Source organism: Tinamus guttatus, unplaced genomic scaffold (assembly GCF_059628265.1).
Source record: "Tinamus guttatus ecotype Peru unplaced genomic scaffold, ASM5962826v1 Tinamus_guttatus_pri_ptg000072l, whole genome shotgun sequence".
Lineage (NCBI taxonomy): Eukaryota > Metazoa > Chordata > Aves > Tinamiformes > Tinamidae > Tinamus > Tinamus guttatus.
In genome coordinates this window covers 98,020-239,602 of record NW_028288606.1, presented here as the reverse complement: position 1 = coordinate 239,602, position 141,583 = coordinate 98,020, and the positions used below count along the sequence as shown (strand labels likewise).

At 56.1% G+C, this 141,583-nt stretch overlaps 1 protein-coding gene across 1 annotated transcript; it reads right to left on the bottom strand.

The window, feature by feature from the left end:
• Positions 1–57,002: 57,002 nt before the first annotated feature.
• LOC148595720 (uncharacterized) lies at positions 57,003–121,647 on the bottom strand (the record flags this gene model as incomplete). Its single annotated transcript, XM_088519792.1, has 3 exons — positions 57,003–57,050; positions 119,396–119,857; positions 120,028–121,647. Coding segments are annotated over 3 exons (2,130 nt in total), but the record flags the coding sequence as incomplete, so codon positions are not given.
• Positions 121,648–141,583: the final 19,936 nt, after the last annotated feature.

The following is a 141,583-nucleotide window of genomic DNA, read 5'->3' as shown; positions in this document are numbered from 1 at the left end:
TCCAGTCTGCTTAATGTTCAGAAATAGAGACATCTGTCTTTATTTGCATATCAATAAAGACATGCAAAGAACCTGACGAGATATGGTGACAGAATCTAAAAATTTCCAAAATAAGTAATTTTAAAACAAAATGCTAAAACCCCCTGCTGCACCCCAAACTCCTTGGAAGTGTGTGTGGGAATATGAAAAGACCCTTTATATTAAAGGTGGATGTCCTGTGACATCAACTCCGTAAAGAACAGATATCAAGAACCAGTCCTTTATACACATTGGCGTAGAATAACTCAGGCTCCGGTTCCTCCCAGAACACTCAGGTAGAGCAGAGACTGAGGAGCTGACTGAAGGTGACAGTGAGAAGAAGAAATCCCTGAGGGTTGGGATGCGGTCCAGAAGCATTTCTGTGAAAAATGGAAAGTTTATTTCAGAGAAAATTCTTCTAAGCTATTATTGCCTTTTTTCCCTACACAGTTTTCCTGAGCTCAATGGAATAGATGTCCAACAGCAGCTCCCTCAATGACTTCCTCCTCCTGCTGTTCTTAGACAGGCGGGAGCTGCAGCTCTTGCACTTCTCGCTCTTCCTGGCCATCTACCTGGCTGCCCTCCTGGCCAACGGCCTCATCATCACAGCCGTAGCCTGTGACCACCACCTCCACACCCCCATGTACTTCTTCCTCCTCAACCTCTCCCTCCTCGACCTTGGATCCATTTCTACCACCGTCCCCAAATCCATGGCCAATTCCCTCTGGGACAGCAGGGACATTTCCTACTTGGGTTGTGCTACGCAGATCTTTTTCTTTTTCTTCTTTATCTCAGCAGAGTATTGTCTCCTCACAGTCATGGCCTATGACCGCTACGTTGCCATCTGCAGACCCCTGCACTATGGGACCCTGCTGGGCAGCAGAGTTTGTGTCAAAATGGCTGCATCTACCTGGACCAGTGGCAATGCTCTCCTGCACACTGGGAACACATTTTCCATTCCCCTCTGCCAAGGCAATGAGGTGGAGTAGTTTTTTTTTGTGAGATCCCCCAGATCCTCAAGCTCTCCTGCTCAGATGCCTACCTCAGGGAAGTTGGAGCTATTTTGGTTAGTCTTTGTTTAGCCTTTGGGTGTTTCATTTTCATCATGGTGTCCTATGTGCAGATCTTCATAGCTGTGCTGAGGATCCCCTCTGAGCAGGGCCGTCACAAAGCCTTTTCCATGTGCCTCCCGCACCTGGCTGTGGTCCTCCTGTTTGCCAGTACTTCATTTTTTGCCTACCTGAAGCCCCCCTCCATGTCCTCCCCAGCTCTGGATCTGGTCCTGGCTGTTTTGTACTTGCTGGTGCACCCTACACTGAACCCCCTCATCTACAGCTTGAGGAACAAGGAGCTCAAAGCTGCACTGAGGAAACTGGTTCAGTGGGTACAATGCCGAGACCATCTGCATCTACTGCACGACTGACGATGTATATCTACTCATCCCCAGGGTAACTGGCATTAAGGGTCTTGCTTGCTTGCTTGCTTGCTTTCTCTCCTTCCCTCTTTCTCTCTCTCTTCCTCTCTTTCTTTGTCTTTCTTTCTCTCTTTCTTTTTCTCTTTCTTTCTTTCTCTCTTTCTCTGTCTCTCTCTTTCTCTCTCTCTCTTTCTTTCCTTCCTTCCTTCCTTCCTTCCTTCCTTCCTTCCTTCCTTCCTTCCTTCCTTCCTTCCTTCCTTCCTTCCTTCCTTCCTTCCTTCCTTCCTTCCTTCCTTCCTTCCTTCTTTCCTTCCTTCCTTCCTTCCTTCTTTCCTTCCTTCCTCCCTCCCTCCCTCCCTCCCTTCTTTTCTTCCTCCCTTCCTCTCTTCCTTCCTCCCTTCCTCTCTTTCTTCCTTCCTTCCTCTCTTCCTCTCTTCCTTTTCATTCCCCTCTCCCTGCCTTCCTTCCTCTCTTCCTCTTTTCCTTCCGTCCTCTCTTCCTTTCTTTCTCTCATCCTCTATCTCTGTCTCTCTCGTTCTCTCTCTTTCTCTCTGTCTTTCTGTCTGTCTTCCTTTTTCTGCTTAGAGATAAAAGCTTCCAGTTAACACCACTTAACATCTAGAATCTCTCATTTGAATCTCACTGAGAGACTGTCCTGAAGAAGGCAGATAGTCTTCGCCCTTCATCAGCATCACTGGGGGAACCTCTGAGCCCCTGCTCTAAGCTCCCTTGAATGCCTGCAGGTTTCCTGGAGAAACATCCACCAACAGAATCACGGAATCACAGAATGGTTGAGGTTGGAAGAGACCTCTAGAGCTCATCTAGTCCAACCCCCCTACTCAAGCAGGGACACCTAGAGCACGTGGCACAGGGTCACATCCAGGCGGGTTTTGAAGATCTCCAGAGAAGGAGACTCCACAGCCTCTCTGGGCAGCCTGTTCCAGGGCTCTGTTACCCTCACAGTGAAGAAGTTCTTCTTCATATGCAGATTAAATTTCCTATGTTTCAACTTGTACCCATTACCCCTCGTCCTGTCACATGTCCTGTATGTCTTTAGGAGTCAGTCTGGATTGATAGCAATTGGGAATGTTGCGGTCACTATCCCTGAAATCTGAATAATAACAACAACAACAAAAACCTTTAAAAGCAGAAATACTTGTCTGTTATTGATGTCTCTAACTTTCAGCTACACTCTTGAAACGCCCTCTGTTAGCCATAAAAGTCTTGAAGAAAATTGCCGAGAGAAATAATGTTTGTCAGGGGTGCTTGCTTTTTAACGAGCCATGTGGTGTCCTTGGAGCTGAGTCCATGAATTGCAGCTATGGAAAGGAAATTGAACAAAATTGAACAAAATATTGTAGAATTCCAAGTCAGAAGCAAATCCCCAAGTTTTGCAGAGCATTAATAGTCTCACTGAGAGCCATTAATAACAACAACTCATCAAGGGCTGATTAAAACTTGAACATGTAATGACTGATAATAGGTACAGGAAATACTCAGGGGGCTCTGATGCTGCATGCACCCTTGATGTGTTTTATCAAGGAAAATGGCTGAGCATGGACAGAGAAACTCTGGGAAGTGAGATCTTTTCTCCCATGCATTGCCCAGGGCTCTTCCTGGCATCAGTGTGCAGGTGAGGATGGGCAATGCTGAATGCAGGACAAACACATGGCACCCCTCACGGTCCACAAAAGGGTAATGGGGGCAATAAAGCCCCAGTGTTTCCTAGCAGGCCTTGCTGGCAGAGACAACAGCCATAGCACATAGCCCACAGCACGTAGCATGTACTTCCTGCAGCATCAGCTTTGGGCTGAGACCTGGTTTCTGTGGCCTTGATTCTGCCTGGAAAACCTCCAGGGTTGGAAATGCACAGCAGAGATGCTCCCATTGTAGGGTGCATTAGCAGGGAAGGTAGGGGTTAAATAGCTAATGTAGAATAAGCTGAGTCTTAGAGCACAAGGACCCATGATAACTGGCAGAGTTCGGATGTCTTGCTCATGGCAGGGGCAGAACCCTTGATAGATGGCAGGGTCAGGATGCCCTGCTCATGGCAAGGTCTGGACCCTTGATAGGTGGCGGGGTTAGGGTGCCCTGCCCTCAATCAGGATGATAGGGGGGCTGCTTATCCAGATGTTTTCATTCAGCAAAATAGATAACATTAACAAGAATGCAAAACAGGAAAACGGGAGGGGGAACACTCTTGGGTAAGAACGGTATAAAAGAGGGACGCTCGAAGTGGTCGGGGTCCGTGGTGTGACCCCTGCGTGGGAAAGCCCGGACCCCAGCTAGCTGGTAATACTTATTATCTTTCTTCTATTAATAAAAGACAATATATCTATGGTGGTTGTCTCTCTCTCCCTGCCAATTCGGATACCGGACCTAACACCATATCCAAGAGTTAATCAAGTGTCTGCTCTGAATTAATTTCATGAGCTCTTTGCAGTGTCAGAACTTGTGCAGGTCTGAGCTTCTTAGTGAGAGGAGCTTGAGGGATAGTTGGCATTGAGTGTCATTGCAGATGGGCAAGGAGATTCTTCAGCTAATCAATTACAGTGGCAGCTTAGACAAGAATCTCCCATGAAGAGACACATTAAATTTCGTGAAGGGGAAACCTCCTGTGAATTTATGGAGCACAGAGGAAGGAACTGAACCCTGCTCCATCCCAGGAGCTTCTCAGTGGGCATTTGGTGAATAGATTAACTCCCTGTGAAGAGACCAAGGAGCAGGAGTTAATGAACAAGCTTTCTGCTCCTGGGCAGGCATCCTTTCCTCTTATGAGATGAGAGCAGAGGCTTCCCCAGTGGGACATTTCCATCTCATAGATGATCATGCCCTGATGGGACCAACTGCAGTGCTGGACTCCAGGCTCTCAGAGTCTCTTTCCATGGCTTACGAAGGGACCATTGGTGATCATTTTAGACTACATCGGTGGACATTTCCCAGGAATGACCCTGCTGCCTTTCAGGAACGGTCAGCCCTAGAGTCCCATCTCCAGCTGGGTCCCTGATCCTGAGCTGGGCCTGGCTCCTGGGACTGCGGGAGCCCATGGCAACCTGGCAGGCGCTGCAGAGAGACAGCTCTGCCCAGGAGCAGCTCCTCCTAAAGGAGCACCAAGACTCAGGGCACTGCCCGCAGGCACCAGGCTGGGATGAGTCGCTCATAAGTGAAAGACAGTTGGGAATGGGAGGGCGGCTGAGCTCACTGCAGGCAGAAACCTCCCCAGCCCTTGACACGGTAAGTCTCTGGCTGCAGGGCTACACTGCTGCGGTTCCTGGAGGGATCTTCTGAACCTGGCGCCTTCAGCAGCTGATTGGATTTGTCAGGGTGGCTCTCCCAGCTTCTCCTGTTTGGAGCTGGTCGTGCTTTAGAGCAGGGACTCCCAGCCACACATTCAGAGGGGTCACAGCTGCCTTCGCCCACCCTTCTGCCTGCAGACACAGCCAACATCCCCTCCCCAGCCTCAGCAAGGTTTGTCTCATCTGCTCTTTTGCACCTCCAAACACGGAGGTGCCCTGGGCAGGGTCCTGCCCCTGGCAGGTGTCTACAGGGCAGAGCTGAGCACCCAGCGGGTGCAATGGGGTCTATGAACATGGACAGGGCAGAGATGTGGAGACAGAGAAGCAGCTCCTGCAGGGACGGCTCCAGGCAATGGAATCATGGTGAGAGGAAACTGCCTCCTGCAGCGCCCCTTCCCACCAGCACAGCCCTCTGCACTCCAGGCCATGGGGGCCAGGGCAGGAGTTGTCCCAGAGCAGCCAGATGTCCAGGAGAGGAGACACATCTGAGTGCCCCTCTGTCCCTGCCAGGCCCTGCTTCCCTTGGCACAGCTATCATGGTGTTACTCCATGATCCCACCTGCCCACGCTGCCCTTCTCCTTCCCTTGGACTCTGTGGGCAGGGGGTTTCTGATGCAGGTCAGACAGTGGCCCTGTGGGTCCTGCCATGCAGATGGTGCCCAAGTGCCCTCTGAGCTGTGGGGCTCAGGGCAGTGCGGTTGGAGGAGCTTGGAATGAGCCACCTCTCTCATCAGGACACCCCATCCTTAGGACATCCTGCCATCTCCCTGGCTGCCCGTCTGGGCTGCAAGCTGCCCTCCGGAAGAGCTCAGCTCCCCCGTTACAGCAGGTGCTGTCTGGGTGCCCCAGGGAGAAGCCTCCTGGAATCTGAGGTCACAGAATCGCTGCAGGGAGGTGGATGTGGGCAGCTGGCAGGAGCCCAAACTGTTGCTGGCTCCAAGGGGAGGGCGGAAACCTGCCTGACATCCCCTCCAAAAGAGTGCTGGTGGACCTGATGTAAAGGAATCCTCTGCTCTCCATGGGGTCATTTAATTGAGGGGTAACACGAGTGCAAGCATCCTACACATCCAAGGTGAGAGCACAGGGCAATTGAGACCAAGGCAGATGGAGAGGCCAGCGCTGCTGCCCCAGCATCAAGGGCAAGAGCTGAAGCCATAGAGCTCAAGGATGGTCCTGCTAAAATCAGGGGGAGGCAATGAGTGTGTGTTTGGGCACGGATATGGGAAAGTTTTGCTCAGAGAAGTTTCCTCTAACTTGTCCATGTCTTTTCTTCCTCACATATTGCCCCTATGCTGCAAAGGAACAAATGTCCAACAGGAGCTCCCTCAGTGAGTTCCTCCTCCTGCCATGCTCAGACACACGGGAGCTGCAGCTCTTGCACTTCTCGCTCTTCCTGGCCATCTACCTGGCTGCCCTCCTCGCCAACGGCCTCATCATCACAGCCGTAGCCTGCGACCACCACCTCCACACCCCCATGTACTTCTTCCTCCTCAACCTCTCCCTCCTCGACCTGGGTTCCATATCCACCACTGTCCCCAAATCCATGGCCAATTCCCTGTGGAACACCAGGGCTATTTCCTACTTGGGATGTGCTGCCCAGATCCTTACGTTTGTCTTTTTCATGTCAGCAGAGTTTTCTCTCCTCACAGTCATGGCCTATGACCGCTACGTTGCCATCTGCAGACCCCTGCACTACGGGACCATCATGGACAGCAGAGCTTGTGTCAGAATGGCAGCAGCTGCCTGGACCAGTGGCTTTCTCAATGCTCTCCTGCAAACTGGGAACACATTTTCCCTACCCCTCTGCCAAGGCAATGAGGTGGAGCAGTTCTTCTGTGAGATCCCCCAGATCCTCAAGCTCTCCTGCTCACACTCCTATCTCAGAGAAGTTGGAGTTATTGTGGTTAGTCTTTGTTTAGCGTTTGGGTGTTTCATCTTCATTGTGGTGTACTACATGCAGATCTTTGCTGCTGTGCTGAGGATCCTCTCTGAGCAGGGCCAGCACAAAGCCTTTTCCATGTGCCTCCCACACCTGGCTGTGGTCTCCCTTTTTGTCACTACTTCATTTTTGGCCTGAAGCCCCCATCCCTCTCCTCACCAGTTCTGAATCTGGTGCTGGCTCTTCTATACTCGGTGGTGCCTCCAGCCCTGAACCCCCTCATCTACAGCATGAGGAACAAGGAGCTCAAGGCTGCACAGAGTAAATTGTTTCAGTGGGTTCAACGCTAGCACCAATAACCAACCATGCGCATCTACTCATCCCCAGAGTAACTGACATTGGGAATCTGTGTTCTGTGCTCTTCCTTCCTTCCTTCCTTCCTTCCTTCCTTCCTTCCTTCCTTCCTTCCTTCCTTCCTTCCTTCCTTCCTTCCTTCCTTCCTTCCTTCCTTCCTTCCTTCCTTCCTTCCTTTCCTTGCTTCCTTCCTTCCTTCCTTCCTTCCTTCCTTCCTTCCTTCCTTCCTTCCTTCCTTCCTTCCTTCCTTCCTTCCTTCCTTCCTTCCTTCCTTCCTTCCTTCCTTCTTTCACCTAGAGGAATCTATGTAACAAAGAGGAGAAAAAGGGAAGCAGAAATCTGAAGAAAGGAAAAAGACAGATAGGGAGGTGTGGGATGTCCTCCAGTACCTTCCCCCATCTTATCACCAAAATCCATGAGGAGCCACAGCTCCTATCTCCTCTGCACCACCTGCTTCTAGTGCCAGTGAAGAGGAGGTGGAATGGGACATTTTGTCCCTTTCAGAACAAGAAAAGGAAGCCAGTAGTACAAGGTGCCAAAAGCCCCAAAGCCAAATAGCAGGTTCCACTGCGAGGCCAGGATCGGCGGGGGCATGGTTTGGATTTGGATTTGTAATCATGTCACTGACCACCCAAGATAGAAGGGGATTAAAGAAAGAACTACCCCCTTATTTAGATGATCCTATAGGAATTGGGGAAATGAAAACTGAATATCTTAGAAATGCAGATTATACTTGGCAGGTTTGGGATTTTCTTTTAGGAATCCTTTTTGGATCCCAGGGAAAGAGGATAATCTTGCAAAAAGCTTGTCAATTATGGGAGGATGAGCACACACAGGCAGGCCAAAATGCAGTTTAGCCTGCCCTCAGCAGAGAGGAAGGACATTGGATGAGGGAATGCCCACAGAGGCCAAGATATGGGTTGGTAGAGGCAGTAGATTCAGAGGCACTCATTTTACAGGAAAGGTCCTTCAAGGTGTCATGACTGCCCTGGGGATTCAGTGGGACTTGCACACCCCTTGGCATCCCCAGAGCTCGGGTAGAGTGGAAAGGATGAATGGGAACATTAAAAAGCATCTTTTGAAATTGGTGTTAGAAACTAAGATGCTGTGGACACGACTTCTACCATTAGCTTTAGCAAAAAGAAGAGCAAAACCTAGGGGAGACATTCAACTGTCCCCCTTTGAAATCATGTTTGGGATTCCCTATCCTGCTAACACCCAACCTGGAAAGGAGGTAGAGATAAGTGATATATATTTAAAACAATATGTGATCAGAATACTTTCTCTTGTGAAGTCTCTCCAACAGAAGGCCAGCTCGCACAGACCTTCCCCTTGGATTTTGCAGTCCATGATATCCAACCAGGGGATTGAGTCTTGGTCAAAGCATGGAAAGAAGCACTGCTGCTGGCAAAGTGGCGTGGACCTGATCAGGTATTACTAACCACAGAAACATCGATCAAGACAGCTGAGCATGGATGGACTCATCATACCAGAGTTAAGATTTCCAGGAGCCCAGAAATCTGGACTTCTTGGTTAAAGGAAGAGGATGGAAAGCCCCGGCTAACTCACCATAGATCTGTACCGCTGGCTGGGAGTGGGTCCGCAGAATAAATGCTGGGTTGCTGGGTCTGTGGGAGTCCAGGAGTATATGAAGACTACCCATGGGTACTAGACCTATCGAACATAAATTGTTAGTTAGTTCTAGCAGTGCTTAGAAATTGTTTACTTTGTACTTAATTATGTCACCCATTTGCATAGCCCAAAATGGTTAAAGTTTTTTTTTTTTTTTCTTCTTCTTCTTTAACAACCTAAGGGCAAAACCTTGGTAATCACCAGCTTGCATGGTTCATACAGCAGAACTAGAGGGTTTTTAGTTGCTTAGATTGGCTGTGTGTTGATAAATAGACCCCTCCTTTAAATGTTGCTCCTTGTTTGGAAGTTTGTCACTAGTGGTGGAACCTGGTGGCCCTATGGAGGTGCTGAAGTTTTTTCCCTGGCTCTGTTTTGAAGCCAAGCAGGTTTTCATGCATCCAGACAATGTGTCTATGTGTGTATATGTGTATATACCTCTAGATCAAACAGACGTGCACTCTGGGTCCCTGTGCTCTGGCCTTGGACACTCAGCTTTGGAGGACTCAGACCCCGGGTCTCCGCCGTTCCGGGTAGAATTTGAATTTCCTTCTTTTCTTAGGAACCTTCTTCAAGACATTAGTTCAATGAAGACAATTCAATGTCAGCTGGAGAAATGATTCCACCGCCTTCAGATGTGTCATCGTCCTCAGATGTGCTTCCATCCTTTTCATTAGACAGGGAATTTAACTTTTCCAGGAAATATATTCCTATGTTTCCTATGTCTGGTCAATTAATACCTTTAAAAAGGAAGTGTAATAGCATATACAGTGAATGGTGCTGTGCTAAATCTGCAGCTAAAACTCTACAAAGGAACCATGATTACATTAACTTTCATGTCAGCACCCTAGAAGTGCAATGACCTTGAATTTTCCAGAGAAGATCTTCTGCTCTTATAAAAATCCTACCTCTTTCCTGACCTGTCTTGGGATCCCTCTTTCTACTGATTGCTGAGATCTTATCTGCACGCTTGCACATTTGCAGTGATAAACTACTCTTGACAAACTAATGCAGAGCTTCTTTTCTCCCTTCTCTCCCCATCCTCTTTCTTTGTGGACGCAATCCCCAGACCTGACAGCAGATGAGGACAAAAGCAATGAGGAAGCGGAAGAAGGTGAGTAACAGCAACCCCAAAGGATCTCCAGGATCTCCGTTGAGGCTGGCTTCTAGATGAGGGTCGCACTTGGTCAACCCTTGCCCTTCTATTGCACTTAGCCCCCAAAGTTCGGAATTCACTGGCTGAAGTCAGCTGAAGCTGTTGTGAGAATAGATTGTTAAATGAAACGTGGGAGTTTGGCAGGTTTCACTGATTTTCAGTGGTTTCACTTGGAACAAATTTACAGAGCTGAGTAAATTTTTGTTACAATGCAAAAACTGAAAGGGAAGGATATTAAAAGTGAATGCATTATAAGAACCTTCCTATGTAAATAAACACTAGTAAGATGAATTTTATATTCTCCAAGGGTGGTGGAAATTTCATCTTTAGAAAATGTGAAGCTGCACTGAAATGCCACCATATACATCCTACACCATGCTTCCTGAATTGCTTTTTAGCGATTTTTGAATGGACAGACTGTTTACAGACTTACTAGGACTTGGGTATTCACTTCAAAACTTACCGAAAATTGTGACTGGGGATTAAAGAGGCAAACAGACTGCCCGATGCCTCTCATCACATAGGCACAACCAAGCTGTCTGTCCTTTCAGCCTTCGTTCCTAAGTTAAGTTTCTGATCATGGGCGGGGGGGGGGGGAGGGGAGAGTTTGGAAAGCTCAGTTAAGTTATAGCCTATAAAATGCACTGTAGAATGCCTCCGTGTGTTTGTCAGTGTGATGTGACTCAAACTTTGATTCCTCATGACCTGTATTTTTTTCTTAAAATCTCCTCACTTTACAAAGAATGTCCTGTATCGTGTAGTTTAGTCAGCTGTGAAAGGCAAATGTAGCATGTAAGCATTTTCTTAAGTCGACTTAAAGCCCATTTTAGAATATTCACTGATTAAAAGGCACTTCCAGAGTTACCTTTTTAGGGTTTTGAAGCCTTCTAATTTCTAAACCACATTTCCTGGTGGCTGCTTTCTGTGTATTTGTTGCTGTGCCTGCATTGCACGTCATCTTAAGTAGTCTTGTGCCCCTGGAGGAGGTGCTGTTGAAGCACACAGCAATCCTTATTGCCTCCTTTTGCTGGTAACTGGAATTCTTCGTTTGGGATGCTGAACACTTCCTTTTGTGAGCAGGCTAGAAAGTTGCCTTCATAGCTTCCCGCTTAGGTCCAAATTCCTTTTTTTCAAGTAGAGCAGAAAAAATGGATCTTTTGTGTATATGCAGTGCCTTGATAAAGTTTCTATACAGGCACAAAGTACGTGCATGTCAGGTGCTCTGCATATTTATGACTGATTTTCTTGGTTCTTTTAAGCAGGGAAACTTGATGTATGCTTCCAAGAAGAATGAAGCTGCTGGAAAAGCTTATGCAACTCAGGAGATAGGTTAATTCTGGCTTTAAGTTATCTTTACTGCTCACAGAAGTGAGCTAACTACTGGATAATTTCCATGTGTGCATAATTCTCTATTGCCATCGGGGTTACAAGCCAGAGGGATGGATGTCAGGGCTGGGCTGGGCTGGGCTGAGCTCAGGACAGATGCTCAGAAAAATAAAGGAACACATTCACAACATGCTCACAACCAAACACAAATAAAAGGCAACAGATGCCACAGACAGGTGGGAAGTCAAGTAAATGGGCAGTATTATTCAGCATGGGAAACAGTGCTCTTGCTACAGCAATAGTGGGGCAGTTTTCCTGGTTTTGTGCAGCACAGCAAGGATTTTCAGGAAGGGAGATGTGCATGAGAGCTCCTCTGAAGTGTATCCTCCTGCTGTAGTTACAGAATCATCATCATCGTCAGAAGCAGCTGATGTTCGTGATGCTGAGGAAGGTGAGGATCCTCGGAAGCGTTACGGCCTCAGGCAGAGGAAAACTGTCATATGCTACCAAGCTCCTTTGGAAAGTAGGTTATGTGCACAGTTACTCTCCAGGGCTAAATTATTGCATATAAATGAGGTACAATTTCTTGAATATATTTATATACACACACACACTCAGCTTTGATTTAAATTTCTTCTGCAAGTGCATTTTGCTGCATTTATTGCATGCATGTAACCTGTGCACATTGCATTTCTTTGCCACTTCACTTGCTCATTGCCATTTCTGTCAATGCCCCATTACAAATGGGCTGCTAAAGGGTCACTTCAGAAGGTCTACTTTTTATAAATCTGTTTCTACTTGTAGTTTAGTTTATAATGACTTTTTTCTTTCATTGCACTGTTTTATCAAAAACTTAACCTTTAAGTTTTGTTATTTCCATATCCAAACTTACTGATTTTAATTTAAAGATCTCCACTGAGAAGTATAAAAAGATATATGTACATATCCTTGAAAGAAAAGTCATAAACCCAACATGGTACTCTTACCCTCTTGTCACTTTGTGTCCTGAAAAAAGCTACTGTGTGGGTTTCCCTTGTACTATGCATTGAGAAAAGACACTTGAAACTGCTTTCTGGAGTTATAAACAGGTGAAATATCACTTTCTGCCATTTTATTTCATTTTATAGAATCATCATCGTCAGAAGAAGCTGAGGTTTGTGATGCTGAGGGAGGTGAGGATCCTCAGATGTGTCACGAATGCAGACAGAGGAAAACTGTTGTATGCTACGAAGTTCCTTTGGAAAGTAGCTTATAAGCACTGTAGAGTAATTGATGGGCCAATGGTCTTCAGCCAAAGGCTGAAGGGTTGGTATAAAAACCCAACCAGGGTTGGGTATTCATATAACCTTCACACATCTTAACCCACCAATCCTGGAGCGTCAGCATCCCAGTGACCAATCCTGGATCTCCTCTGCTTCACCAGCAGTTCCTCAGTCCTAGTTTTGCAATCTTCAACAGGTTCCCTTCATGAACCTTTTATCCTATATATTCCCACACCCAAAGTCTTATGTGAATTCTATGCCCCTGTCCCCTCGAGGTCCTGCTGTGTTCCTAATGTCTTGCGTTCTTCATGCCACGCATGTCCTCGGTTCTCTATATTTCCCTCCCCTGTCCTCTGTATCCCTAATCCCACATGCCCCCTGTGTCCCTGATACAATCTGTGCCCAATCTCCCATGTGTCCCTCATGCCCCAGGTGTCCACCCAATATCCCGTGGCCTCCAATGCCTTGTGTCCCTCCGCGTCCCTGCACTGTCCCCGACCAAGGTGACGCACCTGCAGCACGAGGAGGCAGCGCAGACAGCCCGGCCACTCGGCACGGCGGGTGCCCAGCAGCAGCCGCCGCAAGAAACAAGGCAACAGGGGGCTGTGCCCCCCTGTGCACCCACCACCACCACCTCCACCGCCTGGAGCAGCTCTGTCCTGCGCTGGCAGCTCTGGGGCAACGAGGGCACCACTCAGGACACGCAAGGGACGCTCGGGGTCCCCTTTGGGCCCAGAGCAGGGTCACGGGGGAACCCAGCGGTTCTCATGTTGGGTTGGGAGTGGGCACCCAAAGTGGCTCCCACTGTGTGCGGGGGGGTACCAGGTTGGGGGGGCCCACTGGGGATCCCATGGAGCGTTGGGGCATGTTGGGGTGGGTGGGGTCACCCAATGGGGTCATGGGGACCATGGGCACCCAAAACATGGCACAGGGGGGACCTGGGGACCAGGAGCACCCCAACGATGACATGGAGGGGACATGGGCAACATGGGCACCCCAGGCCTGGCACAGAGGAGACATGGAAACTACTGAGGGTGACTGGAGTAATCCTGGGGACCCAGCGGTGACACTCACTGGTGCTGGATGCGGGTGAGGATGTCCGAGAGCTCGGCCTGCAGCTTGACAGCAGCCACCAGTGGCTTCTTCTGCTCCTGCAGCAGGTCCCCAACAAGCTGGGGACAGACAGGGGTGGTTGTGCAGTGGGGTCAGCATGTGCCCGGCAGGGTCCCCGTGTCCCCCTGCTCCCAGCAGGACCTGGGGGTGCCCCGACGCTCACCTGGCCCTGCCGCTCGGCCGCCTCTACCGCAACGATGCTCTCGGGAAGGGCTGTCTCACACCCAGAGCGGCTTGAGCTGCTCAGGGAGCACCTGGCGGGAGCCCTGTGGGGGCCCCAACATGCTCAGCATCCGCGGGGGCACCCAGGGAGGTGGGGACAACCGGGAAGCCAGCGCTGGTGGCTCCCAGGGTGTCCCCACACTGTGCCCACACTGGTGTCACCACCCCACGGACCACCATAGTGCCCATGGCTGGGACAGGGGAAACTCGGGCTGTCCCTGTCTTGTTACAGACCCACTGCCCCGATCCCTGCTGTGACGTCCTGCATCCCTGGCGTGTCTCCTTCCCCGGCAAGTCACTGAATGTCCTGCATGTCTCTAACTTGCCATGTCTCCTCGATGCTCCATATGTCCACCCAATGCTTCATATGTCCCCCGATGTTCTCTGTGACCCACCAATGTCCCACATGTCCCTGATACTCCATGCGTCCCCAGTGCCCCATGTCCCCCCTATCTCCCATGTGTCCCTAATGTCCTGTGTCCCTAATGCTCCACATGTCCCTCATGCTCTGGCTGTCCCCTGACGTCCTGTGTCCCCCGATTCCCCATGTGTCTGCCCATGCCCTGGGTGTCCCTAATGTGCTATGTACCTGGTGGCAAACGTGTTCCCAAGCTCTGTGTGGCCCCAAATATCCTGTGAACCCCTGATGTTCTGTCCCCCTGATGGCCCATGTGCCCCACATCATCCTTGTGCACCCAGCGTCTCAATGTGTTCCTTATGACCCAAATTCTCCCAATTCCCTATGTATCCCTAATATGCTCTGTGCCTCATGTCCTCCATATCCCCAATGCTCTGTACATGCCATCATGGCCTCTGTCCTGACAATGCTCCATATGTCCACACGTGTCTTGTGTCCTCTTATGTCCCGTACTCTCCATTAGCTCTTGTGTCTCTCAATGCCCTGCATGTTCCCAGATCTCCTATGTCTCCTCCTGTTCCCCATCTTTCTCCAATTCCCCATGTGTCCCCAAAGGCTTGTGTGCCTTCTATGCCCTTGTCCCCTCGATGTCCTGATGTGTTCCTAATGTCCTGCACTCTTCATGCCACGCATGTCCCCAGATCTCTAGGTTTCCCTCCCTGCCCTCTGTCTCCCTGATCCCACATGTCCCCAGTCCCCTCTGTGTCCCTGACCATGTGATCGCAAGCTCCCATGTGTCCCTCATGCCCCTTGTGTCCACCCAATATCCCATGGCCCCCAATGCCTTGTGTCCCCCCGCGTCCCTGCACTGTCCCCGACCAAGGTGACGCACCTGCAGCACGAGGAGGCAGCGCAGACAGCCCGGCCACTCGGCACGGCGGGTGCCCAGCAGCAGCCGCCGCAGGAAACAAGGCAACAGGGGGCTGTGCCCCCCTGTGCACCCACCACCACCACCTCCACCGCCTGGAGCACCTCTGTCCTGCGCTGGCAGCTCTGGGGCAACGAGGGCACCACTCAGGACACGCAGGGGCCTGAGATGACCCCTGTCCTGAGATGCAAAATCTCCCCAACCCCACAGATCCTTCTTGCTTCCTCGACAGGGACCCCCAAGCCCTCTTGGGAACCCAGTTTCCTCCCTTTCTCCTGCACTCCAAAATCCCTCACCCACTCGGGGACCCCAAATCCCACTTTCGGGGCCCCAAATTCCTCCTGCAACCCCAATGTCCCCACACCTCAGGAGCCAAGGACCCCAACTCAACCCATTTCCCCCCCTCTACCCCAAACCCCAGCCTCGGTTGCCTGGCACCCTCCACCCCAGCTTGCCCCTTACCTGGCTGATGTCAGCTCCTCTTGGCTGCTTTTCACTTGAGTCTTCAACTTTTCGGGGATTTCTCCAGAATCCATGAGCTTTTTATGGTCCTGGTCCTCCTCCTGCAGCCTGTGCAGGGAAAGGTCATTGTGGGGGTTAGGGCAGTCAGTTGGGGCACCCCAATATGGGGGGGAAATTACGCATCCCCATTTGGGGAGAAAAGGGAGCTGGGGGCACCCAAACCTGGGGTGGTGAGTCCAGAATACCCCAATATTATGGGTGAAATTCTCTAGGGCACCCCAATATTGTTTGTTTGTTTGTTTTGAGGGAGAAATATTGGGTAGGGTCTCAAAAAACTAGGAGCGACTCCAATATGTGTGTGGCGGGGGGGAATTTGGGGCACCCACATACTTGGCAAAAGGGTCAGGGCACCCCAACTTTTGAGTGAAGGCAGCTGGGAGGATCCCCAATACTGGGGGATTCCAGGGAACCCCAATACTGGCAGCCAGGGGTGCTTTGGGCACCCCAATGTTGGGGGGATCTGGGGCACCCCAGTATTTTGGGTGAAAGGAGCTGTGGGCACCTGCACTACAGGGAGGGGTCTGGGAGATGTCGGGGGCACCTCAGTATTGGCCGTGCAAGTAGCTGGGGCCCAACAATACCTGGGCTGAAGGGAGTCTGGGGCACCCCCAATACTGGGGAGGGCTCTGGGACACCCCAATATCCAGTGTAAATGGAGCAGGTGGCAGATCCATATTAGGAGGAGCCTGGCAGAAGTTGGGGACACCCTAACACTAGGGGTGTACAGAGTGGGGGGGATCACCAATGCTCGGGGGGTCTGTGGCACCCCACAACTGAGGGGAAAGGGAACTGGGGGGCACCCTCAAAACTGGAGGGCTCTGCGCTAACCCAGGACAGGGGTGAAAAGAGTTGAGGGAACCACCAGAACTGGGGGGGTCTGGCAACAGTATTGGGGTCTCTGGGGACTCCTAATATTAGGGATGAAGGTTTCTGGTGGCATCCTATTACAGAGGTGGCCCAGGGTAGCCCAAAATTGTGGATGAAGGGATTTGGGAGCAACCCAAACCTGAGTGGGAAGTGGGGCAATTCCCTCCCATATCAGGAGATGGAACCTGGGGAACTCCATTATGGGAGGGTCTCACCCTTCTATTGGGTTAAAGGGAGCTGGGGGAACCCCAATACTGGGGGAGTCTGAGCTACCCCAATATGGGAGGAAGGCATTAGAGGGCAGCCCAGCACTTAGAAGATCCTGGGGCACCCCAGTACTGGGGGGAGGCAGATGGGAGGCACCTCAATAGTGAGGGGAGTCTGGGATACCCCAGAATGTTGGATAAAGGGGAACCTCATATTGGGGGGGAGATGAGCATCCCGATATGCATATTAAAAGGTGCTGGGGGTCCTAGGGCACCCAATATTAGATGTGAAGGGATTGGGGCACCTCAGTATTGGGGGTGAAGGGATTTGGGGGCACTGCAAACCTGAGGAGGAACTGGGACACCCCAATATTGGCTGAAAATGTGGCTTGGGGCACCCCAATCCTGGGCAGGGTCTGGGAAAGGTTGGGGGGAACTAAATACTGTGGGGGTGAAGGGAGGTGGATTCACCCCAATATCAGGGGTGTCTGGGAGAGGTTGGGGACACCTTAATAGTGGGAGTAGAGGGAGCTGGGGGGTGTTTGGGACCATCTGCAGAGCCCCATTTTCCACAGGGAGCCTGGGGGCCCAGGGCCACCCATGGGTGCCTGGGGGGACACCCTACCTCACCCAACACTTTGAAGTGTCTCAGCAAGGCCAACAATTTCTGATTGATGTTGGGCTGCTGTTGCGGAGAGCGGGTAGGTCAGGGCAGAGGCAGGGGCACCCTGGGGACCCAGCACCGCTGGGGACATCCTGGGGACAACTCTAGGACCTTGCACCCTGGCACGTGGGGGAGCATCCTGGGTACTGCCCCCAGCTCCTCCTGCGGCACCCACAACACCCAAGGCTGCAGCAGGACCCTCCGGGCACCCTGTCACCTCCACCCTGGAGAGGCACCTGCTCACCTGGGTCCAAGCAGAGCCAGGGAGCATCCTCCTCCTCTTCTTCACTTTCTGCAGCTCCTCTTTCTTGTAGAAAAGGTCCTGGGGGACAGTGTGACAGGGTGGCACCATCGGGGGCACCTGTGGGTGCCGTGCAGGCAGTGGGACACCCGTCAAGCACCCACCTGCCGTGCAGAGCGTCGTCGCTGCCCTCCTGCTCCAAGCAGATGCTCTCCTCCTCTGAACAGTTGTCCATGTCAGCAGAGTGGTCTTGGGGCACCCATGGGTGAGCACCTGGCTGGGCTGCCCACCCCATGGGATGCTCCCGTGCCCCTTTTCGGCGGGTGCTGCCACTGCTGGGGGAGCTGTCCCGTGCCCTTGGCCATCCCCATTCCTTGCTCTTCCCCTCTGACTCCAGTGGTGTCAGCGGGGACTCGGGGCACCCGTGGGTGCCTCGGGGGCCTCACCTGGCATCCTGCTCTTGTCCTTGTGGTCCATGCGCCGCTTGAGAGTTCATCCGAATCTCGGTGTGGGGCACTGCCACGTTCTGCGCGAGCACCTGCAAACCTTGGGCGCTGGGCACCCAGGAGCTCCACGCTCGCCTCCGGCCTCCCGCATGCACCACGGACCTGGGTGTCTGCGAGCTCGCTGCTCACTCTGGACACCCGCAGGCACCTGAGGACCCTGGCATCGGGGTGCCCCCCAGCAGGTGCCCACACACACCCAAGGGCCCAGGCATCCGGGCGCCCGCATGAACCCAAGGGCCCAGGCTTGCAGGTACTGGCCTGCAGGCACACTGGGGACAGGCACCCGCACGCACCCAGGTGTCCCAGCACCCGCACGCACCCCAGGCACCGGGGCACCAGCCTGAGGGCACCCGAGGGGCGCATGCTCTGGGGCAGCCGGCAGGCACCCGCTGGCACATGGGTACCCAGGGGTGCAGGGCTCTCGGGACACACGGCCCCGCAGGGACAATGTGGGCACCCCTGCCCTGAAGGCTGCAGGGGCTCGGGCACGAGCTCTGGACATCCAGGCTGCACGGGGGAGGCTGCTGTGGGTGAAGGGGCCAGGGGAAGGGCGGCTGGAGGGTCCCGGGCGCCTGTGGCAGGAGGGATCGGGGGCTGTTGCGGGGAGCGAGGGGCGCTGGGGGCAGGAGCTGTGCGGGTGAAGGGTGCTGGGGTGAGGGCCACGCGGGGAAGGGTCCTGGGCACCGGAGTCTGTGGGTGAAGGGGGCTGGGGGCAGCTCAAGGGGGAGGGGTCCTGGACGGGGGCTGGGAGGGAAGTGTCCTGGGGGTGGGGGGTCCTGGCAACAGGGCCCTGCGGCTGCTGGGGGGAGGATCAGGCTGGGGAAAGGGAACCCAAGGGTCAAAGGTCCTGGGGGTGGGGGCACAAGGGGGAAGGCTCTTAGGGCCTATGGATCAACTGTGCTGGGGGGGGACCACATGGGATGGGCACTGAGGACAAGGACGCCCAGGGGAACCGTTCTGCAGGTGGGAGCCCATGGGTGGTGGCTCCGGGAGGGGAGGAACTGAGCAGATGGGGACCCCCTGGCTGAAGTGTTCAGGGGGTCGGGGCCCTATGGAAGAAAGGTCCGGGGAGCCGGGACCCACGGGGAAAGTGCTCGGGAGGTGGGGGCCCATGGGGGAAGGGGCCGCGAGGTTGGGGCCCATGGGGGAAGGGTCCAGGGAAGCGGGGCCCGTGGATAAAGGGTCCAGGGAAACAGGGCCCATGGGTAAAGGGTCTAGGGAAGCGGGGCCCAGGAATAAATGGTCCAGGGAAGCAGGGCCCACGGATAAAGGGTCCAGGGAAGCGCGGTCCATGGGTAAAGGGTCTAGGGAAGTGGGGTCCACGGGTAAAGGGTCTAGGGAAGTGGGGTCCACGGGCAAAGTGTTCGGGATGTGAAGGTCCATGAGTGAAGGGCCCAGGGTAGGGGGACCTACCGATGAAGGACCCAGGGGATGGGGGCCCATGGATGAAGTGTTCAGGGCCTGGGGCCCTATGAATAAAAGGTGGAGGGGCCTGGGGTCTTCGTGTGCTGTATCCACAAGGTGGGGGCCCATGGGGGAAGGGTCCAGAGGTTTGGGCCCTTTGGAAGGGCTCAGGGAACCGGGACCCAGGGGTGAAGGCTTCAGGAGGCGGGGGTCTACAAATGAAGGGTTCAGGGAATCGAGATCCAGAGGTGAAGGCTTCAGGAGGCGGGGGTCTACGAATGAAGGGTTCAGGGAACCGGGACCCAGGGGTGAAGGCTTCAGGACGCGGGGGTCTACGAATTAAGGGTTCAGGGAACCGGGACCTAGGGGTGAAGGCTTCAGGAGGTGGGGGTCTACGAATGAAGGGTTCAGGGAACCGGGACCCAGGGGTGACGGGCTCCATAGGTGGGGGTCGATGGATAAAGGGACGTGGAGGTGGGAGCCCATGGGGGAAGGGTCCAGGTGATGGGGCCCTATGGGGGAAGTGTGCAGGGGATCGGGGCCCATGGGGAAAGGGCTCAGGAGGTGGGGGTTGATGGGGGAAGGGGCCGGGAGGTGGAGGCCCACGGGTGAAGGGTTCAGGGGAGGGGACCCTTCCGAGGACGGGTGCAGGGAAGAAGGGTCCAGGGACGACGTGTTCAAGAGTTGGGGGTCTACGAATGAAGGGGTCAGGGAACCAGGGACCACGGGTCATGGGTTCAGGGAAACGGGGCCCACAGGGGAAGTATTTGGGAGGTGGGGGCCCACGGGGTAAGGGTGCTGATGGGGGGGGACCCTTACTGATGGGTATGGGAGTTTTGCGCCCGTGAGAATTGGGTCCTGCAGGTTGGGGAATACAAGTTGTGGGGTCTGGGATCTGGGGTCCACGGGGGATCGTTACTGGGGGTGAGGGCCCACGGGTGAAGGGTCCAGGGCAGGGGGCACTACGGAAGGAGGACCCAGGGAAGCAGGACCCACGGGAGAAGGGTTTGACAGTTGGGAGCCCATGGGGAAAGGGGTTGGGAGGTGGGGGTCCAGAAATGAAGGGTCGAGGGGAACAGGGTCTTCGGGTAAAGCATCCTGCAGGTTGGGGCCTTCGGGTGAAGGGTTCAGGGGAGGGGACCCTTCCGAGGACGGGTGCAGGGAAGAAGGGTCCAGGGACGACGTGTTCAAGAGTTGGGGGTCTACGAATGAAGGGGTCAGGGAACCAGGGACCACGGGTCATGGGTTCAGGGAAACGGGGCCCACAGGGGAAGTATTTGGGAGGTGGGGGCCCACGGGGTAAGGGTGCTGATGGGGGGGGACCCTTACTGATGGGTATGGGAGTTTTGCGCCCGTGAGAATTGGGTCCTGCAGGTTGGGGAATACAAGTTGTGGGGTCTGGGATCTGGGGTCCACAGGGGATCGTTACTGGGGGTGGGGGCCCACGGGTGAAGGGTCCAGGGCAGGGGGCACTACGGAAGGAGGACCCAGGGAAGCAGGACCCACGAGAGAAGGGTTTGACAGTTGGGAGCCCATGGGGAAAGGGGTTGGGAGGTGGGGGTCCAGAAATGAAGGGTCGAGGGGAACAGGGTCTTCGGGTAAAGCATCCTGCAGGTTGGGGCCTTCGGGTGAAGGGTTCAGGGGAGGGGACCCTTCCGAGGACGGGTGCAGGGAAGAAGGGTCCAGGGACGACGTGTTCGAGAGTTGGGGGTCTATGAATGAAGGGGTCAGGGAACCAGGGACCACAGGTGTTGGGTTCCATATGTGGGGGTGGATGGATAAAGGGATGTAGAGGTGGGAACCCATGGGGGAAAGAGCCGGGTGATGGGGCCCTATAGGAGAAGGGTGCAGGGGACCAGGTCCCATGGGGAATGTTTTCTGGTGGTGGGGGTTGTTGGGGGAAGGGGCCGGGAGGTGGGGGCCCACGGGTGAAGGGTTCAGGAAAACAGGGACCACAGGGGAAGTATTTGGGAGGTGGGGGCCCACGGGGTAAGGGTGCTGATGGGGGGGGACCCTTGGTGATGGGTGCTGTAGTTTTGCACCCGTGAGAATTGGGTCCTGCAGGTTGGGGAACACCGGCTGTGGGGTCTGGGATCTGGGGTCCACGGGGGATGGTTACTGGGGGCGGGGGCCCACGAGTGAAGGGTCCAGGGCCGGGGGCAATACGGAAGGAGGACCCAGGGAAGCAGGGCCCATGGGTGAAGGGTTTCACAGTTGGGAGCCCATGGGGGAAGGGGCCAGGAGGTGGGGGTCCAGAAATGAAGGGTGCCGGGTACCAGGGCCCACGGGTGATGTGTTGCATAGGTGGGGGTCTATGGGCTCCTGGGAATGGGGGTCCATGTTTGAAGTGGTCCTGGGGGGGCCATCCCATGGATGAAGGGTCCCCTGGGCCTAGCCGTGGGCCTGAAGCAGCCTGATGTTTAGAGCAGGCGGCTGAGGGATCCTGGGGACTTGTTCCCACGGGTGAATGGTCACTGGGACATTGGCCTGGGGTGGGGGGTCTTGTGGGTGGGGGTTCTATAACGATACACACATGGTCAGATGTTTTGGGGATGAAGGGGCCTGGGGTTGGGAGCCCGAGGTTGAGGTGCCCAGGTGGGACGTGTCCCTGAGTGGGGGGCCCTGGTGTTGAGGGCCTGAAGGTGACGGGTCCTGCTGGTTGGGACCCAGCAGGGAGGGCTCGTGGTGCAGGTGGCCCCACAGCGAGGGCTCCTCGTGCTGGGACCCCCAGGGTGGCGGGTCCCGGTGGCAGCGCCCCAGGGGCACTGGGTGCCGGGGGCCGCAGGGCGAGGGGCGCCGCGCGCGGGGGCACCTGTGCGGGGGCTCGCGGGGCCGCGGGCCCCGTCTGCAGCTGCAGCTCCGGCGTGAGGGGGGCGCTGGGCCCCACGGCCCCCTCCAGCTCCTTGGAGCGCAGCACCCGCGGGGAGCCCTGTGCCGGGCTCGGTGTCACCAGGAGGCACCCAGCAGTGCAGGGGGGCAGGGCCCCCTTCCCCCTGGAGCCCCAGCCACTCCATGGAGTTTCCCTCCTGCCCCAGGAGCCCCTGGCAGCTCTCCAGACTCACTGGAACCCCCAGCTGCACCACAGGGCACTTATGGGATCCCCTCCAGACCCATGTCTGCACCCCAGGGCAACCACTGGAGCCCCAGATGCCTTGGGACCTGCCTGCACCCTGGGGCAGCCTGGGAACCCCACAGACCCACTGGGATCCCCCTATTGCACCTTGGGGAACCTTGGTCTTGCCCAGATTTCTTGGTACTCCCACCTGCCCCTGGAGCTCCATGGGACCCCCAGACCCTTTCAGACCCCCTGTGGCACCACAGGACACTCTGGGGATCCCCAGTCCCTTGCAACCTACTGCCTGCACCCTGGAGCACACAGGGGACTCCACCAGATCCTTTGGGACCCCCTGTTGCAGCACAAGGCACCTTTGCCCCCCTGCAGTCCTCTTGTCACTCCCAGGCCTGCACCCTGAGACACCCTTGTTGCCCTCCAGACCCATTGGGACCCCCCACCAGGTACCCTGGGACTCCCTTGCTCACCTAGACCCTTTGGGACTCCCCTGCTGCACCGTGGGGCACCCATGGAACGCCCAGAGACCCATCAGAACCCCCTGCCTGAAACTTGCGGCACTCATGGGACCCCAATAAACCCCTTGGGATTCCCTTCTTGCACCACAGGGCACCTTTAAAACCCTCCGCCTGCTACAGATGCCTCATAACCCCCTGCCTGCATCCTGGGCACCCTTGACCTGCCCCCCTGCCCCACACACACCCATTGGGACCCACTCTAGCACCCTGGGCACCCTTGGAACCTCCCAGACACACTGAGATCCTCCTGCCTGCATCCCAGGCCACCATTACCCATTGGGATCCCCATGTTGCACCATGGCAACGCCAGGCCCCTTGGAACCCCCATGTTGGACCCTGGGACACTCACGGGATCCCCAGATCCCTTGGAATCCCTATATCGTAAACCTGGGTACCCACGGGACACTGCTGACCCCTTGGGACACCCCAGCCTACATCCTGAGGCACCCATGGGCCCCACCAGACCCTTTGCGGCTCCCCTGTTGCACCCTGGGGCATCCTTGGGGCTCCCAGACCCCTTGGGTCCATCCTGCCCATGCTCGGGGGTACCACTGTGCCCCTCAAGACCTGTTGGGACCCCCTGTGTGCACCCTGGAGGACCCGTGGTCCCTTTGGACCCTTTGGGACCCCCCCGTTGCACCATAGGGAACCACTGAACCCCCCACTCCCACCCCAGACCACTTGGGACACCCTTGTTGCACCCTGGGATCTCCCCAGGCCCATTTAAACCCCCATGTGGTACCCTGGGGCACCCACGGGACACCATCCCCCCAACTCCTTGTGACACCCACGTTGCACCCTTGGAATCCCCTTGGGACCCTCCTGCCTGCAGCCTGGGGCACCCCTGGGCCCCTCCAGGCCCCTCGGAATCCCCCTCTTGCACCATAGGGCGTCTTGGGAAGCCCCTGGAACTATTTCCCAACCCCTGCCTGCACCCTGGGACAGGACCCTTGTGCCCTTTGGACCCCGCAGTGCTCTGGGACCCTCACCAAAAGCCCCGACGATCCATCCCATTGGTACCCCCTCCCACCAGCTCTGCCCTGCGACAGCGATGGGACCCCCCAGACCTCAAGTGCCAGGGGCCCCTTCGGCACCTTCCCCACAGACCTCTTTGAGCCCCCCAGATGCCCTGGTGTCCCCCCCGGGGGTAGGAACCCTTCGGTCCTGGCTCTCCCACCAACAGGACCCCCTTGGGTCTCACCTGGGGTTCGGCAGTGGTGGCGTCGGGGTTCTTGACCACTCTGCGCACAATCCGCAGCCTCTTCAGGAAGGCTCTGAAGAACCTGGGGAGGATGGGGGGGCAGTCAACGGACAGAGCGGGGCCCCGAAGCCTGGGCCCATTCCCATAATCCCAGCAGGAGAGATGGGGACCCCGGGCAGGGCGCGCACGAGCACATGTGTGTGCTGCAAGCAGGTGTCATGGGCATGTGCACGAGCACCAGCGTGTCTCACACACGGGTGACGTGAGGGTGATCACAGGCACCCACATGTCTCACACACGGGTGACGTGACCATATGCATGAGAACACGTGTCCTGCACACGCAGGACGCGAGTGTGCTGACGAGCACACACGTGTCACAGGAGGCACGGGTGGCCGTGAAGACTCGCACGCCTGGGGTGCATCTCCCGTGTGCAGCGCACACACTTGCCAGCTCGCACGCACCGCGCGCACGGATGGCCGGGCTCACGCGCAGCCCCGGGGCCACGCGGGCCCCTGCCACGAGTTGGCAGGAGCGGGCGCAGCGCACACGCACACACGGGAGCGGGCACGTCCGAGCACGTGCACACCCGAGCACACGCGCGTCCCCGTGCTCGCTTACACACACGCACTTGTGCGCAGGCATCTCTCCATGTCTGCAGACAGGCGAGTGTGTTTGTGGGGCCGTGTCACATGGGGAGGGGACGCTGGGAGGACAATAGTGGCAGGTCCCTGCACCCCAGGGCAGGGTGGACAGTGACAGGGACCAGGGGTGGGGGTAGATGGGGACTGGTGGGACCCTGCACTCAAGGGCGGGGGGGACACGGCCCCCACAGGAAGCGGCACTGGGGGGAAGAGACACCCGGGGTGTCTGGCACTCAAAGCAGGGGGGTACCCGGCCCCAAGGGGGCGGCTCTGGGGGTGCCACGGGGGACGGCAGCACCCAGCGGGGCCCAGCGGGGCCGGCACCCGCGGGGCCGCTCACCTCGGCACGCAGCCGGCCGAGCTCCGCTTCCCCATGGCGGCCGCGCGCAGCTCCCTGGCACCAGGCGCCGCCGCTCCCGGGGGCCGCGCCAGGCCGGGCTGGGCCGGGCGGCTGCAGCTGCGGGGCCGCCGCCTGCCGGACCGGCCCGCCGGGGCCGCGCGCTCCTCCGCCACCTGCCACGCGCTCCCGCACAGCCCAACGGCCGCTGCCCACAACAGCCAGCAACGGCCCCAGCCTCCGGCTGCGAGGCCGCGGGGCCCCGGCCGGCCCCTCGCGCCTCGCGCCTCGGGCCGCCTCCAGCCGCCACCTCCCGCGCTCCCGAGCGCCTCTGGCCGCACGGGGATCGCGCAGGGATCGGTCGTGCGGGACTCGCGCCGCCCGCAGCCGCCGCCGCCCGCCGCGCGCCTCGCTGCGGCCCCGGGGCCGCCGCCGCCTGCAGCCGCCGCTGCCCAACGGCCGCGTCACGCGCTGGCCCCGCCCACGGCACGCGCCGCCACGCCCCCAGCCTCCCGCCGCGCGCTCATTGGCTGCTTCTGCCGCTGCCCCGCCCACCTGCCAGCAGCAGTACCTGCCCCGCCCCCGGGCCCCGCCGCCACCTGATTGGCTGCGGATTAATGAATATTCGATAACATCGGTAACATTGGAGCCCAGCGCTGCGGCTGGTGCCAGCAGGGGACGATCCTCTGTGGGCTGGAAATGTCCCCCTGCAGAAGCCTCTGCTCCCGCCACGGAAGAGGACAGGACACCTGCCCAGGGGCAGGAAGTTGGTTCGTTTCCTCCTGCTCCTCAGGCTCTTCACGGGGAGTTAATCCATGCACCAAATGCCCATGGAGAAGCTCCTGGGATGCAGCGGGGTTCAGTTCCCTCCTCTGTGCTCCGCAAGTTCACAGGAGGTTTCCCCTTGACTAAATTTTATGTCTCTCTGCATAGGAGCTTCCTGTCTAAGCTCGTAATCCACAGGGATGGAGAGAGGGTGGCGGCTGGACACACACAGACACCTTTGGACTTTTGAAGGGACAGAGTGGTGGTGGGGTTGTGTTTCCATGTGTTTCCTAAGTAAAGCAGGACAAGGCAATGGGCAGCCTTACGCCAGACTTAGCCTCCAGAAAAACATTAAGTTTGTGTCTTTCTTCTGAAGCTGGGGTCAACAGTACACCAATGCACCCAAGGGATTGCAGCATGAAAGGGCCTCTGCTCTGCCTGTGCGCTCTGTGGGCTCCAGGGGAGGAGGTCAGAGGCCCAGCGTGGTCTTTCAGGGACCAAGGGCTGCATTCGGGGTTCATGTCCCTGGGAGCACTGCCATGGGAGGTGCAGAATGGTCTCTGAATTGAATGCCTGGGGCTGTCGCACAGGTGACAGTGCTGATGACAGATGCCCATCCTTGTGAAAGGGAACCTGAGGCTCCAGGAGAGCTCAGGGGAACCCCGGGGATGCCTAGGGGTGGCAGTGAGTGCAGTCTCACCAAACATGAGGCAGCCCATGGTAGAGTCCCCCAAAGACCGCGCAGCAAATGCAGGCATGCCTGGGGAAAGGAGGGCTCGGCAGTCCCTGGAGAAGCAGGGGGGACCCAGGAGGCGCAGGGAAGGAGGACTGGAGAGTGATTCATGCACTCGCAGTGAAACACCACAGGCCGGCGCTAACGCACACCTGAAAACATCTCCTGCTCTTGCAAGAGCGCAGGGGTCACTCTGAGAACCATTCAAAAGCCTGGACACGTGCCAGCCGTGCCAGTCGTGAGCAGCCCTGTTTGGCCAGGTCTGCTCCCCACCCCAGCCACCAAGGCCAGTGCGGAGTCAGGAGTCACCCATGGCCTTAGCGCCCCACAGCCCCACTAGTCTTTTCATGGAGATTTTCTGACAACAACTGACAAGGGGAGAAAAACCTTCTGAGGGGTTTATTTGGAGTTGACAATGGCTGTTGCCACCTAGGGCTTGTGTGGGCACATGGCTGCTATGGGGCACGATGCAGCAGCCTCTCTGTAGCCCCCAGGACACAGTGTCCATCGCTCTGCACCAGCCCCGCTCCAGGGATCCTGCCGGGCTCTTTCACCTGCACCGCTCCTCTCGCTGCCCCGCGATGCAGCGGCAGCAGAACGCTCTGCTCAGAGCCCGAAGCGCCGTCCTGAGCCGCGAGCGCCATCGCCGGGGAGCTGCAATGTCCGGGAGGGCAGCGGTGCCTGCAGTGGGAAGCAGAGCTGTGGGCAACGGGCTGCACGGGCGCAGGGGTTCTGCCTGTCCCTGCCACCAAGGGCTTCCCAAGGGGCTGTGGCCTCAGCACAGCAGCCCCCGAGCACTTCCTGCTGCCGGCCCCGGTGCCGCTCGCTGTTCCAGAGAGACCCGCTGTCCCCAGCAGGGCTCTCCACTCGGGTACGTACCTGGCTCAGTGTCTGCCGTGGGGCTGCAGGAGGATGAGGACTTCTCCTCTTGGGGCTCCGAGGCCTCCTGCATGGACAGAGCAAGAACACGCACCCGTCGGCCATCAGCTGCTGCTGATCAGGGTACCGGTGCCCCTGGTTACACAGGGTCAAAGGGTTCGGGGCTGGGGGAGGCTTCCCGGGGCTGTGCGTCCCACGGGAAGGGACCTGCGGCTGGCACGGCAATGGGACACGGCTCGTTGCGGGGCCACAGCAGCAGGGCTGGGCAGGGGCCGTGATGCACAGGGGAACAGAGGCAGATGGGGGCGTGTGTGGCACAAGGGGGTTCGTGCACTGTGTGCGGAGGGGGCTGCTGCTGGGGCTGCCCCTTCCCTCCTCGCTGGGCATCCAGGCCCCAGGGCTGAACGTGGTGCAGGGGTGGAGGGGATGTCAGCCCTGCACCTTTGGCACTTGGAAATGGAGAGGACCCATCATCTCCCCATGGCAGACCGCACAGGGCAAATGGCTGGGGGTGACAGTGGGGCACCGTGGACAGGGGGATCCCTTGGGATGGGGCAGCTCTGGGCATGCCCTCTGCACCTCCCCCCACACAGCTCACATAGGAGCTCCCTTGGGTCGTGGGGACAGGTGACATGCTCCATGCTTACCTGGGGAGCAGGGCCTGCAGCCTGGAGAGAAGCTGCTGCTGTTGCTTCCTGCAGCAGAGATTCCTCAGCTCCTCTGGGCATTGCTGGCTCAACAGAGGGGCTCTCCACCTCACCAGGTCCCTCACTGGCAGCCTCTCCTTGTTTGATGTCGCGCAAGCAGGGCACTTTCTCCAGGTGCATCTCCCTTTCCGCAAACAGGCTGCGGAGGCTGGGTCTTATCCAGGCCAAGGAGCTACTTTCCTCCAACTCCTCCTCTGGCAGAAGCTCTTCATCACCATCCTCCTCATCATCACTCTGCTCTGCTATTTCCTCCAGGTCTCTCCTCCATGTTTCAATGTTCTGCTGGGGGGCATGAGCATAGAGGCGCTCCAGCACCTCCCACTTGCCCTTGGCATCCTTGAGGAGCTCCACTTGCGTGATCTCTGGTTTCCACAGGTTGTGGAAGGAGTTTCTGGCAAGGAGCTAGGAGAAGAGAAGCAGAATTTTTGAAGGGAGCTTATTTTCCCAAAAGGAAAGGTCTCTTGGGGGATTTTCTGCCAGTGCTGGGACAACCCGTCTGTCACAGCGTGGCACCGGGGTTGGCCCCAGCACCAGGAGGGCTCCCACCTGGCCCAGCCCTCCCTTGCACTCACCTCCTTGGGTCTCACATTGAGGGATCCTGATGCTGACAGGCAGAAACGCTCCCCATGGCCCTCCTCTTCCTCGCCCTGGCTCTCCTGCAGGCTCTGCTCCTTCCTCAGGAAAGTGACTTCCCGGATCCGTGCCAAGCTCTGCCCCGTGCGGGCCAGGCAGCTCCTGTCGAGCTCCTCCAGCGCCTCTGTCTTGACGCTGAGCACCCCCAGGTACCGTGCGGTGTTGTCTTCGTGCACACGCAGCGGCCTTCCTTGCACGTGGCAGGTGATGCCCACAGGCTGTTGTTTCGGGTCCTGCCCTGCTGGTGCTTGTCGTGGTGTCCCTGTCCCACCATCCTTGCCTGGGGAAGCTGGTGTCCCAGCCCTGCTGACCTCCCTTTCTTCCCCATGAGCGCAGGGATAAGGCCCTTCCTCAGCTGCAGGGGCTCTTCCTTGGTCACACTCCATGGTCTGGAGCAGCCACGAGCTTGCCTGTGTGCCTTGATCGATGGTGTGTGCCAAGGCATCAGGCTGTGCTGGCTGCTGGCTGGCTCCAGGGCTCGCGTCATCAGGATGGCTCAAGGGGGCAGACCCCAGCCCCACGCCTGCCTCATCCAGACCCACAGCAGGAGGTGTGGGGCCATGTGGGACAGGCCCCTGGCTCTCAGATCTCAGTTCTGTGCCAGTTTCTCCATCAACACTCTGAACGAGGCTGACAGGCTCAGGCGAGAAGGGCGATGGGGATTCCAGTGGGGCCATTTCACTGCAGCACCCGACAGTGACGTCTTGTGCAGAGCTGGGTGGCAGCACTGCAATGGAGGAGCTGCTGAGTCCAGCCTCCTCCGAAACACCTTCAGCTGCCATCGCACCCTGCTCGGGATCATCCGGGGCAGAAGAGGCCGCTGCTTCTTGAGGATTCTCCATTGCAGGCACTTGCCCTTCAGGAGGAATGCTCTGTGCTCTCAGGAAAAAGGAGGAGCTTCCCAAGAGCTGCTGGCTTTTCAGGGATAGACTCATCTTCTCATCAACCCCTTGAAATGACCTGCCTTCTCCCACTGATGATGTTGAAGACTCAGGCCTGGATTGAGGCAGGAACTGCACATGCTCTTGATTTACCTGGATGAGAGCACTAGTTTCTTGCTGGGGTCTTTGAAGTGGAGGCAGGGCAAGACGTGATGGCTTGAGCTTCTGCTCTTCCCTTCTCTTCCCTGAGTCCAGAGCCACCCCAGCACCAGGAACAGGTGGGAAGCATTCCCTGGCAGCAGCTTTGCTGGAATTTGCAGCCACCCTCTCCAAAGCCATGTTCATTCTGTCCAGGACTTTCCTGGCCACCTCTTCCTTGTCCAGGGCAAAGGCCCTGCCTTTGGGTGAAGACCTGCAGGACGTTTCCAGAGCAGGCAGCTTGGTGTGACTTGCAGATCCTGCTGGTTTCACTGCAGAGTCCTCCAAGCCTCCCTGTGTCTGCCAAGCTGCCTTGGCTGGGAGAGGTGGGAAGCTGGGCACGTCTGATGTCCCCGCTTTTCCAGGAACCCTGCCAAGACGTGTCCTGCTGGGTCCTAAAGGACTCTTCCTTACAGGGCCGGTGGAGGGATGCAGATCTTGCACTGTGCAGAAGACATCACTGGCCTTGTCCTCCACCGCCTGCAATCGAAGCCCACCACACAGGCCAGGTTACTTTTCCTTTTCCCTCCCTCCATGCTTCCCAGATGGATGCTTGGCTGTCACTGCCGCTCAGCTCTGTACCTGTGCGATGCCGTGTTGGGAGCAGCGTGAGCCCTGAGGGCTGGGCAGCGGCGACAGCCAGTCCCTTCGGTGGGACGAAGCTGGGGTCCGTCTGCGCTGCACTGCTGCGGGCAGCTCCTGCTGGCCCACCTGTGGGGAGAAGGAGGCCTGTGATGGGGACACTTGTGTTGGTACGAGCAGCTCCTAAGCACAGGAAACCCCAGCGTCGTGTCGAAGGGAACCTCTTGGCTGAGCAAAATCCGGCTGAGCTTGGCCCGTACCTGCTCTCTGCCCTCAGCACAGAGCTCATGGGGTTCATGTGGGCCTTGGGGCATCCAGATCATGGAATCATTATGTTTGGGAAAGATTTTCAAAACCATCAAGGCCAACTGTAAGCCCTTCAGCACCACGCCTGCTATACATATCCCTACATGCCTCATCTACACGTTTCTTGAACACTGCCAGGAACAGTGACTCCACCACCTCCCTGGGCAGCCTCTTCCAATGCTTTACATTCTTCCCATGTGGAAAGTTTTCCTAGTATCTAACCAGTTCCTCTCCTGGTGCAACCTGAAGCCATTTCTTCTTTTCCTATCAGTATGTTAGAGATCAGCCTCCCCTCACTGCACCCTCCTTTCAGGTAGTTGTAGAGAGCAATAAGGTCACCCCTGAGCCTCTCTTCTCCATACTAAATAACCCCAGCTCCCTCAGCCGCTCCTCATAAGGTCTGTGCTCCAGACCCTTCACCAACTTTGTTGCCCTTTGGAAATATTCCAGCACCTCAACGTTTTTCCCATGCCCAAATCTGAATACAGTATTCAAGGTGCGTCCTCACTGGCACTGAGTACAGTGGGAGGGTGTAGGTCAGACTGCTTTTCCCACGCCCAGGAATACAGGTCCCCTCACTGGAGGAGCTCCTGCCCCACTATCGTGACCCAGGGCTCCTTCCTCGCCATCCTCGTGCTCTCCATGTGGGTCCTGGCCCTGCCTCCCACCTCTCCCTCCAGCCTCACCACTCACCTCACTCGTGCACTCTTGTGCAGTGGAATTCCTTTCCGTGGATGAGGAGCAGGAATTACCCTGCTGTTCCTTCTCCATGTCTAGGAACCTCTCTGAGGACCTCTCGCACGGGCACCAAGGGGAGTTGCTCCCTGCTGGTTGCGCCGCTCTCCTCAGAGTGAAGACCCCAGCAGGGACACGGTCACCTTGGGGACTGCCCCATCACAGTGGCCTGTGGGTGTGATGCCACCCCCATCACAAAGCCCTGGGAGTCGCCATGGGGACACCAGGCACCGCGTCATTTCCTCCTCTCCCCACTCCTGAGCAGGTCCCTGGGGCGCAGGACGAGTTGTCCCCTCCACAGCTCTGTGCTCCCTGGGCCTTGCAGAGGCTGCCCCTTGTCAGGCACTCCATAGCAGACACCCACCACGAGGCCAGTCCCGTCCTCGCCCCTGTGCTCTTGATTGCCTCTTGGTTCACCCCAAGGCAGAGCTCCCTGCATCCCGCTGCTCCCTCCCTGAGCTTCTCTTTCCCACATCACCCCGTGGCTATTCCTTGCCATCCCAGGCCATCACTTCCTCACCCTTTTTGGAGTCCTCCTCCTCCCCGAGTTGCTCCCACTTTGAGGCTCTCCTCACCAGCGTGGCCACCTGCTCGACCATCAGGTCAGCACATGGGAACAGCCGCGTTTTGCACCCCCCCAGCTCCATGTGACACCAATCCCAACCGGCCACCAGGAAAAGACAAAACACTTGGGACTCTTGTGCTTAGGTTCCCCACATGGGCTTGTTTCTGCCCACACTCATTTACCACCCCCGAAATTCCTGCCCTGTGGGTGCAGCACTGAGTGGCAAGAGTGGAGAAGGGAGTTAATACCATTTATTAATTGCAATCAATATGTAAAGAAATTGTTCTTGTCCCCATCTAGTTGCCCTGCCTAGCTAAGAGACATTAGCTATCGTCTTAATATGTAAGAAATCATTTTCGGTTTTATTGGTATGTACAGGGTTTTTAACAAGGTTCTAGAAGGGGAAATGCGTGGGAAGAATATGGCAAGTGTAGGAGAACAGTTAAAGGAAGGGAAAGAAGGGAAAGCATGGAAAAATTTCTAAAAGCATAGGGAAAAGTGCGAAAGAGTGGCAAATGAGCGCAAGAGTTGGAAAATAATAGATGGCAAATGTAAGCTTTGGAAAAGAAATTGAAATGGCGGGAAGAGGTGCAAAAATATTTTGAGAAGTGTCCAGATCATGGAAAAGAGGGAAAAACATGGGTAAGGAACGATAGTGTAGGAATATGGTCAAAAGTGTGGGAATGGTTACAAAAGTGGAAAGAGTGTGAAGTGATGGGAAAAAAGGAAAGTGCAAGAACACCAAGAGCTCAGTAATATCGAGAACACATGGGAAAAGAAGAAGAGGTTGGGTAAAAGATGGAAGGGTAGGAAAATCTTCACAAGTGTGGGAAAATGGTCACAGGCATGGGAGGGAATAATTGTGAAAGAGAAGGAAAAAAAGTCAAAGTGTGGGAAAATTATCAAAGTAGTGGAAAATGTGGGAAAAATGTGGGAAGAAGTGGCAAAGTGCAAGAATACTAGTGAAAATGAATCTGTGGGGAAAACACCCAAAGCAGGAGAAAAACAGACCGTGTGTGAAGCCTTGTGGAAGGGTCCAGGGTCCCCCACATCTCCAGCGTGCCCTTGCCCTCAGAAGGCGTCTGCCCCCAGGGAGGAGGGACGCTCTTGCCTTCTTGTCACCACCAGGTGCCTGCAATGTGCCCCTGCTCTGCTGCCTGTTGCTGAGGGTCCCCAAGGCAGCCCCAATCTCTGCAGACCCCTCTCCTACCATGGAGCAGGCCTGCCTGCGCGGTGCCTGGAGACCCCAGCAAGGCTGCGCTTAGAGGTGAAGGTGTCACTGTCCTCGGTGAAAGTCTGATTGGGGCCAAGGGCAGGAAAGGACAAGAGACAACAAGGACAAGCAGTAGCAAAGGGAATTTCAAGAGAGTTTAAGGACAAACTAATAATAATTTTTGTAGCTGAGCAGCACTGGGACAGGAGCCAGGAGTTTTCCCTGGTGAAACCACCTACCAACCTGATACAAGAGTAAAGTTAGCCCTTCCCAGAGCAACCTGGTTGCCTTCCACCTCAAGAGGAATGCCTGTGTTCAAAAGGACAAAGCAGGGGATTTTGTGAACTCTCGCTTTAGCAAGGGCATTGGAAAGGTTTCTTATAGTCTCCTTCTAGTCAAATTGTGAACTGATCTGCAGAGTGGACCATAAAGCAGGTGGATGGAGTATCAGGCTCACTGAGAACAGTGATCAGCAGTACAGTGCTGCCAAGCGGCAGCTGGCTATTAGTGGCATCCCTCAGTGATCAGCATGTGGGACAGGACTGCTTCATCATAACATCATAACATCAAGTTCCTGAAGAAGTCCCTGGACATGGGCAGCCTGTGATTTGGCAGCCTGAGGTCACCTTTAGCCCATTTCCTCTTCATTTCCTCTAGGGGTGTGAAGAGTTTCAGTGGAGGGAGTGATAGAAGGTGTTAAGGGTGCAGCGACTAGCGCAGAGACCTTGGGGTGATGTGCCTCTCCCATTTCTGAAGCACGCTTGACTGTACATAAGGAGGACTAGGCCTAAGGCAGTGGTGGCATCCAGTTGTTTGGACGCTGTCAGGAAACCACTCCAAAGTGTCCTGGTTTTCCTATAGATGCCCTGCTGTATCTGCTAGAGACATGGGGTTGTGCTGGACACCCCAGGCAGCCCACCTGTCCCTGTGGGCCTGTTTTGGTGTCACTGAGTCAAGTGCCTGCACTGATCGACATCAAGTGCTTGCAGTGTCTGCATGTGCCTCAGCTGCCTAGTCGAGGAGCTCTGGTGGCAGTGGGCATGTGGTGTCCTTTCAGGTCACCAACTCCCTACCTGGTCCCCAGTTCACGCTCTTGACGGAAGTAGGTGCATGCCTTCAAGCACCTCGCTCGCTTTCAGTGTCACCATGTGCTTGTGTGTGAGCAGCTGGCTTTCCCCCTCCATCCCCAGGTATTTAAAAGGGAGCATAGAGCAGGATCTTGCTTGCACACAGCCTTGCTGTGCTCCCTTCTGCCTGCACAGGGGGAATCCCACCTCCTGGGTGCTTTTGTAGAGCACATGGGAAGGATCTGAATTCCCCTCCAGCCCAGGGACTCCTAGGCCAGCCTGAGAAGCCCAACCTGGCTCATCTGAGTCAATACCTGAACTCTGGGAAAATGAGCTCTCTTCTCGTCCCCATCTAGGGGTCCTGCCCAGCTAAGAGATGCCAATAGGGTCTTCCAGAGTGGGACATTCCCACCTCTTGCAAATAACCATCCTCTGATGAGAACAACTGCAATGCTGGCATCAATCTTCCATCAGTGCTTAGACAGGGATCACTGCTGATTATTTCAGTCCATTCCAGTAAACATTCCCCAGGAGGAAGGAGCACGAGGGATGGAGAAATTCATGAGTACAGCTGGGCCTCTGCTCCTGAGCTGGCTCAGGCTCCTGGGATAGAGTGAGCTCATGGCAACCTGTTGATGCTGCTGAGAGAGAGGTTTGTCCAGGAACAGAACCAGTGCCAGGAGGAGCAGCGCTCTGGGCACTGCCTGCTCAGGCTGCCAGAAGATGAGAATGATGAAGCATGAACAGAAACAGACACAGGAAAAGAAAAAGAGAAAGAAAAAGACACAGAAAGGAAAAAAAAAGAGAGAGAAAGAAATGAAACAGAAACAGGAAAAAAACAGAAGCAGACAGAATAAACAAAGAAGAGAAAGAAGAGAAAGAACAAAAAGGAATAACAAAGGAGATGGAAAATACAAGGATAAGAGATAGAAAAAAGAAAAAGAAGTAAAAGAAGATGGGAAAGGGAGTGTAGCATCCCCAGGGCCACGTGTGAAGGCAAGTCCTAGAGGGACTTTATACTGGCCCTCTCTTGTCCCTAGGGTCTGAAATCGTGGGGCTACCCACACAGACCTGCAGTGGGGATGATTTTTGTGCCAGAGCTCGATTGGAAAGAAAGACGCAACACTAAAACAATGATACAGGAATATATATTTAAACAATAACAATAAAAATAACAATATAATAAACAGTAACAACAAAAAACCCAATATCAATAAAACTAACAACAACATCAACAATATGAACAAGAACAAATACTGGTATAAAAGGCTCTTCAGAAAAATCCAAATAAAAGGTTATGGCCGGAGTCCTCATGCCCAGCGTTTCCTGGCAGTAGCCAGAGTGAAGGGGAGCTTGGTCTGCAAGGGAAAAGGAGGCGTGAGCAGGGCCGAGGAGCGGCTCGGGGGCTCCCGTGGAGCAGAGGCTCTTTGGCGGCTGCGCGGGCTCTTTGGCAGCAGCGCTGCCGTCATTGGTGCCCTGGCAGAGGCTTGGCGTGGCCAGCGCAGCCCAGAGGCCGGCAGAGGGGCTGAGGCAGCAGGTGCCCAGGCCTTGGGCGCTCCTGCGCCCTGTGCAGCTCTGCCCCGGCGCCGCGGCCCGCCAGAGCGCCCGCACACCTGGGCCAGGCTCCCGCGCGGCTGCTCCCCAAAGGCAGCGCGGAGCAGCGCCAAGGGGCCGGGCACAGCCCCAGCTCTGCCCGTGCAGCCGGCAGCAGGGACCATACCTGGGGGCTGCAGCTGGAGCTCTCCCAGTCCATGGGCTCCTCCGTGCTGCAGCCGACCAGGCCACTGCTCCCCATCATCTGGAAGAGAGCAAGAGACCTTGGTGGGGACGGTGCGTGCGAAAGGGGAAGGACAAGGGCGTCCAGTGGCTGCGGGGGCTGTACCTGGCTGCTGCCATAACTGAGCCACTCCATTGGCTCAGGATGGTCCCCTGTGGAGCTCCCATTCATGCATGGAGCCTGCAAGAGAGGAAGAGGCCTTTGCAGGGCAGGATCCAGAGCCAGCGCTCCTTGGTCCCTAGGACCTCTCTTCCTAATTTCAGAAAGAGTAAAGAGGGAAGGGGCCGAGATGAGCCCCAGATCTCCTGATGCTGCCAGAAGCAGGGGCAATACCTGGATGTTGCAGCTGGAGCTCTCCCACTCCATGGGCTCCTCACAACTGCAGCTGCCCAGGCCTTGGGCTGCCAGAGTCTGAAAGAGAGCAGGAGAGCTTGTGGGGACGGTCATGGTGGCAGCGCTGGCTCTGTGCGTGGGACCTCGTGTCCCCTGTGTGCGCGGGGCAGGCGGTGCACAGAACCAGGGCACCAGGCTCAGGCAGCAGCCTCCGAGGCCTTGGCCGCTCCTGGCCCTGGCGCAGCTCTGCCCCAGCACCCAGGCCTGCCAGAGCTCCCTGCCACCTCTGCCACCAGCCCTGCGGCTGCTCTCGCAGAGCCAAACGCCAGCCGTCCCCACACAACCTCTGCCTGCACGCACAGTACCTGCACAGAGCTCTCCCACTCCATCTCTTCAACTACTTCTTTTTCCATTTTTTTCACTCTACTGACTCTGCAATGGAATGGAAATGTTTACATTTGCAGCATGAGCACCGTGTCGCACGGTGGCTTTGGAGCCTCCCCTGGGAGGCATCGCGCAGGCTGCCCTGCAGCCCCGCAGCTCCCCTGCATCTTGTGGGGACCACGGGTGGCCCCTGGTGCTGCGCGGCCCTGCTGCTCACCTGGCCTTGCTGCTGCGTGGCCAGCACTGGGGCCACTGTGATGCGCAGCCCTGGGAAGCATCCGTGTTCCCGTGGCGATAACTGCCCCTCTGGGATGTTCCACTGCTGCGTGGGGGGAGGAGGGCAGCGGCAGGGGCCAGGGGGGCCGCCGTGAGGAAGGGTCTGCGTGTGCTGGACTCCCCCTGGCACTGCTGAGCCTGGCGGCAGAGAGCAGTGCGTGGCCTTGGGCTTGCTGGGTGCCAAGGAGGGCTCCTCATGCAGCCCCATGGTGCCGCTGGCGGCTGCCTGCCCAGAGGTTGGACTCCACTTGGGGCTCTGCTTCCACCCCTGCCAGCAGCCTTGAGTGTCTTGATCTTTCTTTCCTGCTCCGCTCCTGCCCTTATAGCCCAATTTCCTCAAAAAAGTATTTTTTTCTGGAATGTCACCAAAACCCTGCAATGGAAATGGGTGGGAAGGAACGAGTGGCAACTGCATCCCGGGCTTGGCCTGGCCGTTGTGGCGGCAGTTGGTACCAGGCCATGCCCCGGTGCTCCTGCAGAGAGGCGCTGCGCGAGGGCGCCTGCCTTGGCTGGCAGACGGGTGCGTTTGGCCGCACACCTTGCTGCGCTGCTCCAGCAGCCCCACACTGCGCCTTGCAGAGGCTGTGGGGATCGGGTGCTGCGGCCCCTTGTGGGGACTCTGTTTGGTGAGGACAGCGTGTCCCTGTGCTGTCCAAGGACAGCAACGGCTTCCCATGGACGTCCACGTGGACAGGGACACAGGGCTTCTCATCCATGGCTTCAATAGAGATGGGGCTCCTTGGAGCGGAGGCCCTGGAGGCCACAGCGCTTGCACAAGAGGCCGGCACGGCGGCTCGCGGAGCGCACCGCAAGCACACGGGCTGCTGGCAGGAGGGCGCTGGGCTGGGGCTGAGGTGTGCGGGGGAAGAGGGGCTACGTGTCCTGGTACCTGCCCGTGCTGCACTTGATCCCCTAACCTAGAGCTAAGCACTCAGCTCTTGGGAGTTTGTTCACTTGCTGGGAAGTTCAACCAAACCTGCTTTCCACCCCTGTATTTGGCTGTTTCCCAAGCTGCTTCCAAAGGGGAGAAAAGACCCCCCCTGCTCTGCACAGGTGCCCAGGATGCAGTGTCCCTGTCCCCTGCGCCGCGGGGCTGCACTGCCCCAGGGAGCAGCTCCTGTCCTGCGCACCGGCCTCCCTGATGCCGCCGTGAGCAGCACAGGAACAGGCGCACGGCTTAGAGATCCTCCGCTAAAAGCCAAGTGGCCTCTTCACACATGGCCAAACTCTCATGCCATAAATTAACTCTTTGTGTGCCGCTGAACTGCTGTTGGAACCAAAGCAACCAGGGTTTGACACGATTCCAATCCCATATTCTGAGACTGTGTTTGGGGAAGGGGGAGGCAGAGGGACAGGAGGGTAAATCCCCTCTGGTCTATAATCCCTGGCCCATCGCCCCGGATAAAACCGGACCCAAACACTCAGCATGCAATCGCATTCCAAGCACCAAAAGTGTCAAAGGAGAGGGTGCCTTGGCTTCAGCAAGCACAGTACAGGTTTCCATACTTGGGAAAGTCACTCACTTATAACATATTTACCAAGTTTGGTCTTTACTTAGAAAAAGGTGACACTGGATAAGCAGGGTTCTTGTTTCTGAGCTTGTGATGTCAGAGATGCCAAGAGCATTTCCGTTGGAATGAGTGATGCCAAGATCTGGGGACCAGGATGGAGGTTTCTCTGTCCAGCAGCAGCCCCTTGTGGCATGCCAGCAAGCAAGCTTGGCCAGCAGCAAGATGCTCCTCTGGGCTCCAGCATTTTGGTGGCAGGGATTGCGCTGCTTGCTTTTGGAGGGTTTTCCCCTGCGTGAGGAGGATCTCCTGCTCCATCTGCTCCTGGCTTTACCGTTCAGACCTGAGTGTAAGGAATTTATCTCCGTTAGCAAGGGAGCATTGTAGCCCTGTGCTGGGCAGAGCTGCAGCAGCTGCAGGTCCCTGCTGCTGCTGAGGGCACATTTGTGCCTGCTCTGCCCTCTGCAGCCCTAGGAAGCCGTGGCAGGGGCAGCAGTGCAGGAGCTGCACCAAGGCTGCTCTCAGCCACAGCACATGGCACCTGCAAGGTGCATGGCAGGACAAGAGAAGGAGCCCAGCAGCACACCAGGGGCTCCCAGGCCACCACCAGCTCACAAGGGCTCTGTTGAGGACATGCACACCTGGCCTCAGGGCACAACTGCCCTTCGTGCTCATTGCACTACCAAGGAACACGTCTCGACCATGGAAAACAAAATCTTCTTTAGGAAATAGGGCTGTAAGGGCAGGAGTGGAGCAGGGAAGAAAGACCAAGGCATTCAAGGCTGCTTGCAGGGGTGGAAGCAGAGCCCCAAGGGGAGCCCGGTCTCTGGGCAGGCAGCCGCCAGCAGCGCCATGGGGCTGCGTGAGGAGCCCTCCTTGGCACCCAGCAAGCCCAAGGCCACGCACTGCTCTCTGCCGCCAGGCTCCGCAGTGCAGGGGGAGTCCAGCACACGCAGACCCTTCCTCACGGCGGCCCCCCTGGCCCCTGCTACTGTCCTCCTCCCCCACGCAGCAGTGGAACATCCCAGAGGGGCAGTTATCGCCACGGGAACACGGATGCTTCCCAGGGCTGCGCCTCACAGTGGCCCCAGTGCTGGCCATGCAGCAGCAAGGCCAGGTGAGCAGCAGGGCCGCGCAGCACCAGGGGCCACCCGTGGTGCCCACAAGATGCAGGGGAGCTGCGGGGCTGCAGGGCAGCCTGCGCGATGCCTCCCAGGGGAGGCTACAAAGCCACCGCGCGACACTTGGCACTCACACCTCTCACATTGCCCTTTTCTCTCCTTCACTTTTCATTGGGCTCCCCGCCTGCCTAGGGTCTGCCAGGAGCAAGGAGCCTGCTGCAGGCAGGTCCAGCAGTGCCTGCTCCATGCCCCACCGCTCCCACGCATGGAGACGCCAAGAGGCTTCTGGGACAGAGACCCCCCCTGCGCTCAGAATTGCAAACGACCACAACTCCTTTTCTCTTGCAGTCTCTGGACACTAAAAAAAATGGACAACTCTCCCGTTGAAGAGATGGAATGGGAATGCTCGGGGCAGGTACTGTGCGTGCAGGCAGAGGCTGCGTGGGGACGGCTGGCGCTTGGCTCTGCGAGAGTAGCCGCAGGGCTGGTGGCAGAGGTGGCAGGGAGCTCTGGCAGGCCTGGGTGCTGGGGCAGAGCTGCGCCAGGGCCAGGAGCGGCCAAGGCCTCGGGGGCTGCTGCCTGAGCCTGGCGCCCTGGCTCTGTGCACCGCCTGCCCGGCACACGCAGGGGACACGAGGTCCCACGCACAGAGCCAGCGCTGCCACCGTGACCATTCCCACAAGCTCTCCTGCTCTCTTCCAGACTCTGGGAGCCCAAGGCCTGGGCAGCTGCAGTTGCGAGGAGCCCATGGAGTGGGAGAGCTCCAGCTGCAACATCCAGGTATTAGCCCAGCTTCTGGCAGCATGAGAAGAGCTGGGCTTGGACCTGGCCCCTTCCCTCTTTCCTGTTTCCCAAATTAGGAAGAGAGGTCCTGGGGACCAAAGAGCACTGGCTCTGGGACCTGCCCTGCAAACGCCTCTTCCTCTCTTGCAGGCTCCATGCATGAATGGGAGCCCCACAGGGGACCAGCCTGAGCCAATGGAGTGGCTCAGTTATGGCAGCAGCCAGGTACAGTCCTTGCAGCCACTGGACGCCCTTGTCCTTCCTCTTCCCCACGCACTGTCCCCACCAAGGTCTCTTGCTCTCTTCCAGACGATGGGGAGCAGTGGCCTGGTCGGCTGCAGCACAGAGGAGCCCATGGACTGGGAGAGCTCCGGCTGCAGCCCCCAGGTATGGTCCCTGCTGCCGGCTGCACGGGCAGAGCTGGGGCTGTGCCCGGCCCCTTGGCGCTGCTCCGCGCTGCCTTTGGGGAGCAGCCGCGCGGGAGCCTGGCCCAGGTGTGCGGGCGCTCTGGCGGGCCGCGGCGCCGGGGCAGAGCTGCACAGGGCGCAGGAGCGCCCAAGGCCTGGGCACCTGCTGCCTCAGCCCCTCTGCCGGCCTCTGGGCTGCGCTGGCCACGCCAAGCCTCTGCCAGGGCACCAATGACGGCAGCGCTGCTGCCAAAGAGCCCGCGCAGCCGCCAAAGAGCCTCTGCTCCACGGGAGCCCCCGAGCCGCTCCTCGGCCCTGCTCACGCCTCCTTTTCCCTTGCAGGCCAAGCTCCCCTTCACTCTGGCTGCTACCAGGAAGCGCTGGGCATGAGGACACCTTCCCTGGACTCTTTTGTGTAATTTTTTCTCTGTAGTGTCACACTAGCTTTTGGTTGTTGATATTGTTGATATTGTTTTTGATATTGTTGTTGTTACTGTTATTGTTGTTGTTATTGTTATTCTATTTTGTTTTTGTTTAAATATATATTCCTGTATCATTGTTCATATGTTGCGTATTTTTTCCAAGCGAGCTCAGGCACAAAAGTCATCCCCACTGCACGTGTCTGTGTGGAGCCCTGTGTGCACCAGGGGCAGGGTACAGACAGCAAAAAATTCCTTCCAGCACTTCCATTCATGCATGGCCCTGGGGATGAGCAAAGGGGAAGAAGCCCCAGCCCCACCGCGGGGCAGCTCTCAACTGTCCAGGTGCCGCACACAATGTGTCCCCGCAGGGCCCAAGCCACAGGCAAAGGGAAGCTGTCGCGCCCCAGGGACACGGGGCCTGGAGATGCAGGGCTGAGCTCCCCGAGGCCCTGGGGGACACAGGGCCCTGTAGGGCTGGGACACACTCAGGGACCGCGTCACGGGGGGCAGTGTCCCCGAAGGAAGCTGGTGCAGAAATGGGCTGCTGCCAGGAAGGGCCCCGTGCTGGGGACCACGATGGAGGCTGCTCTGCCCCTCTGCCGTCTGCAGGGCCATCTGCCAGCTGCTCATGGCGACAACTCAGTGCCACAAGAGAGGAGGCCTTACGGCCTGACAAAACCCCACCGCTGCCCTTCCAACATCACTGCCGTCCTGGGTGCCCGCGGAGCCCTCCCAAGTCACACAGTCACACAGGGGTTGACGTTGGAAGGGACCTCTCGAGATCATCACTCCAACCCCCTCCTGCACAAGCAGGGACCCCTACAGCGCGTTGCACAGGATCACACCCAGGAGGCTTTGGAAGAGCTCCAAAGAAGGAGCCTGCACAACCTCGCTGGACACCCGCTTCCAGTGCTCCGTCGCCCTAACAGTCAAAAAGCCCTTCCTCATATGCACATTGAAAGTTTGTAGCAATTTGCATCCATTGTAGCTGTGTTGCAATCTACACCCTTTAGCTCTTGGGCTATTGCTGGGCACCACCGAGAAGAGTTTGGCCCTGTCCTTTTTACATCCTCCCCTCAGCTGTTTGTACCTCTTGATAAGTTCCCCTCTCACTCTTGTCTTTTCCAGGATAAACAGGCCCAAATCGCTTACTCTTTCCTCATAAGATAGATGCTCCAGTTCCTTCATCATCTTTGTGGCACTAAGCTGGTCACACTCTGCAAGTTCCACATCCCTCTTGTCCTGGGCAGCCCACAATATTTCTGCACACAAGAGTCCAGGTGTGGCCTGAGCAGAGCTGAGGAGAGGGGCACGATCAGCCCCCTCCACCTGCTGCCAACACTCCTCCTCGTGAAGGCCAGCATCCCTCTGGCCATCCTTGACACAAGGGCACATTGCTGCCTCCTGCTTGACCTGTTGGCAAGCAGACGCCCCAAACCCCTCTCCACAGAGCTGCTTAAGACAGTCTGCTTGAGAAGTCATTTCTGGAGCCAGGATTTCACCAAAGCGCATGTAGAGATCCCTTGAGATCATGTAGAGAATGAACCCCTAGAGATCATGTGGAGAATCCTTCATTCATGCTGCCCTTCATTCATGTTGCTGCATGCTTCATTCATGCATTCGGGAAGATACATGCTTCATTCACACAGTTCTTTGTTCATGCTGCACATGTGTACTGGGAAGGGGGATTTACATGTAAATGAGTGACAGAACAAAGCCTTCACTCTCTATGAGGAGGGCAGCCTCACAACACCTGCTTGCTCTGCTTCATTCCCTCCCAACCATTACACCACACTTCTCACACCTTGCTACCAACATGGTCACCCTGCTCAATCACCTCCTACAAAAGACAGGCCTCACAGCTAAAATCACTAGCCACTGCACTCTTAGCAAAGCCGCCAAACATTGCCCCTGCTTCCTTTCATCCCTTCCCATCACAGGCACCACGGCTACTCACACATTTCCCCTAGCAACATTACCCTGATAAAAAGCCATCCCTAACACCCACACATTGCACTCAGTCATTGCCAACAACATACTTTTCTCCTCAAGCCTAAGGTAATTCATCTCCCTTACGTTAATTCCTCAAACCACTTTTCCCACAGCAAAGACGCTCCAGTCCACTCATAATCTCCAGAGCCCTACACTGCACTCTCCCCAGTAGCTCCATGTCCCTCCTGTCCTGGGGAACAAACAGCTGGTTGCAGCCCTGCACATGTGGCGTCCCCAGGGCCTAAGCAGATGGGCAGGATCCCCTTCTTCGACCTGCTTCCAACACTTTTCCTACTACAGCCCAAGGCAGCAAGGGCCGTCTCAGCCACAAGGGCTCATTGCTGGCTCTTGGTCAACTTGTTGTGCACCCCAGGTCCTTCTCTGCGCTCTCTGGCCACTGCCTGCACCATGGGGCAAGAGGAGCTGGGGCTGCAAAGGGGCCTTGGAGCCTCCAGGGTTTCTTGTGCGGGGCCTATTTTGGGAGCGCCTCTCAGCTCTGTGAAATGGAGGCCGAGCGGCGGGTGCTCCAAGCCCTGCTCAGCCAAGCACGGGCAGCGGGAGCCACGAGTCGCCCCTCCACGCAGGGAGAGGAGTCTGCAGAGAAGCAGAGAGCGCCTTTTGCATGGGCCCCTCTTGGCACTCTCCTTGCTGGGGCCTTCCCAGAGCCCTCCTGGGAGCTGCTCTGCAGGAAGGCTCTGCAGCCTGCGCTCCAAAGGCCCAGGAGCGCCTCTGTCTTGGAGCCCACACGCAGCAGGCAGCAACTCAGGGAAATTTGACTGAGCTGCTGAACTTGCCGCGTGAGGTCAAGATCCCTTTGGAGCCAAGCTGCAGCCTTGTCTTCTACATGACTAAGCTGGGGGAAGAGGTAAAAGCAGTCAAAAGAGGCTAGAAAAGTCCCCTCTTCTTCCTTTCCTTGCCCTGACACAGCGAGCATCCTGCAAGATTCCCAGAGCAAAGCAGGGGGACATGCTGCTGTCAGTGGGAGCTGCAGTCCTCAGTGGGACAGGGGCTGGTGCATGCGCTGTGAGGAGGCAGGAGGTGGCAGGAGCAGGAGCCAGATGGTGTCCAGGAGGTGGGAGAGCAGGATCCAGCACAGCTCTGTGCCCAGGCAGGAGCTTGCAGGGCCAAGGGCAGCCTGGCGGGGCCCTGCGTGCAGCAGGCAGCAAGGCGGCCAGGGGACGGGCTCCTTCCAGCAGGGCCAGCGATGCTCATGCAGCCCCAAAAGACTCTCTGCAGGGACCAAAAACTTCTTGTGAGCTCTGTCTTTGCAAACTTGTAAATGCCAGGAGTTCTCTGCTGGGGAAACGGATCAAGGATCCTTCTAGACACAGCCACGAGACAGGAGCTGTAGAGTTGAGGATTCTCCTACAATGAAGAGTCTCCCAAAAAGAATAAGCTTTCCTTTGGGTACAATTCCCCCAGGCTTAGAGCTCAGCTATGTGCTGAGCATGGAATCATCCTCAAACTCAGAGCCTGGAGAGCGCTACCCTATGGGCTGACAAATCTCCAAAGCGTCCTGGTCTCTTCCCTCATCCACCTTACCCTCATCTTGACATGCACAATGTATTTTAAAGCTTGAACAGACATCTTGTCTCTTTGCTCTTGCACATCCATCCTGTCACATACTGGGCAATGAGAACAAATGTCTGCAGGACCCCCATTTGTGGGAGTCCTCCAACCACAAAGACAACCTGCACAGACTGAGGAGAGGAGGCTACATGAGCAAGGATGGCCAAGTGAGTTGTCCATGTGGGTGAGCAGAGGAGTTTCCGTGGGAGGGGGAGGCTGGGAGAGCGCTGGCTGCAGCCGCCCCGTGCGTGTGCAGGGCGCAGGGCTGCTGTGCTGCTGTCCCTGCAGGGGCAGGAGGAGCCCAGCGCTCGCTGCGGGCATTGCGAGCTGCTCTTGCGAGGCTGTGCGGCGCTGCCGCAGCAGCGGGTGCGTGGCCAGGCGGCGCAGCGAGGAGCACGGCTCCGCGCTGGCTGCTGGGAGCCAAGGCCCCCGGCGCTGGGCAGGGCCGCGCGCGCAGGGGAGCAGCTCCCGCGGGGCCAGCGCTCCTCCTGGCAAGGCAGCCTGCGCGGGAGCGCCACGAGCGCCGCCTCCTTGCTGCCCTCATCTCGCCATGGGGCGTCTGCAACCTGCGCCACTGCAGCCAGCACAGGCAGCACCTGGCCGTGCTCAGGAGAGAGCTCGACAAGACACATGGGCCACAACAAGGAGCTAAAGGTCAGGGTTCACAGGGACGCTTGGTGCTGCAGAGGGCTGGGGCTTCCCTTGTTTTCTCCCAGCAAGGCAGGAGTTGGAGGAGCGGGAAAGACTGCCCTGGCCTGACAGCCCTTGTGGTCTGGAAACGAGTGTGTGAGTCCGTGCTGAGCTGATGAAGGGTTCAGAATGGGAATGGGGGGAAAGGTCCCCAGGCACCGTCTGGGAGTTCTGAGGGAAGCCCTTCTCTCCTGGTGAACCCCTTCTCCTTCCTGGGCAGTGGCCTCTCGGAAAGCATGACAATGCAGGGAGCTCCAGGAACAAGATCTTTTTGTTTCTAGCTGCAAACTGAGCTTTCTGCACTTTCAGGCATGGAGAATGGGCCAACAAGTCCACCATAACAGGCAGAAGTGTGATGGGAGCTGAGCAGACAACACGCAAGGCAGGCAAGAGCAGGGCTAAGGGGTGGCTCCAATCACTTCACCTCCTCCATCTCCTCTCTCCGGTTCGTTCACCATTCATTCCTCACGTCCTCCTGGTTTCAGTTGCAGAAGTGCTCCAAGGAGGAATGGCACGCTAAAACCCGCACCCCGTGGAGCTGGACTAGCCTGAGAAAACTGCAGGAGCTGGCGGAGAGCAGCTTGACGGAGCTGGAGCCGTCGCTCCATGTGTTCAGGAGGGCTCCCCTGGCGCCACGCGGAGGATTGCCTGGTAGTGAAGGAAAGGCAGAGCATTCGGAGATTCCTCCTCCACCTGTGCGGGAAGAAATGTTTGGTGGCAGAGGTTGCGCTGCTTGCTTTTGGAGGGTTTTCCTCTGCGCAAGGGCAACATCCGATGGCACATGGGAGATCTCCTGCTCCATTTCCCCTAGACTTTCCTGTACTTACACAAGGGTTAGGAATTCATCTCCGTTAGCAGCTGATCATTGTAGCCCAGTGCTGGGCAGAGCTGCAGCAGCTGCAGGTCCCTGCTTCTGCTGAGGGCACATTTGTGCCTGCTCTGCCCTCTGCAGCCCTAGGAAGCCGTGGCAGGGGCAGCAGTGGAGGAGCTGCACCAAGGCTGCTCTCAGCCACAGCACATGGCACCTGCAAGGTGCGCGGCAGGACAAGAGAAGGAGCCCAGCAGCACCAGGGGCTCCCAGGCCACCACCAACTCACAAGGGCTCTGCTGAGGACGTGCACACCCGGCCCTGGGCAAAACTGCCCTTTGCACTCTTTGCGCTACAAAACTTCCTTGAGTCCATCGGGCTGTCAGTGCAGGAGTCGAGCAGGAAAGAAAGATCAAGGCATTCAAGGCTGCTTGCAGAGGTGTAAGCAGAGCCCCAAGTGCAGCCCGGCCTCTGGGCAGGCAGCCGCCAGCAGCACCATGGGGCTGCATGAGGAGCCGTCCTTGGCACCCAGCAAGCCCAAGGCCACGCACTGCTCTCTGCCGCCAGGCTCAGCAGTGCCAGGGGGAGTCCAGCACACGCAGACCCTTCCTCACGGCGGCCCCCCTGGCCCCTGCTACTGCCCTCCTCCCCCCACGCAGCAGTGGAACATCCCAGAGGGGCAGTTATCGCCACGGGAACACGGATGCTTCCCAGCGCTGCGCCTCACAGTGGCCCCAGTGCTGGCCACGCAGCAGCAAGGCCAGGTGAGCAGCAGGGCCGCGCAGCACCAGGGGCCCCCCGTGGTGCCCACAAGATGCAGGGGAGCTGCGGGGCTCCAGGGCAGCCTGGGCGCTCTCTTCCGGGGGAGGCTCCAAAGCCACTGTGCGCCACTTGGTGCTCATGGCTGCAAATGTAAACATTTCCATTCCATTGCAGACTTGGGAGAGTGAACAAAATGGACAAATGCGAAGTTGAGGAAATGGAGTGGGAAAGCTCAGTGCAGGTACTGTGTGCGCAGGCAGAGGCTGCGCGGGGACGGCTGGCGTTTGGCTCTGCGAGAGCAGCTGCAGGGCTGGTGGCAGAGGTGGCAGGGAGCTCTGGCAGGCCTGGGTGCTGGGGCAGAGCTGCGCCAGGGCCAGGAGCGGCCAAGGCCTCGGGGGCTGCTGCCTGAGCCTGGCGCCCTGGCTCTGTGCACCGCCTGCCCTGCGCACACAGGGGACACGAGGCCCCGCGCACAGAGCCAGCGCTGCCACCATGACCGTCCCCACAAGCTCTCCTGCTCTCTTCCAGAATCCGAGCACCGGCAATCTTGTCGGCTGCAACGACGAAGAACCCATGGATTGGGAGACCTCGACCTGTAGCCTCCAGGTATTGCCCCTTCTTCCAGCTGAACAGGGAAAAAATGGGGCTCAGCCCGGCCCCTTCCTGCTTATCTGCTTCCCGCTGCAAGAGGAACCGTGGGGCCAGAGCCACCCAGCTCTGTGACCTGTCCTGCAAATGTTTCCTTCTCTCTTACAGGCTCCACATATGGATGGGGGGCTGGCACAGAATGGGTCAGAGCCGATGGAGTGGCTCGATTACGGCAGCAGCCAGGTACAGCCCCTGCAGCCCCTGCACGCGCTTTTCCTTCTTCTTCCCCACGCACTGTCCCCACCAAGGTCTCTTGCTCTCTTCCAGATGATGGGGAGCAGTGGCCTGGGCAGCTGCAGCACGGAGGAGCCCATGGATTGGGAGAGCTCCGGTTGCAGCCCCCAGGTATGGTCCCTGCTGCCGGCTGCACGGGCAGAGCTGGGGCTGTGCCCGGCCCCTTGGCGCTGCTCCGCGCTGCCTTTGGGGAGCAGCCGCGCGGGAGCCTGGCCCAGGTGTGCGGGCGCTCTGGCGGGCCGCGGCGCCGGGGCAGAGCTGCACAGGGTGCAGGAGCGCCCAAGGCCTGGGCACCTGCTGCCTCAGCCCCTCTGCCGGCCTCTGGGCTGCGCTGGCCACGCCAAGCCTCTGCCAGGGCACCAATGACGGCAGCGCTGCTGCCAAAGAGCCCGCGCAGCCGCCAAAGAGCCTCTGCTCCACGGGAGCCCCCGAGCCGCTCCTCGGCCCTGCTGATGCCTCCTTTTCCCTTGCAGACCAAGCTCCCCTTCTCTCTGGCTGCTGCCAGGAAACGCTGGGCATGAGGACTCCGGCGCTGGACTCTTTTGTGGATTTTTTTCTCTGCAGTGTCACAGTAGTTCTTAGTTGTTGATATTGTTTATATTATTTTTGATATTGTTGTTACTGTTGTTGTTGTCGTTATTGTTGTTGTTGTTGTTGTTATTGTTGTTCTTTTTTGTTGTTGTTTAAATATATATTCCTGTATCATTGTTCATATGTTGCGTATTTTTTCCAAGCGAGCTCAGGCACAAAAGGCATCCCCACTGCACGTGTCTGTGTGGAGCCCTGTGTGCACCAGGCGCAGGGGAGCGACAGCAAAAAATTCCTTCCGGCACTTCCATTCATGCGTGGCCCTGGGGATGCCTAAAGGGGAAGAAGCCCCAGCCCCACTGTGGGGCAGCTCTCAACTCTCCGGGTGCCGCACACAACGTGTCCCCGCAGGGCCCAAGCCACAGCCAAAGGGAAGCTGTCGCACCCCAGGGACACGGGGCCTGGAGATGCAGGGCCGAGCTCCACGAGCCCCTGGGGGACACAGAGCCCTGCAGGGCTGGACACGCTCAGGGACCACGTCATGGGGGGCAGTGTCCCTGGAGGAAGGTGGTGCAGAAAGGGGCTGCTGCCAGGAAGGGCCCCGTGCTGGGGACCACGATGGAGGCTGCTCTGTCCCTCAGCGCCTTGGGGAACAGGGACTATGGCAGGTCCTAGTGCTCTTGTGATTTCCAGATCATCACTGTAGGCACCATCTGCTTCTCCAGCACAGCAGAAGACCTTATGCCGAAGCTGTTCGATGTCCTGACTTCCAGGAGACACAGAGTTTGCTCAGGTTAAGTGCTTGGTAGGATTCCGTTGTTTCCTTTCCCCCCTGATGCAGTTAGAGGAGTAGTGAGGACACCTGCAGAACATCTCTCAAGGAGTCAGTGACCAGCAGAGCACACGGTGGCAAGTGTGGCATGTGAATCCACCCACTGAGGCAGGTTCCATCCGGGACATGCAGGCATGTTCTTTTCTGTCAGGAATATCAAGCTGCTTCTTGGGAAGTAGCTACTCAAGGGCTGCACAGCGGACATAAGGAGACATTTTGAGTAGATTTAAGAGCTCCTCAAGGGACAGTGTGGGGCATCCTGCCTTGGCCTCCTAAAGGAAAGAGTCAAAATTCTTCAGGCTTTATTGGTCAGTGCAAGGAGAAAAAAAAAAAAAAAAAACAAACTGTAGAACTCGTTATGTTACAGAGAACTCCTAGAAAATAATGTTTGCATTTTCATGGACTATCAGGAGTTTTCTAAGGGGTAGCGCATACAACGTAGGAAGACGCAGCGAAGAAAAATAAGTAAATAAATAAATAAAAGAACAAAACTTTTGCAAACGCCAAGGTCATAAGATAGATTGCAATAACCATCTTACACTGAACAAATACCACCGCAGGAGCTCAGGTATCAGTTTCACTCTGAAACACTGAAGTTCCACATTGCCTGCATGAAGGATATATTCTAGCTTTAAACACTCCAGGATGGCTGATTGGAAAGGGCCTTCAGAGACTTTGTTCATCCTCACGCTCTGACAGCAGATAGTTAGGGTCCGACGGCCGGAAGATATCGCGCTGTATGGAAAGATAGGGCCCCTAATAGCCAATAATGTTTAGTTTATGACATAAGCAGACGGATGTGACGTTGTAAACCTTAGCTATGTAACACCTTGTTACCCATCAATAAACGCCATTTGCCGTCCACCACATTGGTGTCAGCGAGCTGATGGCCCGAGCGGCCTGGGGGTGGTCGCCGTGCCGTTCCTGAACCAGGTCGCCGCGCCGCTTGAACGGCAACAAGTGGTGCCGAAACCCGGGAATCATCGCCTGGACGGGTGAACGGCGGCCGGAGCGGCTGGACCAGCCCGGCGGGGAGGACGCTACCAGAGCAACAAGGAGGATGGAAGCCCTCGTGAAGGTCGTATCGCAATTACATAAATATTGGGGGATTGATTGTAAGCCAAAAGATTTTGCTCTTGCTGTTGCCAGGCTTTTAAAAATTAAGGTTATAGACCAGCCGGTGGATATTCTGAAGTCCCTGAAGTGTGTCCCTAAAGTGTGGGACAAATGTACTAAGGCGTTAGCTGAGGAGACGATGTCTTCGGGTTGTGGGAAAAACCTTAAGGCTTGGGGGAAAAGTTGTACAGGCGTTGCAGAAGGCTATAAAGGAGCAGGAGACCTGGGTGGCGGTAAAGGACTGTTTGTTGGCCACCCCGAAAATGGGAGTTGGGGCAGCCGCACAGACTTTGCACCCCGCAGATGATGGCGATTCTGCTGACCCTAAAGATCTGCAAGAGGGCGATACATCCCCTCCATCCCCGAACCCCGTCCCACTTACAGAGGAGCAGAAACAGCCGAAATCTGTTTGGGGCGAGCTAGCTGAGGAAGCTAGGAACATTGAAAAGAAGTCAGAGCTTGGGGACGTCTGGGCCAGGCCACCACCCTATGCCCCCCAAAATGGTGCTGAGCCACAAGGGGAAGGACGGGGTGAGGATGCTCCTGGCGGGAACAGACGGGAACCGTTAGATAAACAAGAGAGGAGGACAACAAGGAGGAGAAAGGTGGTGGGGGTGACCGGCCAGGTGAGGGAGGCCCGAGTGAGGCGCTGAGAACCGATCAGAGCGGCCATTTCACAAAACGCCTCTGTGAGTAGGAGGCGGGGCGAGCCAAGGAGGGGGGAACAGCCCGCCCGCAACGGAAGTAGGCGGGACGGAAGTAGGCGGGGCCGGAGCCCAAGGAGAAAGTACCGGAGCCCGGAAGTGACCAGTCAGTCGAGTTCCGACTCCGGATCAGACACTAGTCTGGACGAGTGGGTCACAACTGATTCAAACTTAAGGGAGGAGGAAATGAAGGTAAACAGAGCTAAGAGCCAAAATATTCCCATCCGAATTAAAGAAAAACCGTGAAGGGGAGAAACCCCTCTCACGGACTGGAAGGAAATAAAGATCGCATGTGCCGACTGGGCCCCATCGGCCGCGCTAGCGTTCCCGGTCCGGGTGACGGAGGGGGGACAGAGGGTCCACTCGCCGATAAAATCTAAGGGCGTACAAGCGATTGTTAAAGCAATTGCAGATAAAGGGATTAATTCTGCCATGGTCTCAACCCTCATAGATGGTATCTTTGGGGAGGACGATCTGCTCCCATTTGATATAAAACAAACTTGTAGGCAGAACTTTGGTGGAGCAGGGATGATCGTTTTCAAACAAGAATGGGAAGACAACTGTACAAAGTGTTTAGCCCAAGTAACTGGTGCAGATCATCCATTACACGGCTCCAGCCTGCAGCGGTTAATGGGTGCAGATCCAACAATGATCACCCCCCAGGCGCAGGCCCATGGCCTGCGAGCCCATGAAGTTATGACAACTACTCGTGCGGCCAGGGAAGCCATTCGCACAGCCTGTAGAGTTGTTGCCAGACCATCACCATGGTCCTCAATAAAGCAAAGTGAAAGTGAGAGCTTTACACGATTTGTAGATCGTCTCCAAGCAGCGGTCGACTCTTCGTCCCTGCCCACGGAGACAAAAGGCCCGGTCGTAGCGGAATGTTTACGCCAACAATGCAATTCAGCAACCAAAGAAATCCTGCGATCATTGCCGGCGGGGTCAAGTATCGCAGACATGATTAAGCATGTTGCAAAGGAAGAGCATCTGACCCCAATTCAGGTGGCTGTTCACGCCGCAATAGCCAACGTAATGGCAGGTTCTAAATGTGGCCAGGCCGGCCACGTTGCAGTAAACTGCCCTTGGCTGGGGGACTCGCTGGCAGCGCTCCCCCCACGCCAAGATCGACCCAAAGGTCACTGTCAGGAAAGATGGCAGAGTCAAGTGGTGCCTGCTTAAGTCTATAAAACCAGACCTTCAAATTAAAACTAATGAAAATTGTGAGTTTCTGTTCACAGGACCGGATCATGGGACGCCCCGGTGACAGGCGTCCCGCCCGAGCCTGTGAGTTCCACGCTGACCGAATCCAGAAAACAACAAAACAGCCTCCGCAAGAGGGGGCCGCGATGCCTTTGCGTGATCTAAATTTTGGAGCTTGTCACTATAGGACAAATAGAGTCACATCAGTTCTTTAAATGGGTACTTGAACAGCTTGAACAATCTCGAGTAATTAGTACAAAAATAACTACAGGGTCACCAATTTTCAGTGCCACGCGTTGCCAACCAACACCCATTGAACCCTGTTCCAAACGCAGCTGGTACAAAAATTGTTTCACTGTTTCAGTGTGGTTAACCACCCTGATATCCACCTTGATAGGGCCGATCACAGTGATCATGATGACACTAATCTTTGGACCCTGTATATTGAATAAGCTCATCCTATTTGTCAAGAGTCGGCTAGAAAAGATTAATATCATGTTAGTAGAACACCGACAACTACTTTAAGAATATATCCACTCAGTATTATCCCCATGTTATCCCAAGGTACAGCCTATTCCTACACCCCGGTATTACCTGTCATCACCTACCTTCTATGTGCCTTCTTCTTTGTGCCTTATGCTTTTATGTCAAGTTTATGATATATAATTTTAAGATTGTTATAAACTATAAGAATAGAATAAGATAGTAATAAGAATAAGATAATAATAAGAATAAGTAATTAGAATAAGATAAGAATAAGTAAGAATAAGATAGTTGTATTTTAGCTAGTTTTGTTATGCATAGGGAGGGGGGAAATGTTGCAGATAGTTATGGTCCGGCGGCCGGAAGATATCGTGCTGTACGGAAAGATAGGGCCCCTAATAGGCAATAGTGTTAGTTTATGATGTAAGCAGACGGATGTGACGTTGTAACCCTTAGCTATATAACACCTTGTTACCCATCAATAAAGGCCATTTGCCGTCCACCACATTGGTGTCAGCGAGCTGATGGCCCGAGTGGCCTGGGGGTGGTCGCCGTGCCGTTCCTGAACCAGGTCACCGCGCCGTTTGAACGGCAACAGCACAGGTCCTCGCTGGTTACCAGCAAAAACTGTAAAGCCTTACTTGACGACAGAGGAGTCACAGCCACAGGAGAATTGCAGCCAAGCACAGGAGTCGAAAACCAATGAGCCATTGGAGTGAATCATGAATCATTTTTCAACATTTGGTGCAGTAGGGAATAGATGTGGTGATGTTTGCAATTTTATTCTGCTATGTACATTGATCTTAACCTATATAATTAATAGTTTATGCTTTTCTGTGCATTGATCTCAACCTATATAATTAGTAGTTTATGCTTTTAACCTATATGATTAATATGGATATCCAATATAGAATATTATGGGTGTTTTTATGTGTGATGAGTGAATCCTATGAGATGAGATAGTGAATACCTATAACCTTCACACAAATTTACTGCATTCATAATGGAATCCATCCCCTCTAATTGACAATAATGGCATATGGATTTTTTTTTTAAAAAAGAAACCTTTCTCACTTATTGACTAATAGCAACCATTCTGAGGCTAATTAGACCATTCTTCACAGTCAGAAAGTTATGGTATGCATTTCACATCCATGTGTGTTTTTATTAGTATCTAATCTGAGTACCACAAAGTATAATGCTTTGTTTTGTGTAACAAGCACTAATCATAAAAAAGGGGAAGAATGTATATATGAATAAATAATAAATATTATTATTAATATGAAGCATGTATATTATGAATATATATGTTTTATATATATTGACAAATATAATAATTACTGTAAAACATATATACTATGAACATATATAGTTCATGAATATGAATATATATAAATAAATACAAGCATAGAAGCATACATACATATAATATATATATTTGGGTATGTATATGGATATATGAAAAAATATAATTCATATATGAAAATATATATATGAGAAAATGTATATGAAAGTATATGAAATATATATATTTATTCATATATGAAAAAATTATTCATGTATGAATACATATGAATATATATATGAATATATATGAAGAAATATAATTACTCATATACATGAAATATGCAGGCCTAGATGAGAAGAGCGAAAAAGCCTGAAGCCCAAATCAGGGCAGCTCCTTTTGTCAGCAGCCTGGCTAAACAAAACGGGGAGCCGTGGCAGACGGTGCAGCTTGAGATGGAACAGCGCTCTCCCATGACCTTGAAGGACCAGTGAATACTGGACCTCCCTTCGCTGTTCCCATGCAAAACTTACTTCAGGGAGTAATTGGAGATGGCACGGAGCCAGCTAATTACTGGCATCTGCAAGGCCACAAATGCATAGGTGATGGGATCACCTTGTGTGTAATCAGTTAGACTGTTGGCTCATTTAGCAACCATCTTCACGTGCTTTTTGCAAATAAGGAATTATATCAGGGGCAGTACGGTATATAAATTGTATTTGATGCTCGAGAGAAGGTCCTTGGTACGTTACACTGGAGTCCATGTGCATCATATGCTGCAATCTGCCAACATCCTCCTTCTCTTTCTCCTTACATGTCTGGTTTTGCCAGACACCACACTCTCATTCCCAACTCCGTAAGGGATCATGAAACTCCACTGCCTGGCATTGGAATGGATACACATTTCTACCAAAGAAACATTGTTCCTTTCAGGGTGTGGCTTCAGAGGTTCCCTTCCTGTCCAGAGAGTGATGGAACGAATGAAAGGAAGGAATGGAAGGAAGAGTAATGGAAGTAATGGAAAAAAGGGAAGAAAAAAAGAAAAACAATAAAAAAGGATATGAATAAAAAAAGAGAAAAGAATAGGAAAAAGAGAAAGAGAAAGGAAAAGAGAAAGGAAAAGGAAAAGGAAAAGGAAAAGAAGAAAAAGTAAAAGAGAAAGGAAAAGGAAAAGAAAAAGGAAAAGGAATAGAGAAAAAGAATGAGCAACCATAGTTCAGTATGAAGGTTTTTATAATAATCTATGACTGAATATGTCATGCCGTGCATGTGTGATGCCATGCATCAATTTCCTCCTGGCATCCAGACTGAGGAGTGAACAGCAGCAGATGGCCACAGTGACCCAGACTCTTGTGTCCACTCAGCTGGTCAACATCGGAAGGGCCCCAAGGGCCTGGGAGGCCGTTTCACCTCTCCCAGGCTCTCCAGAGCCAGAAGCCCAGAGCCGACCAGTTCCATCTGGAAGGTGACTGTGTGATTAAGGGCTTCGAGCTTCTCTCTTATGAGCAAAGACTAACCGAGAAGATTGAGAGGGGATCTTCTCCACATGTACAACTGGCTGAGGGGAGAATGTAATAGGGCCAACGTGTTCTCTGTGGTGCTGAGGGAAGGACACCTTCCCCCTGCATGTGGACACCTGGGCGGCTGCTGCACGCAGGGCCCAGCTGCACCCTGGGGACAAAGGTGCCTCTGGAAGCTGGTGCAGGGCAGAGAGCAGCTGTGGGAGACGCTCTGCCCTCGTGCGGCCCTGCAGCGCGGGGCCCTGCTCTTGGCAGCTCCTGCCTTCTCTGCGTGGCAGGGAGCTTGCAGCTTGCTTTGCTGCGCTCTGAGCCCTGCGCACAGGGAGGGCCCCTTGGCAAGGGCAGCTCCTCTGGCCCAGCGCTCACCTGCAGTGCTCAGCATGGGCCTTCCTGGAGCTCTTTGTGCTGGAAATGGCAGGCAGCTCAGGCCACGGAAAGGCTGGGAAAGGCTGTAGGCAGCGCAAGGACACGAGTGTCCCACAGTATGAGCAGAGCAAATGGCCCCTGCACAGGAAATGCCAGAGTCACTGTGGAGCTGGAGGACCTTCCTTGATGACCTGATCCCTGTTCATGGGGCTGCAAAGGGACAGAGCAGCCTCCATCGTGGTCCCCAGCGCGGGGCCCTTCCTGGCAGCAGCCCCTTTCTGCACCAGCTGCATCCGGGGACACTGCCCGATACGACACAGTCCCTGAGCGTGTCCCAGCCCTGCGGGGCCCTGTGTCCCCCAGAGACTCGGGGAGCTCGGCCCTGCATCTCCAGGCCCTGTATCCCTGGGGTGCGACAGCTTCACTTTGGCTGTGGCTTGGGCCCTGCGGGGACACTTTGTGTGCGGCACCCGGAGAGTTGAGAGCTGCCCCGCGGTGGGACTGGGGCTCCTTCCCCTTTGGACATCCCCAGGGCCACGTGTGAAGGGAAGTCCCAGAGGGACCTTTTTAATGTTGCCCCCTGCTCCTGGTGCCTGAAATCCTGGGGCTCCACAGACACACCTGCAGTGGGGATACTTTTTGCACCTGTGCTCGATTGGAAAAAACACGCAACATATGAACAATGATACAGGAATATATATTTAAAGAAGAACAAAAAAGAATAACAATAACAACAATAATATTAATAACAGTAACAACAACAATATCAATAACAATATAAAAATATCAAAAACAATCAAAACTACTGTGAAACTACATACATAAAAATCCACAAAATATTCTAGGGCCGGAGTCCTCATGCCCAGCGCTTCCTGACAGCAGCCTGCGTGAAGGGGAGCTTGGTCTGCAAGGGAAAAGGAGGCATCAGCAGGGCCGAGGAGCGGCTCGGGGGCTCCCGTGGAGCAGAGGCTCTTTGGCGGCTGCGCGGGCTCTTTGGCAGCAGCGCTGCCGTCATTGGTGCCCTGGCAGAGGCTTGGCGTGGCCAGCGCAGCCCAGAGGCCGGCAGAGGGGCTGAGGCAGCAGGTGCCCAGGCCTTGGGCGCTCCTGCGCCCTGTGCAGCTCTGCCCCGGCGCCGCGGCCCGCCAGAGCGCCCGCACACCTGGGCCAGGCTCCCGCGCGGCTGCTCCCCAAAGGCAGCGCGGAGCAGCGCCAAGGGGCCGGGCACAGCCCCAGCTCTGCCCGTGCAGCCGGCAGCAGGGGCCATACCTGGGGGCTGCAGCCGGAGCTCTCCCAGTCCATGGGCTCCTCTGTGCTGCAGCCGACCAGGCCACTGCTCCCCATCATCTGGAAGAGAGCAGGAGACCTTGGTGGGGACGGTGCGTGGGGAAAAGGAAGGAGAAGGGCATCCAGTGGCTGCAAGGGCTGTACCTGGCTGCTACCAGAAATGAGCCACTCCATTGCCTCAGGCTGGTCCCCTGTGGAGCTCCCATTCATGCATGGAGCCTGCAAGAGAGCAAGAGGCCTTTGCAGGGCAGGATCCAGAGCCAGCGCTCCTTGGTCCCTAGGACCTCTCTTCCTGATTTCAGAAAGAGTAAAGAGGGAAGGGGCCGAGATGAGCCCCAGCTCTCCTGATGCTGCCAGAACCAGGGGCAATACCTGGATGTTGCAGCTGGAGCTCTCCCACTCCATGGGCTCCTCACAACTGCAGCTGCCCAGGCCTTGGGCTGCCAGAGTCTGGAGGAGAGCAGGAGAGCTTGTGGGGACGGTCATGGTGGCAGAGCTGGCTCTGTGCGTGGGACCTCGTGTCCCCCGCGTGCGCAGGGCAGGCGGTGCACAGAGCCAGGGCGCCAGGCTCAGGCAGCAGCCCCCGAGGCCTTGGCCGCTCCTGGCCCTGGCGCAGCTCTGCCCCAGCACCCAGGCCTGCCAGAGCTCCCTGCCACCTCTGCCACCAGCCCTGCGGCTGCTCTCGCAGAGCCAAGCGCCAGCCGTCCCCGCACAGCCTCTGCCTGCACGCACAGTACCTGCACAGAGCTCTCCCACTCCATCTCTTCAACTACTTCTTTTTCCATTTTTTTCACTCTACTGACTCTGCAATGGAATGGAAATGTTTACTTTTGCACCGTGTCGCGCAGTGGCTTTGGGGCCTCCCCTGGGAGGCATCGCGCAGGCTGCCCTGCAGCCCCGCAGCTCCCCTGCATCTTGTGGGCACCACGGGTGGCCCCTGGTGCTGCGCGGCCCTGCTGCTCACCTGGCCTTGCTGCTGCGTGGCCAGCACTGGGGCCACTGTGAGGCGCAGCCCTGGGAAGCATCCGTGTTCCCGTGGCGATAACTGCCCCTCTGGGATGTTCCACTGCTGCGTGGGGGGAGGAGGGCAGTAGCAGGGGCCAGGGGGGCCACCGTGAGGAAGGGTCTGCGTGTGCTGGACTCCCCCTGGCACTGCTGAGCCTGGCAGCAGAGAGCAGTGCGTGGCCTTGGGCTTGCTGGGTGCCAAGGAGGGCTCCTCACGCAGCCCCATGGTGCTGCTGGTGGCTGCCTGCCCAGAGGCCGGGCTCCACTTGGGGCTCTGCTTCCACCCCTGCAAGCAGCCTTGAGTGTCTTGATCTTTTTTTCCTGCTTCCCTCCTGCCCTTATAGCCCAATTTCCTCAAAAAAGTATTTTTTTCTGGAATGTCACCAAAACCCTGCAATTGAAATGGGTGGGAAGGAACGAGTGGCAACTGCATCCCGTGCTTGGCCTGGCCGTTGTGGCGGCAGTTGGTACCAGGCCATGCCCCGGTGCTCCTGCAGAGAGGCGCTGCGCGAGGGCGCCTGCCTTGGCTGGCAGACGGGTGCGTTTGGCCGCACACCTTGCTGCGCTGCTCCAGCAGCCCCACACTGCCCCTTGCAGAGGCTGTGGGGAGCGGGTGCTGCGGCCCCTTGTGGGGACTCTGTTTGGTGAGGGCAGCGTGTCCCTGTGTTGTTCAAGGACAGCAACGGCTTCCCATGGACGTCCACGTGGACAGGGACACAGGGCTTCTCATCCATGGCTTCAATAGAGATGGGGCTCCTTGGAGCGGAGGCCCTGGAGACCACAGCGCTTGCACAAGAGGCCGGCACGGCGGCTCGCGGAGCGCACCGCAAGCACACGGGCTGCTGGCAGGAGGGCGCTGGGCTGGGGCTGAGGTGTGCGGGGGAAGAGGGGCTACGTGTCCTGGTACCTGCCCGTGCTGCACTTGATCCCCTAACCTAGAGCTAGGCACTCAGCTCTTGGGAGTTTGTTCACTTGCTGGGAAGTTCAACCAAACCTGCTTTCCACCCCTGTATTTGGCTGTTTCCCAAGCTGCTTCCAAAGGGGAGAAAAGACCCCCCCCTGCTCTGCACAGGTGCCCAGGGCACAGTGTCCCTGTCCCCTGCGCCGCGGGGCTGCACTGCCCCAGGGAGCAGCTCCTGTCCTGCACACCGGCCTCCCTGATGCCGCCGTGAGCAGCACAGGAACAGGCGCACGGCTTAGAGATCCTCCGCTAAAAGCCAAGTGGCCTCTTCACACATGGCCAAACTCTCATGCCATAATTTAACTCTTTGTGTGCCGCTGAACTGCTGTTGGAACCAAAGCAACCAGGGCTTGACACAACCCAATTCTATGTTCTGAGACTGTGTTTGGGGAAGGGGGAGGCAGAGGGAGAGGAGAGTAAATGCCCTTTGTCTATAATCCCTGACCCATCGCCCCGGATAAAACTGGAGCCAAACAGTCAGCCTCCAATCGCACTCCCAGCACCAACAGAGTCAAGGGAGAGGGTGCCTTGGCTTCAGCAAGCACAGCACAGCTTTTCCATACTTGGGAAAGTCAGTAATTTTAAAATATATTTACCAAGTTTGGTCTTTACTTAGAAAAAGGTGACACTGGATAAGAAGGGTTCTTGTTTCTGAGCTTGTGATGTCAGAGATGTGAAGAGCATTTCTTTTGGCATGAGAGATGCCAAGATCCGGGGACCAGGATGGAGGTTGCTCTGTCCAGCAGCAAGCCGTAGCAGCATGCCAGCAAGCAAGCTTGGTGAGCAGCAAGACAATCCTCTTGGCTCCAGCACTTGGGTGCAGGGGTTGCACTGCTTGATTTCAAAGGGTTTTGTTCCATGTGAGGGGGATCTCCTGCTCCATCTACACTTGGTTTTCCTGTCCTTACTCAAAGGCTGGGAATTCACATCCATTAGCAAGTGAGCATTGTAGCCAACTGCTGGGCAGAGCTGCAGCAGCTGCAGGTCCCTGCTGCTGCTGAGGGCACATTTGTGCCTGCTCTGCCCTCTGCAGCCCTAGGAAGCCGTGGCAGGGGCAGCAGTGCAGGAGCTGCACCAAGGCTGCTCTCAGCCACAGCACATGGCGCCTGCAAGGTGCATGGCAGGACAAGAGAAGGAGCCCAGCAGCACCAGGGGCTCCCAGACCACCACCAACTCACAAGGGCTCTGCTGAGGACATGCACACCCGGCCCTGGGCACAACTGCCCTTCGCACTCATTGCACTGCCAAGGAACATGTCTAGACCATGGAAAAGAAAGCTGTCTCAAGTCCATCAGGCTGTAAGGGCAGGAGTGGAGCAGGAAAGAAAGATCAAGACACTCAAGGCTGCTTGCAGCGGTGTAAGCAGAGCCCCAAGTGCAGCCCGGCCTCTGGGCAGGCAGCCACCAGCAGCACCATGGGGCTGCGTGAGGAGCCCTCCTTGGCACCCAGCAAGCCCAAGGCCACGCACTGCTCTCTGCTGCCAGGCTCAGCAGTGCCAGGGGGAGTCCAGCACATGCAGACCCTTCCTCACGGCAGCCCCCCTGGTCCCTGCCGCTGTCCTCCTACCCCCACGCAGCAGTGGAACATCCCAGAGGGGCAGTTATCACCACGGGAACACGGATGCTTCCCAGGGCTGCTCATCACAGTGACCCCAGTGCTGGCCACGCAGCAGCAAGGCCAGGTGAGCAGCAGGGCCGCGCAGCACCAGGGGCCACCCGTGGTGCCCACAAGATGCAGGGGAGCTGTGGGGCTCCAGGGTAGCCTGGGCGCTGCCTCCCAGGGGAGGCTCCAAAGCCAACGCGCGACACTTGGCGCTCACACCTCTCACATTGCCCTTTTCTCTCCTCCACTTCTCACTGGGCTCCCCACTTGCTAAAGGGGCTGCTGGGGACAGGGAGGCTGCTGTGCCCAGTGCTGGGCCTGCCTGCTCCGTGTCCCATAGCTCCCATGCACGTAGACACCAAGAGGCTCCTGGGACAGAGACCCCTGCTCTCAGGGCTGCAAATGACAGTGACTCCCTTTCTCTTGCAGTCACTCTAGACATTAAAAATGGATAATTCAGTAGAAGAGATGGAGTGGGAGAGCTCTATTTGCAGCATACAGGTACTGTGTGCGCAGGCAGAGGCTGCGCAGGGACGGCTGGTGCTTGGCTCTGCGAGAGCAGCCGCAGGGCTGGTGGCAGAGGTGGCAGGGAGCTCTGGCAGGCCTGGGTGCTGGGGCAGAGCTGCGCCAGGGCCAGGAGCGGCCAAGGCCTCGGGGGCTGCTGCCTGAGCCTGGCGCCCTGGCTCTTTGCACCACCTGCCCCGTGCACGCAGGGGACACGAGGTCCCACGCACAGAGCCAGCGCTGCCACCATGACCGTCCCCACAAGCTCTCCTGCTCTCTTCCAGACTGCAAGCACACAAGGACTGGCTGGCTGCAAGGATGAGGAGCCAATGGAGTGGGAATACTCCAGCCCTGCCCTTCAGGTATTGAACCCTGCAGCCAGCTGCAACGGAAGATTTGGGGTTGAGCCTGGACTCTTCCTACTTTCCTGCTTCTCACTGCATAAGGAGAGATCCTGGGTCCAGACACTTCCAGCTCTCGGTCCTGCCCTGCAAACGCCTCCTTCTCTCTTGCAGGCGCCTCATATGGACAGAGGGCCAGCAGGGAATGATCCTGAGCCCATGGAGTGGCTCAGCTATGGCAGCAGCCAGGTACAGCCCCCACAGCCACTGGATGCCCTTTCCTTCCTCTTCCCCATGCAACATCGCCACCAAGGTCTCTTGCTCTCTTCCAGACTGTGGGGAGCAGTGGCCTGGTTGGCTGCAGCACAGAGGAGCCCATGGACTGGGAGAGCTCCGGCTGCAGCCCCCAGGTATGGTCCCTGCTGCCGGCTGCACGGGCAGAGCTGGGGCTGTGCCCGGCCCCTTGGCGCTGCTCCGCGCTGCCTTTGGGGAGCAGCCGCGCGGGAGCCTGGCCCAGGTGTGCGGGCGCTCTGGCGGGCCGCGGCGCCGGGGCAGAGCTGCACAGGGCGCAGGAGCGCCCAAGGCCTGGGCACCTGCTGCCTCAGCCCCTCTGCCGGCCTCTGGGCTGCGCTGGCCACGCCAAGCCTCTACCAGGGCACCAATGACGGCAGCGCTGCTGCCAAAGAGCCCGCGCAGCCGCCAAAGAGCCTCTGCTCCACGGGAGCCCCCGAGCCGCTCCTCGGCCCTGCTCACGCCTCCTTTTCCCTTGCAGACCAAGCTCCCCTTCACTCTGGCTGCTGCCAGGAAACGATGGGCATGAGGACTCTGGCCCTGGACTCTTTTCTGGATTTTTTTCTATGTAGTGTCACAGTAGTTTTTGGTTGTTGTTGATATTGTTGATATTGTTTTTGATATTGTTGTTGTTACTGTTATTGATATTGTTGTCGTTATTATTGTTTTTGTTATTCTTTCTTGTTCTTGTTTAAATATATATTCCTGTATCATTGCTCATATGTTGCCAGTTTTTTCCAAGTGAGCTCAGGCACAAAAAACCATCCCCACCGCAGGTGTGTGTGTGGAGCCCTGTGTGCACCAGGGGCACGGGAGCAGCAGCAAAAAATTCCTTCCGGAATTCCATTCACATGTGGCCCTGGGGAAGAAGCCCCAGCCCCACCGCGGGGCAGCTCTCAACTCTCCGGGTGCCGCACACAACGTGTCCCCGCAGGGCCCAAGCCACAGGCAAAGGGAAGCTGTCGCACCCCAGGGACACGGGGCCTGGAGATGCAGGGCCGAGCTCCACGAGCCCCTGGGGGACACAGGGCCCTGCAGGGCTGGGACACGCTCAGGGACCATGTCACGGGGGGCAGTGTCCCCGGAGGCAGCTGGTGCAGAAATGGGCTGCTGCCAGGAAGGGCCCCGTGCTGGGGACTACGATGGAGGCTGCTCTGTCCCTCTGCCGTCTGCAGGGCCATCTGCCAGCTGCTCATGGTGACAACTCGCTGCTACAGGAGAAGAGGCCTTACGGCCTGACAAAACCCCACCGCTGCCCTTCTAACATCACTGCCGCCTTGGGTGCCCGCGGAGCCCTCCCAAGTCACACAGTCACACAGGGGTTGACGTTGGAAGGGACCTCTCGAGATCATCAGTCCAACCCCCTCCTGCACAAGCAGGGACTCCTACAGCGCGTTGCACAGGATCACACCCAGGAGGCTTTGGAAGAGCTCCAAAGAAGGAGCCTGCACAACCTCGCTGGACACCCGCTTCCAGTGCTCCGTCACCCTAACTGTCAAAAAGCTCTTCCTCATATGCACGTTGAAAGTGTGTTGCAATTTGTGCCCATTGAAACTGTGTTGCAATTTGTACTCTTTAGCCCTTGGGCTATTGCTGGGTACCACTGAGAACGAGTTTGGCCCTGTCCTTTTTACATCCTCCCCTCAGCCGATTGTACCTGTTGATACGTTCCCCTCTCACTCTTGTCTTTTCCAGGATAAACAGGCCCAGCTTGTTTACTCTTTCCTCATAAGATAGACGCTCCAGTTCCTTCATCATCTTTGTGGCACTAAGCTGGTCACTCTCTGCAAGTTCCACGTCCCTCTTGTCCTGGGCAGCCCACAATATTTCTGCACACAAGAGTCCAGGTGTGGCCTGAGCAGAGCTGAGGAGAGGGGCACGATCAGCCCCCTCCACCTGCTGCCAACACTCCTCCTCGTGCAGGCCAGCATCCCTCTGCCTCCTTGACACAAGGCACATTGCTGCCTCCTGCTTGACCTGTTGTCAAGCAGATGTCCCAAACTCCCCTCCACAGAGCTGCTTAAGAGAGTTTGCTTGAGAAGTCATTTCTGGAGCCAGGATTTCACCAAAGCGCATGTAGAGATGGTAGTCCTTCATTCATGCTGCCCTTCATTCATGTTGCTGCATGCTTCATTCATGCACTCAGGAAGCTGCATGCTTCATTCACACATTTCTTTGTTCATGCTGCACATGTGCACTGGCAAGGAGGATTTACATGTAAATGACTGACAGAACAAAGCCTTCACTCTCTATGAGGAGGGCAGCCTCACAACACCTGCTTGCTCTGCTTCATTCCCTCCCAACCATTACACCACAATTCTCACACCTTGCTACCAGCATGGTCACCCTGCTCAATCACCTCCCACAAAAGACAGGCCTCACAGCTAAAATCACTAGCCACTGCATGCTAGCGAAGGCTCCAAACATTGCCCCTGCTTCCTTTCATCCCTTCCCAGCACGGGAACCACAGCTACATCTCCCTTTGCAGCATTTCCCTACTAAAAAGCTGTCCCCAACACCCACACATTCCACATAAAATCTCTGTCAACAATACACTTTTCTCTTCAGGCCTAGAGTAATCCACCTGCCCTACTCAAATACCTCCCTCCAACAATACATATGGAATGGGCAAGAAAAAAGGCACACACAGACACTGATGCAGCAAGAACATATGCTGGAGTTTGCATGCACTTTTCAAGGACTTCTCAAATAAGAATCTGGAAAGTCTTGCAGAGGCACCCACTGGCAGTGCACAGTGCCACTCACTCATGCTGCAGGGAGCAGAGAATCTTACGCAACTTGTCTGCAGATTCTGTAAGGATCACCTTATGAGGATGACCATATCATGGCCGTGTCTTTCTTCCACCTAATTGTATAAATGACAGGGCCTAGCACTGATAAGCAGAGCAGGAATCGGGAATGACACCTGACCAACACTTATGGCTGGACCGTGAGAATCCCTCCCTTACCCTTAACCCGGCACCCTGCACTAAAGGAAACTGCTTGCAAGGATGAGAATCCCTGAACATTCAGGAAGAAATGTCCTAGCATTTACCACGTACAAGTAGTGCCTCCCTCATGTATGATGCTAGCAATTCTGTGTACAAGATTTGGGAAGGCCTCAGGGCATCCTGAAAATGTGTCAAATTAGATTCTTATACCAAGGACAATTAAAAATCAACCTGCTATTAATCCCTAGGGTAGGGCCTTCCTTCACCTGACCTGCACACGTGTCCCACAGGATGCCCAAAGGGGAAGAAGCCCCAGCCCCACCGCGGGGCAGCTCTCAACTCTCGGGTGCCGCACACAACGTGTCCCTGCAGGGCCCAAGCCACAGCCAAAGGGAAGCTGTCCCGCCCCAGGGATACGGGGCCTGGAGATGCAGGGCCGAACTCCCCGAGTCCCTGGGGGACACAGGGCCCTGCAGGGCTGGGACACGCTCAGGGACCATGTCACGGGGGGCAGTGTCCCTGGAGGCAGCTGGTGCAGAAAGGGGCTGCTGCCAGGAAGGGCCCCGTACTGGGGACCACGATGGAGGCTGCTCTGTCCCTCAGCCCCTTGGGGAACAGGGACTATGGCAGGTCCTAGTGCTCTTGTGATTTCCAGATCATCACTGTAAGAACCATCTGCTTCTCCAGCACAGCAGAAGACCTTATGCCGAAGCTGTTCAATGTCCTGACTTCCAGGAGACACAGAGTTTGCTCAGGTTAAGGGCTTGGTAGGATTCGGTTGTTTCCTTTCCCCCCTGCTTCTTGGGCAGTAGCTACTCAAGGGCTGCACAGCGGACATAAGGAGACAGTTCGAGTAGATTTAAGAGCTCCTCAAGGGACAGTGTGGGGCATCCTGCCTTGGCCTCCTAAAGGAAAGAGTCAAAATTCTTCAGGCTTTCTTGGTCAGTGCAAGGAGAAAAAAAAAAAAAAAAACTGTAGAACTCGTTATGTTACAGAGAACTCCTAGAAAATAATGTTTGCATTTTCATGGACTATCAGGAGTTTTCTAAGGGGTAGCGCATACAACGTAGGAAGACGCAGCGAAGAAAAATAAGTAAATAAATAAATAAAAGAACAAAACATTTGCAAACTCCAAGGTCATAAGATAGATTGCAATAACCATCTTACACTGAACAAATACCAACGCAGGAGCTCAGGTATCAGTTTCACTCTGAAACACTGAAGTTCCACATTGCCTGCATGAAGGATATATTCTAGCTTTAAACACTCCAGGATGGCTGATTGGAAAGGACCTTCAGAGACTTTGTTCATCCTCACGCTCTGACAGCAGATAGTTAGGGTCCGGCGGCCGGAAGATATCGCGCTGTACGGAAAGATAGGGCCCCTAATAGCCAATAGCGTTTAGTTTATGACATAAGCAGACGGATGTGACGTTGTAAACCTTAGCTATATAACACCATGTAACTATCAATAAACGCCATTTGCCGTCCACCACACTGGTGTCAGCGAGCTGATGGCCCGAGCGGCCTGGGGGTGGTCGCTGTGCCGTTCCTGAACCAGGTCGCCACGCCGCTTTGAACGGCAACAAGTGGTGCCGAAACCCGGGAATCATCGCCTGGACGGGTGAACGGCGGCTGGAGCGGCTGGACCAGCCCAGCGGGGAGGACGCTACCAGAGCAACAGGGAGGATGGAAGCCCTTGTGAAGGTCTTATCGCAATTACATAAGCATTGGGGGATTGATTGTAAGCCAAAAGATTTTACTCTCGCTATTGCCAGTCTTTTAAAAATTAAGGTTATAGACCGGTCGGTGGATATTCTGAAGTCCCTGAAGTGTGTCCCTAAACTGTGGGACAAATGTACTAAGGTGTTAGCCGAGGAGACGATGTCTTCGGATTGTGGGAAAAACCTTAAGGCTTGGGGGAAAGTTGTACAGGCGTTGCAGAAGGCTATAAAGGAGCAGGAGACCTGGGTGGCGGTAAAGGACTGTTTGTTGGCCACCCAGAAAATGGGAGTCGGGGCAGCCGCACAGACTTTGCACCCCACAGATGATGGCGATTCTGCTGACCCTAAAGATCTGCAAGAGGGCGATACATCCCCTCAATCCCTGAACCCTGTCCCGCTTACAGAGGAGCAGAAACAGCCGAAATCTGTTTGGGGCGAGCTAGCTGAGGAAGCTAGAAATATCGAAAAGAAGTCAGAGCTTGGGGACGTCTGGGCCAGGCCACCACCCTATGCCCCCCAAAATGGCGCTGAGCCACAAGGAGAAGGGCGGGGCGAGGATGCTCCCAGCGGGAACAGACGGGAACCGTTAGATAAACAAGAGAGGAGGACAACAAGGAGGAGAAAGGTGGTGGGGGTGACCGGCCAGGTGAGGGAGGCCCGAGTGAGGCGCTGAGAACCGATCAGAGCGGCCATTTCACAAAACGCCTCTGTGAGTAGGAGGCGGGGCGAGCCAAGGAGGGGGGAACAGCCCGCCCGCAACGGAAGTAGGCGGGACGGAAGTAGGCGGGGCCGGAGCCCAAGGAGAAAGTACCGGAGCCCGGAAGTGACCAGTCAGTCGAGTTCCGACTCCGGATCAGACACTAGTGAGGACGAGTGGGTCACAACTGATTCAAACTTAAGGGAGGAGGAAATGAAGGTAAACAGAGCTAAGAGCCAAAATATTCCCATCCGAATTAAAGAAAAACCGCGAAGGGGAGGAACCCCTCTCACGGACTGGAAGGAAATAAAGATCGCATGTGCCGACTGGGCCCCTTCGGCCGCGCTAGCGTTCCCGGTCCGGGTGACGGAGGGGGGACAGAGGGTCCACTCGCCGATAAAATCTAAGGACGTACAAGCGATTGTTAAAGCAATTGCAGATAAAGGGACTAATTCTGCCATGGTCTCGACCCTCATAGATGGTATCTTCGGGGGGGACGATATTTTCCCGTTTGATATAAAGAAAACTTGCAGGCTGATCTTTGATGGAGCAGGGATGATCGTTTTCAGACAAGAATGGGAAGACAACTGTACGAGGTATTTAGCCCAAGTAACTGGGGCAGATCATCCATTACACGGCTCCAGCCTGCAGCGGTTAATGGGTGCAGACCCAACAATGATCACCCCCCAGGCGCAGGCCCATGGCCTGCGGGCCCATGACGTTACGACAACTACTCGTGCGGCCAGAGAAGCCATTCGCACAGCCTGTAGAGTTGTTGCCAGACCATCACCATGGTCCTCAATAAAGCAAAGTGAAAGTGAGAGCTTTACACAATTTGTAGATCGTCTCCAAGCAGCGGTCGACTCTTCGTCCCTGCCCACGGAGGCAAAAGGCCCGGTCGTAGCGGAATGTTTACGCCAACAATGCAATTCGGCAACCAAAGAAATCCTGCGATCATTGCCGGCGGGGTCAAGTATCGCAGACATGATTAAGCATGTTGCAAAGGAAGAGCATCTGACCCCAATTCAGGTGGCTGTTCACGCCGCAATAGCCAACGTGATGGCATGTTCTAAATGTGGCCAGGCCGACCACGTTGCAGTAAACTGCCCTTGGCTGGGGGACTCGCTGGCAGCGCTCCCCCCATGCCAAGATCGACCCAAAGGTCACTGTCAGGAAAGATGGCAGAGTCAAGTGGTGCCCGCTTAAGTCTGTTAAACCAGACCTTCAAAATAAAACTAATGAAAATTGTGAGTTTCTGTTCACAGGACCGGATCATCGGACGCCCTGGTGACAGGCGTCCCGCCCGAGCCTGTGAGTTCCACGCCGACCGAATCCAGAAAACAACAAAACAGCCTCCGCAAGAGGGGGCCGCGATGCCTTTGCGTGATCTTAATTTTGGAGCTTGTCACTATAGGACAAATAGAGTCACATCAGCCCTTTAAATGGGTACTTGAACAGATGGAACAATCTCGAGTAATTAGTACAAAAATAACTACAGGGCCACCAAGTTTCAGTGCCACGCCTTGCCAACCAACACCCATTGAACCCTGTTCCAAACGCAGCTGGTATAAAAATTGTTTCACCGGTTCGCCGTGGTTAACCACCCTGATATCCACCTTGATAGGGCCGATCACAGTGATCATGATGACACTGATCTTTGGACCCTGTATATGGAATAAGCTCATCCTATTTGTCAAGAGTCGGCTAGAAAAGATTAACATCATGTTAGTAGAACACCGACAACTGCTTTAAGAATATATCCACTCAGTATTACCCCCAAGTTATCCCAAGGTACACCCTATTCCTACACCCCGGTATTACCTGTCATCCCCTACCTTCTACGTGCCTTCTTCTTTGTGCCTATGTTTTTATGTCAAGTTTATGATATATAATTTTAAGATTGTTATAAACTATAAGAATAGAATAAGATAGTAATAAGAATAAGATAATAAGAAGAATAAGTAATTAGAATAAGATAAGAATAAGTAAGAATAAGATAGTTATATTTTAGCTAGTTTTGTTATGCATAGGGAGGGGGGAAATGTTGCAGATAGTTAGGGTCCGGCGGCCAGAAGATATCGCGCTGTACGGAAAGAAAAGGCCCCTAATAGCCGATAGCGTTTAGTTTATGGTGTAAGCAGACGGATGTGACTTTGTAGCCCTTAGCTATATAACACCTTGTTACCCATCAATAAAGGCCATTTGCCGTCCACCGCATTGGTGTCAGCGAGCTGATGGCCCGAGCCGTTTGGGGGTGATCGCCGTGCCGTTCCTGAACCAGGTCGCCACGCCGCTTGAACGGCAGCACTCCTGGGAGCTGCTCTGCAGGAAGGCTCTGCAGCCTGCGCTCCAAAGGCCCAGGAGCGCCTCTGTCTTGGAGCCCACACGCAGCAGGCAGCAACTCAGGGAATTTCAACTGAGCTGCTGAACTTGCCGCGTGAGGTCAAGATCCCTGTGGAGCCAAGCTGCAGCCTTGTCTTCTACATGTCTAAGCTGGGGGAAGAGGTAAAAGCAGTCAAAAAGGGCTAGAAAAGTCCCCTCCTCTTCTTCCTTTCCTTGCCCTGACACAGCGAGCATCCTGCAAGAGGGACATTCCCAGAGCAAAGCAGTGGCACATTCTGCTGTCAGCGGGAGCTGCAGTCCTCAGTGGGACAGGGGCTGGTGCATGCGCTGTGAGGAGGCAGGAGGTGGCAGGAGCAGGAGCCAGATGGTGTCCAGGAGGTGGGAGAGCAGGATCCAGCACAGCTCTGTGCCCAGGCAGGAGCTTGCAGAGCCAAGGGCAGCCTGGAGTGCGGCCCTGGAGAAGTGTGCAGCGGGGCCCTGCGTGCAGCAGGCAGCAAGGCGGCCAGGGGACAGGGTCCTTCCAGCAGGGCCAGCGATGCTCATGCAGCCCCAAAAGACTCTCTGCAGGGACCAAAAACTTCTTGTGAGCTCTGTCTTTGCAAACTTGTAAATGCCAGGAGTTCTCTGCTGGGGAAACGGGTCAAGGATCCTTCTAGACACAGCCACGATACAGGAGCTGTAGAGTTGAGGATTCTCCTACAGTGAAGAGTCTCCCAAAAAGAATAAGCTTTCCTTTGGGTACAATTCCCCCAGGCTTAGAGCTCAGCTATGTGCTGAGCACGGAATCACCCTCAAGCTCAGAGCCTGGAGAGCGCTACCCTAAGGACTGATAAATCTCCAAAGTGTCCTGGTCTCTTCCCTCATCCACCTTACCCTCATCTTGACATGCACAATGTATTTTAAAGCTTCAACAGACATCTGTTCTCTTTGCTCTTGCACATCCATCCTGTCACGTACTGGGCAATGAGTACAAGTGTCTGCAGGACCCCCATTTGTGGGAGTACTCCAACCACAAAGCCAACCCGCACAGACTGAGGAGAGGAGGCTACATGAGCAAGGATGGCCAAGTGGGTTGTCCATGCAGGTGAGCAGAGGAGTTTCCGTGGGAGGGGGAGGCTGGGAGAGCGCTGGCTGCAGCCGCCCCGTGCGCGTGCAGGGCGCAGGGCTGCTGTGCTGCTGTCCCTGCAGGGGCAGGAGGAGCCCAGCGCTCGCTGCGGGCATTGCGAGCTGCTCTTGCGAGGCTGCGTGGCGCTGCCGCAGCAGCGGGTGCGTGGCCAGGCGGCGCGGCGAGGAGCACGGCTCCGCGCTGGCTGCTGGGAGCCAAGGCCCCCGGCGCTGGGCAGGGCCGCGCGCGCAGGGGAGCAGCTCCCGCGGGGCCAGCGCTCCTCCTGGCAAGGCAGCCTGCGCGGGAGCGCCACGAGCGCCGCCTCCTTGCTGCCCTCATCTCGCCATGGGGCGTCTGCAACCTGCGCCACTGCAGCCAGCACAGGCAGCACCTGGCCGCGCTCAGGAGAGAGTGCGACAAGACACGTGGGCCACAACAAGGAGCTAAAGCTCAGGGATCACAGGGACACTTGGTGCTGCAGAGGGCTGGGGCTTCCCTTGTTTTCTCCCAGCAAGGCAGGAGCTGGAGGAGCGGGGAAGACTGCCCTGGCCTGACAGCCCTTGTGGTCTGGAAACGAGTGTGTGGGTCCGTGCTGAGCTGATGCAGGGTTCAGAATGGGAATGGGGGGAAAGTCGTCCCCAGGCACCCTCTGGGAGTTCTGAGGGAAGCCCTTCTCTCCTGGTGAACCCCTTCTCCATCCTGGGCAGTGGCCTCTCGGAAAGCATGACAATGCAGGGAGCTCCTGGAACAGGATCTTTTTGTTTCTAGCTGCAAACTGAGCTTTCTGCACTTTCAGGCATGGAGAATGGGCTAACAAGTCCACCATAACAGGCAGAAGTGTGATGGGAGCAGAGCAGACAACACGCAAGGCAGGCAAGAGCAGGGCTAAGGGGTGGCTCCAATCACTTCACCTCCTCCATCTCCTCTCTCCAGTTCGTTCACCATTCATTCCTCACGTCCTCCTGGTTTCAGTTGCAGAAGTGCTCCAAGGAGGAATGGCACGCTAAAACCCGCACCCCGTGGAGCTGGACTAGCCCGAGAAAACTGCAGGAGCTGGCGGAGAGCAGCTTGACGGGGTGCTGGAGAGGGTGAAAGAGCTGGAGCCGTCGCTCCATGTGTTCAGGAGGGCTCCCCTGGCGCCACGCGGAGGATTGCCTGGTAGTGAAGGAAAGGCAGAGCATTCGGAGATTCCTCCTCCACCTGTGCGGGAAGAAATGTTTGGTGGCAGAGGTTGCACTGCTTGCTTTTGGAGGGTTTTCCTCTGCGCAAGGGCAACATCCGATGGCACATGGGAGATCTCCTGCTCCATTTCCCCTAGACTTTCCTGTCCTTACACAAGGGTTAGGAATTCATCTCCGTTAGCAACTGATCATTGTAGCCCAGTGCTGGGCAGAGCTGCAGCAGCTGCAGGTCCCTGCTGCTGCTGAGGGCACATTTGTGCCTGCTCTGCCCTCTGCAGCCCTAGGAAGCCATGGCAGGGGTAGCAGTGCAGGAGCTGCACCAAGGCTGCTCTCAGCCACAGCACATGGCGCCTGCAAGGTGCATGGCAGGACAAGAGAAGGATCCCAGCAGCACACCAGGGGGTCCCAGGCAACCACCAACTCACAAGGGCTCTGCTGAGGACATGCACACCCGGCCCTGGGCACAACTGCCCTTCGCACTCATTGCACTGCCAAGGAACATGTCTAGACCATGAAAAGAAAGCTGTCTCGAGACTATCAGGCGGTAAGGGCAGGAGTGGAGCAGGGAAGAAAGATGAAGGCATTCAAGGCTGCTTGCAGGGGTGTAAGCAGAGCCCCAAGTGGAGTCCGGCCTCTGGGCAGGCAGCCACCAGCAGCACCATGGGGCTGCGTGAGGAGACCTCCTTGGCACCCAGGAAGCCCAAGGCCACGCACTGCTCTCTGCCGCCAGGCTCATCAGTGCCAGGGGGAGTCCAGCACACGCAGACCCTTCCTCACGGCGGCCCCCCTGGCCCCTGCTACTGCCCTCCTCCCCCCACGGAGCAGTGGAACATCCCAGAGGGGCAGTTATCACCACGGGAACACGGAAGCTTCCCAGGGCTGCGCCTCACAGTGGCCCCAGTGCTGGCCACGCAGCAGCAAGGCCAGGTGAGCAGCAGGGCCGCGCAGCACCAGGGGCCACCCGTGGTGCCCACAAGATGCAGGGGAGCTGCGGGGCTGCAGGGCAGCCTGCGCGATGCCTCCCAGGGGAGGCCCCAAAGCCACCACGCGACACTTGGCGCTCACACCGCTGACATTGCCCTTCTCTCTCCTCTACTTGCCACTCGGCTCCCCAACTGCAAAAGGGCCTGCCGGGGACAAGGAGGCTGCCGCGGGCAGGCCCAGCTCTGTGCCCCACCACTCCCACACACGGAGACACCAAGCGGCTGCTGGGACAGAGACACCTGCTCTCACGGCTGCAAATGACAATGACTCCTTTTCTTTTGCAGTTGGTGGAGACTTAAAAAAATGGACAACTCTCCAGTTGAAGAGATGGAGTGGGAGAGCTCTGTGCAGGTACTGTGCGCGCAGGCAGAGGCTGCGTGGGGACGGCTGGCGTTTGGCTCTGCGAGAGCAGCTGCAGGGCTAGTGGCAGAGGTGGCAGGGAGCTCTGGCAGGCCTGGGTGCTGGGGCAGAGCTGCGCCAGGGCCAGGAGCGGCCAAGGCCTCGGGGGCTGCTGCCTGAGCCTGGCGCCCTGGCTCTTTGCACCGCCTGCCCTGTGCACGCAGGGCACACGAGGCCCCATGCACAGAGCCAGATCTGCCACCATGACTGTCCCCCTATGCTCTCCTGCTCTCTTCCAGAGCCCAGGAACCCACAGCCTGGCTGGATGCAGCCAGGATGAAGAGCCTATGGAGTGGGAGACCTCTAGCTGTGCCCTCCAGGTATTGCTGCTGCTGCCGGGTGCACATGGACAGCTGGGGATGGGGTTGGCCCCTTCTCGCTTTCCCGATTCTCGCTGCAGGAAGAGGGGCCCTGGGGCCAGACCTCCCCAGCTCTGGGACTTGTCTTGAAAACGCCTCCCTCTCTCTTACAGGCTCCGCACATGGATAGGGGGCCTTCAGGGGACCACCCTGAGCCTATGGAGTGGCTCAGTTACGGCAGCAGCCAGGTACAGCCCCCGTAGCCCCTGGATGCCCTTGCCCTTCCTCTTCCCCATGCACCGTCCCCACCAAGGTCTCCTCCTCTCTTCCAGATGATGGGGAGCATCACCCTGGTCGGCTGCAGCCAAGAAGAGCCGATGGATTGGGAGAGCTCCAGCTGCAGCCCCCAGGTATGGTCCCTGCTGCCGGCTGCACGGGCAGAGCTGGGGCTGTGCCTGGCCCCTTGGCGCTGCTCCGCGCTGCCTTTGGGGAGCAGCCGCGCGGGAGCCTGGCCCAGGTGTGCGGGTGCTCTGGCGGGCCGTGGCGCCGGGGCAGAGCTGCACAGGGCGCAGGAGCGCCCAAGGCCTGGGCACCTGCTGCCTCAGCCCCTCTGCCGGCCTCTGGGCTGCGCTGGCCACGCCAAGCCTCTGCCAGGGCACCAATGACGGCAGCGCTGCTGCCAAAGAGCCCGCGCAGCCGCCAAAGAGCCTCTGCTCCACGGGAGCCCCCGAGCCGCTCCTCGGCCCTGCTGATGCCTCCTTTTCCCTTGCAGACCAAGCTCCCCTTCACCCAGGCTGCTACCAGGAAACGCTGGGCATGAGGACTCCAGCCCTGGACTCTTTTCTGGATTTTTTTCTATGTAGCGTCACAGTAGTTTTTGGTTGTTGTTGATATTGTTTATATTGTTTTTGATATTGTTGTTGTTACTGTTATTGATATTGTTGTCGTTATTATTGTTTTTGTTATTCTTTCTTGCTCTTGTTTGAATATATATTCCTGTATCATTGCTCATATGTTGCCAGTTTTTTCCAAGTGAGCTCAGGCACAAAAAACCATCCCCACCGCAGGTGTGTGTGTGGAGCCCTGTGTGCACCAGGGGCATGGGAGCAACAGCAAAAAATTCCTTCCTGGAATTCCATTCACATGTGGCCCTGGGGAAGAAGCCCCAGCCCCACTGTGGGGCAGCTCTCAACTCTCCGGGTGCCGCACACAACGTGTCCCCGCAGGGCCCAAGCCACAGGCAAAGGGAAGCTGTCGCGCCCCAGGGACACGGGGCCTGGAGATGCAGGGCCGAACTCCACAAGCCCCTGGGGGACACAGGGCCCTGCAGGGCTGGGACACGCTCAGGGACCACGTCACGGGGGGCAGTGTCCCCGGAAGCAGCTGGTGCAGAAATGGGCTGCTGCCAGGAAGGGCCCCGTGCTGGGGACTACGATGGAGGCTGCTCTGTCCCTCTGCCGTCTGCAGGGCCATCTGCCAGTTGCTCATGGTGACAACTCGGTGCCACAAGAGAAGAGGCCTTACGGCCTGACAAAACCCCACCACTGCCCTTCCAACATCACTGCCGTCCTGGGTGCCCACGGAGCCCTCCCAAGTCACACAGTCACACAGGGGTTGACGTTGGAAGGGACCTCTCGAGATCATCAGTCCAACCCCCACCTGCACAAGCAGGGACTCCTACAGCGCGTTGCACAGGATCACACCCAGGAGGCTTTGGAAGAGCTCCAAAGAAGGAGCCTGCACAACCTCGCTGGACACTCGCTTCCAGTGCTCCGTCACCCTAACTGTCAAAAAGCCCTTCCTCATATGCACATTGAAAGTTTGTAGCAATTTGCATCCATTGTAACTGTGTTGCAATCTACACCCTTTAGCTCTTGGGCTATTGCTGGGCACCACCGAGAAGAGTTTGGCCCTGTCCTTTTTACATCCTCCCCTCAGCTGTTTGTACCTCTTGATAAGTTCCCCTCTCACTCTTGTTTTTTCCAGGATAAACAGGCCCAAATCGCTTACTCTTTCCTCATAAGATAGACGCTCCAGTTCCTTCATCATCTTTGTGGCACTAAGCTGGTCACTCTCTGCAAGTTCCACATCCCTCTTGTCCTGGGCAGCCCACAATATTTCTGCACACAAGAGTCCAGGTGTGGCCTGAGCAGAGCTGAGGGGCACGATCAGCCCCCTCCACCTGCTGCCAACACTCCTCCTCGTGAAGGCCAGCATCCCTCTGGCCATCCTTGACACAAGGGCACATTGCTGCCTCCTGCTTGACCTGTTGTCAAGCAGACCTCCCAAACTCCCCTCCACAGAGCTGCTTAAGAGAGATTGCTTGAGAAGTCATTTCTGGAGCCAGGATTTCACCAAAGCACATGTAGAGATGGTAGTCCTTCATTCATGCTGCCCTTCATTCATGTTGCTGCATGCTTCATTCATGCACTCAGGAAGCTGCATGCTTCATTCACACATTTCTTTGTTCATGCTGCACATGTGCACCGGCAAGGGGGATTTATATGTAAATGACTGACAGAACAAAGCCTTCACTCTCTATGAGGAGGGCAGCCTCACAACACCTGCTTGCTCTGCTTCATTCCCTCCCAACCATTACACCACAATTCTCACACCTTGCTACCAGCATGGTCGCCCTGCTCAATCACCTCCCACAAAAGACAGGCCTCACAGCTAAAATCACTAGCCACTGCATGCTTAGCGAAGGCTCCAAACATTGCCCCTGCTTCCTTTCATCCATTCCCAGCACGGGCACCACAGCTGCATTTCCCTTTGCAGCATTTCCCTACTAAAAAGCTGTCCCCAACACCCACACATTCCACATAAAATCTCTGTCAACAATACACTTTTCTCTTCAGGCCTAGAGTAATCCACTTGCCCTACTCAAATACCACCCTCCAACAATACATATGGAATGAGCAAGCAAAAAGGCACACACAGACACTGATGCAGCAAGAACATATGCTGGAGTTTGCATGCACTTTTCAAGGACTTCTCAAATAAGAATCTGGAAAGTCTTGCAGAGGCACCCACTGGCAGTGCACAATGCCACTCACTCATGCTGCAGGGAGTAGAGAATCTTACGCAACTTGTCTGCAGATTCTGGAAGGATCACCTTATGAGGATGACCATATCATGGCCGTGTCTTCTTCCACCTAATAGTATAAATGACAGGGCCTAGCACTGATAAGCGGAGCAGGAATCGGGAATGACACCTGACCAACACTTATGGCTGGACCGTGAGAATCCCTCCCTTACCCTTAACCCGGCACCCTGCACTAAAGGAAACTGCTTGCAAGGATGAGAATCCTCTGAACATTCAGGAAGAAATGTCCTAGCATTTACCACGTACAAGTAGTGCTTCCCTCATGTATGATGCTAGCAATTCTGTGTACGAGATTTGGGAAGGCCTCAGGGCATCCTGAAAATGTGTCAAATTAGATTCTTATACCAAGGACAATTAAAAATCAACCTGCTATTAATCTCTAAGTGTAGGGCCTTCCTTCACCTGACCTGCACACGTGTCCCACAGGATGCCCAAAGGGGAAGAAGCCCCAGCCCCACCGCGGGGCAGCTCTCAACTCTCCGGGTGCCGCACACAATGGGTCCCCTCAGGGCGCAAGCCACAGGCAAAGGGAAGCTGTCCCGCCCCAGGGATACGGGGCCTGGAGATGCAGGGCCGAACTCCACGAGCCCCTGGGGGACACAGGGCCCAGCAGGGCTGGGACACGCTCAGGGACCACGTCACGGGGGGCAGTGTCCCCGGAGGCAGCTGGTGCAGAAAGGGGCTGCTGCCAGGAAGGGCCCCGTACTGGGGACCACGATGGAGGCTGCTCTGTCCCTCAGCCCCTTGGGGAACAGGGACTATGGCAGGTCCTAGTGCTCTTGTGATTTCCAGATCATCACTGTAGGCACCATCTGCTTCTCCAGCACAGCAGAAGACCTTTTGCTGAAGCTGTTCAATGTCCTGACTTCCAGGAGACACAGAGTTTGCTCAGGTTAAGTGCTTGGTAGGATTCCGTTGTTTCCTTTCCCCCCTGATGCAGTTAGAGGAGTAGTGAGGACACCTGCAGAACATCTCTCAAGGAGTCAGTGACCAGCAGAGCACACGGTGGCAAGTGTGGCATGTGAATCCACCCACTGAGGCAGGTTCCATCCGGGACATGCAGGCATTTCCTGTTCTGTCAGGAATATCAAGCTGCTTCTTGGGAAGTATCTCCTCAAGCGCTGCACAGCGGACATAAGGAGACAGTTTGAGTCAATTTGAGAGCTCCTCAGGAGACAGTGTGGGGCATCCTGCCTTGGCCTCCTAAAGAAAAGTCAAAACACTTCAGGGTTTCTTGGTCAGTGTAAGGAAAAAAAAATCAGTAAATAAAAATAAAAAAAATGTAGAACTTGTCATGTTACAGAGAACTCCTAGAAAATAATGTTTGCATTTTCATGGACTATAAGGAGTTTTCTAAGGGGTGGAGCATACATCATAGACAGACGTGGCCAGGAAAAATAAGTAAATAAGTAAAGAAAAGAACAAAACTTTTGCAAACGCCAAGGTCATAAGATAGATTGCAATAACCATCTTACACTGGACAAATACCAACGCAGGAGCTCGGGTATCAGTTTCACTCTGAAACACTGAAGTTCCACATTGCCTGCATGAAGGATATATTCTAGCTTTAAACATTCCAGGATGGCTCAGATTGGAAAGGGCCTTCAGAGACCTTGTTCATCCTCACGCTTTGACAGGGCTACCTCCAGCAGGCGGCCCAAGACCCTGCCCAGACACCTGTTCAGTATTGCCAGGGCTGGAAACTCCACTGCCTTCCTCTGCAGCCTGTTCCTATGCTCAGACACCTTCCTTATTTTCAGAAAAACCTTCCTGTGTTTCAATTTGTGCCCATTACCTTTCATCATTGTCACTGAGCATCACTGAAAAAAATCTGGACCTGTCCTTATCACAGCCTCCCTTTGGATACTTAAGCACATTGATAAAACTCTCCTCCGTCCTCTCTTCTCCAGGCTATGCAGCCCCAGCTCGCTCAGCTACACCTCATATGAGAGAGGCTCCAGTCCCCTAATCGTCTAAGGGGCCCTTAGCTGGACTTACTCCAATAACACCATGTCTCTTCTAGACTGGATCACCCTCCTTCAAACTGCTGCAAGATGCTTTTGTCCAAGAATCAATGCATAAGTTTCACACATAACTCATCATTTCTTAACTGCAAGCAGCTGTAGTTTGGTGAATATCCTAAACACCTCCACCTGCTTCTCAAGAGGGGGGAGCTGCAGTTCAAGGCATCACCTGGCCGGTCCCAGCCCTGCGTTGGGCGCCAGGAATGGGTTAGAGTGACAGCAGCTCCTGGCACTCCTGGCCTGCTTAAGTCGTAGTGTTTTGGTTAGAAATGCTGCTATGGTGGTTAATAACCTGGCTCTTTTAAGCTCAAGGAATGAGGAACTTTGCAAAGAGATTGTTAAGCTCCACAAAAAACATTTACACCAGGTTTGTTTTCCACTGAAATATCACCAAAACCCTGCAATTGAAATGGGTGGGAAGGAAGGAGTGGCAGCTGCATCCCGGGCTTGGCCTGGCCATGGTGGCGCAGCTGGTACCAGGCCATGCCCCGGTGCTCCTGCAGAGAGGCGCTGCGCGAGGGCGCCTGCCTTGGCTGGCAGACGGGTGCGTTTGGCCGCACACCTTGCTGCGCTGCTCCAGCAGCCCCACACTGCCCCTTGCAGAGGCTGTGGGGAGCGGGTGCTGCGGCCCCTTGTGGGGACTCTGTTTGGTGAGGGCAGCACATCCCTGTGCTGCCCAAGGACAGCAACGGCTTCCCATGGACGTCCACGTGGACAGGGACACAGAGCTTCTCATCCATGGCTTCAATAGAGATGGGGCTCCTTGGAGCGGAGGCCCTGGAGACCACAGCGCTTGCACAAGAGGCCGGCACGGCGGCTCGCGGAGCGCACCGCAAGCACACGGGCTGCTGGCAGGAGGGCGCTGGGCTGGGGCTGAGGTGTGCGGGGGAAGAGAGGCTACGTGTCCTGGTACCTGCCCGTGCTGCACTTGATCCCCTAACCTAGAGCTAAGCACTCAGCTCTTGGGAGTTTGTTCACTTGCTGGGAAGTTCAACCAAACCTGCTTTCCACCCCTGTATTTGGCTGTTTCCCAAGCTGCTTCCAAAGGGGAGAAAAGACCCCCCCTGCTCTGCACAGGTGCCCAGGATGCAGTGTCCCTGTCCCCTGCGCCGCGGGGCTGCACTGCCCCAGGGAGCAGCTCCTGTCCTGCGCACCGGCCTCCCTGATGCCGCCGTGAGCAGCACAGGAACAGGCGCACGGCTTAGAGATCCTCCGCTAAAAGCCAAGTGGCCTCTCAACACATGGCCAAACTCTCATGCCATAATTTAACTCTTTGTGTGCTGCTGAATTGCTGCTGGAACCAAAGGAACCAGGGTTTGACACGATCCCAATTCTGTATTTTGAGACAGTGTTTGGGGAAGGGGAAGGCAGAGGGAGAGGAGGATAAATCCCCTTTGTCTATAATCCCTGGCCCATTGCCCCAGATAAAACTGGAGCCAAACACTCAGCCTGCAATTGCACTCCCAGCACCAATAGAGTTAAGGGGGAAGGCACCTTGGCTTCAGCAAGCACAGCACAGCTTTTCCATACTTGGGAAAGTCAGCAATTTTAAAATATATTTATGAAGTTTGGTCTTTAATTAGAAAAAGGTGACACTGGATAAGCAGGGTTCTTGTTTCTGAGCTTGTGATGTCAGGGATGCGAAGAGCATTTCTGTTGGCATGGGAGATGCCAAGATCTGGGGACCAGGAAGGAGGTTACTCTGTCCAGCGGGAGCCCCTTTCGGCATGCCAGCAAGCAAGCTTGGCGAGCAGCAAGATGCTCCTCTGGGCTCCAGCACTTCGGTGCAGGGGTTGCACTGCTTGATTTTGGAGGGATTTTCCTCTGCATGACGGGGATCTCCTGCTCCACCTGCCCTTGGCTTTCCTGTCCTTACCCAAAGGCTGGGAAATCACCTCCATTAGCAAGTGAGCATTGTAGCCCAGTGCTGGGCAGAGATGCAGGAGCTGCAGGTCCCTGCTGCTGCTGAGGGCACGATCAAGGCGTTGCTGAGATCAAGGCGTTCAAGGCTGCTTGCAGGGGTGTAAGCAGAGCCCCAAGTACAGCCCGGCCTCTGGGCAGGCAGCCGCCAGCAGCACCATGGGGCTGCGTGAGGAGCCCTCCTTGGCACCCAGCAAGCCCGAGGCCACACACTGCTCTGTGGTGCCAGGCTCAGCAGTGCCAGGGGGAGTCCAGCACACGCAGACCCTTCCTCACGGTGGCCCCCCTAGCCCCTGCCGCTGCCCTCCTCCCCCCACGCAGCAGTGGAACATCCCAGAGGGGCAGTTATCGCCACGGGAACACGGATGCTTCCCAGGGCTGCGCCTCACAGTGGCCCCAGTGCTGGCCACGCAGCAGCAAGGCCAGGTGAGCAGCAGGGCCGCGCAGCACCAGGGGCCACCCGTGGTGCCCACAAGATGCAGGGGAGCTGCGGGGCTGCAGGGCAGCCTGCGCGATGCCTCCCAGGGGAGGCCCCAAAGCCACCGCGCGACACTTGGTGCTCACACCTCTCACATTGCCCTTTTCTCTCCTCCACTTGACCCTGGGCTCCCCACCTGCTAAAGGGTCTGCCAGGAGCAAGGAGCCTGCTGCAGGCAGGTCCAGCAGTGCCTGCTCCATGCCCCACCGCTCCCACGCATGGAGACGCCAAGAGGCTTCTGGGACAGAGACCCCCGCTGCGCTCAGAATTGCAAACGACCACAACTCCTTTTCTCTTGCAGTCTCTGGACACTAAAGAGAATGGACAACTCTCCCGTTGAAGAGATGGAATGGGAATGCTCGGGGCAGGTACTGTGCGTGCAGGCAGAGGCTGTGCGGGGATGGCTGGTGCTTGGCTCTGCGAGAGCAGCCGCAGGGCTGGTGGCAGAGGTGGCAGGGAGCTCTGGCAGGCCTGGGTGCTGGGACAGAGCTGCGCCAGGGCCAGGAGCGGCCAAGGCCTCGGGGGCTGCTGCCTGAGCCTTGTGCCCTGGCTCTTTGCACCGCCTGCCCCGTGCACGCAGGGGAAATGAGACCCCATGCACAGAGCCAGTGCTGCCACCGTGACCATTCCCACAAGCTCTCCTGCTCTCTTCCAGACTCCGGGAGCCCAAGGCCTGGGCAGCTGCAGTTGCGAGGAGCCCATGGAGTGGGAGAGCTCCAGCTGCAACATCCAGGTATTGCCCCAGCTTCTGGCAGCATGAGAAGAGGTGGGGTTGGGCCTGGCCCCTTCCCTCTTTCCTGTTTCCCAGATGAGGAAGAGATGTCCTGGGGACCAGGGAGCACCGGTTCTGGGACCTGTCCTGCAAAAGCCTCTTGCTCTCTTGCAGGCTCCATGCACGAATGGGAGCCCCACAAGGGACCAGCCTGAGGCAATGGAGTGGCTCAGTTACGGCAGCAGCCAGGTACAGCCCTTGCAGCCACTGGATGCCCTTATCCTTCCTCCTCTCCACGCACTGTCCCCACCAAGGTCTCCTGCTCCCTTCCAGATGATGGGGAGCAATGGCCTGGGCAGCTGCAGCACAGAGGAGCCCACGGACTGGGAGAGCTCCGGCTGCAGCCCCCAGGTATGGTCCCTGCTGCCGGCTGCACGGGCAGAGCTGGGGCTGTGCCCGGCCCCTTGGCGCTGCTCCGCGCTGCCTTTGGGGAGCAGCCGCGCGGGAGCCTGGCCCAGGTGTGCGGGCGCTCTGGCGGGCCGCGGCGCCGGGGCAGAGCTGCACAGGGCGCAGGAGCGCCCAAGGCCTGGGCACCTGCTGCCTCAGCCCCTCTGCCGGCCTCTGGGCTGCGCTGGCCACGCCAAGCCTCTGCCAGGGCACCAATGACGGCAGCGCTGCTGCCAAAGAGCCCGCGCAGCCGCCAAAGAGCCTCTGCTCCACGGGAGCCCCCGAGCCGCTCCTCGGCCCTGCTCACGCCTCCTTTTCCCTTGCAGACCAAGCTCCCCTTCACCCAGGCTGCTGCCAGGAACCGCTGGGCCCAGGGACTGTGGCCATAATCCCTTCTTTGGATGTCCCTGAAGAATCTTTTATAGTAGTATTTGTTCTTGTTCATATCGTTGATATTATTGTTGTTAGTTTTATTGATATTGTTTTTATTATTGTTGTTGTTATTGTTTATTATATTGTTCTGTTTTTATTGTTGTTTAAATATATATTCCTGTATCACTGTTTTAGTATTGCGTGTTTTATCCAAGTGATCTCAGGCACTAAAATCATCCCCACTGAAGATGGGTGTGTGTAGTGCGAAGATTTCAAACCCTAGGGGTAAGTTAGGGCCAGCACAGGCTCCCTCTAGGACTTTCTTCACACATGGCCCTTTGGGATGCCCCAGCCAGTTTTCCAGTTTTTCTTCTTCTTTTTCACTTCTTCTATTCTTCATTTTTTTCGTTTCCCTTTTTTTTTTATTTTTGCTTTTAATCTTTTCCTAATGCTGTTTTGTTTTCTTTTCTCTTTTTCCCTTTCTTCTTCCATTTCCAATTCTTTTTATTTCTTCTTATTTTTTTTTCCTTCTTGGAAATTGTCACACAGAAAAAGTGTGTAGGACATCACGGAGCCAATGAGCATTCTCCACAGGCAGCGGGGATCGCAGCTCTGCTCCACACTCAGGTGCTCCCCTTCTAAATGCCTGCACTCAAGCAGTGCCAAGAGAGGACAAGCTCATCCTCAGGAGACCAGGCATTGCTCTCTGGAAAGGAAGGGAGCCTCCAAAGCCTGTAAAAGAACAATTGTTCTTTTGTAGCAATGTGTATCCATTCCAATGCCAGGCAGTGGAATTTCTTGCTTCTGTAGGGAATAAGTGTATGGTTCCTGACAAAACGAGACAAGCAAGGACGAAGACAAGGAGGTTGTTGGCAGATGAGCTGGAAGGCAGCACTGCCAGGCCCAGCGGGAGTGACGCGGCACATGGGGAGCAGCTGAGTGCGCCCAACAGCCTGGCTCATTGCGGCCAATGACCACCTGCACGGACCAGCCCTCACGCACACACTCACCCCAGTCCTGCTTCACTGCTTTAGCCCTCTCTTCAGCTTCTCCCAAAGAAGATGCCCTGCTTCTGCTGCATCTCTGCATGGCTCTTGGTTTGGGAGACAGGCCAAGAGGGCAGCCTCAGAACCTGAAGGAACCACAAGTGTCCTGAGCGGGGCATGATGTTCACTCCTTCCAGCAGCCTGAAACACAGGGATACACGGGGCCTTGGAAGGAAAGCACCAGCAGCACCTGCCCTGCAGGACCACCATGGGCCGGGGAAAGCAGGAGAGCAGCTTTGGGCCAAACTGCCCTCTCTTCAGGCACCCCAAGCACAAGAAAATGCTCACACACCTCCTGCTCAGCAAGCATTTGCACCTGGCTCCTCACACCACCTGCCCCAAGGGAAAGAGCCCACGCTGAGCCATTCCTCTGGTCATTCCTTCCAAAGGGGGCCCATGCCTGTGCAGCAACTCCCAGCTGCACCTGCGCACCCCCAAAGCAAGTGGAGCTCCTTGGCTCTCCACACAAGACAAGCTGCTGCACACAGTGAACTTGCAACCACCAACAGCCTGAACAACCGCACAGACGTCCCATCTCCTCAGCAGCAAGTTGCTCAGACAAAGCTAAGGCAGATCGACAGCACATGATCAAAAGAGATGCCCTCAAGTTGCCCACGTTATAGAAAGTAAGAGCAGCAGCAGGAGCCCCGCTCCTCTCTTCCTCACACTCACTCACCCAAGCACAGCTATCCTGCTGCTGTGAAATCCAGTGTGTGCAAGCTCAGACTGCTGTTGCAGATAGTTAGGGTCCGGCGGCCGGAAGATACCGCGCTGTATGGAAAGATAGGGCCCCTAATAGCCAATAGTGTTAGTTTATGATGTAAGCAGACGGATGTGACGTTGTAAACCTTAGCTAGATAACACCTTGTTACCCATCAATAAACGACATTTGCCGTCCACCACATTGGTGTCAGCGAGCTGATGGCCCGAGCGGCCTGGGGGTGGTCGCTGTGCCATTCCTGAACCAGGTCGCCGCGCCGCTTTGAACGGCAACAAGTGGTGCCGAAACCCGGGATCATCGCCTGGACGGGTGAACGGCGGCCGGAGTGGCAGGACCAGCCCGGCGGAGAGGACACTACCAGAGCAACAAGGAGGATGGAAGCCCTTGTGAAGGTCGTATCACAATTACATAAATATTGGGGGATTGATTGTAAGCCAAAAGATTTTAGTCTCGCTGTTGCGAGGCTTTTAAAAATTAAGATTATAGACCGGTCGGTGGATATTCTCCACCCTGATGTGTGGGACAAATGTACCAAGGCGTTAGCCGAGGAGACGATGCCTTCGGGTTGTGGGAAAAACCTTAAGGCTTGGGGAAAAGTTGTACAAGCCTTGCAGAAATCTAGAAAAGAGCAGGAGACCTGGGTGGCGGTAAGGGACTGTTTGTTGGCCACCCCGAAAACGGGAGTTGGGGCAACCGCACAGACTTTGCACCCCCCATATGATGGCGATGCTGCTGAGCCTAAAGATCTGCAAGAGGGTGATACATCCCCTCAATCCCTGAACCCCGTCCCACTTACAGAGGAGCAAAAACAGCCAAAATCTGTTTGGGGCGAGCTAGCTGAGGAAGCTAGGAACATTGAAAAGGAGTCAGACCATGGAGACACCTGGGTCAGGCCACCACCCTATGCCCCCCAAAATGGCGCTGAGCCACAAGGAGAAGGGCGGGGTGAGGATGCTCCTGGCGGGAACAGACGGGAACCATTAGATAAACAAGAGAGGAGGACAACAAGGAGGAGAAAGGTGGTTCGGGTGACCGGCCAGGTGAGGGAGGCCCGAGTGAGGCGCTGAGAACCGATCAGAGCGGCCATTTCACAAAACGCCTCTGTGAGTAGGAGGCGGGGCGAGCCAAGGAGGGGGGAACAGCCCGCCCGCAACGGAAGTGGGCGGGACGGAAGTAGGCGGGGCCGGAGCCCAAGGAGAAAGTACCGGAGCCCGGAAGTGACCAGTCAGTCGAGTTCCGACTCCGGATCAGACACTAGTGAGGACGAGTGGGTCACAACTGATTCAAACTTAAGGGAGGAGGAAATGAAGGTAAACAGAGCTAAGAGCCAAAATATTCCCATCCGAATTAAAGAAAAACCACGAAGGGGAGGAACCCCTCTCACGGACTGGAAGGAAATAAAGATCGCATGTGCCGAGTGGGCCCCATCGGCCGCGCTAGCGTTCCCGGTCCGGGTGACGGAGGGGGGACAGAGGGTCCACTCGCCGATAAAATCTAAGGACATACAAGTGATTGTTAAAGCAGTTGCAGATAAAGGGACTAATTCTGCCATGGTCTCAACCCTCATAGATGGTATCTTCGGGGGGGACGATCTGCTCCCGTTTGTTATAAAACAAACTTGTAGGCTGATCTTTGATGGAGCAAGGATGATCGTTTTCAAACAAGAATGGGAAGACAACTGTACAAAGTGTTTAGCCCAAGTAACTGGGGCAGATCATCCATTACACGGCTCCAGCCTGCAGCGGTTAATGGGTGCAGATCCAACAATGATCACCCCCCAGGCGCAGGCCCATGGCCTGCGGGCCCATGAAGTTATGACAACTACTCGTGCGGCCAGAGAAGCCATTCGCACAGCCTGTAGAGTTGTTGCCAAACCATCGCCATGGTCCTCAATAAAGCAAAGTGAAAGTGAGAGCTTTACACAATTTGTAGATCGTCTCCAAGCAGCGGTCGACTCTTCGTCCCTGCCCACGGAGACAAAAGGCCCGGTCGTAGCGGAATGTTTACACCAACAATGCAATTCGGCAACCAAAGAAATCCTGCAATCATTGCCGGTGGGGTCAAGTATCGCAGACATGATTAAGCATGTTGCAAAGGAAGAGCATCTGACCCCAATTCAGGTGGCTGTTCATGCCGCAATAGCCAACGTAATGGCAGGTTCTAAATGTGGCCAGGCCGGCCACGTTGCAGTAAACTGCCCTTGGCTGGGGACTCGCTTGCAGCGCTCCCCCCATGCCAAGATCGACCCAAAGGTCGCTGTCAGGAAAGATGGCAGAGTCAAGTGGTGCCCGCTTAAGTCTGTTAAACCAGACCTTCAAAATAAAACTAATGAAAATTGTGAGTTTCTGTTCACAGGACCGGATCATCGGACGCCCTGGTGACAGGCGTCCTGCCCGAGCCTGTGAGTTCCACGCCGACCGAATCCAGAAAACAACAAAACAGCCTTCGCAAGAGGGGGCCGCGATGCCTTTGCGTGATCTAAATTTTGGAGCTTGTCACTATAGGACAAGTAAAGTCACACCAGCCCTTTAAATGGGTACTTGAACAGATCGAACAATCTCGAGTAATTAGTACAAAAATAACTACAGGGCCACCAATTTTCAGTGCCACGCCTTGCCAACTAGCACCCATTGAACCCTGTTCCAAACGCAGCTGGTACGAAAATTGGTTCACCGGTTCGCCGTGGTTAACCACCCTGATATCCACCGTGATAGGGCCGATCACAATGATCATGATGACACTGATCTTTGGACCCTGTATATTGAATAAGCTCATGCCGTTTGTCAAGAGTCGGCTAGAAAAGGTTAACATCATGTTAGTAGAACACCGACAACTGCTTTAAGAATATATCCACTCAGTATTATCCCCACGTTATCCCAAGGTACACCCTATTCCTACACCCCGGTATTACCTGTCATCCCCTACCTTCTACGTGCCTTCTTCTTTGTGCCTTATGCTTTTATGTCAAGTTTATGATATATAATTTTAAGATTGTTATAAACTATAAGAATAGAATAAGATAGTAATAAGAATAAGATAATAATAAGAATAAGTAATTAGAATAAGATAAGAATAAGTAAGAATAAGATAGTTGTATTTTAGCTAGTTTTGTTATGCATAGGGAGGGGGAAAATGTTGCAGATAGTTAGGGTCCGGCGGCCGGAAGATACCGCGCTGTACGGAAAGGTAGGGCCCCTAATAGCCAATAGTTTTTAGTTTATGGTGTAAGCAGACGAATGTGACGTTGTAACCCTTAACTATATAACACCTTGTTACCCATCAATAAAGGCCATTTGCCCTCCACCACATCGGTGTTAGCGAGCTCATGGTCCAAGCGGTTTCGGGGTGGTCGCCGTGCCGTTCCTGAACCAGGTCGCCACGCCGCTTGAACGGCAACACTCCTGGGAGCTGCTCTGCAGGAAGGCTCTGCAGCCTGCGCTCCAAAGGCCCAGGAGCGCCTCTGTCTTGGAGCCTGCACACAGCAGGCAGCAACTCAGGGAAATTCGACTGAGCTGCTGAACTTGCCGTGTGAGGTCAAGATCCCTGTGGAGCCAAGCTGCAGCCTTGTCTTCTACATGTCTAAGCTGGGGGAAGAGGTAAAAGCAGTCAAAAAGGGCTAGAAAAGTCCCCTCTTCTTCCTTTCCTTGCCCTGACACACCAAGCATCCTGCAAGAGGGACATTCCCAGAGCAAAGCAGTGGGACATCCTGCTGTCAGCGGGAGCTGCAGTCCTCAGTGGGACAGGGGCTGGTGCATGCACTGCGAGGAGGCAGGAGGTGGCAGGAGCAGGAGCCAGGTGGTGTCCAGGAGGTGGGAGAGCAGGTCCCAGCACAGCTCTGTGCCCAGGCAGGAGCTTGCAGAGCCAAGGGCAGCCTGGCGTGCAGCCCTGGAGAAGTGTGCAGCGGGGCCCTGCGTGCAGCAGGCAGCAAGGCGGCCAGGGGACGGACTCCTTCCAGCAGGGCCAGCGATGCTCATGCAGCCCCAAAAGACTCTCTGCCGGGACCAAAAACTTCTTGTGAGCTCTGTCTTTGCAAACTTGTAAATGCCAGGAGTTCTCTGCTGGGGAAACGGGTCAAGGATCCTTCTAGACACAGCCATGAGTCAGGAGCTGTAGAGTTGAGGATTCTCCTACAGTGAAGAGTCTCACAAAAAGAATAAGCTTTCCTTTGGGTACAATTCCCCCAGGCTTAGAGCTCAGCTATGTGCTGAGCACGGAATCACCCTCAAGCTCAGAGGCTGGAGAGCGCTACCCTATGGGCTGACAAATCTCCAAAGTGTCCTGGTCTCTTCCCTCATCCACCTTACCCTCATCTTGACATGCCCAATGTATTTTAAAGCTTCAACAGACATCTGTTCTCTTTGCTCTTGCACATCCATCCTGTCACGTACTGGGCAATGAGAACAAGTGTCTGCAGGACCCCCATTTGTGGGAGTCCTCCAACCACAAAGCCAACCTGCACAGACTGAGGAGAGGAGGCTACATGAACAAGGATGGCCAAGTGAGTTGTCCATGTGGGTGAGCAGAGGAGTTTCCCTGGGAGGGGGAGGCTGGGAGAGCGCTGGCTGCAGCCACCCCGTGCGCGTGCAGGGCGCAGGGCTGCTGTGCTGCTGTCCCTGCAGGGGCAGGAGGAGCCCAGCGCTCGCTGCGGGCATTGCGAGCTGCTCTTGCGAGGCTGTGCGGCGCTGCCGCAGCAGCGGGTGCGTGGCCAGGCGGCGCAGCGAGGAGCACGGCTCCGCGCTGGCTGCTGGGAGCCAAGGCCCCCGGCGCTGGGCAGGGCCGCGCGCGCAGGGGAGCAGCTCCCGCGGGGCCAGCGCTCCTCCTGGCAAGGCAGCCTGCGCGGGAGCGCCACGAGCGCCGCCTCCTTGCTGCCCTCATCTCGCCATGGGGCGTCTGCAACCTGCACGACTGCAGCCAGCACAGGCAGCACCTGGCCGCACTCAGGAGAGAGCTCGACAAGACACGTGGGCCACAACAAGGAGCTAAAGCTCAGGGTTCACAGGGACGCTTGGTGCTGCAGAGGGCTGGGGCTTCCCTTGTTTTCTCCCAGCAAGGCAGGAGCTGGAGGAGCGGGGAAGACTGCCCTGGCCTGACAGCCCTTGTGGTCTGGAAATGAGTGTGTGAGTCCGTGCTGAGCTGATGAAGGGTTCAGAATGGGAATGGGGGGAAAGTCGTCCCCAGGCACCCTCTGGGAGTTCTGAGGGAAGCCCTTCTCTCCTGGTGAACCCCTTCTCCTTCCTGGGCAGTGGCCTCTCGGAAAGCATGACAATGCAGGGAGCTCCAGGAACAAGATCTTTTTGTTTCTAGTTGCAAACTGAGCTTTCTGCACTTTCAGGCATGGAGAATGGGCCAACACGTCCACCATAACAGGCAGAAGTGTGATGGGAGCTGAGCAGACAACACGCAAGGCAGGCAAGAGCAGGGCTAAGGGGTGGCTCCAATCACTTCACCTCCTCCATCTCCTCTCTCCAGTTCGTTCACCATTCATTCCTCACGTCCTCCTGGTTTCTGTTGCAGAAGTGCTCCAAGGAGGAATGGCACGCTAAAACCCGCACCCCGTGGAGCTGGACTAGCCCGAGAAAACTGCAGGAGCTGGCGGAGAGCAGCTTGACGGAGTGCTGGAGAGGGTGAAAGAGCTGGAGCCGTCGCTCCATGTGTTGAGGAGGGCTCCCCTGGCGCCACGCGGAGGGTTGCCTGGTAGTGAAGGAAAGGCAGAGCATTCGGAGATTCCTCCTCCACCTGTGCGGGAAGAAATGTTTGGTGGCAGAGGTTGCGCTGCTTGCTTTTGGAGGGTTTTCCTCTGCGCAAGGGCAACATCCGATGGCACATGGGAGATCTCCTGCTCCATTTCCCCTAGACTTTCCTGTACTTACACAAGGGTTAGGAATTCATCTCCGTTAGCAGCTGATCATTGTAGCCCAGTGCTGGGCAGAGCTGCAGCAGCTGCAGGTCCGTGCTGCTGCTGAGGGCACATTTGTGCCTGCTCTGCCCTCTGCAGCCCTAGGAAGCCGTGGCAGGGGCAACAGTGCAGGAGCTGCACCAAGGCTGCTCTCAGCCACAGCACATGGCGCCTGCAAGGTGCGCGGCAGGACAAGAGAAGGAGCCCAGCAGCACCAGGGGCTCCCAGGCCACCACCAACTCACAAGGGCTCTGCTGAGGACATGCACACCTGGTCCCGGGGCACAACTGCCCTTGGCGCTCATTGCGCTACCAAGGAACACGTCTCGCCCATGGAAAACAAAACAACTTTGAGTCCATCGGGCTGTAAGGGCAGGAATAGAGCAGGGAAGAAAGATCAAGGCGTTCAACGCTGCGTGCAGGGGTGGAAGCAGAGCCCCAAGTGGAGCCCGGCCTCTGGGCAGGCAGCCGCCAGCAGCACCATGGGGCTGCGTGAGGAGCCCTGCTTGGCACCCAGCAAGCCCAAGGCCATGCACTGCTCTCTGCTGCCAGGCTCATCAGTGCCAGGGGGGGTCCAGCACACGCAGACCCTTCCTCACAGCGGCCCCCCTGGCCCCTGCTACTGTCCTCCTCCCCCCACGGAGCAGTGGAACATCCCAGAGGGGCAGTTATCGCCACGGGAACACGGAAGCTTCCCAGGGCTGCGCCTCACAGTGGCCCCAGTGCTGGCCACGCAGCAGCAAGGCCAGGTGAGCAGCAGGGCCGCGCAGCACCAGGGGCCACCCGTGGTGCCCACAAGATGCAGGGGAGCTGCGGGGCTGCAGGGCAGCCTGCGCGATGCCTCCCAGGGGAGGCTACAAAGCCACCGTGAGACACTTGGTGCTCACACCTCTCACATTGCCCTTTTCTCTCCTCCACTTGACCCTGGGCTCCCCACCTGCTAAAGGGTCTGCCAGGAGCAAGGAGCCTGCTGCAGGCAGGTCTAGCAGTGCCTGCTCCATGCCCCACCGCTCCCACGCATGGAGACGCCAAGAGGCTTCTGGGACAGAGACCCCTCTTGCGCTCAGAATTGCAAACGACCATAACTCCTTTTCTCTTGCAGTCTCTGGACACTAAAAAAAATGGACAACTCTCCCGTTGAAGAGATGGAATGGGAATGCTCGGGGCAGGTACTGTGCGTGCAGGCAGAGGCTGTGCGGGGATGGCTGGCGTTTGGCTCTGCGAGAGCAGCCGCAGGGCTGGTGGCAGAGGTGGCAGGGAGCTCTGGCAGGCCTGGGTGCTGGGGCAGAGCTGCGCCAGGGCCAGGAGCGGCCAAGGCCTCGGGGGCTGCTGCCTGAGCCTGGTGCCCTGGCTCTGTGCACCGTCTGCCCCGCGCACGCAGGGGACACGAGACCCCATGCACAGGGCCAGTGCTGCCACCGTGACCGTTCCCACAAGCTCTCCTGCTCTCTTCCAGACTCCGGGAGCCCAAGGCCTGGGCAGCTGCAGTTGCGAGGAGCCCATGGAGTGGGAGAGCTCCAGCTGCAACATCCAGGTATTGCCCCAGCTTCTGGCAGCATGAGAAGAGGTGGGGTTGGGCCTGGCCCCTTCCCTCTTTCCTGTTTCCCAGATGAGGAAGAGAGGTCCTGGGGACCAGGGAGCTATGGCTCTGGGACCTGTCCTGCAAAAGCCTCTTGCTCTCTTGCAGGCTCCATGCACAAATGGGAGCCCCACAGGGGACCAGCCTGAGGCAATGGAGTGGCTCAGTTACAGCAGCAGCCAGGTACAGTCCTTGCAGTCACTGGATGCCCTTGTCCTTCCTCTTCCCCACGCACCGTCCCCACCAAGGTCTCCTGCTCTCTTCCAGATGATGGGGAGCAGTGGCCTGGGCGGCTGCAGCCAGGAGGAGCCCATGGACTGGGAGAGCTCCGGCTGCAGCCCCCAGGTATGGTCCCTGCTGCCGGCTGCACGGGCAGAGCTGGGGCTGTGCCCGGCCCCTTGGCGCTGCTCCGCGCTGCCTTTGGGGAGCAGCCGCGCGGGAGCCTGGCCCAGGTGTGCGGGCGCTCTGGCGGGCCGTGGCGCCGGGGCAGAGCTGCACAGGGCGCAGGAGCGCCCAAGGCCTGGGCACCTGCTGCCTCAGCCCCTCTGCCGGCCTCTGGGCTGCGCTGGCCACGCCAAGCCTCTGCCAGGGCACCAATGACGGCAGCGCTGCTGCCAAAGAGCCCGCGCAGCCACCAAAGAGCCTCTGCTCCACGGGAGCCCCCGAGCCGCTCCTCGGCCCTGCTCACGCCTCCTTTTCCCTTGCAGACCAAGCTCCCCTTCACTCTGGCTGCTGCCTGGAAGCGCTGGGCATGAGGACTCCGGCCCTGGACTGTTTTGTGGATTTTTTTCTATGTAGTGCCACAGTAGTTCTTAGTTGTTGATATTGTTTATATTATTTTTGATATTGTTTTTACTGTTGTTGTTGTCGTTATTGTTGTTGTTATTGTTGTTATTGTTATTCTTTTTTGTTGTTGTTTAAATATATATTCCTGTATCATTGTTCATATGTTGCGTATTTTTTCCAAGCGAGCTCAGGCACAAAAGGCATCCCCACTGCACGTGTCTGTGTGGAGCCCTGTGTGCACCAGGTGCAGGGTACAGGCATTAAAATATTCCTTCCGGCACTTCCATTCACACGTGGCCCTGGGGATGCCTAAAGGGGAAGAAGCCCCAGCCCCACCGCACGGCAGCTCACAACTCTCCGGGTGCCGCACTCAACGTGTCCCCACAGTGCCCAAGCCACAGGCAAAGGGAAGCTGTCGCACCCCAGGGACACGGGGCATCGAGATGCAGGGCCGAACTCCACAAGCCCCTGGGGCACAAAGAGACCTGCAGGGCTGGGACACACTCAGGGACCACGTCATGGGGGGCAGTGTCCCCGGAGGCAGCTGGTGCAGAAATGGGCTGCTGACAGGCAGGTCCCTGTGCTGGGTACCACGATGGAGGCTGCTCTGTCCCTCTGCCGTCTGCAGGGCCATCTGCCACCTGCTCATGGCAAAACTTGGTGCCACAGGAGAAGAGGCCTTACGGCCTGACAAAACCCCACCGCTGCCCTTCCAACATCGCTGCCGTCCTGGGTGCCCGCGGAGCCCTCCCGAGTCACACAGTCACACAGGGGTTGACGTTGGAAGGGACCTCTCGAGATCATCAGTCCAACCCCCTCTGCACAAGCAGGGACCCCTTAGGCGTGTTGCACAGGATCACACCCAGGAGGCTTTGGAAGAGCTCCAAAGAGGAGCCTGCACAACCTCGCTGGACACCCGCTTCCAGTGCTCCGTCACCCTAACAGTCAAAAAGCTCTTCCTCATATGCACATTGAAAGTGTGTTGCAATTTGTGCCCATTGAAACTGTGTTGCAATTTGAACTCTTTAGCCCTTGGGGTGTTGCTGGGTACCACTAAGAAAAGTTTGGCCCTGTCCTTTTTACATCCTCCCCTCAGCTGTTTGTAACTCTTGATAAGTTCCCCTCTCACTCTTGTCTTCCCCAGGATAAACAGGCCCAGCTCGTTTACTCCTTCCTCATAAGATAGACGCTCCAGTTCCTTCATCATCTTTGTGGCACTAAGCATGTCGCTCTCTGCAAGTTCCACATCCCTCTTGTCCTGGGCAGCCCACAATATTTCTGCACACAAGAGTCCAGGTGTGGCCTGAGCAGAGCTGAGGGGCACGATCAGCCCCCTCCACCTGCTGCCAACACTCCTCCTCATGCAGGCCAGCATCCCTCTGGCCATCCTTGACACAAGGGCACATTGCTGCCTCCTGCTTGACCTGTTGTCAAGCAGACCTCCCAAACGCCTCTCCACAGAGATGCTTTCCAGCAGCTCCACCCCTAATCTGACCTGGAGTCTCAAGCTATTTCCTCCCCCAGTGCAGGACCCTGCACTTGCCTTTTTTCAGTCTCAGGAGGTTCCTCTCTGCCCAACTCTCCTGCCTCTGCAGGTCCTTTCAATGGCAGCACGGCCCCCTGGAGTGTCGGCCACTGCGCCCAGCTTTGTCTCATGTGCAAACTTGCTGAGGGGGCACTCTGTCACCTCCTGCAAGGCACTGAGCAAACAGGTGAGTAGCACCGGACCCAGCACTGACACCCTGGGGGACACCACTAGCCACAGGCCTCCAACTAGACTCAGCACCGATTAGCACAACCCTCTGAGCTCTGCAATCCACACAGTTCTCCAGCCACAGACTGTCCACTCATATAAAGCACACTTGCTGATCTTCCCTAGGAGGTTTAGGGGCAACCATGGGAATGAACAGCTTCCTTTAAAGCCCTGTTTTTCCATGCCTGTATTCCTGTCTGCTCAGACATCAGCAGCTCCTCCGGCACTGGGAAGATCTCCTGCTCTGTCCACCTTGCCTTCACCTGAGAGCTGGCAACTCAGCTGCTTTAGCAAGCTCAGCTCAGATTTACACATGCATGCTGAGACCTTTGTCAGTGATGCTCTGGAAAGCCTGCAGAAGGATTTGGGACAGCGACATCCACTCTTCCAAGGCAAGAGCCTTACAAAACAGCTCAGCAGAAAGCACTGCAGACTGCGCTAGTGCAGCAGCCGGGAGAGCAGCCTGTCCGGCCTCTGACTGCAGCAGCCTCAGCAGAGAACTGTGCAAGGTGGGTGGCAAAAGAGGCCATCCCCGCGGAGGGGAGCAATGCAAGGCAGGGCCATGGAAGGCCAGAAGGAAGGACAGCTCCTCTGGGAGAATCCAAGCTGAGTAAGTCAAGAATAAAGCTCCTACCTATCGTTCTGCCAGGAACATCCAGACTTCCAGAGCATGGAGAAAAGTTGAAGAAGCAGCAGGGGAACATTCAGCTCACCTGTTCCTATCCATGTGACAAAGCTCTGATCAGGATGCACAGAGCACACCCAAAGGCGTGCAGGAGCCCCTCCATTCACCCCAACCACTCACAACCAGACCTTGTACTGCAGTGTTGAAAAATCCAATCTGAATGGAGGCCAGGAAGCAGGCGGGACCCCTTCCCCTCCAGGGGTCAGCAGGATTCCAGGCAGCCTGTCCCTTCAAGCAGCTGCAAAGCCCCTTCCCAGAGAGGGGAGTGTCCAAGACAGCCCTGGTGCCCCAGTCGCAAGGCAGAGGAGCCGCAGCTTCTCTGCAAACAACCTGCGTGGGGCAAGGGCTTCCCAGCACCTTTTCTGCCGTCGGGGACACTGCACAAACCTGGGCTCTGCAGGCGTCACGCGCGCAGGCAAGGGGGCTCCCAGCACTTGCCCTCACAGCCACGGGGCTGAGCTGGCTGCCCAGCCCTCTGCTCGCACCTCCCTGCAGGGAACACTGCTCTGCTTCACACTTCCCCTCCAGCATTCCCAGGGCAGCAGACAAATGCCTGCCGACAATTCCTCGTGCCACCAGCCCTGCGGCTGCTTGGGAGCCACCCAGAGCCCTCCGTGCACCTCTGGCGCCAGCCCCTTCCCAGCAGCTGCGCTCTGCCTCGCAGGGGCACTGCGGCATGCCAGCAAGCAAGCTTGGCCAGCAGCAAGATGCTCCTCTGGGCTCCAGCACTTTGGTGGCAGGGGTTGTGCTGCTTGCTTTTGGAGGGTTTTCACCAATGTGAGGACTAACCTGATGGCACCTTACCCAAAGGCACCTTACCTGTCCTTACTCAAAGGCTGGGAATTCACCTCTGTTAGCAAGTGAGCATTGTAGCCCAGTGCTGGGCAGAGCTGCAGTAGCTGCAGGTCCCTGCTTCTGCTGAGGGCACATTTGTGCCTGCTCTGCCCTCTGCAGCCCTAGGAAGCCGTGGCAGGGGCAGCAGTGCAGGAGCCGCACCAAGGCTGCTCTCAGCCACAGCACATGGCGCCTGCAAGGTGCATGGCAGGACAAGAGAAGGAGCCCAGCAGTGCACCAGGGGCTCCCAGGCCACCACCAACTCACAAGGGCTCTGCTGAGGACATGCACACCTGGCCCTGGGGCACAACTGCCCTTCGTGCTCATTGCACTACCAATGATCACGTCTCCACCATGGAAAACAAAACAACTTTGACTCCATCGGGCTGTAAGGGCAGAAGGGGAGCAGGGAAGAAAGATCAAGGCATTCAAGGCTGCTTGCAGGGGTGGAAGCAGAGCCCCAAGTACAGCCCGGCCTCTGAGCAGGCAGCCGCCAGCAGTGCCATGGGGCTGCGTGAGGAGCCCTCCTTGGCACCCAGCAAGCCCAAGGCCACGCACTGCTCTCTGCCGCCAGGCTCATCAGTGCCAGGGGGAGTCCAGCACACGCAGACCCTTCCTCACGGCGGCCCCCCTGGCCCTTGCCGCTGCCCTCCTCCCCCCACGGAGCACTGGAACATCCCAGAGGGGCAGTTATCACCACGGGAACACGGAAGCTTCCCAGGGCTGCGCCTCACAGTGGCCCCAGTGCTGGCCACGCAGCAGCAAGGCCAGGTGAGCAGCAGGGCCGCGCAGCACCAGGGGCCACCCGTGGTGCCCACAAGATGCAGGGGAGCTGCGGGGCTGCAGGGCAGCCTGCGCGATGCCTCCCAGGGGAGGCTCCAAAGCCACCGCGCGACACTTGGCACTCACACCTCTCACATTGCCCTTTTCTCTCCTTCACTTTTCATTGGGCTCCCCGCCTGCCTAGGGTCTGCCAGGAGCAAGGAGCCTGCTGCAGGCAGGTCCAGCAGTGCCTGCTCCATGCCCCACCGCTCCCATGCATGGAGACGCCAAGAGGCTCCTGGGACAGAGACCCCCCCTGCTCTCAGAATTGCAAATGACAACAACTGATTTTCTCTTGCAGTCTCTGGACACTAAAAAAAATGGACAACTCTCGCGTTGAAGAGATGGAATGGGAGAGTTCGGGGCAGGTACTGTGCGTGCAGGCAGAGGCTGCGCGGGGACGGCTGGCGCTTGGCTCTGCGAGAGCAGCCGCAGGGCTGGTGGCAGAGGTGGCAGGGAGCTCTGGCAGGCCTGGGTGCTGGGGCAGAGCTGCGCCAGGGCCAGGAGCGGCCAAGGCCTCGGGGGCTGCTGCCTGAGCCTGGCGCCCTGGCTCTGTGCACCGCCTGTCCCTCGCATGCAGGAGACACGAGGCCCTGTGCACAGAGCCAGATCTGCCACCATGACCGTCCCCCTATGCTCTCCTGCTCTCTTCCAGACTCCGGGCACCCTCAGTCTTGTTGGCTGCAATGATGAGGAGCCCATGGATTGGGAGGACTCAAGCTGCAACCTCCAGGTATTGCCCCTGTGCCAGCTGAACAGGGAGAGCTGGGGCTCAGCCTGGCCCCTTCCCGCTTTCCTGCTTCCCGCTGCAAGAGGAACCACGGGACCAGAGATGGGACCAGTCTCCATCATTCTCATCTCCTCATTTAATTGAGGGGTAACACGAGTGCAAGCATCCTACACATCCAAGGTGAGAGCACAGGGCAATTGAGACCAAGGCAGATGGAGAGGCCAGCGCTGCTCCCCCAGCATCAAGGGCAAGAGCTGAAGCCATAGAGCTCAAGGATGGTCCTGCTAAAATCGGGGGGAGGCAATGAGTGTGTGTTTGGGCACGGATATGGGAAAGTTTTGCTCAGAGAAGTTTCCTCTAACTTGTCCATGTCTTTTCTTCCTCACATATTGCCCCTATGCTGTAAAGGAACAAATGTCCAACAGGAGCTCCCTCAGTGAGTTCCTCCTCCTGCCATTCTCAGACAGGCGGGAGCTGCAGCTCTGGCACTTCTCGCTCTTCCTGGCCATCTACCTGGCTGCCCTCCTGGCCAACGGCCTCATCATCACAGCCGTAGCCTGCGACCACCACCTCCACACCCCCATGTACTTCTTCCTCCTCAACCTCTCCCTCCTCGACCTGGGCTCCATATCCACCACTGTCCCCAAATCCATGGCCAATTCCCTGTGGAACACCAGGGCTATTTCCTACTTGGGATGTGCTGCCCAGATCCTTATGTTTGTCTTTTTCATGTCAGCAGAGTTTTCTCTCCTCACAGTCATGGCCTATGACCGCTACGTTGCCATCTGCAGACCCCTGCACTACGGGACCCTCCTGGGCAGCAGAGCTTGTGTCAAAATGGCAGCAGCTGCCTGGACCAGTGGCTTTCTCAATGCTCTCCTGTAAACTGGGAACACATTTTCCCTACCCCTCTGCCAAGGCAATGAGTTGGAGCAGTTCTTCTGTGAGATCCCCCAGATCCTCAAGCTCTCCTGCTCACACTCCTATCTCAGAGAAGTTGGAGTTATTGTGGTTAGTCTTTGTTTAGCGTTTGGCTGTTTCATTTTCATTGTGGTGTCCTACATGCAGATCTTTGCTGCTGTGCTGCCTTTCCATGTGCCTCCCACACCTGGCCGTGGTCTCCCTTTTTGTCACTACTTCATTTTTTGCCTATCTATCTGAAGCCCCATCCCTCTCCTCACCAGTTCTGAATCTGGTGCTGGCTCTTCTGTACTCGGTGGTGCCTCCAGCCCTGAACGCCCTCATCTACAGCATGAGGAACAAGGAGCTCAAGGCTGCAATGAGGAAATTGTTTCAGTGGGTTCAACGCTAGCACCAATAACCAACCATGCACATCTACTCATCCCCAGAGTAACTGACATTAAGAATCTGTGTTCTGTGCCCTTCCTTCCTTCCTTCCTTCCTTCCTTCCTTCCTTCCTTCCTTCCTTCCTTCCTTCCTTCCTTCCTTCCTTCCTTCCTTCCTTCCTTCCTTCCTTCCTTCCTTCCTTCCTTCCTTCCTTCCTTCCTTCCTTCCTTCCTTCCTTCCTTCCTTCCTTCCTTCCTTCCTTCCTTCCTTCCTTCCTCCCTCCCTCCCTCCCTCCCTCCCTCCCTTCATTCCTTCCTTCCTTCCTTCCTTCCTTCCTTCCTTTCTTCCTTCCTTCCTTCCTTCCTTCCTTCCTTCCTTCCTTCCTTCCTTCCTTCCTTCCTTCCTTCCTTCCTTCCTTCCTTCCTTCCTTCCTTCCTTCCTTCCTTCCTTCCTTCCTTCCTTCCTTCCTCCCTCCCTCCCTTCCTTCCTTCCTTCCCCTAGCGGAATCTATGTAACAAAGAGGAGAAAAAGGGAAGCAGAAATCTGAAGAAAGGAAAAAGACAGATAGGGAGGTGTGGGATGTCCTCCAGTACCTTCCCCCATCTTATCACCAAAATCCATGAGGTGCCACAGCTCCTGTCCCCTCTGCACCTCCTGCTTCTAGTGACAGTGAAGAGGAGGAGGAATGGGACATTTTGTCCCTTTCAAAACAAGAAAAGGAAGCCAGTAGTACAAGGTGCCAAAAGCCCCAAAGCCAAATAGCAGGTTCCACTGCGAGGCCAGGATCGGCGCGGGCATGGTTTGGATTTGGATTTGTAATCGTGTCACTGACCACCCAAGATAGAAGGGGATTAAAGAAAGAACTACCCCCTTATTTAGATGATCCTACAGGAATTGGGGAAATGATAACTGAATATGTAAGAAATGCAGATTATACTTGGCAGGTTTGGGATTTTCTTTTAGGAATCCTTTTTGGATCCCAGGGAAAGAGGATAATCTTGCAAAAAGCTTGTCAATTATGGGAGGATGAGCACACACAGGCAGGCCAAAATGCAGTTTAGCCTGCCCTCAGCAGAGAGAAAGGACATTGGAGGAGGGAATGCCCACAGAGGCCAAGATATGGGTTAGTAGAGGCAGTAGATTCAGAGGCACTCATTTTACAGGAAAGGTCCTTCAAGGTGTCATGACTGCCCTGGGGATTCAGTGGGACTTGCACACCCCTTGGCATCCCCAGAGCTCGGGTAGAGTGGAAAGGATGAATGGGAACATTAAAAAGCATCTTTTGAAATTGGTGTTAGAAACTAAGATGCTGTGGACACGACTTCTACCATTAGCTTTAGCAAAAAGAAGAGCAAAACCTAGGGGAGACATTCAACTGTCCCCCTTTGAAATCATGTTTGGGATTCCCTATCCTGCTAACACCCAACCTGGAAAGGAGGTAGAGATAAGTGATATATATTTAAAACAATATGTGATCAGAATACTTTCTCTTGTGAAGTCTCTCCAACAGAAGGCCAGCTCGCACAGACCTTCCCCTTGGATTTTGCAGTCCATGATATCCAACCAGGGGATTGAGTCTTGGTCAAAGCATGGAAAGAAGCACTGCTGCTGGCAAAGTGGCGTGGACCTTATCAGGTATTACTGACCACAGAAACATCAATCAAGACAGCTGAGCATGGATGGACTCATCATACCAGAGTTAAGATTTCCAGGAGCCCAGAAATCTGGACTTCTCGGTTAAAGGAAGAGGATGGAAAGCCCCGGTTAACTCTCCATAGATCTGTACCGCCGCTGGCTGGGACTGGGTCCAGAGAATTAATGCTGGGTTGCTGGGTCTGTGGGAGTCCAGGAGTATATGAAGACTACCCATGGGTACTAGACCTATCGAACATAAATTGTTAGTTAGTTCTAGCAGCGCTTAGAAATCGTTTACTTTGTACTTAATTATGTCACCCATTTGCATAGCCCAAAATGGTTAAAGTTTTTTTTTTTTTTTTTTTTTTTTTCTTCTTCTTCTTTAACAACCTAAGGGCAAAACCTTGGTAATCACCAGCTTGCATGGTTCATACAGCAGAACTAGAGGGTTTTTAGTTGCTTACATTGGCTGTGTGTTGATAAATAAACCCCTCCTTTAAATGTTGCTCCTTGTTTGGAAGTTTGTCAGGAGTGGTGGAACCTGGTGGCCCTATGGAGGTGCTGAAGTTTTTTCCCTGGCTCTGTTTTGAAGCCAAGCAGGTTTTCATGCATCCAGACAACGTGTCTATGTGTGTATATGTGTATATACCTCTAGATCAAACAGACGTGCACTCTGGGTCCCTGTGCTCTGGCCTTGGACACTCAGCTTTGGAGGACTCAGACCCCGGGTCTCCGCAGTTCCGGGTAGAATTTGAATTTCCTTCTTTTCTTAGGAACCTTCTTCAAGACATTAGTTCAATGAAGACAATTCAATGTCAGCTGGAGAAATGATTCCACCGCCTTTAGATGTGTCATCGTCCTCAGATGTGCTTCCATCCTTTTCATTAGACAGGGAATTTAACTTTTCCAGGAAATATATTCCTATGTTTCCTATGTCTGGTCAATTAATACCTTTAAAAAGGAAGTGTAATAGCATATACAGTGAATGGTGCTGTGCTAAATCTGCAGCTAAAACTCTACAAAGGAACCATGATTACATTAACTTTCATGTCAGCACCCTAGAAGTGCAATGAACTTGACTTTTCCAGAGAAGATCTTCTGCTCTTATAAAAATCCTACCTCTTTCCCGACCTGTCTTGGGATCCCTCTTTCTACTGATTGCTGAGATCTTATCTGCACACTTGCGCATTTGCAGTGATAAACTACTCTTGACAAACTAATGCAGAGCTTCTTTTCTCCCTTCTCTCCCCATCCTCTTTCTTTACGGACGCAATCCCCAGACCTGACAGCAGATGAGGACAAAAGCAATGAGGAAGCGGAAGAAGGTGAGTAGCAGCAACCCCAAAGGATCTCCAGGATCTCCGTTGAGGCTGGCTTCTAGATGAGGGTCGCACTTGGTCAACCCTTGCCCTTCTATTGCACTTAGCCCCCAAAGTTTGGAATTCACTGGCCGAAGTCAGCTGAAGCTGTTGTGAGAATAGATTGTTAAATGAAACATGGGAGTTTGGCAGGTTTCACTGATTTTCAGTGGTTTCACTTGGAGCAAATTTACAGAGCTGAGTAAATTTTTGTTACAATGCAAAAACTGAAAGGGAAGGATATTTAAAGTGAATGCATTATAAGAACCTTCCTATGTAAATAAACACTAGTAAGATCAATTTTATAGCAGTGGAATGAGAACTTCATTCATAACACAAGTATTCCCACAAGTATTCTCCAAGGGTGGTGGAAATTTCATCTTTAGAAAATGTGAAGCTGCACTGAAATGCCACCATATACATCTTACACCATGCTTCCTGAATTGCTTTTTAGTGATTTTTGAATGGACAAACTGTTTACAGACTTACTAGGACTTGGGTATTCACTTCAAAACTTACTGAAAATTGTGACTGGGGATTAAAGAGGCAAACAGACTGCCCGATGCCTCTCATCACATAGGCACAACCAAGCTATCTGTCCTTTCAGCCTTCGTTCCTAAGTTAAGTTTCTGATCATGGGGGAAAAGGAAAAAAAAAAAAAAAAAGTTTGGAAAGCTCAGTTAAGTTTTAGCCTATAAAATGCACTGTAGAATGCCTCCGTGTGTTTGTCAGTGTGACATGACTCAATCTTTGATTCCTCATGACCTGTATTTTTTTCTTAAAATCTCCTCACTTTACAAAGAATGTCCTGTATCGTGTAGTTTAGTCAGCTGTGAAAGGCAAATGTAGCATGTAAGCATTTTCTTAAGTAGACTTAAAGCCCATTTTAGAATATTCACTGATTAAAAGGCACTTCCAGAGTTACCTTTTTAGGGTTTTGAAGCCTTCTAATTTCTAAACCACATTTCCTGCTGGCTGCTTTCTGTGTATTTGTTGCTGTGCCTGCATTGCACGTCATCTTAAGTAGTCTTGTGCCCCTGGAGGAGGTGCTGTTGAAGCACACAGCAATCCTTATTGCCTCCTTTTGCTGGTAACTGGAATTCTTCGTTTGGGATGCTGAACACTTCCTTTTGTGAGCAGGCTAGAAAGTTGCCTTCGTAGCTTCCTGCTTAGGTCCAAATTCCTTTTTTTTTCAAGTAGAGCAGAAAAAATGGATCTTTTGTGTATATGCAATGCCTTGATAAAGTTTCTATACAGGCACAAAGTACGTGCATGTCAGGTGCTCTGCATATTTGTGACTGATTTTCTTGGTTCTTTTAAGCAGGGAAACTTGATGTACGCTTCCAAGAAGAATGAAGCTGCTGAAAAAGCTTATGCAACTCAGGTGATAGGTTAATTCTGGCTTTAAGTTATCTTTACTGCTCACAGAAGTGAGCTAACTACTGGATAATTTCCATATGTGCATAATTCTCTATTGCCATCGGGGTTACAAGCCAGAGGGATGGATGTCAGGGCTGGGCTGAGCTGGGCTGAGCTCAGGACAGATGCTCAGAAAAATAAAGGAACACATTCACAACATGCTCACAACCAAACACAAATAAAAGGCAACAGATGCCACAGACAGGTGGGAAGTCAAGTAAATGGGCAGTATTATTCAGCATGGGAAACAGTGCTCTTGCTACAGCAATAGTGGGGCAGTGTTCCTGGTTTTGTGCAGCACAGCAAGGATTTTCAGGAAGGGAGATGTGCATGAGAGCTCCTCTGAAGTGTATCCTCCTGCTGTAGTTACAGAATCATCATCATCGTCAGAAGCAGCTGATGTTCGTGATGCTGAGGAAGGTGAGGATCCTCGGAAGCGTTACGGCCTCAGGCAGAGGAAAACTGTCATATGCTACCAAGCTCCTTTGGAAAGTAGGTTATGTGCACAGGTACCCTCCAGGGCTAAATTATTGCATATAAATGAGGTACAATTTCTTGAATATATTTATATATACACACACACACACAACTTTGATTTAAATTTCTTCTGCAAGTGCATTTTGCTGCATTTATTGCATGCATGTAACCTGTGTACATTGCATTTCTTTGCCACTTCACTTGCTCATTGCCATTTCTGTCAATGCCCCATTACAAATGGGCTGCTAAAGGGTCACTTCAGAAGGTCTACTTTTTATAAATCTGTTTCTACTTGTAGTTTAGTTTATAATGACTTTTTTCTTTCATTGCACTGTTTTATCAAAAACTTAACCTTTAAGTTTTGTTATTTCCATATCCAAACTTACTGATTTTAATTTAAAGATCTCCACTGAGAAGTACAAAAAGATATATGTACATATCCTTCAAAGAAAAGTCATAAACCCAACATGGTACTCTTACCCTCTTGTCACTTTGTGTCCTGAAAAAACCTACTGTGTGTGTTTCCCTTGCACTACGCATTGAGAAAAGACACTTGAAACTGCTTTCTGGAGTTATAAACAGGTGAAATATCACTTTCTGCCATTTTATTTCACTTTATAGAATCATCATCGTCAGAAGAAGCTGAGGTTTGTGAGGCTGAGGGAGGTGAGGATCCTCTGAAGTGTCACAAATTCAGGCAGAGGAAAACTGTCGTATGCTACGAAGTTCCTTTGGAAAGTAGCTTATAAGCACTGTAGAGTAATTGATGGGCCAATGGTCTTCAGCCAAAGGCTGAAGGGTTGGTATAAAAACCCAACCAGGGTTGGGTATTCATATAACCTTCACACATCTTAACCCACCAATCCTGGAGCGTCAGCATCCCAGTGACCAATCCTGGATCTCCTCTGCTTCACCAGCAGTTCCTCAGTCCTAGTTTTGCAATCTTCAACAGGTTCCCTTCATGAACCTTTTATCCTATATATTCCCACACCCAAAGTCTTATGTGAATTCTATGCCCCTGTCCCCTCGAGGTCCTGCTGTGTTCCTAATGTCCTGCGTACTTCATGCCACCCATGTCCTTGGTTCTCTATGTTTCCCTCCCCTGTCCTCTGTATCCCTAATCCCACATGCCCCCTGTGTCCCTGATCCCATCTGTGCCCAATCTCCCATGTGTCCCTCATGCCCCATGTGTCCACCCAATATCCCGTGGCCCCCAATGCCTTGTGTCCCCCCTGCGTCCCTGCACTGTCCCCGACCAAGGTGACGCACCTGCAGCACGAGGAGGCAGCGCAGACAGCCCGGCCACTCGGCACGGCGGGTGCCCAGCAGCAGCCGCCGCAGGAAACAAGGCAACAGGGGGCTGTGCCCCCCTGTGCACCCACCACCACCACCTCCACCGCCTGGAGCACCTCTGTCCTGCGCTGGCAGCTCTGGGGCAACGAGGGCACCACTCAGGACACGCAGGGGACGCTTGGGGTCCCCTTTGGGCCCAGAGCAGGGTCACGGGGGAACCCAGGGGTTCTCATGTTGGGTTGGGAGTGGGCACCCAAAGTGGCTCCCACTGTGTGCGGGGGTACCAGGTTGGGGGGACCCACTGGGGATCCCATGGAGCATTGGGGCATGTTGGGGTGGGTGGGGTCACCCAATGGGGTCATGGGGACCATGGGCACCCAAAACATGGCACAGGGGGGACCTGGGGACCACGAGCACCCCAACGATGACATGGAGGGGACATGGGCAACATGGGCACCCCAGGCCTGGCACCGAGGAGACATGGAAACTACTGAGGGTGACTGGAGTAATCCTGGGGACCCAGCGGTGACACTCACTGGTGCTGGATGCGGGTGAGGACGTCCGAGAGCTCGGCCTGCAGCTTGACAGCAGCCTCCAGTGGCTTCTTCTGCTCCTGCAGCAGGTCCCCAACAAGCTGGGGACAGACAGGGGTGGTTGTGCAGTGGGGTCAGCACGTGCCCGGTAGGGTCCCCGTGTCCCCCCGCTCCCAGCAGGACCCGGGGGTGCCCCGACGCTCACCTGGCCCTGCCGCTCGGCCGTCTCTACCACAACGATGCTCTCGGGAAGGGCTGTCTCACACCCAGAGCGGCTTGAGCTGCTCAGGGAGCACCTGGCGGGAGCCCTGTGGGGGCCCCAACATGCTCAGCAACCGTGGGGGCACCCAGGGGGACGAGGACAACCGGGAAGCCAGTGCTGGTGGCCCCCAGGGTGTCCCCACACTGTGCCCACACCGGTGTCACCACCCCACGGACCACCATAGTGCCCACAGAAGGGACGGGGGAAACTCTGCCTGTCCCTGTCTTATCACTGCCCCAATGCCCCCATCCCTGCTGTGACATCCTGCATCCCTGGGGTGTCCCCTTCCTCTGGCAGGCCCCTCAATGTCCTATGTGTCCTTAATATCCTGTGTCCCTTACGCATCATATGTCCACTCAGTGCTCCATATGCCCCCTGATGTCCTCTGTGACCCTTCAGTGGTGTGCTCTGGTACTCCATGTGACTGCAGTGCCCCATGTCTCCCCAAAGACTTCTTTGCACTCAATGCCCTGCGTGTTCCCTGATCTCCTGTAACCCCTCTGATTCCCCATGTTTCTCCAATGCCCCATGTGTCCCCAAAGTCTTGTGTGCCTTCTATGCACTTGTCCCTTCAAGGTCCTGCTGTATTCCTAATGTCCTGCGTTCTTCATGCCACCCATGTCCTCGGTTCTCTATGTTTCCCTCCCCTGTCCTCTGTATCCCTAATCCCACATGCCCCCTGTGTCCCTGATCCCATCTGTGCCCAATCTCCCATGTGTCCCTCATGCCCCATGTGTCCACCCAATATCCCGTGGCCCCCAATGCCTTGTGTCCCCCCGCGTCCCTGCACTGTCCCTGACCAAGGTGACGCACCTGCAGCATGAGGAGGCAGCGCAGACAGCCCGGCCACTCGGCACGGCGGGTGCCCAGCAGCAGCCGCCGCAGGAAACAAGGCAACAGGGGGCTGTGCCCCCCTGTGCACCCACCACCACCACCTCCACCGCCTGGAGCACCTCTGTCCTGCGCTGGCAGCTCTGGGGCAACGAGGGCACCACTCAGGACATGCAGGGGCCTGAGATGACCCCTGCCCTGAGATGCAAAATCCCCCCAACTCCACAGATCCCTTCTTGCTTCCTCGACAGGGACCCACAAGCCCTCTTGGGAACCCAGTTTCCTCCCTTTCTCCTGCACTCCAAAATCCCTCATCCACTCGGGGACCCCAAATCCCACTTTCGGGGCCCCAAATTCCTCCTGCAACCCCAATGTCCCCACACCTCAGGAGCCAAGGACCCCAACTCAACCCATTTCCCCCCCTCTACCCCAAACCCCAGCCTCAGTTGCCTGGCACCCTCCACCCCAGCTTGCCCCTTACCTGGCTGATGTCAGCTCCTCTTGGCTGCTTTTCACTTGAGTCTTCAACTTTTTGGGGATTCCTCCAGAATCCATGAGCTTTTTATGGTCCTCCTCCTGCAGCCTGTGCAGGGAAAGGTCATTGGGAGGGTCAGTTGGGGCACCTCAATATGGGGGGGAAATTATGCATCCCCATTTGGGGAGAAAAGGGAGCTGGGGGCACCCAAACCTGGGGTGGTGAGTCCAGAAAACCCCAATATTATGGGTGAAATTCTCTAGGGCACCCCAATATTGTTTGTTTGTTTGTTTTGAGGGAGAAATATTGGGTAGGGTCTCAAAAAACTAGGAGCGACTCCAATATGTGTGTGGCGGGGGGGAATTTGGGGCACCCACATACTTGGCAAAAGGGTCAGGGCACCCCAACTTTTGAGCGAAGGCAGCTGGGAGCATCCCCAATACTGGGGGATTCCAGGGAACCCCAATACTGGCAGCCAGGGGTGCTTTGGGCACCCCAATGTTGGGGGGATCTGCGGCACCCCAGTATTTTGGGTGAAGGGAGCTGTGGGCACCTGCACTACAGGGAGGGGTCTGGGAGATGTCGGGGGCACCTCAGTATTGGCCCTGCAAGTAGCTGGGGCCCAACAATACCTGGGCTGAAGGGAGTCTGGGGCACCCCCAGTACTGGGGAGGGCTCTGGGACACCCCAATATCCAGTGTAAATGGAGCAGGGGGCAGATCCATATTAGGAGGAGCCTGGCAGAAGTTGGGGACACCCTAACACTAGGGGTGTACAGAGTGGGGGGGATCACCAATGCTCGGGGGGTCTGTGGCACCCCACAACTGAGGGGAAAGGGAACTGGGGGGCACCCTCAAAACTGGAGGGCTCTGCGGTAACCCAGGACAGGGGTGAAAAGAGTTGAGGAAACCACCAGAACTGGGGGGGTCTGGCAACAGTATTGGGGTCTCTGGGGACTCCTAATATTAGAGATGAAGGTTTCTGGTGGCATCCTATTACAGAGGTGGCCCAGGGTAGCCCAAAATTGTGGATGAAGGGATTTGGGAGCAACCCAAACCTGAGTGGGAAGTGGGGCAATTCCCTCCCATATCAGGAGATGGAACCTGGGGAACTCCATTATGGGAGGGTCTCACCCTTCTATTGAGTTAAAGGGAGCTGGGGGAACCCCGATACTGGGGGAGTCTGAGCTACCCCAATATGGGAGGAAGGCATTAGAGGGCAGCCCAGCACTTAGAAGATCCTGGGGCACCCCAGTACTGGGGGGAGGCAGATGGGAGGCACCTCAATAGTGAGGGGAGTCTGGGGTACCCCAGAATGTTGGATAAAGGGGAACCTCATATTGGGGGGGAGAGGAGCATCCCGATATCCATATTAAAAGGTGCTGGGGGTCCTAGGGCACCCAATATTAGATGTGAAGGGATTGGGGCACCTCAGTATTGGAGGTGAAGGGATTTGGGGGCACTGCAATCCTGAGGAGGAACTGGGACACCCCAATATTGGCTGAAAATGTGGCTTGGGGCACCCCAATCCTGGGCAGGGTCTGGGAAAGGTTGGGGGGAACTAAATACTGTGGGGGTGAAGGGAGGTGGATTCACCCCAATACCAGGGGTGTCTGGGAGAGGTTGGGGACACCTTAATAGTGGGAGTAGAGGGAGCTGGGGGGTGTTTGGGACCATCTGCAGAGCCCCATTTTCCACAGGGAGCCTGGGGGCCCAGGGCCACCCATGGGTGCCTGGGGGGACACCCTACCTCACCCAACACTTTGAAGTGTCTCAGCAAGGCCAACAATTTCTGTTTGATGTTGGCCTGCTGTTGCGGAGACGGGGTAGGTCAGGGCAGAGGCAGGGGCACCCTGGGGACCCAGCACAGCTGGGGACATCCTGGGCACAATTCTAGGACCTGTCACCCTGGCACGTGGGGGAGCATCCTGGGTACTGCCCCCAGCTCCTCCTGCGGCACCCACAACACCCAAGGCTGCAGCAGGACCCTCCGGGCACCCTGACACCTCCACCCTGGAGAGGCACCTGCTCACCTGGGTCCAAGCAGAGCCTGGGAGCGTCCTCCTCCTCTTCTTCACTTTCTGCAGCTCCTCTTTCTTGTAGAAAAGGTCCTGGGGGACAGTGTGACAGGATGGCACCATCGGGGGCACCTGTGGGTGCCGTGCAAGCAGTGGGACACCCGTCAAGCACCCACCTGCCGTGCAGAGCGTCGTCGCTGCCCTCCTGCTCCAAGTAGATGCTCTCCTCCTCTGAACAGTTGTCCATGTCAGCAGAGTGGTCTTGGGGCACCCATGGGTGAGCACCTGGCTGGGCTGCCCACCCCGGGGATGCTCCCGTGCCCCTTTTCAGCGGGTGCTGCCCCTGCTGGGGGAGCTGCCCCATGCCCTTGGCCATCCCCATTCCTTGCCCTTCCCCTCTGACTCCAGTGGTGTCAGCGGGGACTCAGGGCACCCGTGGGTGCCTCGGGGGCCTCACCTGGCATCCTGCTCTTGTCCTTGTGGTCCATGCGCCGCTTGAGACTTCATCCGAATCTCGGTGTGGGGCACTGCCACGTTCTGCGCGAGCACCTGCAAACCTTGGGCGCTGGGCACCCAGGAGCTCCACGCTCGCCTCCGGCCTCCCGCATGCACCACGGACCTGGGTGTCTGCGAGCTCGCTGCTCACTCTGGACACCCACAGGCACCTGAGGACCCTGGCATCGGGGTGCCCCCCAGCAGGTGCCCACACACACCCGAGGGCCCAGGCGTCCGGGCACCCGCCTGAACCCAAGGGCCCAGGCTTGCAGGTACTGGCCTGCAGGCACACTGGGGACAGGCACCCGCACGCACCCAGGTGTCCCAGCACCCGCACGCACCCCAGGCACCGGGGCACCAGCCTGAGGACACCCGAGGGGCGCATGCTCTGGGGCAGCCGGCAGGCACCCGCCGGCACGTGGGCACCCAGGGGTGCAGGGCACTCGGGACACATGGCCCCGCAGGGACAATGTGGGCACCCCTGCGCTGAAGGCTGCAGGGGCTCGGGCAGGAGCTCTGGACATCCAGGCTGCACGGGGGAGGCTGCTGTGGGTGAAGGGGCCAGGGGAAGGGCGGTTGGAGGGTCCCGGGTGCCTGTGGCAGGAGGGATCGGGGGCTGTTGCGGGGAGCGAGGGGCGCTGGGGGCAGGAGCTGTGCGGGTGAAGGGTGCTGGGGTGAGGGCCAGGCGGGGAAGGGTCCTGGGCACCGGAGTCTGTGGGTGAAGGGGGCTGGGGGCAGCTCAAGGGGGAGGGGTCCTGGACGGGGGCTGGGAGGGAAGTGTCCTGGGGGTGGGGGGTCCTGGCAACAGGGCCCTGCAGCTGCTGGGGGGAGGATCAGGCTGGGGAAAGGGAACCCAAAGGTCAACGGTCCTGGGGGTGGGGGCACAAGGGGGAAGGCTCATAGGGCCTATGGATCAACTGTGCTGGGGGGGGACCACAGGGGATGGGCACTGAGGACAAGGACGCCCAGGGGAACCGTTCTCCAGGTGGGAGCCCATGGGTGGTGGCTCCGGGAGGGGAGGAACTGAGCAGATGGGGACCCGCTGGCTGAAGTGTTCAGGGGGTCGGGGCCCTATGGAAGAAAGGTCCGGGGAGCCGGGACCCACGGGGAAAGTGCTCGGGAGGTGGGGGCCCATGGGGGAAGGGGCCGCGAGGTTGGGGCCCATGGGGGAAGGGTCCAGGGAAGCGGGGCCCACGGATAAAGGGTCCAGGGAAACAGGGCCCATGGGTAAAGGGTCTAGGGAAGCGGGGCCCAGGAATAAATGGTCCAGGGAAGCAGGGCCCATGGATAAAGGGTCCAGGGAAGCGCGGTCCATGGGTAAAGGGTCTAGGGAAGCGGGGTCCACGGGTAAAGGGTCTAGGGAAGTGGGGTCCACGGGCAAAGTGTTCGCGATGTGAAGGTCCATGAGTGAAGGGCCCAGGGTAGGGGGACCTACGGATGAAGGACCCAGGGGATGGGGGCCCATGGATGAAGTGTTCAGGGCCTGGGGCCCTATGAATAAAAGGTGGAGGGGCCTGGGGTCTTCGTGTGCTGTATCCACAAGGTGGAGGCCCATGGGGGAAGGGTCCAGAGGTTTGGGCCGTTTGGAAGGGCTCAGGGAACCGGGGCCCAGGGGTGAAGGCTTCAGGAGGCGGGGGTCTACAAATGAAGGGTTCAGGGAATCGAGATCCAGAGGTGAAGGCTTCAGGACGCGGGGGTCTACGAATGAAGGGTTCAGGGAACCGGGACCCAGGGGTGACGGGCTCCATAGGTGGGGGTCGATGGATAAAGGGACGTGGAGGTGGGAGCCCATGGGGGAAGGGTCCAGGTGATGGGGCCCTATGGGAGAAGCGTGCAGGGGATTGGGGCCCATGGGGAAAGGGCTCAGGAGGTGGGGGTTGATGGGGGAAGGGGCCGGGAGGTGGAGGCCCACGGGTGAAGGGTTCAGGGGAGGGGACCCTTCCGAGGACGGGTGCAGGGAAGAAGGGTCCAGGGACGACGTGTTCGAGAGTTGGGGGTCTATGAATGAAGGGGTCAGGGAACCAGGGACCACGGGTCATGGGTTCAGGGAAACGGGGCCCACAGGGGAAGTATTTGGGAGGTGGGGGCCCACGGGGTAAGGGGGCTGATGGGGGGGGACCCTTACTGATGGGTATGGGAGTTTTGCGCCCGTGAGAATTGGGTCCAGCAGGTTGGGGAATACAAGTTGTGGGGTCTGGGGTCTGGGGTCCACGGGGGATCGTTACTGGGGGTGGGGGCCCACGGGTGAAGGGTCCAGGGCAGGGGGCACTACGGAAGGAGGACCCAGGGAAGCAGGACCCACGGGAGAAGGGTTTGACAGTTGGGAGCCCATGGGGAAAGGGGCTGGGAGGTGGGGGTCCAGAAATGAAGGGTCGAGGGGAACAGGGTCTTCGGGTAAAGCATCCTGCAGGTTGGGGCCTTCGGGTGAAGGGTTCAGGGGAGGGGACCCTTCCGAGGACGGGTGCAGGGAGGAAGGGTCCAGGGACGACGTGTTCGAGAGTTGGGGGTCTATGAATGAAGGGGTCAGGGAACCAGGGACCACGGGTGTTGGGTTCCATATGTGGGGGTGGATGGATAAAGGGATGTAGAGGTGGGAACCCATGGGGGAAAGAGCCGGGTGATGGGGCCCTATAGGAGAAGGGTGCAGGGGACCAGGTCCCATGGGGAATGTTTTCTGGTGGTGGGGGTTGTTGGGGAAGGGGCCGGGAGGTGGGGCCCACGGGTGAAGGGTTCAGGAAAACAGGGACCACAGGGGAAGTATTTGGGAGGTGGGGGCCCACGGGGTAAGGGTGCTGATGGGGGGGGACCCTTGGTGATGGGTGCTGTAGTTTTGCACCCGTGAGAATTGGGTCCTGCAGGTTGGGGAACACCGGCTGTGGGGTCTGGGATCTGGGGTCCACGGGGGATGGTTACTGGGGGCGGGGGCCCATGGGTGAAGGGTCCAGGGCCGGGGGCACTACGGAAGGAGGGCCCAGGGAAGCAGGGCCCATGGGTGAAGGGTTTCACAGTTGGGAGCCCATGGGGGAAGGGGCCGGGAGGCGGGGGTCCAGAAATGAAGGGTGCCGGGTACCAGGGCCCACGGGTGATGGGTTGCATAGGTGGGGGTCTATGGGCTCCTGGGAATGGGGGTCCATGTTTGAAGTGGTCCTGGGGGGGCCGTCCCATGGATGAAGGGTCCCCTGGGCCTAGCCGTGGGCCTGAAGCAGCCTGATGTTTACAGCAGGCGGCTGAGGGATCCTGGGGACTTGTTCCCATGGGTGAATGGTCACTGGGACATTGGCCTGGGGTGGGGGGTCTTGTGGGTGGGGGTTCTATAACGATACACACATGGTCAGATGTTTTGGGGATGAAGGGGCCTGGGGTTGGGAGCCCGAAGTTGAGGTGCCCAGGTGGGACGTGTCCCTGAGTGGGGGGCCCTGGTGTTGAGGGCCCGAAGGTGACGGGTCCAGCTGGTTGGGACCCAGCAGGGAGGGCTCGTGGTGCAGGTGGCCCCACAGCAAGGGCTCCTCGTGCTGGGACCCCCAGGGTGGCAGGTCCCGGTGGCAGCACCCCAGGGGCACTGGGTGCCGGGGGCCGCAGGGCGAGGGGCGCCGCGCGCGGGGGCACCTGTGCGGGGGCTCGCGGGGCCGCGGGCCCCGTCTCCAGCTGCAGCTCCGGCGTGGGGGGGGCGCTGGGCCCCACGGCCCCCTCCAGCTCCTTGGAGCGCAGCACCCGCGGGGAGCCCTGTGCCGGGCTCGGTGTCACCAGGAGGCACCCAGCAGTGCAGGGGGGCAGGGCCCCCTTCCCCCTGGAGCCCCAGCCACTCCATGGAGTTTCCCTCCTGCCCCAGGAGCCCCTGGCAGCTCTCCAGACCCACTGGAACACCCAGTTGCACCACAGGGCACTTATGGGATCCCCTCCAGACCCATGTCTGCACCCCAGGGCAACCACTGGAGCCCCAGGTGGCTTGGGACCTGCCTGCACCCTGGGGCAGCCTGGGAACCCCACAGACCCACTGGGATCCCCCTACTGCACCTTGGGGAACCCTTGGTCTTGCCCAGACTTCTTGGTACTCCCACCTGCCCCTGGAGCTCCATGGGACCCCCAGACCCTTTCCAACCCCCTGTGGCACCACAGGACACTCTGGGGATCCCCAGTCCCTTGCAACCTACTGCCTGCACCCTGGAGCACACAGGGGACTCCACCAGATCCTTTGGGACGCCCTGTTGCAGCACAAGGCACCTTTGCCCCCCTGCAGTCCTCTTGTCACTCCCAGGCCTGCACCCTGAGACACCCTTATTGCCCTCCAGACCCATTGGGACCCCCCACCAGGTACCCTGGAACTCCCTTGCTCACCCAGACCCTTTGGGACTCCCCTGCTGCACCCTGGGGCACCCATGGAACGCCCAGAGACCCATCAGAACCCCCTGCCTGAACCTTGCGGCACTCATGGGACCCCAACAAACCCCTTGGGATTCCCCTCTTGCACCACAGGGCACCTTTGGAACCCTCCGCCTGCTACAGATGCCTCATAACCCCCTGCCTGCATTCTAGGCACCCTTGACCTGCCCCCCTGCCCCACACACACCCATTGGGACCCACTCTAGCACCCTGGGCACCCTTGGAACCTCCCAGACACACTGAGATCCCCCTGCCTGCATCCCAGGCCACCATTACCCATTGGGATCCCCATGTTGCACCATGGCAACGCCAGGCCCCTTGGAACCCCCATGTTGGACTCTGGGACACTCACGGGATCCCCAGATCCCTTGGAATCCCTATATCGTAAACTGGGGTACCCACGGGACACTGCTGACCCCTTGGGACACCCCAGCCTACACCCTGAGGCACCCATGGGCCCCACCAGACCCTTTGCGGCTCCCCTGTTGCACTCTGGGGCATCCTTGGGGCTCCCAGACCCCTTGGGTCCATCCTGCCCATGCTCGGGGGTACCACTGTGCCCCTCAAGACCTGTTGGGACCCCCTGTGTGCACCCTGGAGGACCCGTGGTCCCTTTGGACCCTTTGGGACCCCCCTGTTGCACCATAGGGAACCACTGAACCCCCCACTCCCACCCCAGACCACTTGGGACACCCTTGTTGCACCCTGGGATCTCCCCAGGTCCATTTAAACCCCCATGTGGTACCCTGGGGCACCCACGGGACACCATCCCCCCAACTCCTTGTGACACCCACGTTGTACCCTTGGAATCCCCTTGGGACCCTCCTGCCTGCAGCCTGGGGCACCCTGGGCCCCTCCAGGCCCCTCGGAATCCCCCTCTTGCACCATAGGGCATCTTGGGAAGCCCCTGGAACCATTTCCCAACCCCTGCCTGCACCCTGGGACAGGACCCTTGTGCCCTTTGGACCCCGCAGTCCTCTGGGACCCTCACGAAAAGCCCCGACGATCCATCCCATTGGTACCCCCTCCCACCAGCTCTGCCCTGCGACAGCGATGGGACCCCCCAGACCTCAAGTGCCAGGGGCCCCTTCGGCACCTTCCCCACAGACCTCTTTGAGCCCCCCAGATACCCTGGTGTCCCCCCCGGGGGTAGGAACCCTTCGGTCCCGGCTCTCCCACCAACAGGACTCCCTTGGGTCTCACCTGGGGTTCGGCAGTGGTGGCGTCGGGGTTCTTGACCACTCTGCGCACAATCTGCAGCCTCTTCAGGAAGGCTCTGAAGAACCTGGGGAGGATGGGGGGGCAGTCAACGGACAGAGCGGGGCCCTGAAGCCTGGGCCCATTCCCATAATCCCAGCAGGAGAGATGGGGACCCCGGGCAGGGCGCGCACGAGCACACGTGTGTGCTGCAAGCAGGTGTCATGGGCATGTGCACGAGCACCAGCGTGTCTCACACACGGGTGACGTGAGGGTGATCACAGGCACCCACGTGTCTCACACACGGGTGACGTGACCATATGCATGAGAACACGTGTCCTGCACACGCAGGACGCGAGTGTGCTGACGAGCACACACGTGTCACAGGAGGCACGGGTGGCCGTGAAGACTCGCACGCCTGGGGTGCATCTCCCGTGTGCAGCGCACACACTCGCCAGCTCGCACGCACCACGCGCACGGATGGCCGGGCTCACGCGCAGCCCCGGGGCCACGCGGGCCCCTGCCACGAGTTGGCAGGAGCGGGCGCAGCGCACACGCACACACGGGCGCGGGCACGTCCGAGCACGTGCACACCCGAGCACACACGCGTCCCCGTGCTCGCTTACACACACGCACTTGTGCGCAGGCATCTCTCCATGTCTGCAGACAGGCGAGTGTGTTTGTGGGGCCGTGTCACATGGGGAGGGGACGCTGGGAGGACAATGGTGGCAGGTCCCTGCACCCCAGGGCAGGGTGGACAGTGACGGGGACCAGGGGTGGGGGTAGATGGGGACTGGTGGGACCCTGCACTCAAGGGTGGGGGGGACACGGCCCCCACAGGAAGCGGCACTGGGGGGAAGAGACACCCGGGGTGTCTGGCACTCAAAGCAGGGGGGTACCCGGCCCCAAGGGGGCGGCTCTGGGGGTGCCACGGGGGACGGCAGCACCCAGAGGGGCCCAGCGGGGCCGGCACCCGCGGGGCCGCTCACCTCGGCACGCAGCCGGCCGAGCTCCGCTTCCCCATGGCGGCCGCGCGCAGCTCCCTGGCACCAGGCGCCGCCGCTCCCGGGGGGCCGCACCAGGCCGGGCTGGGCCGGGCGGCTGCAGCTGCGGGGCCGCCGCCTGCCGGACCGGCCCGCCGGGGCCGCGCGCTCCTCCGCCGCCTGCCGCGTGCTCCCGCACAGCCCAACGGCCGCTGCCCACAACAGACAGCAACGGCCCCAGCCTCCGGCTGCGAGGCCGCGGGGCCCCGGCCGGCCCCTCGCGCCTCGGGCCGCCTCCAGCCGCCGCCTCCCGCGCTCCCGAGCGCCTCTGGTCACACGGGGATCGTGCAGGGATCGGTCGTGCGGGACTCGCGCCGCCCGCAGCCGCCGCCGCCCGCCGCGCGCCTCGCTGCGGCCCCGGGGCCGCCGCCGCCTGCAGCCGCCGCTGCCCAACGGCCGCGTCACGCGCTGGCCCCGCCCACGGCACGCGCCGCCACGCCCCCAGCCTCCCGCCACGCGCTCATTGGCTGCTTCTGCCGCTGCCCCGCCCACCTGCCAGCAGCAGTACCTGCCCCGCCCCCGGGCCCGGCCGCCACCACCTGATTGGCTGCGGATTAATGAATATTCGATAACATCGGTAACATTGGAGCCCAGCGCTGTGGCTGGTGCCAGCAGGGGACGATCCTCTGTGGGCTGGAAATGTCCCCCTGCAGAAGCCTCTGCTCCCGCCACGGAAGAGGACAGGACACCTGCCCAGGAGCAGGAAGTTGGTTCGTTTCCTCCTGCTCCACGGGCTCTTCACGGGGAGTTAATCCATGCACCAAATGCCCATGGAGAAGCTCCTGGGATGCAGCAGGGTTCAGTTCCCTCCTCTGTGCTCTGCAACTTCACAGGAGGTTTCCCCTTGACTAAATTTTATGTCTCTCTGCATAGGAGCTTCCTGTCTAAGCTCGTAATCCACAGGGATGAAGAGAGGGTGGCGGCTGGACACACACAGACACCTTTGGACTTTTGAAGGGACAGAGTGGTGGTGGGGTTGTGTTTCCATGTGTTTCCTAAGTAAAGCAGGACAAGGCAATGGGCAGCCTTACGCCAGACTTAGCCTCCAGAAAAACACTAAGTTTGTGTCTTTCTTCTGAAGCTGGGGTCAACAGTACACCAATGCACCCAAGGGATTGCAGCATAAAAGGGCCTCTGCTCTGCCTGTGCGCTCTGTGGACTCCAGGGGAGGAGGTCAGAGGCCCAGCGTGGTCTTTCAGGGACCAAGGGCTGCATTCGGGGTTCCTGTCCCTGGGAGCACTGCCATGGGAGGTGCAGAATGGACTCTGAATTGAATGCCTGGGGCTGTCGCACAGGTGACAGTGCTGATGACAGATGCCCATCCTTGTGAAAGGGAACCTGAGGCTCCAGGAGAGCTCAGGGGAACCCCGGGGATGCCTAGGGGTGGCAGTGAGTGCAGTCTCACCAAACATGAGGCAGCCCATGGTAGAGTCCCCCAAAGACCGCGCAGCAAATGCAGGCATGCCTGGGGAAAGGAGGGCTCGGCAGTCCCTGGAGAAGCAGGGGGGACCCAGGAGGCGCAGGGAAGGGGGACTGGAGAGTGATTCATGCACTCGCAGTGAAACACCACAGGCCGGTGCTAATGCACACCTGAAAACATCTCCTGCTCTTGCAAGAGCGCAGGGGTCACTCTGAGAACCATTCAAAAGCCTGGACACGTGCCAGCCGTGTCAGTCGTGAGCAGCCCTGTTTGGCTAGATCTGCTTCCCACCCCAGCCACCAAGGCCAGTGCGGAGTCAGGAGTCACCCATGGCCTTAGGGCCCCACAGCCCCACTAGTCTTTTCATGGAGATTTTCTGACAACAACTGACAAGGGGAGAAAAATCTTCCGAGGGGTTTATTTGGAGCTGACAATGGCTGTTGCCACCTAGGGCTTGTGTGGGCACATGGCTGCTATGGGGCACGACGCAGCAGCCTCTCTGTAGCCCCCAGGACACAGTGTCCATTGCTCTGCACCAGCCCCGCTCCAGGGATCCTGCCGGGCTCTTTCACCTGCACCGCTCCTCTCGCTGCCCCGCGATGCAGCGGCAGCAGAACGCTCTGCTCAGAGCCCGAAGCGCCGTCCTGAGCCGCGAGCGCCATCGCCGGGGAGCCGCGATGTCCGGGAGGGCAGCGATGCCTGCGGTGGGAAGCAGAGCTGTGGGCAACGGGCTGCACGGGCGCAGGGCTGCACCTGCCTGTCCCTGCCACCAAGGGCTTCCCGAGGGGCTGTGGCCTCAGCACAGCAGCCCCCGAGCACTTCCTGCTGCCGGCCCCGGTGCCGCTCGCTGTTCCAGAGAGACCCGCCGTCCCCAGCAGGGCTCTCCACTCGGGTACGTACCTGGCTCAGTGTCTGCCGTGGGGCTGCAGGAGGATGAGGACTTCTCCTCTTGGGGCTCCGAGGCCTCCTGCATGGACAGAGCAAGAACACGCACCCGTCGGCCATCAGCTGCTGCTGATCAGGGTACCGGTGCCCCTGGTTACACAGGGTCAAAGGGTTCGGGGCTGGGGGAGGCTTCCCGGGGCTGTGCGTCCCACGGGAAGGGACCTGCGGCTGGCACGGCAATGGGACACGGCTCGTTGCGGGGCCACAGCAGCAGGGCTGGGCAGGGGCCGTGATGCACAGGGGAACAGAGGCAGATGGGGGCGTGTGTGGCACAAGGGGGTTCGTGCACTGTGTGCGGAGGGGGCTGCTGCTGGGGCTGCCCCTTCCCTCCTCGCTGGGCATCCAGGCCCCAGGGCTGAACGTGGTGCAGGGGTGGAGGGGATGTCAGCCCTGCACCTTTGGCACTTGGAAATGGAGAGGACCCATCATCTCCCCATGGCAGACCGCACAGGGCAAATGGCTGGGGGTGACAGTGGGGCACCGTGGACAGGGGGATCCCTTGGGATGGGGCAGCTCTGGGCATGCCCTCTGCACCTCCCCCCACACAGCTCACATAGGAGCTCCCTTGGGTCGTGGGGACAGGTGACATGCTCCATGCTTACCTGGGGAGCAGGGCCTGCAGCCTGGAGAGAAGCTGCTGCTGTTGCTTCCTGCAGCAGAGATTCCTCAGCTCCTCTGGGCATTGCTGGCTCAACAGAGGGGCTCTCCACCTCACCAGGTCCCTCACTGGCAGCCTCTGCTTGTTTGATGTTGGGCAAGGAGGGCACTTTCTCCAGGTCCATCTCCCTTTCCGCAAACAGGCTGCGGAGGCTGGGTCTTATCCAGGCCAAGGAGCTACTTTCCTCCAACTCCTCCTCTGGCAGAAGCTCTTCATCACCATCCTCCTCATCATCACTCTGCTCTGCTATTTCCTCCAGGTCTCTCCTCCATGTTTCAATGTTCTGCTGGGGGGCATGAGCATAGAGGCGCTCCAGCACCTCCCACTTGCCCTTGGCATCCTTGAGGAGCTCCACTTGCGTGATCTCCGGTTTCCACAGGTTGTGAAAGGAGTTTCTGGCAAGGAGCTAGGAGAAGAGAGGCAGAATTTTTGAAGGGAGCTTCTTTTCCCAAAAGGAAAGGTCTCTTGGGGGATTTTCTGCCAGTGCTGGGACAACCCGTCTGTCACAGCGTGGCACTGGGGTCGGCCCCAGCACCGGGAGGGCTCCCACCTGGCCCAGCCCTCCCTTGCACTCACCTCCTTGGGTCTCACATTGAGGGATCCTGATGCTGACAGGGAGAAACGCTCCCCACTGCCCTCCTCTTCCTCGCCCTGGCTCTCCTGCAGGCTCTGCTCCTTCCTCAGGAAAGTGACTTCCCGGATCCGTGCCAAGCTCTGCCCCGTGCGGGCCAGGCAGCTCCTGTCGAGCTCCTCCAGCGCCTCCGTCTTGACGCTGAGCACCCCCAGGTATCGTGCGGTGTTGTCTTCGTGCACACGCAGCGGCCTTCCCTGCACGTGGCAGGTGATGCCCACAGGCTGTTGTTTCGGGGTCTGCCCTGCTGGTGCTCGTCGTGGTGTCCCTGTCCCACCATCCTTGCCTGGGGAAGCTGGTGTCCCAGCCCTGCTGACCTCCCTTTCTTCCCCATGAGCGCAGGGATAAGGCCCTTCCTCAGCTGCAGGGGCTCTGCTTTGCTCACACTCCATGGTCTGGAGCAGCCACGAGCTTGCCTGTGTGCCTTGATCGACGGTGTGTGCCAAGGCATCAGGCTGTGCTGGCTGCTGGCTGGCTCCAGGGCTCGCATCATCAGGATGGCTCAAGGGGGCAGACCCCAGCCCCACGCCTGCCTCCTCCAGACCCACAGCAGGAGGTGTGGGGCCATGTGGGACAGGCCCCTGGCTCTCAGATCTCAGTTCTGTGCCAGTTTCTCCATCAACGCTCTGCACAAGGCTGACAGGCTCAGGCGAGGAGGGCGATGGGGATTCCAGTGGGGCCATTTCACTGCAGCACCCGGCAGTGACGTCTTGTGCAGAGCTGGGTGGCAGCACTGCAATGGAGGAGCTGCTGAGTCCAGCCTCCTCCGAAACACCTTCAGCTGCCATCGCACCCTGCTCGGGATCATCCGGGGCAGAAGAGGCCGCTGCTTCTTGAGGATTCTCCATCGCAGGCACTTGCCCTTCAGGAGGAATGCTCTGTGCTCTCAGGAAAAAGGAGGAGCTTCCCAAGAGCTGCTGGCTTTTCAGGGATAGGCTCATCCTCTCATCATCCCCTTGAAATATCCTGCCTTCTCCCACTGATGATGTTGAAGACTCAGGCCTGGATTGAGGCAGGAACTGCACATGCTCTTGATTTACCTGGATGAGAGCACTAGTTTCTTGCTGGGGTCTTTGAAGTGGAGGCAGGGCAAGACACGATGGCTTGAGCTTCTGCTCTTCCCTTCTCTTCCCTGAGTCCAGAGCCACCCCAGCACCAGGAACAGGTGGGAAGCATTCCCTGGCAGCAGCTTTGCTGGACTTTGCAGCCACCCTCTCCAAAGCCATGTTCATTCTGTCCAGGACTTTCCTGGCCACCTCTTCCTTGTCCAGGGCAAAGGCCCTGCCTTTGGGTGAAGACCTGCAGGATGTTTCCAGAGCAGGCAGCTTGGTGTGACTTGCAGATCCTGCTGGTTTCACTGCAGAGTCCTCCAAGCCTCCCTGTGTCTGCCAAGCTGCCTTGGCTGGGAGAGGTGGGAAGCTGGGCACGTCTGATGTCCCCGCTTTTCCAGGAACCCTGCCAAGACGTGTCCTGCTGGGTCCTAAAGAACTCTTCCTTACAGGGCCGGTGGAGGGATGCAGATCTTGCACTGTGCAGAAGACATCACTGGCCTTGTCCTCCACCGCCTGCAATCGAAGCCCACCACACAGGCCAGGTTACTTTTCCTTTTCCCTCCCTCCATGCTTCCCAGATGGATGCTTGGCTGTCACCGCCGCTCAGCTCTGTACCTGTGCGATGCCATGTTGGGAGCAGCGTGAGCCCTGAGGGCTGGGCAGCGGCGACAGCCAGTCCCTTCGGTGGGACGAAGCTGGGGTCCGTCTGCGCTGCACTGCTGCGGGCAGCTCCTGCTGGCCCACCTGTGGGGAGAAGGAGGCCTGTGATGGGGACACTTGTGTTGGTACGAGCAGCTCCTAAGCACAGGAAACCCCAGCGTCGTGTCGAAGGGAACCTCTTGGCTGAGCAAAATCCGGCTGAGCTTGGCCCATACCTGCTCTCTGCCCTCAGCACAGAGCTCATGGGGTTCATGTGGGCCTTGGGGCATCCAGATCATGGAATCATTATGTTTGGGAAAGATTTTCAAAACCATCAAGGCCAACTGTAAGCCCTTCAGCACCACGCCTGCTATACATATCCCTACATGCCTCATCTACACGTTTCTTGAACACTGCCAGGAACAGTGACTCCACCACCTCCCTGGGCAGCCTCTTCCAATGCTTTACAATTCTTCCCATGTGGAAAGTTTTCCTAGTATCTAACCAGTTCCTCTCCTGGTGCAACCTGAAGCCATTTCTTCTTTTCCTATCAGTATGTTAGAGATCAGCCTCCCCTCACTGCACCCTCCTTTCAGGTAGTTGTAGAGAGCAATAAGGTCACCCCTGAGCCTTTCTTCTCCATACTAAATAACCCCAGCTCCCTCAGCCGCTCCTCATAAGGTCTGTGCTCCAGACCCTTCACCAACTTTGTTGCCCTTTGGAAATATTCCAGCACCTCAACGTTTTTCCCATGCCCAAATCTGAATACAGTATTCAAGGTGCGTCCTCACTGGCACTGAGTACAGTGGGAGGGTGTAGGTCAGACTGCTTTTCCCACGCCCAGGAATACAAGTCCCCTCACTGGAGGAGCTCCTGCCCCACTATCGTGACCCAGGGCTCCTTCCTCGCCATCCTCGTGCTCTCCATGTGGGTCCTGGCCCTGCCTCCCACCTCTCCCTCCAGCCTCACCACTCACCTCACTCGTGCAGTCTTGTGCACTGGAATTCCTTTCCGTGGATGAGGAGCAGGAATTACCCTGCTGTTCCTTTTCCATGTCTAGGAACCTCTCTGAGGACCTCTCGCACGGGCACCAAGGGGAGTTGCTCCCTGCTGGTTGCGCCGCAATCCTCAGAGTGAAGACCCTAGCAGGGACACGGTCACCTTGGGGACTGCCCCATCACAGTGGCCTGGGGGTGTGATGCCACCCCCATCACAAAGCCCTGGGAGTCGCCATGGGGACACCAGGCACCGCGTCATTTCCTCCTCTCCCCACTCCTCAGCAGGTTCCTGGGGTGCAGGACGAGTTGTCCTCTCCACAGCTCTGCGATCCCCAGGCCTTGGAGAGGCTGCCCCTCGTCAGGCGCTCCATAGCAGACACCCACCACGAGGCCACCCCCGTCCTCGTCCCTGTGCTCTCGATTGCCTCTTGGTTCACCCCAAGGCAGGGCTCCCTGCATCCCGCTGCTCCCTCCCTGAGCTTCTCTTTCCCACATCACCCCGTGGCTATTCCTTGCCATCCCAGGCCATCACTTCCTCACTCTTTTTGGAGTCCTCCTCCTCCCCGAGTTGCTCCCACTTTGAGGCTCTCCTCACCAGCGTGGCCACCTGCTCGACCATCAGGTCAGCACATGGGAACAGCCGCGTTTTGCACCCCCCCAGCTCCATGTGACACCAATCCCAACCGGCCACCAGGAAAAGACAAAACACTTGGGACTCTTGTGCTTAGGTTCCCAACATGGGCTTGTTTCTGCCCACACTCATTTACCACCCCCGAAATTCCTGCCCTGTGGGTGCAGCACTGAGTGGCAAGAGTGGAGAAGGGAGTTAATACCATTTATTAATTGCAATCAATATGTAAAGAAATTGTTCTTGTCCCCATCTAGTTGCCCTGCCTAGCTAAGAGACATTAGCTATCGTCTTAATATGTAAGAAATGATTTTCGGTTTTATTGGTATGTACAGGGTTTTTAACAAGGTTCTAGAAGGGGAAATGCGTGGGAAGAATATGGCAAGTGTAGGAGAACAGTTAAAGGAAGGGAAAGAAGGGAAAGCATGGAAAAATTACTAAAAGCATAGGGAAAAGTGCGAAAGTGTGGCAAATGAGCGCAAGAGTTGGAAAATAATAGATGGCAAATGTAAGCTTTGGAAAAGAAATTGAAATGGCGGGAAGAGGTGCAAAAATATTTTGAGAAGTGTCCAGATCATGGAAAACAGGGAAAAACATGGGTAAGGAACGATAGTGTAGGAATATGGTCAAAAGTGTGGGAATGGTTACAAAAGTGGAAAGAGTGTGAAGTGATCGGAAAAAAGGAAAGCTCAAGAACACCAAGAGCTCAGTAATAGCGAGAACACATGGGAAAAGAAGGAGAGGTTGGGTAAAAGATGGAAGGGTAGGAAAATCTTCACAAGTGTGGGAAAATGGTCACAAGCATGGGAGGGAATAATTGTGAAAGAGAAGGAAAAAAAGTCAAAGTGTGGGAAAATTATCAAAGTAGTGGAAAATGTGAGAAAAATGTGGGAAGAAGTGGCAAAGTGCAAGAATACTAGTGAAAATGAATCTGTGGGGAAAACACCCAAAGCAGGAGAAAAACAGACCGTGTGTGAAGCCTTGTGGAAGGGTCCAGGGTCCCCCACATCTCCAGTGTGCCCTTGCCCTCAGAAGGCGTCTGCCTCCAGGGAGGAGGGACGCTCTTGACTTCTTGTCACCGCCAGGTGCCTGCATTGTGCCCCTGCTCTGCTGCCTGTTGCTGAGGGTCCCCAAGGCAGCCCCACTGTCTGCAGACCCCTCTCCTACCATGGAGCAGGCCTGCCTGCGCGGTGCCTGGAGACCCCAGCAAGGCTGCGCTTAGAGGTGAAGGTGTCACTGTCCTCGGTGAAAGTCTGATTGGGGCCAAGGGCAGGAAAGGACAAGAGACAAGGACAAGCAGCAGCAAAGGGAATTTCAAGAGAGTTTAAGGACAAACTAATAATAATTTTTGTAGCTGAGCAGCACTGGGACAGGAGCCAGGAGATTTTCCTGGTGAAACCACCTACCAACCTGATACAAGAGTAAAGTTAGTCCTTCCCAGAGCAACCTGGTTGCCTTCCACCTCAAGAGGAATGCCTGTGTTCAAAAGGACAAAGCAGGGGATTTTGTGAACTCTCGCTTTAGCAAGGGCATTGGAAAGGTTTCTTATAGTCTCCTTCTAGTCAAATTGTGAACTGATCTGCAGAGTGGACCATAAAGCAGGTGGATGGAGTATCAGGCTCACTGAGAACAGTGATCAGCAGTGCAGTGCTGCCAAGCGGCAGCTGGCTATTAGTGGCATCCCTCAGTGATCAGCATGTGGGACAGGACTGCTTCATCATAACATCATAACATCAAGTTAGTGAAGAAGTCCCTGTATCTGGTCAGCCTGTGATTTGGCAGTCTGAGGTCACCCTTAGCCTGTTTCCTCTTCATATCCTCTAGGGGTGTGAAGGGTTTCTGGAGAGGGAGTGATAGAAGGTATTAAGGGTGCAGTGACTAGAGCAGAGACCTTGGGGTGATGTGCCTCTCCCATTTCTGAAGCACGCTTGACTGTACATAAGGAGGACTAGGCCTAAGGCAGTGGTGGCATCCAGTTGTTTGGGCACTGTCAGGAAACCACTGCAAAGGGTCCTGGTTTTCCTATAGGTGCCCTGCTGTATCTGCTAGAGACACGGGGTTGTGCTGGACACCCCAGGCAGCCCACCTGTCCCTGTGGGCCTGTTTTGGTGTCACTGAGTCAAGTGCCTGCACTGATCGACATCAAGTGCTTGCAGTGTCTGCATGTGCCTCAGCTGCCTAGCTGAGGAGCTCTGGTGGCAGTGGGCATCCGGTGTCCTTTCATGTCACCAACTCCCTACCTGGTCCCCAGTTCACACTCTTGATGGAAGTAGGTGCATGCCTTCAAGCACCTCGCTCGCTTTCAGTGTCACTATGTGCTTGTGTGTGAGCAACTGGCTTTCTTCCTCGATACCAAGTGATATTAAAGGGCCCATAGAGCAGGATCTTGGTTGCACACAGCCTTGCTGTGCTCCCTTCTGCCCACAAAAGGGGAATCCCACCTCCTGGGTGCTTTTGTAGAGCACATAGGAAGGATCTGAATTCCAATCCAGCCCAGGGCCTCCTAGGCCAGCCTGAGAAGCCCAGCCTGGCTCATCTGAGTCAATACCTGAACTCTGGGAAAATGAGCTCTCTTCTTGTCCCCATCTAGGTGTCCTGCTCAGCTAAGAGATGCCAATAGGCTCTTCCAGAGTGGGGTGTTTCCACCTCTTGCAAATAACCATCCTCTGATGAGACCAGCTGCAATGCTGGCATCAATCTTCCTTCAGAGCTTAGACAGAGACCACTGTTGATTATTTCAGTCTATTCCAGTGCACATTCCCCAGCAGGAAGGAGCACGAGGGATGGAGAAATTCGTGAGTTCAGCTGGGCCTCTGCTCCCGAGCAGGTGTGCTGGATGGGCTCGGGATTCGGCAATAAAAACACATCTGATGAGACAGACTTACTGACACTGATGCGTTTAATCAAAGCAACACAGCTACAAGTACAAAGGAATACGAAACAGTTACTTACTGAACAATACTTGCCAGCAGAACTATGAGACCGCACATTTCTCCAAGAGAGCGGAGTGGAGAGGCTGGCAGGCTCTCAATCATAGCGGGCATCCCTGCAGGAGACAACGCTGACCTCGATGTTGGGAGTCTCCATCCCACCGGAGTCTGCCTCATGTTTTATTCCTGGGGCATCCTGTCACGTAAGGCCAGTACATGCCAGGAGGCTGCCCAGGGGCGGGCAAATCTCCACCTTCCTGTCATAGAATCCTTCTAAGACTGTGCACACGCACATTCCAGAAGGGGGTCTCATTCCTCAATGTGGTGGTCCCGCTTTCCTTATCCTTCTCATTCTCACATTCTCAAACATCCTTAGACAGCATTTCATAGTTAGGCTGGCAGCCTTGGGACCTGTGACAGAGGTGAACCAATCTCCAGGAAGGACAAGATGCCAGCAAAAAGTCCCTTGGCCTGAGTTCACAGCCTGAGGTCATCATTGGCCCAAGTCCCATTCATGCCATCTAGGGGTGTGAAGAGTTTCAAGAGAGGGAGCGCTAGAACGTATGAAGGATGCAGAGACCTTGGTGTGATGTGCCTCTCTCATTGATGAAGTAAGCTTGGCTTAGACTGTTAGGACTTGGCTGAAGGACAGTGGTGGGATCCAGATGTGTGGGCAGTGTTAAGAAACCTGAGTGCCCAAAACCACTTGAAAGGGACAAGTTCCTGAACAGAATAAGATGAATTGTTTGAATGTCGGCATCTGCTCGTGTCTCAGCTTTCTAGTGAGTAGAGTTCTGGTAGCAGTGGGCATCTGATAACATTTTGGTGGACGAAAGCAATTCCCTACCCGGTCCCAATACATGCTCTAGAAGAAAGTAGGTATGGTGATCATAGCAATCAGACACTGGCACATGCCTTCAACCACCTCTGACCCTTCCAGTGTCACCAAGGGTTTGTGTGTGTGCAGCTGACACCCACCCTGAACGACCAGTGATTGGGAGCATAGAGCAAGACCTCCCATCCAGGCATCCCTGCTGTGCTCACTTCAGCTTGGGCAAGGGGAATCCCACCTGCTGTGTGTTTCTGTGGAGCTCACCACAGAATACCATGGCAGCCCAGGGTCTTCTAAACCAGCCTGACAATCCCAAACTGGGTGACATCAACCAATACCTGAACACTGGGAAAGTGAGCTCTATTCTTGTATTCATTTATCTTGCCTAGCTAAGAGTTGGGAAGAGGGGCTTCCTGAGTGGGACATTTTCAGCTCTTCCAAGTAACAATACTCTGATGAAACAAACTACAGTGCTGACACCAGTCTTTCCTAGTGTTCAGAGAGGGACAATCAGGGATTATTTTAATTGACTACAGTGTACATTTCCCAGGAGGAGGGAGCACGAGGGACAGAGAAATTGATGAGTTCAGCTGTTCCTCTGCTCCTGAGCGGGGCCAGGCTCCTGGGACGGAGGCAGCTCGTGGCAGCCTGGCAGCACTACCCAGAGACAGCCGAGTGCAGGAGCAGCTCCTGTGCCAAGAGCAGCAGGGCTGCGGGCACTGCCTGCTGCTGCGGACAGCAGAGGAGAGAAGGCAGCGAGAGGGGAACGGCAGTGTGGAGCAGGAGCAGAGCTCATTGTGGGAACAACCTTCACAGCCCTTGAAACAGTGAGTCTCTGTCTGCAGGGCAATGCTGCTGAGGTTCCTGGAGGGGGTGTCTGCATCCCAACCAAACCATGCCTCATAGGATTTTTAATGGTCTCTCTCCTGGAGCAAGCAGGACATAGCAGGAGGAGGAGATGCTTCAGGGCAGGGATTCCCTGACACATGGTCAGAGGATCAGGGTATGCTTCTCTTGGCTATGCCACTTGAACACAGGGCTGTAGGGCTGTGAAGGCAGGGAGTGCACCAAGGTCTGCCTGGGGCTGTGATTCAGAGCAGTGTCCCTGTACCTCATGGTGCTGTTTGCCCAGGGCAGTGACTCTGCCATCTGTGAGGGTCAGCACACAGCCTCTCCAGGGAGCTCCCTGTGCTGCTGTGGGGAGAAGCTTTGGGTGAGCAGAGATCCCTGGCAGGGCAGGTTCTTTCTGCCTTTGAGAGGTGCTGCAGGGGTCAGGTTCTGCTCACAGCTCCAGCACATGTGCAGGACATGTCTGAGGGGTCCTTTCAAGAGGAAAATCAAGAGAAGAGCTGCTTGAAGGAGTAGGAGCTTTCCTTCAGGTCTCTGCACTTTCACTTTCCTCATTTTCACAGGGATAATGAAGGAACAAGTTTTCTGTTTTGGCAATGAGCTGGGAGTCGTAAACCTTCCCTCTGAGAAATTAATAGGTCTGTGAGAAATGTCAGTGAGCTGCTTCATCCCCACTTTAGCCTAAAGGCAGCATCAGCATCTTCTTTGCAGCATCCTAGGACTTTATGTGACCTGCTCCATTCCAACCTGCAACCACAGAGCTGGCCCTGGACATTGCCCAGAGGTTTCTGTAGGGCAGAACTGAGCACCCAGAGGGTGACATGGGATCTTTGAGCAGTGACAGGGACAAGACACTGGGACAGAGAAAGCGCTGCCAGCAGGGACAGCTCCAGGCAGCAGAGATGGGCAGGGAAGGAGAAGGAACTGCAGGGCATGGGGCTCGGGCTGAACTCTGCAGCCAGAGCTGTGGCAGAGGAGAGGGGCATCTCTTTGGTGCCTCCCCACCAAAGGGCTGAGAGGGGCAGTGCTGCAATGTCCCCCTCTGCAAGGTGCCATACCCTGCTGCTAAAGCGAAGGTTTTCCAGAATGCCTCTCTGTCCCTCTCCTTGCCTCCCTTGGCAACAGGGTCATGATGTTGCTCCTTAATCCTTCTCCTGTCCATGCTGCTCCTGTTCTTGCTCTCTGCTTCCTGTGGTTGGGAGTATCCAGCTGCAGTTCAGGCACCAAAGCTACAAGTAGTGGAAAAGAAGGATTTCCAAGGGAGTGAGGTCTCCACAGCCCCATTCTGTCCTGTGGATCTCCAGGAAATGCAATACAGGGAAATGAATTGACTGTCCCTTAAGGAAAGTCCATCTTAAATCCTCACAGTCATTTGGCTGTTACCCCGTGGTGTCCTGCAGGCTGCCACCTGCCATCCAGAAAGGCTCTGTTGTCTCATGGCATATCTGTGGTATCCCAGCGACCCATGGGGAACCTATGGAAATCCTGGAAGTGATGGTGGGAGGCTGTAAATGGGCAGCAGAAAAGGGTCTTGTGCGTTTTTTGCTACAAGGGGAGTGTGGAGACCTCCCTCAGGTGCATGTAGAAAGGGAGAGAAGGTCCGAGATGGGCCCTCTGAAACCAGACTCTCCTTTCAGCAGGGGCTGCTCTCTTTTTAGAGTAACATTTTCTTGTTAGAAAAGGCGTGAGCCTCAGAGATCTGGGAATGAGACAAATAGATAAGAAAACTTCATTATTTTTCTTTATTTTCCTTTTGAGAGTGTCTCCTAACTTGTCTCTGTCTGTTTTTTTCCTTGGTGAAATCCCCATATGTATGGGGAGGAAATGTCCAACAGCAGCTCCCTCAACGAGTTCCTCCTCCTGCCATTCTCAGACACACGGGAGCTGCAGCTCTTGCACTTCTTGCTCTTCCTGGCCATCTACCTGGCTGCCCTCCTGGCCAACGGCCTCATCATCACAGCCGTAGCCTGCGACCACCGCCTCCACACACCCATGTACTTCTTCCTCCTCAGCCTCTCCCTCCTTGACCTTGGCTGCATCTCCAACACTGTCCCCAAATCCATGCACAATTCCCTCTGGGACAGCAGGGACATTTCCTACTTGGGTTGTGCTACCCAGGTCTTTTTCTTTGTCTTCTTTATCTCAGCAGAGTATTGTCTCCTCACTGTGATGGCCTACGACCGCTACGTTGCCATTTGCAAACCCTTGCACTATGGGATCCTCCTGGGCAGCAGAGCTTGTGTCAAAATGGCAGCAGCTGCCTGGGCCAGTGTTTTTCTCTATGCTCTCCTGCACACTGGGAACACATTTTCCATTCCCCTCTGCCAAGGCAATGAGGTGGAGCAGTTCTTTTGTGAGATCCCCCAGATCCTCAAGCTCTCCTGCTCAGATGCCTACCTCAGGGAAGGTGGAGTTAGTGTGGTTAGTCTTTGTTTAGCCTTTGGGTGTTTCATTTTCATTGTGGTGTCCTATGTGCAGATCTTCAGAGCTGTGCTGAGGATCCCCTCTGTGCAGGGTCGGCACAAAGCCTTTTCCATGTGCCTCCCACGCCTGGCTGTGGTCCTCCTGTTTGCCAGTACTTCATTTTTTGCCTACCTGAAGCCCCCCTCCATCTCCTCCCCAGCTCTGGATCTGGTCCTGGCTGTTTTGTACTCGCTGGTGCCTCCTACACTGAACCCCCTCATCTACAGCTTGAGGAACAAGGAGCTCAAAGCTGCACTGAGGAAACTGGTTCAGGGGATACAATGCCAAGACCATCTGCATCTACTGCATGACTGACAATGTGTATCTACTCATCCTCAGGGTAACTGGCAGTAAGGGTCTTCCTTCCTTCCTTCCTTCCTTCCTTCCTTCCTTCCTTCCTTCCTTCCTTCCTTCCTTCCTTCCTTCCTTCCTTCCTTCCTTCCTTCCTTCCTTCCTTCCTTCCTTCCTTCCTTCCTTCCTTCCTTCCTTCCTTCCTTCCTTCCTTCCTTCCTTCCTCCTCCCTTCCTCCCTCCCTCCCTCCCTCCCTCCCTTCCTTCCTTCCTTCCTTCCTTCCTTCCTTCCTTCCTTCCTTCCTTCCTTCCTTCCTTCCTTCCTTCCTTCCTTCCTTCCTTCCTTCCTTCCTTCCTTCCTTCCTTCCTCCTCCCTTCCTCCCTCCCTCCCTTCCTTCCTTCCTTCCTTCCTTCCTTCCTTCCTTCCTTCCTTCCTTCCTTCCTTCCTTCCTTCCTTCCTTCCTTCCTTCCTTCCTTTCTTCCTTCCTTCCCCCTTCCTTCCTTCCTTCCTTCCTTCCTTCCTTCCTTCCTTCCTTCCTTCCTTCCTTCCTTCCTTCCTTCCTTCCTTCCTTCCTTCCTTCCTTTCTTCCTTCCTTCCCCCTTCCTTCCTTCCTTCCTTCCTTCCTTCCTTCCTTCCTTCCTTCCTTCCTTCCTTCCTTCCTTCCTTCCTTCCTTCCTTCCTTCCTTCCTTCCTTCCTTCCTTCCTTCCTTCCTTCCTTCCTTCCTTCCTTCCTTCCTTCCTCCCTCCCTGCCTCCCTTCCTCCCTCCCTCCTTCCCTCCCTCCCTTCTTTCCTTCCTCCCTTCCTCTCTTCCTCTCTCCCTGCCTCCCTTCCTCTCTTTTTCTCTTCCTTCCTCTTCCTTTCATCCTCTCTTCCTTTCTTTCTCTCATCCTCTATCTCTGTCTCTCTCGTTCTCTCTCTTTCTCTCTTTCTGTCTGTCTTCCTTTTCCTGCTTAAAGATAAAATGATTCAATTGGTAATATTTCAGCAGCAATAAGCTGCCCATCCTTCTACTCAAGTAATATCTAATTTCTCTCAGACAACTCTTGTGATTTTGGCATTCTTGCTTTAATAATGAGGTTTGTGTACAAGTTTCTGAATTCATCCCACTTCTCCAGAGGTGTTACCCGTGTCTTTCTGACCCAGAGGTCTTCTTTAAATGTGTCTATCATTGTGTCAGAGCTGTCGTTCCCCTAATTAAAGGGTATGTTTTCAGTGCATCTTGTAGATTGGGCTCTTCTTCCAAAGCTGGTGCCAAGAATTTGCTCCATGACATTCAGCCTGAGAGATGCTTTTTGTTTTTCTGGGGCTCTTCATGGGCCCAAGGCAATTTGCTCCTGGGGGGATATGTTAGGGAATAAGGACTGGATTCAGTTCTCACTTGTGAGTGCTCGGTGTTCCTGATTGATAGTGATGAATGGCCAAGTAGTATCTGCCTGGGACTGTCCCCCGTATGGTGGCCTATGACCACATTGGGGACCTTGCAGGCACAGGGAAAGGAGCTTCAAGAGCCGCCCATGATAGCCTATACCTGAAGTCATTGTCTGGGTCTAGGGACACATGAACACAGCTGAGCCATTTTATAGGCCCTGTGATTGCTCAGAGCATCATTCACAGATAGAGGCCCCTTGATACGGTATTCTCAGGTACAATGATGCCTGTCCAGCTGGGTCTGTGTCCAACCATGACCACAACAACTGCAGAGTCACCCTGTGACCCCAGAGCACCAGAGCCCACTCACTCTGCAGAGCAGCACCAGCATCTCGGGGTCCTGCAGGGAGCACCGGGGAGGCTCCAGGACCTTCCAGGCAGACCATAACTAAGGAATTAACCTGGGGAAGGGTTTTTCAGGGAGCAGGGATATCCCTGGGGAAGGGGAAAAGGAGCAATTGTGCTCTTAGAAGGAGGAATAAAAGGGGAAAAGAAATATGTTTCTCTGCATGTCGGCTAGGGGCTGGCTGCTGTGTCCCTGGCAGCAGGAGGTGCCAGCAGAGCCCCAGGGCAGGGAGCCTTGTGCTGTGCTGGAGAGAGGGGCTGGCATGGGGGCTGCAGGCAGCCTGGGGTAGGGAAGCTCTGGGATACAGGAACAAGAGGCACAGAGTGTCACTGTCCTCTGTGTCCGTATGGGGTCCAGTTCCAGCTTGGAGCCTGATGGGGCACCTGACACACACAGCCCTGTCCCCTGGAGATGCTGTGCCCACAGTGGGGCTTGGGCTGTTGGTTGAGTGCCCTGCGGGGGGCACTGCTGTGGGGCCACCCCCAGCCTGGTCTGCTCTGCTGGGTGGGCTGGGAGAGGGCAGGGCAGGTGGGGAGAGCTGGAGAGGGGCTGGGCTGGGCTGGAGAGGGTCCGGAGAGGAAAAGGACGTTTGCTGAGCTGGGTGTCCTTGGTTGCATGGCCTGGCTGTGAAGGGGCCACAGGGCATTTGTCACGGATTGGTCTCTCACTTTGGCCATTTCCAGCACTCGTCCGACATTGGACATTCACAGGAGTCAGCAGGGGCAGGTTGCAGGGGGTGGCTGCCCAAGCAGGAGGGCTGTGGTGGGCTGAGATACCAAGGCTTGTTGCTGGGTCCATGCTGGGGAGACCTTTCCCCATCCTGGAGTGCTCCCTGCCCCATGCGGTGCCTGCACATCAGGACCATGGGACGCTTGTATTTCCTTCGGGATCTGAGGCTGCCTTCTTGACCTGTCTCCCAAAGCAAGAGCCATGCAGAGATGCAGCAGAAGCAGGACATCTTCTTTGGGGGAAGCTGAAGAGAGGGCTAAAGCAGTGAAGCAGGATGGGGCAAGCATGTGCGTGAGAGCTGGTTCCTGCAGGTGGTCATTGGCCGCAATGAGCCAGGATGTTGGGCGCACTCAGCTGCTCCCCGTGTGCCGCATGACTCCTGCTGGGCCTGGCAGTGCTGCCTTCCATCTCATCTACCAACAACCTCCTCGTCTTCTTCCTTGCTTGTCCTGTTTTGTCAGGCACCATACACTTATTCCCAGCTCCATAAGGGAGCAAGAAATCCCACAGCCTGGCATTGGAATGGATGCACATTGCTGGAAAAGAACCATTGTTCCTTTGCAGGCCTGGCCTTGGAGGCTCCCTTCCTTTCCAGAGAGCAATGACTGCTCTCCTGAGGATGAGCTTGTCCTCTCCTGGCACTGCTTGAGTGCAGGCATTTAGAAGGGGAGCGCCTGAGTGTTGAGCAGAGCTGTGATCCCCGGTGCCGGTTGGGAATGCTCTTTGGCTTCATCATGTCCTACACTCTTTTTCTGTGCCACAATTTCCAAGAAGGAAAAAAAAAATAAGAAGAAATAAAAAGAATTGGAAATGGAAAGAAGAAAGGGAAAAAGAGAAAAGAAAACAAAACAGCATTAGGAAAAGATTAAAAGGAAAACAAAAAAAAAAGAAAAGGGAAAAGAAAAAGAAAATGAAGAATAGAATAAGTGAAAAAGAAGAAAAAAAAAACAGATGGAAAACTGGCTGGGACATCCCAAAGGGCCATGTGTGAAGAAAGTCCTAGAGGGAACCTTTGCAGGCCCTCCCTTGCTCCTAGGGTCTGAAATCTTAGCACTACACACACACATCTTCAGTGGGGATGATTTTAGTGCCTGACATCACTTGGATAAAACATACAACACTAAAACAATGATACAGGAATATATATTTAAACAACAACAAAAACAGAACAATATATTAAACGATAACAACAACAATAATAAAAACAATATCAATAAAACTAACAACAGGAATATCAACAATATCAACAGGAACAAATACTACTATAAAAGTCTCTAATGAAAAATCCAGATAAGAAGTTATTGCTGCAGTCCCTGGGCCCAGTGCTTCCCAGCAGCAGCCAGAGCGAAGGGGAGCTTGGTCTGCAAGGGAAAAGGAGGCATCAGCAGGGCCGAGGAGCGGCTCGGGGGCTCCCGTGGAGCAGAGGCTCTTTGGCGGCTGCGCGGGCTCTTTGGCAGCAGCGCTGCCGTCATTGGTGCCCTGGCAGAGGCTTGGCATGGCCAGCGCAGCCCAGAGGCCGGCAGAGGGGCTGAGGCAGCAGGTGCCCAGGCCTTGGGCGCTCCTGCGCCCTGTGCAACTCTGCCCCGGCGCCGCGGCCCGCCAGAGCGCCCGCACACCTGGGCCAGGCTCCCGCGCGGCTGCTCCCCAAAGGCAGCGCGGAGCAGCGCCAAGGGGCCGGGCACAGCCCCAGCTCTGCCCGTGCAGCCGGCAGCAGGGACCATACCTGGGGGCTGCAGCCGGAGCTCTCCCAATCCATCGGCTCTTCTTGGCTGCAGCCGATCAGGGTGATGCTCCCCACGGTCTGGAAGAGAGCAGGAGACCTTGGTGGGGACGGTGTGTGGGGAAGAGGAAGGGCAAGGGCATCCAGGGGCTACGGGGGCTGTACCTGGCTGCTGCCGTAACTGAGCCACTCCATAGGCTCAGGGTGGTCCCCTGAAGGCCCCCTATCCATGTGCGGAGCCTGTAAGAGAGAGGGAGGCATTTTCAAGACAAGTCCCAGAGCTGGGGAGGTCTGGCCCCAGGGCCCCTCTTCCTGCAGCGAGAATCAGGAAAGCGAGAAGGGGCCAACCCCATCCCCAGCTGTCCATGTGCACCCGGCAGCAGCAGCAATACCTGGAGGGCACAGCTAGAGGTCTCCCACTCCATAGGCTCTTCATCCTGGCTGCATCCAGCCAGGCTGTGGGTTCCTGGGCTCTGGAAGAGAGCAGGAGAGCATAGGGGGACAGTCATGGTGGCAGATCTGGCTCTGTGCATGGGGCCTCGTGTGCCCTGCGTGCACAGGGCAGGCGGTGCAAAGAGCCAGGGCGCCAGGCTCAGGCAGCAGCCCCCGAGGCCTTGGCCGCTCCTGGCCCTGGCGCAGCTCTGCCCCAGCACCCAGGCCTGCCAGAGCTCCCTGCCACCTCTGCCACCAGCCCTGCGGCTGCTCTCGCAGAGCCAAGCGCCAGCCGTCCCCGCACAGCCTCTGCCTGCGCGCACAGTACCTGCACTGAGCTCTCCCATTCCATTTCTTCGACTTCACATTTATCCATTTTTTTCACTGTCCTGAGTCTGCAACGGAATGGAATTGTTTACATTTGCAGCCATGAGAGCAGGGATCTCTGTCCCAGAAGCCTCTTGGCATCTCCATGTGCGGGAGCAGTGGGGCACAGAGCAGGAAGTGCTGGGCCAGCCTGCATCACTCCCCTTGCCTCCAGCAGGCCCTTTGGCAGGTAGGCGGGGAGCCCAGTGCCAAGTGGAGGAGAGGAAAGGGCAATGTGAGAGGTGTGAGTGCCAAGTGTCGCGCGGTGGCTTTGGGGCCTCCCCTGGGAGCATCGCGCAGGCTGCCCTGCAGCCCCGCAGCTCCCCTGCATCTTGTGGGCACCACGGGTGGCCCCTGGTGCTGCGCGGCCCTGCTGCTCACCTGGCCTTGCTGCTGCGTGGCCAGCACTGGGGCCACTGTGAGGCGCAGCCCTGGGAAGCTTCCGTTTTCCCGTGGTGATAACTGCCCCTCTGGGATGTTCCACTGCTGCGTGGGGGGAGGAGGGCAGCAGCAGGGGCCAGGGGGGCCACTGTGAGGAAGGGTCTGTGTGTGCTGGACTCCCCCTGGCACTGCTGAGCCTGGCGACAGGAGGACGTGAGGAATGAATGGTGAACAAACTGGAGAGAGGAGATGGAGGAGGTGAAGTGATTGGAACAACCCCTTTTCCCTGCTCTTGGCTCCCTCACCTGTTGCCCGCTCTTCTGCAATGACACCTCTACCTCTTTTGTTGGTCTTCTTGGCTATTTCTCCAGGCCTGAATGTGCAGAATACCCATTTGGAGAGGAGGAACAAAAAGTATTTGTTCCTGGAGCTCCCTGCATTGTCATGGATGGAGAAAGGGTGCACCAGGAGAGAAGGGCTTTCCTCAGAACACTCGTTTCCAGACCACAAGGGCTGTCCCGCCAGCTCAGCCTTTCCCGCTCCTCCAGCTCCTGCCTTGCTGGGAGAAAACAAGGGAAGCCCCAGCCCTCTGCAGCGCCAAGCGTCCCTGTGAACCCTGAGCTTTAGCTCCTTGTTGTGGCCCACGTGTCTTGTCGCGCTCTCTCCTGAGCGCGGCCAGGTGCTGCCTGTGCTGGCTGCAGTGGCGCAGGTTGCAGATGCCCTGCACAGCAGCCCTGCGCCCTGCACACGCACGGGGCGGCTGCAGCCAGCGCTCTCCCAGCCTCCCCCTCCCAGTGAAACTCCTCTGCTCACCCACATGGACAACCCACTTGGCCATCCTTGCTCATGTAGCCTCCTCTCCTCAGTCTGTGCGGGTTGGCTTTGTGGTTGGAGTACTCCCACAAATGGGGGTCCTGCAGACACTTGTACTCATTGCCCAGTACGTGACAGGATGGATGTGCAAGAGCAAAGAGAACAGATGTCTGTTGAAGCTTTAAAATACATTGTGCATGTCAAGATGAGGGTAAGGTGGATGAGGGAAGAGACCAGGACACTTTGGAGATTTGTCAGCCCATAGGGTAGCGCTCTCCAGGCTCTGAGCTTGAGGGTGATTCCATGCTCAGCACATAGCTGAGCTCTAAGCCTGGGGGAATTGTACCCAAAGGAAAGCTTATTCTTTTTGGGAGACTCTTCACTGTAGGAGAATCCTCAACTCTACAGCTCCTGTCCCGTGGCTGTGTCTAGAAGGATCCTTGACCCGTTTCCCCAGCAGAGAACTCCTGGCATTTACAAGTTTGCAAAGACAGAGCTCACAAGAAGTTTTTGGTCCCTGCAGAGAGTCTCTCGGGGCTGCATGAGCATCGCTGGCCCTGCTGGAAGGACCCCGTCCCCTGGCCGCCTTGCTGCCTGCTGCACGCAGGGCCCCGCTGCACACTTCTCCAGGGCCACACGCCAGGCTGCCCTTGGCTCTGCAAGCTCCTGCCTGGGCACAGAGCTGTGCTGGATCCTGCTCTCCCACCTCCTGGACACCACCTGGCTCCTGCTCCTGCCACCTCCTGCCTCCTCGCAGCGCATGCACCAGCCCCTGTCCCACTGAGGACTGCAGCTCCCGCTGACAGCAGCATGTCCCCCTGCTTTGCTCTGGGAATGTCCCTCTTGCAGGATGCTTGGTGTGTCAGGGCAAGGAAAGGAAGAAGAAGAGGGGACTTTTCTAGCCCTTTTTGACTGCTTTTACCTCTTCCCCCAGCTTAGACATGTAGAAGACAAGGCTGTAGTTTGGCTCCAAAGGGATCTTGACCTCACGCGGCAAGTTCAGCAGCTCAGTCAAATTTCCCTGAGTTGCTGCCTGCTGCGTGTGGGCTCCAAGACAGAGGCGCTCCTGGGTCTTTGGAGCGCAGGCTGCAGAGCCTTCCTGCAGAGCAGCTCCCAGGAGTGTTGCCGTTCAAACGGCGTGGCGACCTGGTTCAGGAACGGCACGGCGACCACCCCCAGGCCGCTCGGGCCATCAGCTCGCTGACACCAATGTGGTAGACGGCAAATGGCCTTTATTGATGGGTAACAAGGTGTTATATAGCTAAGGTTTACAACGTCACATCCGTCTGCTTACATCATAAACTAACACTATGGCTATTAGGGGCCTTTTCTTTCCGTACAGCGCGATATCTTCCGGCCGCCGGACCCTAACTATCATCTGCAACATTTCCCCCCTCCCTATGCATAACAAAACTAGCTAAAATATAACTATCTTATTCTTACTTATTCTTATCTTATTCTAATTACTTATTCTTATTATTATCTTATTCTTATTACTATCTTATTCTATTCTTATAGTTTATAACAATCTTAAAATTATATATCATAAACTTGACATAAAAGCATAAGGCACAAAGAAGAAGGCACGTAGAAGGTAGGGGATGACAGGTAATACCGGGGTGTAGGAATAGGGTGTACCTTGGGATAACGTGGGGATAATACTGAGTGGATATATTCTTAAAGCAGTTGTCGGTGTTCTACTAACATGATGTTAACCTTTTCTAGCCGACTCTTGACAAACGGCATGAGCTTATTCAATATACAGGGTCCAAAGATCAGTGTCATCATGATCATTGTGATCGGCCCTATCAAGGTGGATATCAGGGTGGTTAACCACGGTGAACCGGTGAAACAATTTTCGTACCAGCTGCGTTTGGAACAGGGTTCAATGGGTGCTGGTTGGCAAGGCGTAGCACTGAAACTTGGTGACCCTGTAGTTATTTTTGTACTAATTACTCGAGATTGTTCGATCTGTTCAAGTACCCATTTAAAGAGCTGATGTGACTCTACTTGTCCTATAGTGACAAGCTCCAAAATTAAGATAACGCAAAGGCATCGCGGCCCCCTCTTGCGGAGGCTGTTTTGTTGTTTTCTGGATTCGGTCGGCGTGGAACTCACAGGCTCGGGCGGGACGCCTGTCACCGGGGCGTCCGATGATCCGGTCCTGTGAACAGAAACTCACAATTTTCATTAGTTTTAATTTGAAGGTCTGGTTTAATAGACTTAAGCGGGCACCACTTGACTCTGCCATCTTTCCTGACAGCGACCTTTGGGTCGATCTTGGCATGGGGGGAGCGCTGCCAGCGAGTCCCCCAGCCAAGGGCAGTTTACTGCAACGTGGCCTGCCTGGCCACATTTAGAACCTGCCATTACGTTGGCTATTGCGGTGTGAACAGACACCTGAATTGGGGTCAGATGCTCTTCCTTTGCAACATGCTTAATCATGTCTGCGATACTTGACCCCGCCGGCAATGATTGCAGGATTTCTTTGGTTGCCGAATTGCATTGTTGGCGTAAACATTCCGCTACGACCGGGCCTTTTGCCTCCGTGGGCAGGGACGAAGAGTCGACCGCTGCCTGGAGACGATCTACAAATTGTGTAAAGCTCTCACTTTCACTTTGCTTTATTGAGGACCATGGCGATGGTCTGGCAACAACTCTACAGGCCGTGCGAATGGCTTCTCTGGCCGCACGAGTATTTGTCATAACTTCATGGGCCTGCAGGCCATGGGCCTGCGCCTGGGGGGTGATCATTGTTGGATCTGCACCCATTAACCGCTGCAGGCTGGAGCCGTGTAATGGATGATCTGCCCCAGTTACTTGGGCTAAACACTTCGTACAGTTGTCTTCCCATTCTTGTCTGAAAACGATCATCCCTGCTCCACCAAAGATCAGCCTACAAGTTTGTTTTATATCGAACGGGAGCAGATCGTCCCCCCCGAAGATACCATCTATGAGGGTCGAGACCATGGCAGAATTAATCCTTTTATCTGCAACTGCTTTAACAATTGCTTGTACGTCCTTAGATTTTATCGGCGAGTGGACCCTCTGTCCCCCCTCCGTCACCCGGACCGGGAACGCTAGCGCGGCCGATGGGGCCCAGTCGGCACATGTGATCATGTGATCTTTATTTCCTTCCAGTCCATGAGAGGGGTTTCTTCCCTTTGCGTTTTTTCTTTAATCCGGATGGGAATATTTTAGCTCTTAGCTCTGTTTACCTTCATTTCCTCCTCCCTTAAGTTTGAATCAGTTGTGACCCACTCGTCCTCACTAGTGTCTTATCCGGAGTCGGAACTCGACTGACTGGTCACTTCCGGGCTCCGGTACTTTCTCGTTGGGCTCCGGCCCCGCCTACTTCCGTCCCGCCTACTTCCGTTGCGGGCGGGCTGTTCCCCCCTCCTTGGCTCGCCCCGCCTCCTACTCACAGAGGCGTTTTGTGAAATGGCCGCTCTGATCGGTTCTCAGCGCCTCACTCGGGCCTCCCTCACCTGGCCGGTCACCCCCACCACCTTTCTCCTCCTTGTTGTCCTCCTCTTTTGTTTATCTAACGGTTCCCGTCTGTTCCTGCCAGGAGCATCCTCACCCCGACCTTCTCCTTGTGGCTCAGCGCCATTTTAGGGGGCATAGGGCGGTGGTCTGACCCAGGTGTCTCCATGGTCTGACTTATTTTCAATGTTCCTAGCTTCCTCAGCTAGCTCGCCCCAAACAGATTTTGGCTGTTTTTGCTCCTCTGTAAGTGGGACGGGGTTCAGGGATTGAGGGGATGTATCGCCCTCTTGCAGATCTTTAGGCTCAGCAGCATCGCCATCATCTGGGGGGTGCAAATTCTGTGCGGTTGCCCCAACTCCCATTTTCGGGGTGGCCAACAAACAGTCCTTTACCGCCGCCAGGTCTCCTGCTCTTTTCTAGATTTCTGCAAGGCTTGTACAATTTTTCCCCAAGCCTTAAGGTTTTTCCCATGACCCGAAGACATCGTCTCCTCAGCTAACACCTTAGTACATTTGTCCCACACATCAGGGTGGAGAATACCCACCGACCGGTCTATAACCTTAATTTTTAAAAGCCTCGCAACAGCGAGACTAAAATCTTTTGGCTTACAATCAATCCCCCAATGCTTATGTAATTGCGATACGACCTTCACAAGGGCTTCCATCCTCCTTGTTGCTCTGGTAGCGTCCTCTCCGCCGGGCTGGTCCTGCCGCTCCGGCCACCGTTCACCCGTCCAGGCGATGATTCCCGGGTTTCGGCACCACTTGTTGCCGTTCAAACGGCGCGGTGACCTGGTTCAGGAATGGCACGGCGACCACCCCCAGGCCGCTCGGGCCATCAGCTCGCTGACACCAGTGTGGTGGACAGCAAATGGCGTTTATTGATGGGTAACAAGGTGTTATATAGCTAAGGGTTACAACGTCACATCCGTCTGCTTACATCATAAACTAACACTATTGGCTATTAGGGGCCCTACCTTTCCGTACAGCGCGGTATCTTCCGGCTGCTGGACCCTAACTGTCTGCAACAGCAGTCTGAGCTTGCACACACTGGATTTCACAGCAGCAGTAGAGATGTGCTTGGGTGAGTGAGCGTGAGGAAGAGAGGAGTGGGG